The following is a 144,179-nucleotide window of genomic DNA, read 5'->3' as shown; positions in this document are numbered from 1 at the left end:
CTGCACAGGGTCCATGAAGTTGATGTTGATTTGCCTCATTTCTATAGACTCTGTGTCCATCTCCTGAGTAAATACAGATGCAAAACAAAAAATATTTCAGATCTCCCCCATCTCTTTTGTCTCCACACATGGATTAGCATTCTGATCTTCCAGAGGACCAATTTTGCCCTTTGTAATCCTTTTGCTCTTAAATTATCTGTAGAATCCCTTAAGACCCTCCTTCACCTTGTCTGCTAGGGCAACTTCATGCCTTCTTTTAGCCCTCCTGATTAGTTTCTTAAGTGTACTCTTGCATTTCCTATACTCCATAAGCACCTCATTTGTTCCTGTCTGCCTGTACCTGCTATGCACCTCCTTTTTTTTCTTAACCAGGGCCTCAATTTCTCTTGAAAACTTTTATATGTACTTTGATAATAGATTTACTTTGAACTTGAAATATTGCACTTAGAAAGTTGAGCATAAGTTTAAAGAGATCAAATGTAGCCTACTAATTTATTGTTCATACTTTTGGTCATTTATTGCTACAGCCTGAATGCTGTGTCTAGTTCTGGCCATTGAAACACAAAGTGCAGCACAGCGATGCATCAAACTGCAGCAACCCAAATTCAGTTCAACGCTTGCCTTGCCCTGCCCATTTGTGTTTCCTTTGGCGCTCTGTTACGTTCCCAAATTGCAAAGAGTTGCTGGTTGCTGGCTTTCAGATGCTCTATTGCAAATGCATGCCTACGGTCTTAATGATCTCTTGTGCAGCTGGGTGGTAGGAAAATCAGAGGAGAGCGTTCCAAATTACTTCACAAATATATTAGATCTGGGCGATATCTCCATTTAGCATTGCTTTCTGGTTGATGAAAATGGCAATGTTCCAGCTGACGGCTGGATTTGAAAGTGCACTGAGTCATTGTGATTTATTGGGAGAGTTTAAACCTTTGCCACTCTTTTAAAAACTGAAGTGGTATGTTGCACAACACAAAGCGCAATAAGCAAAAGACCTGTTTTGCATTAAATAATTTTACAATTATATATTTAAATTTGCATATATTACACCAACCATGATTCATAGATAGCACTGAACCTATTCTTTAACCCCTGAATCTGTATCTGCCATCACTTACACTAACCCTAATGTATTCTCCCCATATCCTCAACTCCTTACACACAATTTATAGTAGCTAATTAATCTACACCACCAGACAGCTATTAAGTATAAGAGAAAAACGAAGCATCCAAAATAGCTGCAGCAAAAATATACTGTACACTCTGTGGCCACTTTATTAGGTACAGCTGCACAGCTCATTAATGCAAATATCTAATCAGCAAATCATGTGACAGTAACTCAAGGCATAAAAGCATGCAGACCTGGTCAAGAGGTTCAGTTGTTGTTCAGACCAACATCAGAATGGGGAAGAAACGTTACCTAAGTGACTGACCGTGGAATGGTTGTTGGTGCCAGACAGGGTGGTTTGAGTATCTCAGAGACTGCTCATCTCCTGCGATTTTCACGCACCACATTCTCTAGAGTTTGCAGAGAATGGTGCGAGAAACAAAAATAATCCAAGGAGTTGCAGTTCCCTGGGCGAAAATAACTTGTTAATGAGAGAGGTCAGTGGAGAATGATCAGTCTGCTTCAAGCTAACTGGTAAGCGACGATAACTCAAATAACTATGCATTACAACAGTGGTGTGCAGAAGAGCATCTCTAATTGCACAACGTAGCGTGCCTTGAAGTGGATTGGCTGCAGCAGCAGAAGACCACACCAGGTTCCACTCCTGTACCAAATAAAGCGGCCATTTAGTGTATAAACTCCAAATAGACAGTAATGGAAGCCGGTGTTCAACCTAGGTTGCTGGAACTGCTAGGCAAAAACCATACTAAGCTCTATCCCTTCCTGGGCTCTCTGGCCTCATCTAAGTCACTCTTGGGCTAGCCATAATTCTCCCAGTCCCAGACTTGCCTGCTAAAAATGCATTGAACTAAACCAATGTTCTTGGACTAGACACAAGAAATTCTGCAGAAATCCAGAGCAACGTACATAAAGGCTGGACAAGGAGTAAATGAATCTATGTAAATGAATAAGCAGTCAATGCTTTGGGCCAGACATGATTGCTCTGCATCACATGTACTGAAAATGTATTATTAATTGGTAAATTTTTGCCATTCAGATGCAATTTTTCTGAACTTCATCATGCACATTAAATAGACCTTTGGCTAATCTTGCAGCAGCATAGAAATTCTATTCAAAACCAAGTCCAAAGTGAAAGTTCAGAATGTGAACTAAGTTGTTTGGAGCTGAATAAAGGAGGCTTATGATGCATCCAGTCTTCATTTTTCCATGATCCTCTGCTGAATATTGAAGTGTGAATTCAGAGCTGAAATCAAAAGTTTTTATTTTGCATTCCATCTGATTATGCTTCTGACTATTATCTTGCTAATATACGTTTCTTCATTATTATCAGCATATAGGGCAAATATAAAATTAAGTTAATGTGTACGTATCATAGCTGACAGATTTCATAACTTATTATGTTATAATAATATAGGAATGCAATTAAAGGTATCCACTGCTAAAAAATCTACATTGCAAACACAGGTGGATTTGGTAAAGTTGTGCGATATCCTTAGGATACAATCAAGGTAATGTATTTATTAGAATTACTGCTGGAAGTTGCCCATATTTACATATATGATATTGTAGTTAATAGCAGTTATCTTGCCAGGTGAGAATTCAGACACAAACACACGCACTGTGGAGTTTGGCATTGTATTCTTTCAACCTTCCAGAGAGAGACAAGGTAAATCTATATAACTTGAAGTTTGGAGAAATGCTGTTCAAAAACATTTTATTTATTGCTTAGTGACAGAGCTATTGAATGTTACTGTGTTGAAAGTTTCAATAGGTACATTTAATGTCAGAGAAATGTATACAATATACATCCTGAAATTCTTTTTCTTTGCAAACATCCATGGAAACAGAGGAGGGCCCCAAAAAAATGAATGACAGTTAAATGTTAGAACCCCAGCTCCCCCCTCCCATACACAAGCAGCAGCAAGGCATGATCCCCCCCCAACAAACACTCAAGCATGCAGCAAAGCATCAATAAGGACACAGACTTGCAGTACTCCAAAGACTACTCGTTCACCTGGAATTCGACATACCACAGACTCTCTCTCCCTAATAAGGAAAAAAGAGGTGTCCCCGTTTCACAAGGGAATTCCAGAAGTTAATCATCACCATTTATAGTTATGCACAATGTCTGGTACAGATTGATTTCCCTATAAAACTAATTTATCAATAAACTTATCACAAATTGCATAGACTTCAATTTGAGTCTTGATAATTCAAATAATTTTCAATGCCATCTTTTGAAATAACTGCAAGCCTTATGATCCTGATTGAATTTTTTGAGGATGTGACTAAACACATTGATGAAGGTAGAGCAGTAGATGTAGTGTATATGGATTTCAGCAAGGCATTTGTTAAGGTACCCCATGCAAGGCTTATTGAGAAAGTAAGGAGGCATGGGATCCAAGGGGCCATTGCTTTGTGGATCCAGAACTGGTTTGCCCACAGAAGGCAAAGAGAGTGGTTGTAGACAGGTCATATTCTGCATGGAGGTTGGTCACCAGTGGAGTGCCTCAGGAATCTGTTCTGAGACCCTTACTTGTCATGATTTTTATAAATGACCTGGATGAGGAAGTGGAGGGATGGGTTAGTAAGTTTGCTGATGACACAAAAGTTGGAGGTGTTGTGGATAGTGTGGAGAGCTGTCAGAGGTTACAGCAGGACATTGATAGGATGCAAAACTGGGCTGAGAAGTGGCAGATGGAGTTCAACCCAGAGAAGTATGAAGTGGTGGTTCATTTTGGTAGGTCAAATATGATGCCAGAATATAGTATTAATGGTAGGACTCTTGGCAGTGTGGAGGATCAGAGGGATCTTGGGATCCGAGTCCATAGGACGCTCCAAGCAGCTACGCAGGTTGACTCTGTGGTTAAGAAGGCGTACGGTGTATTGGCCTTCATCAATCGTGGAATTGAATTTAGGAGCCGAGAGGTAATATTGCAGCTATATAGGACCCTGGTCAGACCCCACTTGGAGTACTGTGCTCAGTTCTGGTTGCCTCACTACAGGAAGGATGTGGAAGCCATAGAAAGGGTGCAGAGGCGACTTACAAGGATGTTGCCTGGATTGGGAAGCATGCCTTATGAGAATAGGTTGAGTGATCTTAGCCTTTTCTCCTTGGAGTGACGGAGGATGAGAGGTGACCTGATAGAGGCGTATAAGCTGATGAGAGGCATTGATCATGTGGATAGTCAGAGGCTTTTTCCCAGGGCTGAAATGGTTGCCAGAAGAGGACACGGGTTTAAGGTGCTTGGGAGTAGGTACAGAGGAGATGTCAGGGTAAGTTTTTTTCCTCAGAGAGTAGTGAGTGCATGGAATGGGCTGCTGGCAACTATGGTGAAGGTGGATACGATAGAGTCTTTTAAGAGACTTTTGGATAGGTACATGGAGCTTAGAAAAACAGAGGCCTATGGGTAAGCCTAGTAATTTCTAAGGTAGGGACATGTTCGGCAGAACTTTGTGGGCTGAAGGGCCTGTATTGTGCTGTAGGTTTTCTATGTTTCTATGTTACAATAAAGCTGAAAATTTAATCATGGACAGCTTTTTAAACCTTTGCAAAAAATGAATTATTTCAAATTAAAGGGGGTTGATCTTAGATTTGCTTAATTGAGTTGCCTTTTTATTATTCTTTTCTTTTAAAGCGAAACATTTTGAACAGAGTAGTGTGAATATATCACTCTTGCTTGTGCACGTTCCATTATTCAGTGAAACATAATTCCATTCACTACCTGTGTCCCTTCCATACTTCTGGCTGGCAAAGAGCATTGATCTCAGAAGTTAAATTCTTTGAGGTAGCTTCTGCTTTTTTTTTGTGTGTGGGAGAGACAATTCCACATCTCTTCCAGAAAAGAGATGCATCTTGATTTTTCTTGTGCCTGGGCCAACGCTTAGGAAAAGAATTATCAGTGAGGACCTCCTCATGTTTCTGACTTCCCTACTGCAATGCATGGATGCAGAAGAAGGAATGTGCTTAAGATCAGATGTGGATTTATCTCACTTCCTAAGCTGCTGCTTGGCTGAACTTTGAGCTTGGGCTAGAACTCCCTCTTGGTGGAATGAGTGAAGTGTACACTCTGTATCAGCCTTACGGCAGGCACAACTTAATAAGGAGCATCGTCCCATTCATTTGTAAAAGATAATGGCATGGATTGAAAAAGGCTGTTTCTTTGTTTGAATTAGTCTTTATACTAGACGTTACTATACGGCAACAATGAATATAGAATTGAGACTGGTTTTTATAAACAAATAAAACATTTATTTAAAACACAGCTCAACGGCAAATGAAAAGTAAACAAATGACTAATTTAACCGGAAGTTAACTGCTATATGGCACCTCGAGCAGTTCTTAAAGTGATAAATGCGAACACAATTCTTAAAAGTGGTAAATGCAAAAGCCCAAATGATTTACACAGTCAATTAGGAGAGACTTTCCTGAAGTAACGAATTCCTCAACGACGTGACGTTACTGCCGATCCCAGTTGAAATATGCCTTGCCTGAAGGATTTACGATGAGGGAAATAAAACAGCTTAAAGGCACTGACCTTTCCTTGGCGAAGCCCTGCTCCAGCCCTTTCTGCTCTTACAGCAGGGACTATCTCGGATGTAGGTTACTATTTCTTCCGAATGAGGATTCAATAAGGTTGATCCTGTATTACCACCGACAACACCAACTTTACTCGATCCTTCGGGTCTCCGTACTTCCATAAATCTTCACTCTCCGATTGGACTAAACTGGCGGCAATAACCTTTGTGACTTAAGGCAGAAAGTAAATCTCCACTTTAAAACAAAACTGCGTCATGAGATGAATACGCAGCGTAACGGAGTAACTGATGAATTAAGCCATGAACTGACCTGTGTCACTGCAAGGCTTTCCCCTTTTAAACCTGTTGAAACAGGCCATCACATGACCTCTCACTGGTGGGAAATTACATCACTCCACCATCACAAGACCATTACATCATGCCCAGCAGAGACTCAATTACATCATGGTCATGTGACAGTCACAAGATACCCACCGGGTATGTAACACCTCCCTCCAACAAAAAAATTCTGATCTGTGAAGAGCAAAATTTTAACAATTATCTATTTTCAAAAGAAATACAAAATGTATAAAATTTACAACATATACAGAATACATAGTATTATCATACAGCACCTTACAAATTACTATACAGTAGTAGTGTTACAAATGTTAAAATATCACTCCATAAAAAAATTACATTGTACATTCAACAGCTAGAGAGACAATAAGCAATCACATTATCCTTGCCTTTAATATGAGTTATCAAAATATTGTACTCCTGTAACATTAAACTCCAATTTAATAACCTATTTTTGTTTTTCATCTTACTCAGAAACACCAATGGTTTATGATCAGTGTAGACTATGAGTGGCTTTTGAATTGTATCAACACACATCAAAATGTTCTAAGGCTAAAACAAGAGATAATAATTCTTTTTCTATTGTCGAATAGTTTCTTTGCTGATCATCAAATTTCTTAGAAAAGTAAGCTACTGGATGATCAACCTCATCACCCTCATTCCTTTGCAGTAATACTGCTCCTGCAGCCTCATCGCTAGCATCTACAGCTAATGAAAAAGGTTTTTCAAAGTCAGATGCCCTGAGCACAGGTTGATGACATATCATAGTTTTCAATTTCTCAAATGCTTCTTGACAAGGCACTGTCCACACAAACTTTTCATTTTTCTTCAAGAGGTTAGTTAATGGAAGGGCAATATTAGCAAAATTCTTACAAAATTTTCAGCAATATCCTACCATTCCCAAGAATCTTCTGAGTTTTTTTCCCAGTTAGAGTGGGGACCTCTAAAATTGACTGAAATTTTGCCTGAACAGGAGCTACCTTACCTTGACCAACAACATAACCAAGGTAAGTCACAGTGGCATGTCCAAATTCACTTTTAGCTAGGTTAATAGTTAAGTTAGCTTTTGAGAGCCTTTCAAATAGTTTCTCCACCACAGTAATGTGTACTTTCCAAGTATCATTTCCTGTAACTAAATTGTCAATATAAGCATCTGTATCTTTCAACCCATGAATCACAGAGTTAATCATCTGCTGGAAAGTACCTGGGATATTCTTCATCCCAGATGGAAGAACATTATATTCATATAACCCAGATGGGGTTACAAATGTAGAAATCTCTCTACCTCTATCTGTCAATGGAACACACCAATACCCTTTCAATAAATCAATCTTTGTAAGGAACTTTGCTTTTCCAACTTTATCTACACAATCATCTACTCTAGGAATTGGATATGCATCTGTTTTTGTTACAGCATTCACCTTCCTGTCGTCAGTACAAAACCAAATACTACCATCTGACTTAGGCACCATAACACAAGGAGAACTCCAATCCGAGTTAGAAGGTCTAATAATATTATTCTCTGACATATACTTAATTTCTTTCTCAGCAAGTTCACATTTTTCCATGTTCATCCTATATGGATGTTGTTTTATGAGTTTGGCATCTCCAACATCTACATCATGTGAAGCTACTGTGGTTCTTCTAGGAACGTCGGGAAATAAATCTCTATATTCAAAAATTAATTGCTTCATCTGCTGCTTCTGCTCTGGCTGTAATTGAGCTAATTTCTCATCAATATTTTCCAGAATGGTTGAGTTTGGTAATCTGGCAGAAACAATGTTGGGTTTAGAATGAGTTTCAGATGAATCATCCATTATGTTCCTAGTGAGAACAGACTCATTATTATTGACCACAACAGTCATAATAACAGACTGTTCCTCATAATATGGTTTTATCATATTTATATGGCAAAGTTGTGTTGGCCTTCTACGATCTGGAGTCTTTATCACATAATCCACATCATTAACTTTAGACATAATTTCATAAGGACCGTGAAATTTAGCGTATAAAGGATTTGTTTGCACCGGGAAAAGAACCAACACCTTATCTCCAGGCTTAAATGTCCTCATCCTAGCTTCCTTATTGTACCAGGTTTTCATTTTCTCCTGAGCCAATGTTAAATTTTCCCTGGCTAAGCTACAAGCTTTATGTAATCTGTCCGTAAATTAGTGTGTACCTCTTTATTAATCCATTGTTCTTTTAATAAAGCCAAAGGTCTTCTAACTCTATGCCCAAATACAAGTTCAAATGGACTAAAACCTAATGAATCCTACCGACCCCCTTACTGCAAATAGAAGTAACTGTATACCCTTATCCCAATCATGTTCATTTTCCACACAATACGCCCTAATCATAATCTTGAGGGTAGAATGAAACCTTTCCAAGGCTCCTTGCGATTCTGGATGGTATGTAGACGAGGTAATCTGCTTAGCTCCTATCTGTTGAAACAATCCAGACATAAAATTACTGCCTTGATCAGATTGTATTTCCATAGGCAACCCAAAATAAGTAAAGAATTTTATAAGAGACTTTGTTACAGTTTTAGTCATTATATTCCTAAGTGGTACTGCCTCTGGAAACCTAGACGCAGTGCACATGATAGTCAACATGTATTAATACCCAGTTTTTGATTTTGGTAATGGGCCTACACAATCTATAATAATTTTGGAAAACGGTTCACCGAATGCAGGAATAGGTTGCAGTGGGGCCACTGTTGTAACTTGATTAGGTTTTCCCACAATTTGGCAAGTATGACACATTCTGCAAAACATCGCCACATCTTTTCTCAAACCAGGTCAGTAAAAATGTTTAAAAATCTTGTCCACAGTTTTCCTTACCCCTTGATGTCCACCCAAGGGCACACTATGAGCTAAAGTTAAAACTTCATTTCGATAAACTTTAAGAACAACCTTCCAATCATCACTTGCAGGAATTGTAGGCTATCTCCACTTCCTCATCAATACTCCTTTCTCAAGATAATATCCTACTGGCACCTTATCAATTTCACTATCCGGAAGAGCTTGTTCCTTTAATTCAGGGGTGTCAAACTCATTTTAGGTCACGGGCCGGATTGAGCAAAATGCAGCTTCATGCGGGCCGGATCAGTCGGACGTGTGCGAACGCAGCTTTCGTTGCTTCCGTTTTTTCAGCCTGCTCTCATGTGTCTCAGTCTCTGCTATAACTACAAAGTGTTTCACTTTACAAATTCCGTTTCTTATGAAGAAGACTGCCAAGCAAGACTGCCGAATAAACACTAAAAACCCTGAAAACCTGGTACCTGAATAAACTCAGCATTAACCATATCATACGCCATAGGCGCTTCGATTACTGGGGCCAGCTTTAATAGTAATTAGATATTATCTCGCGGGCCAAAGATAATTCCACCGCAGGCCGGATTTGGCCTGCGGGCCTTGAGTTTGACATATATGCTTTAATTCAATGATCTCAGGGTCTCTGCTCTGCTATCATCTCTTTCCAAGACAGAGACAAAGCTTCAGGGTCAGACTTACTCCAAGAATTTTATTCAAACAATGAGGTAAGAAAGTTTCTGACACATCCTCAAAACTCGAATCCTGAGTTGAACAATCATGGGTAACAACCTCATTCTGCACATTAAGCATTTTAGCCATAGCTTGAGTTACAACACAGGAGGAATCTGTGTTAGAATCCATCAGTGGTTCCTCTGATTTTATTGTCAAATGCACTTCAGGAAAAACTTGTCCACCTGCCAAGTCATTGCCTAACAATAAAGAAATATCATTTACAGGTAAACTAGGTTGCAGTCCTACTTTAACAAGTCCTGTAACTAACTCTGACTTTAGATTTACTCTATGCAAATGTATAGGCACAAGGGCACTCCCAACACCACGTATACAGTTTACCTCACCAGTGTCAGACTCATCATTAAACTTTACACACTGTCTAATATCAGTGATTGAGAAGCTCCAGTATTTCTAAGGATTTTTATTGGCACCGGAGTGAATCCCTCTTTCAAGGATACAAATCCTTCAGTTATAAAATGATCATATCCCTTCTTAACTTGGTCAGACTCTAACAAAACTTCATTTGTATTTATCAAACCCTGTGGATTTACAGGTGTTTCAGTATGTTGCACACAAGCATCTGGGACTGCTTCCTTCTCCTCCTTTTTCAATCGGAAACAGTTAGCTATTACATGACCAGGTTTCTTACAATAATTACAAATGGGACCAAACTGTCTTTCCTTTACATGTTTTCCTTTCTCCTTACCTTCCTCACTAACTTCTGATTTAATGTCTGGTTTACTTTGACTCTTGGTGCTATTTTTCCTTTTAAAAATTCTGTCCTGAGGAAATTTATTCTTGTGGATTAAAGCATACTCATCAGCTAATTTAGCAGACTCCAGCAATGTAGCAGTGTCCCTCTCATTTAAGTATGTTCTCACTTCATCAGAGATGCTCCTTTTAAATTCTTCCATTAAAATCAGCTCTTTCAATTTATTATAGTCCCCATTTACATTTTTAGAGGAAACCCATCTCTCAAAACACACAGTTTTATCGTAGGCAAATTCCACATAAGTTTTTTCCATGGATTTCTTCAAATTTCTGAATCTTTCTCTATGTGCTTCCGGAACTAGCTCATACGCCTTTAATATATGTTGCTTCACAATATCATAATCAAGTGCTTGCTCAGCAGTTAAAGCAGTATAAACTTGTTGTGCTTTGCCTTTAATTACACTCTGTAACAACACTGACCATTTCTCTTTTGGCCACTCTGAAATCAGAGCAACAGTTTCAAAATGTTGAAAATATTTCTCTACTTCTGTTTCACTAAATGGAGGGACCAATCTAATTTCCTGACTAATAACAAACGCTTTTCTAGAACCAGAGGACTGATTACCGGACCTTAATCCCTCCATCGCAAGTTCAAATGCTCTCTTTTTATTTTCAGCTTCTAACCTACATCGCTCCAAGTCCACTTTACTGTGTTCTAACTTCATTTGTTTGATTTGTAACTGCATCTCTAGATTACTTATTGGAAACGTATCTAAAACCGTTTCATCAAAATCACCCGACTCTACATAGGGTGACACGATTTTTCTCTGAATTACAGGCTTTGTTGTAGTCTTCAAAATACCTTTAAGTTCCAACCTGCTAGCAATCTCAGAAATAACACTTTTTTTTGCCTTCGCTAATAACTCCGTATCTGGCGATGCCGGGAAATCATCATTATTCATTGCTGCCGAATACTACTCACAAACCAATCAAACAAAAGAATCGGGTATTCCCCTTTTCCAAAACACTGATCGATAATTAAACAAGCATTTAAGCACAAAAATGGTTTCAGATCCCAACAGCCCCCAATTGTTACAATACGGCAACAATGAATATAGAATTGAGACTGGTTTTTATAAACAAATAAAACATTTATTTAAAACACAGCTCAACGACAAATGAAAAGTAAACAAACGACTAACTTAACTGTAAGTTAACTGTTATACAGCAACTAGAGCAGCTCTTAAAGTGATAAATGCAAACACAGTTCTTAAAAGTGGTAGATGCAAAAGTCCAAATGATTTACACAGTCAATTAGGAGAGACTTTCCTGACGTTACTGCTGATCCCAGCCCGAATATGCCTTGCCTGAAGGATTTATGACGAAGGAAGTAAAATGGCTTAAAGGCACTGACCTTTCCTTGGCGAAGCCCTGCTCCAGTCCTTTCTGCTCTTACAGCAGGGACTATCTCGGATGTAGGTTACTATCTCTTTCGAATGAGAATTCAATAAGGTTGATCCTGTATTACCACCGACAACACCAACTTTACTCGATCCTTCGGGTCTCTGTACTTCCATGAATCTTCACTCTCCGACTGGACTAAACTGGCAGCATTGTAGCGAAACTGCCGGCAATAACCTTAGTGACTTAAGGCAGAAAGTAAAACTCTACTTTAAAACAAAACTGCGTCATGAGATGAATACGCAGCGTAACGGAGTAACTGATGAATTAAGCCATGAACTGACCTGTGTCACTGCAAGGCTTTCCCCTTTTAAACCTGTTGAAACAGGCCATCACATGACCTCTCACTGGTGGGAAATTACATCACTCCACCATCACAAGACCATTACATCATGCTCAGCACAGCCTCAATTACATCATGGTCATGTGACAGTGGTATGTGACAGTACCATGAGGTATGTAACATAGAAAAAAGTATTTTTATTTTTTTCTTAAACATATTTACATTTTATTTCAATTGATTATCAAAGACATCAGGAAATCATGGAAAAGACCTCTGACAGATGAAGCCATCAATAGGATGTGGCAGTCTGGGATCTGCTGCCCGAGACCTATTTTCTGTTCTTTATGGGGCCACTGCTTGGATTTGTGGAGGTGTGGAAAGATTAGTGGCGAGGAGCATGAAGTTTGGGGAAGGGAAGAACAAGAGTGAACATAGGCACAGTAGGGACTAAGTACAATCCAGTTCTATGTATCCCCCTGCTCTGGTATTACTCTAGTCATCAGCAGAAGAACTATAGTCAATTCACTTCAAAATCATTAAATCTTGAAACAAATAATTCTTTATCCTTGCATATTCTGCAGAGTGCCAGTAATATTTGGGTGATCTATCCTATTATCTAAACCTTGGAGCCTTGGTAGCATTTGGGTGAATCTGATCAATGTGGCTTCCAAGGTTGTTTTGTGTAAAAATGCCACATATGTGGTCTAAATGGGTCTTTGTATTGTTGTAGCAAAATATCCTCCCCTTTAGTTTTAAAGACTAACATTCATTTGATCCATTCTGTTTCTTTTATTTTTCACCGAACTCTTTATGTGATGGAGCGTTTATTTAGTATGCAAGGAAGTGATTCACTCAACAACAAACTGTACATTACAGAGTTTGGAAAATATAACCAAATACAAACTGAACTAAGTGGATCATGAATGGGATTAGAAATGAGACAAATATTTGTGTCAGTATATTTGTAATTCATAGTTTATATGTATATGGCAATATCAGAGCTATGAAATGAACAAAAGTTATTCTTTTTCTTGTCTCTACACAGGTTTACAGATTTTGTTAAGGAAAGGCGTTGCCTGTTCTAGCTGTAGCTATATGCAGTTCAGTTTATTTTGGCACATGCAGAAGCTGTCATAATTTTGAATGTCAACTTCGGCACAGCATCTCTGCCCTGAAGCCATCTAGACATGATCATTTTTTTTTGGCCAGCTGCGCTGCAGGGACTGCTGAGGTAAGCTGATAATTTTCCTGTGGTTTCTGTATTACCTTGGTTATTTGCCATGGTTACCTTCTAGCCTATAAATTAGACTAAATGCACAGGAGGTTGGGGGGGGGGGGTTAATATTTGGGGAGAAATAATGTCATATGTACGAATTACCTACTGGTTCTGAATACATTCTACCAAGTCTCCATGTCTTAACTTTCTGGATCAGACTACCATGAGGATCCTGTTTGAAAGCGTTACTAACGTCCATGCATAAAACATCCACTGTCCTACCCTCATCAAATATTTTCATCACTTCCTGAGAAAACTCAGGTTTGCAAAGCACATCCTCTCCCTCACATAGCTGTGGTGACTATACCTAATAAGTCTGTGCTTTTTACAGATTTCAGTAGATCCTATTCCTAAGAACCTTCTCTAATACTTTACCTATTTGGAGGGCAGAGCAAAGTGACGATGGCACTAAACGGCAACACCTTTGCTTGCATCTTCAGAAACAGCTCTATTTCTATCTTTGATATCTCTTTTTTTCCCCTTTCAAGGTTTTTTTGAAGACCCTAACCTGGAGTTACACGCTGACTTTGGTTCTTTGCAGGAATGGGACCCTCTCTCAGGTTCGCTCTTTGATATGACGAGGACGTGGCCTGGAAGACCAGCACACCTTCAGGGTGCTGGATTTTCGTGGCTCTGTAGATGGGCTGATTCAAGGCCGGTGCCCCTGACTGAGGTGTCGTGGAAGAACGCGGAACATTGGGAGCAGCAGGTTAGCTGCTGGCTGTGTGCCCGGAGACCTGAGCCTGTCTGGGCTGATTCGCTGGGTGCAGGGCTCGGAAAAAATGACACAACTTTTAACGTCACTTATCAGTGAGTTGTTTGTTATGTCTTCCCTCTCACTATGAAACAGGAACACCTCTTCTTCCCTTATTAGAGAGTGAGAGAGAGAGCCTGTGGTATGTCGAATTACTGGGTGAACGAGTAGCCTTTGGGGTACTGCAAGCCTGTGTCTTTATTGATCCTTTGCTGTACGCTTGATTGCTCGGTGGGGAGGGGGGTGTTCATTGTTTTGCTGCTGCTTGTGCGTGGGAGGGGGGAGCTTGGGGGGGGGGGCTTTGGGGTTCTAACATTTAACTGTCATTCATTTTCTTAGGGCACTCCTGTGTTTCTGTGGATGTTTGCAAAGAAAGAGAATTTCAGGATGTATATTGTATACATTTCTCTGACATTAAACCAATTGAAGTGAATCATCGATGTTGAATTTACACCCCAAGGATTTATACACAATCTGAACCTAAATCCTAGAACTCGCAGCCAACAGCCCTGCAGGAGTATGTTTACCAGAAGGGTGGCAATGATTCAATACACTGACTTTCCACTATCTTCCCAGTTAGGGATGGGCAACAAATGCTGGTCTTGTCAGTGACCCCCATATGCTGAAAAATGAATGAGACCATAAAGGGTAGGAGCAATTAGGCTATTTAGCCCACCGAGTCTGCTCTGCTATTCCATCATGGCTGATTTATTATCCCTTTCAAACTCATTCTCCCGCCTTCTCCCAATAACCTTTTACGCCCCTACAAATGAAGAACCTATCAACCTCTGCTTTAAATATATCCATTGACTTTGCCTCCACAGCAAGGAGTTCCACAGATTCACCAAACTCTGGTTAAAGAAATTCCTACTCATCTCTGTTCTAAAGGGACGTCCCTCTATTCTGAGGCTGTGTCCTCTGGTCCTAGGCTCCCCCATGGACTAAATAAGAATGCCTTTGCCTTTGAACACCTTGAATGTAAATGCATATTATAAATGTTCATTTGTTTCCGTCCTGTACCAAGAATGAAACAGCTACAGAAAGTGATTTAAAGACAAAAAATATATTTTGATAATATCTGCTTATTTTTCTGTTCCAGTTTTCTACTTCTAAACTTTTAAACTCAATGCCACTTGCTTATTGGCACTGAATCAGTACAGGTGAACTACAAGGCTGTGTCCTTAGCTCCCTACTCTATTCCCTTTATACTAATGACCATGAGGCTAAGGACAGCTCCAATACCATATTTAAATTTACTGACGACACCACTGTCGTCGGCAGATTCAAAGGTGGTGATGAATCAGCATTGAAAATCTGGCTGAGTACCACCACAGCAACCTCCCACTCAATGTCAGCATGACCAAAGAGCTGATTGACTTCAGCAGGAGTAAACCAGAGGTCCATGAACCAGTTTTTTGGGGATCGGAGGTGAAGAGGGTCAGCAACATTAAATTCCTTGGTATTATCATTTCAGAGGATCTGTCCTGTCAAGCATGCAAGTACCATTATAAAGAACGCATGGCAGCACCACTACTTTATATAAGTTTGCGAAGATTCGGCATGTCATCTAAAACTTCGACAAACTACTGTAGATGTGTTGTGGAGAGTATTACTGCCGATATGGAAACACCAATGCCCTTGAATGGACAAGCCTACAAAAAGTAGTGGATTCAGCCCAGTCCATCAGTTATAGAGCCCTCCCCAGCACTGAATACATCTACACAGCACTGTCACAGGAAAGCAGCATCCATCATCAAGGACCCCCACCGTCCAGGCCATGCTCTTCTTGCTGCTATCATCGGGAATGTGATACAGGAGCCTCAGGGCCCACAGCACCAAGTTCAGGAACAATCATTACCCCTCAACTATCAGGCTCTTGAACCAGAGGGGATAACTTCACTCACCCCATCACTGAAATGTTCCCACAACCTATGGACTCACTTTCAAGGACTCTTCATCTCATGTTCTCAATATTTATTATTTATTTATTAATTATTATTTTTTGTATTTGCAGTTTGTTGTCCTGCATATTGGCTGTTTGTCCGCCCTGTTGGGGTGAACCCCCATTGGTTCTGTTGTGTTTCTTGTATTTACTGTGAGTGCCCATAAGAAGCTGAATCTCAGGGTTATATATGGTGACATTTATGTACTTTGATAATAAATTTACTTACATTTTTATGATTTATTGCTGCTGAATGCTTATTGATGTTATAAATTGAAATTTTGCATAAAATAAGCTATTATTTTCCCATGTTAGAAGCTAAATATAGCATTTTGTATTGATTTAAGATTGTTTGGCAGTAGATTGAGCTTCTCAATAAGAACCAAAAAAATTCCTACTCATTTGCACTGTTAGCTCATTCTACTTTTGCACTTCAGTTCTTCTATATGATGAAATTAATTTAAAATTCCTTAAAATCCTCAAAAGCAAATATACAAAACTTTGTATATTAATGCAAACATTTCTACATGTTATTGAGCTACTTATTTTGTAAATTGGTTTAACTTCAGTTCCTTCTTTTAGTATTATAGAGACATAAAGTTACAGCAGGTAACCAGCCTCTAGCCCATTGCATCTGCACCATCAACCACCCATTTACACTAAACCTACATTAATTCCATTATTTTTATTCTCAACTACCCCAGCTCAATTCTACCACTTACCTACACACAAGTGGCTTAGTTTTTCAGCAGCAAGTTAACTTACCACCTGAATGATATTGGGACGGCCGAGGAAAATGAAGCATCCAGAGGAAACCCAGTTGGTCACAGAGATCGTGCAGTATCTGCACAGACAGGACCATACCTGGGTCTCTGGCACTGTGTTTTCATTATAGCATAGCATTTGAAAGTTGCACCTTTTGTTTACCACTTGAATAAGAAATTTCTTTCTGCATGTAAAGAGAATAAATGAGTGCCAGGGCTTTGATCTGTCTTTATAGGCTTATTCTGGTGTTATGTAACGCAGGTATCATTAAATCTTTGCACTACTACCACCAGGCAGGAGGTACAGAAACCTTACGTCCTACACCACCAGGTTCAGGAAGTTATTACCCTACAGCCATCAGAACCTGGCATGGATAACTTCAATCACCACAACTCTGACTGATTCTACGACCTATAGACTCACTTTCAAAGACTCTTTACAACAGTTGTTCTCAGCATTACTTTTATTTGCAGTTTGACCTTTGCACATTGGTTGTTTGTCAGTCTCTGTCTGTTTAATGTTTTTTTTTGTAAAGTTCTATTGTACCTTTTCCCCTGTAAATGCCAGCAAGCAAAGTGTCATCACAAAGTAGTAGATGGTAACATATACATACTTTAATAATAAAGTTACTTTGAACTCTGAATATGCCACATGATAGTAGAATGGTTTCTTATTTGCTGCAACTGATTTTTTCCCTCCCTTCCCAGAATGTGTACCAAGTTCATTGATCTTTTTGATGGTCTACAAAGAGGAAAGTAGGGATCATTGATGTCCATGGATCATTCATTTTGCGCTGGCTTTGAGGTCCTGTTATTTTCCTTAGACACTTAAAAGCTGTACTGAAGCACTGGTGTCAAAAGTGAATTTCATCATCCATGTCTGACTTCTTTTAGAAGTGCTTCTGAGATATTGGAAGTGAACCAGATTTTCTAAGACCTCATTGTTTTCAGAGGATGCTATTGTACACAGTGAGCACATTGGTAGAAGATCTTTGCTTTACAGATACTGATTACACGGACCATCCTCTGTCAGCCCCAGATATATATTGTCTGTATGCTGTAGCTCAACTACTATGGTTGGAACATTTGTGCTGAAGGTTGAAAGGTTTTCCATTGGCCCTGTAGCTTAGTAAGTTTTTTTGGAAGTACCATGTTGTGGAGCAGCACACTCTAAAATACCAGTTTGCCTGTACCTTTTAATTTAATCTATTGCTTGCAGTTTTTGTCACATAGCAATATCTTGATTCCCTTGTCAAGTGAGAGGGCCCAATATGTCATAAAGGAAAAGGAACAAAATGTGACCAATAGATCACATACCCATTTATATTTGACAGTTTTGACTCCCATTGAACCTGCCCTGCTGGAAGCAAGCCTCCCTTTGGAAGACTGAGCCAGAATTTCACTGGAAGTAACAATGCAATCCAAGGGCAAGTGACTAGCAAACTGGGGCAGCTTAGTGTTTCTCAAACATCTAGTCCATCACAGGATGTTCCTGATGGATTAATCTATAAATACCCTGTAGAGGTGCCAAACACTCTGCAGCTACTTACTTTCTCATTGGAAAAAGTAGATACATCTTTATTTTCAAAGCTGCTTATTCATTAATTTTGATTTAATTTGCTAAACTATTCCCTTCATAAAATGAGAATTTTTGGAAGTTTTCTTATATATTACCATTAATTGCAAAGTTATCAGATACAACTTCAGGAATGTCAGGTTTTCACATTACTTGCAGCAAAAGTTAGTCCTATTACTTTGAGTAATTGGGTAGTTAATTGTACTGTAACACAGTTTCTGCACATTAATTCCATAATACATTAATTACACAACAGTAGCTTATTATGAGAGTGCTCCTGCCTTGTTAAAGCTCATCAATCAAAACAATACATCTGAACAAATTAATTTCTGTCAGCTTCATCATCCTAAAAGCCCTATACTTCTCAAAAATACAATCCCAGGGTTTTAAAATGCATATCAATACCTCCTATAAAAGGAGACCCCAACAAAATACAATATTTTGGAATAAGATACCTTATTTTGGAGTAAGGAAAATGGTACATAGGGTTAAGAAGGATATGATTGAGGAATCCCTGGGGTTTAGCCCATTTGAACTTGTTTTCGGTCACAGGCCCAAGGGACCTCTGACCTTACTGAAAGAGAAATGGTCTAACCCGACTGTGCATGTCAATGTGATTGACTATGTTTTGAAATTCTGTGACAGGCTTAACAAGATATGCGACCTTGCAAAGAAAAACCTCCAAGACTCCCAAGTCAAAATGAAGCGGTGGTATGACAAATGAGCACAAGAACAGGTGTTTCAGAACAGGTCTTGGTATTATTCTCCTTGGTGACCAACCCCCTACAGGTGAGATTCTAAGGTCCATACAAGGTAATTTAAAAAAAGACTCTTTGAACTATGTTATTGAAACTCCTGATCGGCGCAAGCCAAATCAATTAGTCCATATCAATATGCTGAAGGCTTATCATGATCCTAAGGCGGCACCAGTCAATGCTATCACGAAAACAGATGAATCTGTGGAGACTGCTAATGAGGGACACGAGCACTTTGAAAAGATAAATATAGTGCCCACCAGACTAGAAAACTCTGTTGTTTTGGCCAACTTTGCCGATAAGGTCTGTCATTTTAAGTCTGAACAAAGGGAACAGCTGACAGAACTAATTAACCAGCATACAGATTTATGTCTAGATGTTCCTCGGAGATGTACTGTTGCAGTACATGATGTTATTGTTACTGCAGCCCAGCCTATTAAGCAACACCCCTATAGGATGAATTTAGAAAAGAGCAAGCTAGTGGACAAAGAAATTGAACATATGCTAGCTGCTGGTATTATCAGGAGATCTTCCTCAGATTGGGCATCTCCATGTGTGGTTGTCCCAAAGCCTGATGGTAGTGTAAGGTTTTGCACAGATTATAGAAAAGTGACTGCCATCACAAAGACTGATGCTTATCCTATCCCAAGGATGGACGATTGCATTGATAAGAGTGGGGAGGGCTAGGTATATCATGAAGATTGACTTACTAAAAGGGTACTGGTGTGTTCCTTTAACTGACAGAGCTCGAGAAATTTCAGCATTTGTCACACCATCAGGGTTCTACGAGTATAATGTCTTGCCTTTTGGAATGAAAAACGCTCCAGGGACATTTCAAAGAATGATTGGCTCAGTGATTAAAGGGTTAAAGAACACAGGAGCTTACATTGACAAATGAGCACAATTGTGATACATGGGACGAGCATATTGTGGCTGTGGAGGAACTGTTTAAACGGCTGTCTGAAGTCAAGCTCAAAGTGAACCTCACCAAAAGTGAATTCGGCCACACTATGGTCACATACATGGGGTATGTGGTAGGACGGGCAGCTGGCTCCTGTGCAGGCTATTTCAGAAGTTCCTGTTCCGACTGATAAGAGAGCTCTGAGAAGGTTTCTGGGAATGGTGGGGTACTATCGGAAGTTTTTGTAAAAACTTGGTGGACATTGCCCTCCCTCTTACCAAGCTCTTGCAAAAGAATGAAACATTTGTGTGGAGTGACCCTTGCCAGCAAGCCTTTGAGAGGCTGAAAACTATTTTATGCTACCATCCTGTGTTAAAAGTGCCTGACTTTTCGAAATCCTTCTCCCCCTGTGAACTATGCTGCTAACGAGAGAGAGAGAAGAGGGGTGGGGAGGCCTCCTGCTGCAGATGCTGATAATGAGAGAGAGAGCGAGAATGATTTAGTATTATGGCTTCTTTGATAATTGTTTACTTTTGCTCCAAGGACACTTTTGCCTGCTTGTGTGAATCCTTGCTGACACAGCAAGACGGTGCCAGGTGATGGACATGGACAGTTGATGGATGGCTGGTACCCCGTCGGGGGAGATAAAAGCAGGTCTGCTCACACAACACGGGACACTGAAAGAGCATTGTCCACCCACAGGAAGGTGGGGGCTTGGAGGATCGATTCGGGGGAATTGGTCAGAGGCTCACAGTGTGTGAAGGCAGACCGGTGGGGGCTTGTGTGTGTGTCCACCCTCGTCTGGGTGACAGGCTCACCACTGAAGAACGGACTGGCTGGGAATGGAGGGGTCACAGTCGATGACCACAACAGCACAACAGAACAAGAAGACAATGGAAGGTTTGCCTGCTGCAACTGCTCACCTCTCGTGCTCTCTCTCACTCTCCCTCCAACAGTACCACAGCAACTACCTCGACCTAAACCAAACTGAACTGAACTCTGCACCATCATAAGACTATTCTTTTACCCCCAGACTTTGATAGAGCTTGGTTTTGATTCCTATTTCCACACTTCTGTATATATCATTGCTAACCTGTTTTATATGTATATTTGCATTTTTATTATACTGTATTACTTAGTTTACTAATAAACACTTTTAGTTACAGTACCACCAGACTCCAACGTATCATTCCATTTCTGCTGCTTTGGTAACCCGGTCATGGGGTACGTGACAACATTTTCACAAAATTTTAACTTGTAGGGAAACCCTTGGTGATGTAGATGTATCTTATCAGCAGCTTCAGGAAAATCCAGATAGACAGGACAACTAACATACTAACTTCTTTAAAATACCCAATCAAATTTGTAGAATTTGTAATCAGAATGCCAAAACTAGTGTAGAATATTTGTTTTAGCCCTAATTACAAGGCCTTTACTACAATAGTACATAACCTTTGTGCCTGAACAAGAAAAAGAAATTTCCTCATTATCTATAATAAAACTCAAGTGGTGAAGTGGATCAGGAACAAGTTTATAGTTCATATAATACTTCTGAAATGGTATCTCATCTAATCCTAATATCTACTTGAAATCGAAGATGTTGCTGCAGAAGTTGCAGGGCCCAAGTGATGCCCGTCTCTTTGTGGCATACTTTGAGCAGTCCTGCTCAGGTTTCTCTCCTTCATAACCACACTCCTAATACATTGCCTGCTTCCTGTACTGATATAGAACTAACAATTCACTCCTACCATCATGCTCACTTTCACATTACCCATAACTGACTCTTCTCATTTTAACTACCTATCTTCATCCCAGGCCATTGTCCTTCAACTGTGTGTGTCCATGAGTCATCTTGACTACACCTCCTCCAACACTGCTTCATTCCATTGTCCCACTTTCTCCATCTTACCTGTTCTGATGGTGATTCTGAAAATGTCTTCTATTTTCCTTAACCAAAATTTCCTTACTAACACAGTTGGCAGCACTCTCAAACATGTCCCCTCTACATTCTATAGATCTGCTCTTGCCTCCACTCTCAAGCCCTGATCTTCAGCTTCCACACACTAGCTCATCTGTGATTTCTGGCAACTGCAATGAGGTTCCATTACTTTACACACCTTCCTCTCAGCATTCTGAAGAGACTGTTCTCTTTACAAGTCCTTGGTTTGTTTTTCCATCTGCATCAATTCCATAATGGTATTTTCAGATTTAACCTTGGAATAATCAACACTGCCTTTTTACCTCTTCCCATCGTCTATGGATGCAAATTGTCTTGCAGATAAAGTAGCAGTTCACTTACACCTCTTCCAATTTAGCCTACTGTGTTCAGTGCCCATAGTGTGGTTTCTACTTTGGCAAAGCCAAATGCAGATGGCATGGTCGCCTTGCAGAACACCTCTGAGTCCTCAAAAGTGACCTGGATCGTCCAGTTACCTGCCACTTTTCCATTACTGTAACCTCCCGATCTTTGACCTCTTACAGTATTCCAACAAAGCCCAATGTAAACTGGGCTCATTTACACATTACAGACCTCAAGGCTCAAAACTGAATTCCAATGTTTGAGGAAACTGACTTTTCTCGTTTGTGACAGAACTGGACAGTTATGATGCAAGGTCATTGCTAACAGTAACTCAATTCTTTTGTCTCTCAGCATGTGTAGGATGAATAGAGTTGTGTACTTTCAGAATTCTTTTCTGTGTCAGATTTCCAGCAAATGCTGCATTTTATCTGCATATCACAGTTACACCATTATTTTGCTTTTGTCTCCTTACTGACGGCCCTTTTCCGACTGGACAATCTAGATTCTGACCCAGTCACAGGCATTCTCTTTGCTCCTCCACCACTCCCCTTCTCTGCAACTTAAAATCTACCTCCCATCTGTTTTCCAGTTCTGATGAAGGGTCATTGACCCAAAATAGTAACTTTTTCTCTCTTCATTGCCAGGCAGTTTATTTTTAATTCAAACTTTATTAAAATTTAGGAAAATTTGAAACTTTAGATTTAAAAAAAGTGTGACCTTCTATTCCCTTCTTCTTACATCAATGCATTGACCTAAACCACAGGTGATAGATAACAAGTTGCGATCTTTCCTATCCCAGGAAAAAGAAATGCCTCAAATGACAGTGTTTATTACATTTATATTAAAAATCATGACTGATCGATTTATTGTACAGAGACTGACTGAGAAATTATGATAAAGAGTTTACTGAAAGAGCTTCGTCTTTGAATTAAAAAAAAATACCGGAAACACTGAGCCAGTCATCATCTGTGAAATCAGAAAATAGTTAACAGAAAGCTTGTTTTCCAGCACATGTTTCAATTTATTCAGACTTTTGACATTCATCTTCAGGTCTGTAATTGCACTGAAATAAATTAGGAATTGTTTCAAATGTGGTGATCTTGTTTACCAATCTGGTAGCATAACTTCTGGGCTCCCATAATATTCACTTAATGGTTTCACTGGCTAGCTGCAGCCATACAAGGCCTTGTAGGTGTTTCTGACTAAGAGACATGATTCTTTAAACCCACAGACACGCAAAGGATCTGAGTAACCAAAGAGAAAATTGTTCGTTATGTAATACAAGTAATATTATTAGGGCTCCTGGATGCCATACTCGGGCAAATACTGCCTTTATTTTCACTTCTGCATTTCAGCACTTTGGTAAATGTTTAGATTAACACCATAATAAAAAATATTTGATAAAAGCACAAGCTGTGCATCAATGACCAGGTTACTGATGAGTGAGGGGCTGTTTTATGCACCAATTACAATGCCTTCCATCACTTGATTGTTGACTGAAAGTAGACTGATGGGATGGTAACTGACCAGATTTCATTTCACTTTCTTTGTGCGGTTAGGTCATAGATGGGCAATTTTCCACATCAGCACTTACTATAATTGAACTGAAACATTTTGGCTGGAGCCACAACTTATTTCAGCAAAATAGTAATTATGTAATTTTATCCTACTGCTTTTATTGTATTTTCAGGAGCTTCTTTATATCATGTAAAATGAGACCAGAGAACTAGTTTCTGCGAAGCAGTGTTCCTCAGCAGAAAGTTGTGAACAATCAGTAACCTGGCACTTCTGAGAGGATGCCTTTGCAAATACATTAATCCTGCCTCAGAGCATCAGATGTTCTTGGAGTTAACCTTTCTTGTTTGTTGTTCTATTGCCTACCATTACTCATGATCAGATGTGACAGACCTGAGAGATTTCATCTGGCCTGCTAGTCAGGAATTGTTTGGCTCTGTTTATTACATGCTGTTTTTCCAGTTAAGCATGCACATTACAGCTTCACTAGGTAAGTACCTCATTTTCCTGCATGTTGGGCACTACTCCCAGAGCAAGGGAAGAGCTGAGTTGCTGAGCACTGATCTCAGCCCCGGGTCATCACTGTAGAAGTTGCTTCTGCTCAACTATCACTTACACCTGTAAACCAATGTACAAAGTTGGAACTGAGAACACAGTTTTACTCCCCACTCCTCAGATAATGAAATCCATGCCTTCTGAAAATCATGGATTCCAGGCAATGACCATCTTCTGCAAAACACAATCTAAGCACCTCTTCATGACAATTAAACAGCGATAACATTTCTGAATCCCCACCATCACCATATATGGGAATCACCAATGAATGGGAAGTAAACATAAGATTGATCACAGAAATGCAAATACTAGTGCAGATGGCAGATGAGTATTCTGTAACAAGAGGCTCATCGCCTGGTCTCCAAACTTTTTTATCATCTGCAGAATTCCAGCCAGAACAAAGCAGTCCACTTGATCCAAACACCCCTTTCACCATCTGAAATGGATGAATTACGCACAACATATCTAAAGCTTCCTCAACAATTTCTCCTAGATCTAACATTTTTTTTTAACATAGCTCCACCATTACCTCCAAATTACCTTCTGGTCATTCACTACTCTGATTTGGGCAACTATCACTGATCTTATGAAATCACTGAATAATTACCCAAGATTACCATGGGAATACTTCCAACCACTGCACTGCAATGGTAAGGTAGCAGCTGATTAACAGTTGACACTCATAATGTCAAAGTAATAAACTTCAATAAGTACTTTGCAGAACAAAATAAAATTGGATTCAATCTACTATCTTTTCAGAAGCAAATTGTTTAAAGAAATGAATCACAGTATAATACAGCACAGAAATCAGAAGCAGGCTTAATTTCTTTTTTTAAAAATTTTTTTTATTAGTTTTTCAAAACATTTTACAAAATTAAAAACCCCAAATCCCAATGAGGAGCATTAATACAGAGCAAGGTTAAGCATACAATATCAATATGCTACAGAGGAAGAGAATTTAACAAAAAAGCACCTAAATTAAAGACAAGTGAGCTTAGTGTCCTCCCCAAACCCCACAACACAAGAAAAAAAAACAACAATTCCAGACCAACCACCACACAATATAGAGAGTACAAGTCCGGACAGTCAAACTCCCAGACTGTGAATACACTTAGCAACAGAGGATAATAATGCCTACTACCAGAAAAGAAAGGGAGCTGAAAGCAAGGGACCGAAAAGAAAAAAAACCCTAGTCAAGAGGAAGGTTATGAAAGTACTCGATAAAAGGCCCCCAGATCTTATGGAACTTTAAATCTGAATTGAGAACTGAATAATGAACGAATATGAGTTTCTTGGAGGAAAGCAATGTCAGCTTTGAGTTGTTTAATATGTGAGAATACCTTCCTCCTTTTAACAGGGTGGTTCAGTCCCTTTACATTCCAGCTCACAAATTTAAGTGCACTAGCCATTATCAATTACTAATGCATAAAAGGCAGCAGGCATATAAAAAATCAAGCGGTACAATAGCAGTCTGGGAGCAGAGATGTAAACATAGATTCGTAAGGTCAAAATATAAACATGTCCTAACCAATAAAGAAATGTTGGAACTGGAAAACCCACCCCACCCACACAACCCAAAACTAGACGGCTACCAAAACAAGTAGTTAGCTCTACCAAAGAAATTAACCCAAATACAACTTCCAGATCTGTGTCATTGACAGCAGTTCCGTATAAATGCTATAACAAACAGTAACTAGTTTATGCACTAGAGAACATAACTACAGATTAGAACACCTTCTGCCGAGATATACAACTTAATACAGAGAAAATCGGAAGAAAACCAAAACTAATCTACCCGCGAAATATTATAGAAGGATAAAGTAAGAGAAAGGGAAAAAAAAGGTAAGAAGGAAAAAGAAAAAAAAGAGGAAGGGGAAAATTGTAAATTCAAGATGAGTATTTATCAACCGTTTACCGAGAAGGGAGAAAAAAACATTCAGAGAATGGAAAAAAAAGGGGGTGAAGAAAAGAAAAAGATAAAATAAATAAGTATTTAAAACAGAGGAAAAATAAATCAGCAGTTGAACTGTGAACCGACAAACAGGGAGGCCTTCACTAAAGACTTCAAACCTCCAAAACAAGTTAGATTTAGTTGTAGAACTCTGTAGGTAAAGTTATACAGAGGTGAAAATAGATTACACACACACCAAATCCCGGGAGAGATTGTCAACAGCCTTTAGAGTTTCAGTGAATAATGTCTGAGTGATTCAAGTGAATTCCGAGTCCAGAGAAAGTAATTTTACTACGAGGAGTACTTATCCACCATTTTAGGAAGTCCGATCAGATTCCGAAGATGACTGGATAGCCGGAAGACTTGCCACAAACGCTTCGGCTTCCCTCGCTGATTTGAACCACTTGAATTCCCCGGTATTAAACTTGATTCTTAGGTCAGCAAGATTACGAAAGGAAGGTTTGAAACCACGATCAAAAAGCAGTTTCATTACGCCTTTATACTCAGCGCGCATCTTTAAAGTCTGGGGTGCAAAATCTTCCACAAAGCGAATGGTTGTATCCTGGAAAGAAAAAGAGCCTCTGCGACGTGCCTCCACAATCAGACTGTGCTTTACCTGGTATTGATGGAAACACAGGATTACTGGTCGCGGACGGGTGCCCAGAATTTCGGGAGGTACATTAACTCTGTGTGCCCGTTCGAGCTCGGGCGGGTTTGGAAGCAGATCCTTCCCGAATATCTCACAGAGAAACTCGGCGAAAAACTTCACGGTTGACCCCTTCTCAGTTGCCTCTGGTAATCCCAGAATTCTGATGTTGCAACGTCTGCTGCGATTTTCGAGGTCCACCATTTTGGAAAGAAGTTTATTAGATTTTTCCTCTAAGCTGGAACAGAGAGTCTCCAAGTATCGAACCCGACTTTCTAAAGCTTCAGAAGTCGAATCGATGCGAGATAAGTGTTCAGCATGTTTGTCCACTTTATCGTTGATCCGATCCAGTTTGTCTTCTAGCTGTTTGAAAGCGGTTTTAATTTCCTTTAAGATTTCGTCTCGGAGATTTGCAAGCGCCTCCATCGTCACGCCCGATGAAGTCGTAGTTTCTTTTCTCCCGGATTTAGAACTCTTGCTAGACATTGTAGGTTAGATATATTCACAGGCAAGTAAGAGATACCGAAATAATTCCTATCTAAGCTTTATAAAATGGAGACATTTAGTGCAAAGGTAGCGACAGTAACGGAACAAAAGTTCGGAGCAGCTAAGCAATCGCCATCTTACCAGAAGTAGCAGGCTTAATTTCACTGGCATATGTCATGAAATTTTTTGTTTTATGGTAGAACATTGGAATACATAATAATAAAAACTATAAATTATACTAAGTGTGTACAAAAAAAGAAAATTAAACAGATAGTACAAAAAGAGAGGAAAAAATACCGAGGAAGTGGTCATGTATTAATTGTCCATTCAAAAATCTGCTGGTGGAAGAGCAGAAACTGTTCCTGAATCATTGAGTGTATGTCTTCAGGCTCCTGTATCTCCTCTTTGATAGTAGCAATGAGAAGAGAGCATATCCTGGGTAATGGGGATCCTTAATAATGGATGCCACCTTTTGGAGACATCGCCTTTTGAAGGTGTCTTGGATGCTGGGGAGGCTAGTGCCCATGAATGAGATGGCTCAGTTTACAAATTTCTGCAGCTTTTTCCAATCTAGTGCATTGGCCTTTCCATACTTCCACCCCCCACCCCCACTCACCCTCATAATACAAAATTTCTTTTCCTTTTTTAAGTGATTATCCAATTACCTGAGATTCTAAAGATGATGATGCAACCAGTTAGAATGTTCTCCATGGAATTCCTACAGAATATTCTGTAGAAATCTACAAGCATCACGTAATGATGTCGTGTTTTATACGACAACGCCAAACACAAGACAATATACGAAGGACACTTCACATTATGGATCATATACAAAAAAATCAAATCGAAGCAATGGTGATAAGCGTGGACGCTGAAAAGGCATTTGATTCGGTTAATTGGAATTTTCTTTAGAGTTTTACATAGATTTGGTTTCCAAGACACAATTATTAAAACTATACAGACACTATATGACAACCCTACTGCTAGGATTAAAATCAATGGATATTTATCAAATAGTCTTACCCTAGAAAGGGGCACGAGACAGGGTTGTGCATGGTCACCGCTACTCTTCGCATTATATCTGGAACCATTAGCTCAATACATCAGACAAAATGAAGATATCAGGGGAATTACTATTAAAGGGACAGAACATAAATTGGCTTATTACGCGAATGACATTTTGATCTATCTAGGGCAACCAACATACTCTTTACTAAATTGATGCAATCCTTTGAACAATATGGTCAATTATCAGGATACAAGATCAACATAGATAAAACCTAATTATTTTCGTATAACTATAGCCCACCAAGAGAAATTGAAAGTAGATATCCCTGGGCATGGCAAACAGAGTCTTTCAAATATTTGGGCATCATTATGCCAAAAGATTTGGCAAAATTATCAAAATGCAATTATCAGCCTTTATATAAAAAAATTAAGGAAGATATGGCAAGGTGGAACCTGATTCCTTTTTTTAGTCTCAGTTCAAAGATTGAGTCTATTAAAATGAATATACTGCCCAAACTGTTATATCTCTTTCAGACCCTACCAATAGAGATTAATCAAAATCAATTCAATGAATGGATCAAGATGTTATCAAGGTATATTTGGCAAGGTAAAACGCCTAGAGTTCGTCTCAAAACTTTGCAATTAGCAAAGGAAAAGGGGGTATGGGGCCTACCTTCTCTTAGAGATTATTATTTTGCAGCACAGTTGAGAGCTGTGATATGTTGGTGTAACCCATCATATGACGCTCAATGGAAAAACATTGAGGAGTGGGTACTTCCCATCTCCATACAAGCAATTTTGGCTGATAACAACCTGCAAAGGTACATAAATACTATTGATAACCCATGGGTGAAATTGACTCTTAAATTATGGAAAACTACTATAAAAGAATATAATCTAGAGGAAGATATTGCAATTCTTAAATGGTGTGCATATGACTCGGATTTTACGCCGAATAAACTGGATGCTAGATTTAAGGACTGGACAGCTAAAGGGATAACAGTTCTTTGCAACATAATGAAAGAAGGAACACTGTTCAATTTTGAAATGCTTAAAGGGAAACACATAAGAAAAACAAGATTTTTTTTGGTATTTACAGATGCGGCAATATGTTAATAGGACGCTTAAAAATGTAACCAAGGTTACATCATGGTTACAACCATGCTTGATAGAGCTATTTAGAAAAGCATATAATTCAGATAACGGTAGTAGATTCATTTCAAGCACGTATAAGAGTTTGTCAAATCTTAAAACACATTCGACTTCATACATTAAAACAAAATGGGAAAAGGAAGGAGGGATAATTATATCGGAGGAAGAATGGACAATAATATGGAGGTATCAATGGAAGTGTACCAGTTCACAGAAATGAAGGGAGTTCGGATGGAAAAACTTGATATTTTATTACACCCTCTCAGAAATCCCATTATGACAGTAACCTCCCTGTTTGTTGGAGAAATTGTGGAAATCAAAATGCAAATCATTATCATATTTTTTGGGACTGCCCTGTTATCAAAGACTATCGGAGAGGGATACACAATGCCCTACAAGACATCTTTAAATGTGAAATACCCTTAGAAAGGCCATATATTTTGGGTATATACCTCAAGAATGGTTGAAAAGAGATAAATATTTAATGAATATACTGTTGGTGGCTGGTAAAAAGACTCTTACTAGGAAATGGTTATCACAGGAGAGCCCAACTTTAAATGCATGGATGGAAATTACAATGGACATTTACAAAATTGAGAAGGTAACAGCATCTGTTAATCGTAAGCTGGAACAATTTGATTCATACTGGGAAAAATGGTTTAACTACATAATGCCTCATAGGCCTGATTTTATTCTCACAAATCAATATGTTGTTAAAAAAATCACTCCCTACTTGTACGTTTGTACATAGTTTTTTCCTCCCACTCTTTTCTATAAGTGTATACCTCAGATAAATACAATGTGGAGATTTGTGACATATATGATTATATGATATATATGTACAATGTCTGAAATACATCTTATGGAAATGTTTGTTTGATGATGAACTTCAATTAAAAAAATCAATTACAAAAAAAAGAAATCTACAAGTGTCTTTGGTGACATACATACCAACTCCTAATGAAATATAGCCGGTGTTGTGCCTTCTATGTAATTACATCAAATTTTTCGCCCAGGATAGATCCTCAGAGATGTTGATACCCAGAAACTTTAATTGCTCACATTTTGCATTTCTGATCCCTTAATGATGACTAGAATGTGATCCCTTGACCCCCCCTTTCTGAAGTCCACAATCAATTCCTTGGTCTTACTGACGGTGAGTACAGAGTTGTTGCTGTCTTACCACTCAACCAGCTAATCTAGCTCACTCCTATACGCCTCCTCAACACCATTTGAAATTCTGCCAACAATAATTGTGCCATCAGTGCCTAGCCACATATTTGTGGGTGTAGAGGTGCACCAGGGTTGATTGTCAGCATAGAGACGTCATTTCCAGTTGGCACAGACTGTGATCTCCCGCTGAGGAAGTTAAGCATCCAGAGTTGCAGATTTTGAAGCTTGTTGATCAGAACTGAGGGTATGATTGTTACAGCCATTTTGCATGTCAAACCCGTGCTGTCTTCTTCAAAAATAAATCCAGTTAGTCCTGGTGTCTTATAGTTTCTCCCTCTTATCCACACAATACAAAATTTCTTTTTCAAGTGATTATCCAATTACCTGAGACTCTAAGCTTGCTTTTTTCAATTAGAACAGATGAAAATAGGAATGAAGTAGGCCACCAAGCCTCTCAAGTCTACCACACCATTCAATATGAGAATGGTCAATGTATGCTGGCCTCAATTCTATTCTGGCAGTATGGTTGCGCAGTGTCGTAGAAAAGGACAGCATAGAAACAAGCCCTCAGAGTATCCTCTGTAAGGAGTCTCTGTACGCTCTCCCCATGGAATGTGTGGGTTTTCTCCAAGTCCTCTGGTTTCCTCCCATTGTCCAAAGATGTACTGGGTACGTTAATTGGTCATTGTAAATTGTCCTGTGATAAGGTTAGGGTTAAATCAGATTTGTCAAGTTGCAGGAGGTACAGCTTGAAGGCTTGGAAGGGCCTATTCTGCACTGTATCTCTAAATAAAACTAAATAAAAACTCCTTTGTACCAATTCCTTTACCTTCCAAATATTTGTCTATCTCCACCTTAAATACCTCTAATGATTTGGCCTCTGGGGCAGAGAATTCTTGACCAACTATTTATTATGAAAGAGTAGGCTTTTCGAATGAGAAATAATCAGTGCAAATTGTTATAAGGATCTGGGTGAAGTTTTATCAGGACAATCTAATAATGTATCAAAGAGTGAGTAAACAATTATCCCCAAAGATCTGGAAATTATAGGTTATAATTCAGTGATATTTATTTGATTTTGAATCATTTGTCCATCATCATATTACATAGAACTTCTTCATAATGTTAAGATTTTAATGAATAAAATTGGACTGTGTTCTCCATTAAGGAATGTGAATTCCAAAACATGTCATTAAAAATTATATGCCAGTTTCCGAGGGGTCATGAACTGTTTTACCACTTCGTCAGTCACCTGCTTGCGTCGTGCTTGGTGTTCTGCTATGAGAGGCTGCAGCGTTTCAATGAGAATTTTCTTCAGTTCTCCTGTAAGAAGTTTCCCACTTGAATAATCCTAAAGAAAATAAGGATAATAAATATAAAACCCTAAATTCATTGATATAACTGCGTTGATTACACCAGCGTATGCTTCAAATAACGTTATTAAAATCATTAGGATAATTATGTATAAAGGCCTTTCAGTGTGACTTTATTCATTTAGAAATATGTTGTGGTCCATTCATTGCGTCAGCTAACATTCTTAAGGCGCAATTTACAGCTAATATTTCTTTTTAAATTATTTTAACATCTCTTTCAGCAAAAACCAAAAGCCTGGAGAAATGATTTCTGCATCCCCCTACAAATAAATGACCAGAAATGTGTAATATTGAAGGAATGCTCTAAACACATAATTTTTCAGATGAGACGTTAAAGTTAGACAACATCTTCATTCTCCAGTGTAAGTGAAGAAGCTGGCTGATCACAAACATGCATCCTTCAATCAGTATTATGAAATAAATACAGTCACATTGCTGCAAATGTGAGCTTATTCTGGGCATATTGGATGCTATTTCTCCTATATTATAACAGTGAATATACTTCAAAGTCATTCATTAGCAGAAAAAAAACATTTGGATATCTTGAAGTTGATCTTATGTCATGTCTTTTGCAAACCCTTCATTAGCTGCATCGTGACCAGGACTTCCTCTGACGTGTGGCATCTGTTAGTCTCGTGAGACCATGGATCTGTGCCCTCTCCAGGGTGCAGGCCTGGGCAAGGTCGTATGGGAGACCGGCAGTTGCCCATGCAGCGAGTCTCCCTCTCCACGCCACTGATGTTGTCCAAGGGAAGGGCAAGGGCCGATACAACTTGGCATCAGTGTCGTCGCAGGAGTTGCCAGAATGAGTTTGAAGACAACGTCGGACTGCCTTAGGGACTTCAGCTCTGGATTTGTCCTCCAGGTTTACTCCCAAAGCCTTTCCCATGAGTGGGTATGGCCACAAGGCAACGGAGGTTTGAAGTCAGAGTTTTCCCTCTCTTAGATGGACTGCCTTCCCAGGCTGACGAACTCCATCTGACGTATGTTGTACTAAATTAACAATCCTGTGCAACTGACACATTCTGGAAATATTACACTGGCATTGCTAATTCCTGCTGTGTATTTGTTGGTTGTATTAAAGGTTAATGGTATGATTGCAAAAGAGGCAGATAAATGTATCTAGAGGATAGTTCTGGATGAGCCTCAGCCATTACCAGGTATGAAGTTCTTGCTTCGTGTTTGGACAAGACTAGGGACATACAGAGGATATGAGAATTGTTCATAGCACAAGTTGCAGAGAGTCATTCAAGTAGTGGGAGAAAAAAGGAATGTGGTCAGAGGCCATAACAGAGATGGGAGAAGAGACATTGTTTTCCGCAGCAAAGTCCTGAGGTTTTTTTAACCTGGGGATTAACTTGGAGTGACGGGGAGGATCCAGTCTTAGTGGTGCACATAGGCATTAACACCACAGGTCGGGTTAGGAAGGAGGGTACGGTGAGCAGTTAGAGCAAAGTTGAAAAAGCAGAACCATTAGGATGGTAATCTCCAGATTTCTACTTTAGTCATATGTAAACTGCAGAAGGAGAATTACAGAAGTAACTACAAGGTTCGAGGGTGAGTGGAAGAAATAGGTTCTGATTCATGAAGTACTGGCACCATCTGGGGAAAGAAGGAACTGCACATTTGGGGAAAGCTTCAATTGAACTGGAAAAAACAAAAACTAGGGTTATGGGTTATACGAAAATCAAAGCATGACAGGAAGAGAAGGAAGATAAATGCAAAAACATGCAACATAATGGATCAGTAGTTAAAAGCTGTAAAACAAAGATGAAGATTCCTTATCTGAATGCACACAGTGTTACTGCTACTAGTAGGTTTCCATTGCATCTGCATACAGTACATGTACAGTACTTGAGGGGTGGGGTGGCTCTGTTAGTAAAAAATATGAAATCAAATCCTTAGAAACAGATGACATAGGATGCAAATATGAACTTAAGAAGTATTTTGAGTCAGTCTTCACCGTGGAAGACACTAGACGTATACCAGAAGAGTGCCGGGGGCAGAAGTGAATGTAGTGACTATTAGTTAGAGAAGGTACTTGGGAAACTGAAAGGTCTGAAGGTAGATAAGACACCTGGACCAGGATGGGCTATGCCCCAGGGTTCTGAAAGAAGTAACTGAAGAGATTGTGGGGGCATTTGTAATGATCTATCAAGAATCACTAGATTCTGGAATGGAATGGAGGACTGGAAAATTGCAAATGTCACTCCACTCTTTAAGAAAGGAGGAGGCAGCAGAGAGAAACTATAGACCAGTTAGCCTGACTGCAGTGCTTGGGAAGATGTTGAAATCCATTATTACGGATGAGGTTTCTGGGTACTCGGAGACAGATGATGAAGTAGGCATGGTTTCCTTGAGGGGAAATCTTGCCTGACAAATCAGTTGGAATTATTTCAAGAAATTATAGGCAGGATGGACAAAGGAAAGTCAGTGGATGCTGTTTACCTGGATTTTCAGAAGGCCTTTGACAAGGTGCCACACATGAGGTTGCTTAACAAGATAAGAGCCTGTAAAATTACAGGAGAGATACAAGCATGGATAGAAGATTGGGTGACTGACGAGACAAAGAGTGGGAATAAAGGAGATCTTTTCTGGTTGACTGCTGGTGAAGGGTGGTGTTCCACAGGGGTCGGTATTGGGACCACACCTTTTCACGTTATATGTCAGCAATGATGGAATTGATGGCTTTGTGGCTAAGTTTGCAGCCGATATAAAGATAGGTGGAGGGGCAGGTAGTCTTGAGGATGCAAGGAAGACTGGGAGAATGGATGAAGACATGGCAGATGGAATATAGTGTAGGGAAGTGTATGGTCATGCACTTTGGTAGAAGGAATAAAGGTATAGGCTATTTTCTCAACAGAGAGAAAATTTTTAAAAATCAGGGGTGCAAAGAAACTTGGGAGCTCTTGTGTAGCATGCCCTAAAGGTTGACTTGCATGTTGAGTCAGTGGTAAGGAAAGCAAATGCATTGTTAGTCAAACTGGCATGGATAGCATTGGAAGATTCTTTTTCTATACAGTGCTAAATGGGTTATTTCTTAGAGCACTATGTTAAAACTTAGCTGGGAACAGGCTAGTTTAGATTTAGTCATATACAATGAGGAAAGATTAATAAAACATCTCAAGGATTGCAAATGAAGCTCTGATCACAACATTGTAGAATGCAGTAACAGTTTGAGGATAAACATCCTGATTCAAAACCAGTGTACTCAACTTATCCAAGGATAATTAACCAATGTCTAAAGGAAGAACTGTCCTTCAGACATTGGGAAAATAGGTTAAAAGAAATGTCAGTAGATGAATAGAAGTAGACAGTTCAGAAGTTCTTTCATATCTCTTAGCAGAAATTTATCACCTTCAGCTAGATGAACTCAGTGAGTTAACAAAGCTGGTTAAGGAAAATTTTAAAAATAAAGCCAGTGTATTCAAAGAGGGAAAAGGTAGTGGTAGACCAGAAGACTGGAAATTTGTCAGGTTTAAAATCTAACGAGGAAGAAAGTTGATTATGAAAAAAAAACTGACTAGCAATATCAAAATAAACAGCAGGAATTTATTTACATACAGTATATCAAAAGCAGGAGGCTTGCTCAGCATAGGACCCATGGAGAATAAGACTGGGGATTTTACAGCAGGAAATAAGCAAATGGTACATAATTCATGGTGGAAGACATAATAAACCAAATCCAATTCCAAATATAAACAGAGCGGTAAGTTTCCAACAGCATGGAAGAACTTGTAACAATCGCTATCAGGAGGGAAATAATGAGACCGAAGGCAGGCAAGTCAACCATATCTGATGGTCTGCATCAAAGGTTCTAAAAGAGAATGGCTGCAGAAATAATAGATCCATTGATTGAAGCTTTTAAAAATTCACCATATTTCAGGAAAATAACAGCAGTTCGGCAGCCTGCAAACATGACTCTCTTATATAAAACAGGTGGGAGACAAAAAATGGGAAACTATAGGCCAGTTACCTTAACATGTATCTAAATGAATGCCTAGTCAATCAGAGAAGCTTAATATAATTAAACCAAATCAGTGTGATTTTATGAAAGGGAAATCAGGTTGCGTCTTTAAAGCAAAGAAAATCAATAGCAGAGTACCTGTAAATGTAGTGTATTTGGATATACAGAAGACATTCAATAAGGTGCCACATAAAAGACTGGTGCACAATATTACTCACTGTCTATATTAATGACTTGAAAAAGTAACTAGGTTTGTTAATGACTCAAAGGTATGGGGATGCATGCTAGGATAGTTAGGCTCTGTAACAGAGGGTAAGTTGCGTGAGTGGACAAAAATTTGGCAAATGGAACGCTGAGATTTTGCACTTTGTTGGAGGAATAACAAGACAGACTATTATAATAGAAGGAAACTAAACGAATCAAGCAGAAGGATCAAGGTGTTTTAGAGCATGAAACACAAAGTGTAGCATAGTAACTAAGACAGCAAACAGCACATTAACAATCTACATATTGCTAAGGGTTTGTAAATTAAATATAGAGCAATATTGTCAAAGCTGTGCAAGGAGTTGAAGAAGCTGCACCTGGAGTGCCATGAACATTTTGGAAAGCTTATTTAAGAAAGTATATACTGTAACTGAAGGCAATAAAAACAGTCATAGAAATCAACGGCACAGAAACAGGCCATTTGCCCATCTAGTCCATGCCAAACCATTTAAACTGCCAAGTCCCATCAATATGCACCCAGACTGTAGCACTCCATACCCCTCCCATTCATGTACATATTCAAACTTCTCTTAAATGTTGAAATCACGTTGAAACATTCCACACTCTTATCACCTTCTTTGAAGAAGTTTTCCCTCAGCTTCCCCTTAAACATCTCATCTTTCACTCTTAACCCACGGCCTCTAGTTGAAGTCTCACCCAAACTCAGTGGAAAAAGCCTGCTTGCATTTACCCTATCTATCCCCCTCATAATGTTGTATACATCTATCAACACCCCACTCCTTCATTCTTCTATGTTCCAGGGAATAAAGTTCTAACTATCTTTCCTTATAACTCAGGTCCTTCAATCCCAGCAACGTCCTTGTAAATTTTCTCTGTACTCTTTAAATCTTATTTACAACTTTCCTGTAGGGAGGTGAACAAATCTGCACATAATAGTTAGGCCTCACAAACATCTCATACAACTTCAATGTAACATTCCAACTCCTCCAATCAATACCTTGATCCATGAAGACCAATGTGCCAAAAGCTTTATTTATAACCCTATCTACCTGTGACGCCACTTTCAACAATTTAGGACCTTTATTCCACCACACTCCTCAGTGCCCCACTGCTCACTCTGTAAAACCTACCCTGGTTGGTCCTCCCAAAGTGCAACATCTCACAATCATCTGCATTAAATTCAATCTGCCATTTTTCAGCCCATTTCTCCAGCTGATCCAGATTCTGCAACGAGCTTTGATAGAATTCCTCGATGTCCACTACATGCCTAATCTTGGTGTTATTCACAAATTTGTTCATCCAGTTAAGCACATGATCATCCAGATCGTTGATATAGATGACAGACAACAAAGGACCCAGCACTGATCCCTGAGGCACTCCACTAGTCACAGGCCTCCAGTCGGACAAGCAGTCGTCTACTACCACTCTCTGGCTTCTCCCACAAGGACAATGTCTAATTCAATTTAGTACCTCATCTTCAATGCTAAGTAACTGAACCTCTTGACCAACGTCCCATGGGAGACCTTGTCAAATCCTGTGCTAAAGTCCACATAGACAACATCCATAGCCTTGCCTTCATCAACTTTCCTGGTAACTTCCTTGAAAAAAATCTAAAAGACTGGTAGAATAAGACCTACCATGCACAAAGCCATTCTGACTATCCCTAATCAGTCCCTGTATATTCAAATACTCATATATCTGGTCCCTTGGGATACCTTCTAATAACCTTCCCACTACTTATGTCAGGCTCACTGGCGTATAATTTCCTGGTTTATTATTCAAGCTTTTCTTAAACAGCCAAACAACATTAGCTATCCTCTAATCCTCCAGTACATCACCAGTTATGGTTCTTCTGGACACTGGTGATCTCTCTGCCTTCCCACATACTGTAAGAGGATCATTCAACTATCCTGCCTGGCATCCCTACTGCTCTAATTGTGCAATTATAAAGAAGGAAACAATAAATAAACTGGAAAAAAAAATCTACCTACAGCTTTTTGCCTTCTCACAATTGAGCCTCAAAGAGCTAAAGCTAAAATCGCTGCTCTAACACCGCCCGCTCTGACAACAGCTGCTGCACTTCCCCTTGCCTTATTTTCATTTGGTTTTGCTAATGAATTCTGATCTCTGATTGCTCACAGCTCAAAGACCGAAACTCACACAAAGAGCTGCTTTTTACTGCACGCTTGTCAACTTGTGTAAGCCACCTCTTTGCTCGCTCCCGATTTCTGCTGTTCAAATGCGATTCATGAGGCTAACTCCTGAGTTGTCCTGTCATAATGGCTAAAAGATTAGATTGTATTCTTTAAAGTTTAGAAGACGGCTGATCTAAATGAAACATATAAAATCTTTTATATGTATGTTTCAGCTAAATCACCTCTTTTCTATGAAGGCATGACAGAGCAAATGTTGAGAAGCCCTAACCTGTGGTAGAGTCTCAAATAAAGGGACATAAGCTGCCACAGAAGGTGGTGAATCTCTGGAATACTGCACACTGGCAAGTGTGGAAGTAGATCATTGGATGTATTTAAAGAGCAGGTAGTTTTTTTTAAGTTTGAGGAATTGAGGGCTATGTAGGCCATCTGTCATTATCACATTGAATGGCAAGCAGGTAGCCTACTTCAGTTCCTGTTTACTTGTGATTCTTATACTGTATTTTGGTGAAAATAAGTCCATCAAAGAATCAGAGATCGGGGCCCAAAAACAGGCCCTTAGACCCAGAGAGTCTGCACTGACCATCAACCACTCTTTACATGACAAAGTTGTTGTGTAAGGTTATCATTTTAGGGGACTGAAATGAATAAAATTAAGTTTTTAGTAAACTCTGCTGACCTGTTTTATCTTGTCCAATCTCTCATCATCTTCCAAGAAAAACCTCAAGTACATGTAAGATACATCCACTTCACAATTGCCACCAAGACGCTGATGCTCTTCAATAGTATCTTTACCTCCTGAAAATGCGTGCTTGTTGATCTGAGGGAAACAAAAAATAAGAATTAAGTACACTGATGTTGTATAATTTGAAATTTTAATTTCATAGAATAGTAAGGCAAAACATCTTTGATTCCTCATTTGATCAACAAATATGAGCATGAGTTTATATATACGAGGAACATTACCTTTGTTTTGATTTGCTTTGGGGTATCTGTAAGGAAGATGGAAGAGTTGGGGTCACTGGCACTCATCTTTGTTTGTGCCCCCTGCAGAGCAGGGAAAAAGGTGGAATGCAACAATGCTGGCTTTGGGTAACCAATTCTTGGAGCAACATCCCTTGTCATCCTAAAATAAGGGTCCTATAGAAAAAGTCATATGTACAAATATTAAGACTTAAGTTTATTTCTCAAAAGCTGATTCTTGAAATAGTCAATAATTACTGAGTCTAATTTAAGCAATTAGAAGTTTATCAATGCAGTAAGAGAAATCAGCAGTAAAATCTTTGATTTAACATAGTTTATTTACAATTCCTAATCTGAGGTAGACGTAGCAATATTTATTGTTTAAGTGCAAATTGAAAATTATAACATACTCAAACTTGCTACACTGAATTATCTACACCCAGAGATGTAACTAAACCTTTGTTGCACTATTATGTGTTCCTTCCAAATGGTGAGATGACAATTCATTTGCTGACACCAAATCATACTGAACTTCCAAGCTCAGGCATGTGCTTCTTTAGGTTTGTTAAGAAAGTAGCAGGTTCTCCAATGTGAAAAGCTATCCAAAACAGAGCCTTTGCCAAATGATCTTCTAAATGCCTTGAAGGGCATCTATTAAGAGTAATAGTACAAATATTTTCTCTATTTAGAGGGCCAGTTTTTCATGGCCTTTTGACATTCCAGCAGAGTCCACGGTTAATTATTTCTGAAATGCAGTTAATGACGCAATGAAGTATGACAGCCAAATTGTAAATAAAAAAAAAATCTGTCACAACTGGTAGTATGACAAATGGCTAGATAGTTCTCTTTTAATTGTGTTGGCTTAGAGATAACTAGACCTGGACAAAGGGAAATATTTCTTCTCCCCTTCAAGTTGTCACTTTCACACAGGCAATGAATCAAGCCTGCCTCTGTTCTCTTTGGCTGACAGAGGTATATAACAACGACTTGTAGGGAAAGTATAATCTCATTCCATGCACTTGAAGCTGAAATACTGCAGAAAAAATAATGATCTCTGCAATCTTATAATAAAAAGCATTGGCACTTTTCAAACATGATTTATTTTGATATTAAGCTCTGACCTGGTCGATGGCACACGGAATAAGACACTGAATATCCTTTCGGCCATTAAAGATTTGTGGAAATGAGGAGCTGAACGACGGAGCAGCCTGTATTGCAGGGAAACTGATCTTTCCTGCCAATTAAAAATAATATGAAAAGTTTTAAATATGTTTCTTAATGACAGCAATCAAAAACTTAAAATAATTAAAAACAATATATGCCACAAAAAATCTTATAGCCCCAATTAAAACAGCTGGTTTTCATTGCCACCCAAATATAAACATTTTCTCAGAGAAACCTCACAGCGTTTCTCCTTCAGACTCTGCTCTCAGAAATTTATTATCTACTGATTTGAAAGGCTACTCAATTTTTCTTGCACTCTACTTGAAGTCATTGTTCTTGCATCCTTTCTTACTCCCTCCCTCCAAGTAGATTCCACAATGCAGAAACTTGGTCATCCATTCTCATGTGGTCTCATCCCAATCACAGGCTGATGTCCTCTATTCTCTTGCTTCCATTGTTTGCCATCCAAATCCCTAATTACCACTGCTTGTGTCTGCCTGTCTGCCCCTGGAATAAGCTCCCTCTGAATTCACAGATGCTTGTACTTTTAAAATCTCCTCTGTTTAATCTCTGGTGATCCACATGGTATTCCAGTGATACTTTATGGACAATTAGTTATTTTTAAAAAAGTAGTCAAAGATGTAAAAAAAAAAGGGCCAACCAGTATGTAGGAAGGTTCCATAATCACAGTTGGGTGTAAGATGAAGGGTCTCAATGATACATCTGACAAAATTTGCTAGTCTTTGGAGACATGCCAAATCTCCTCAAACTCCAAATGAAGTAGAGCCACTAACATACCTTCTTTGTGATTCCTCAGTATATGGGGTCCAGGATAGATTCTGTGGGATGTTGATGCCCAGCAACTTGAAGCTGCTCACCCTTTCCACCACTGACTCCTTGATGAGGATTGGTGTGTGTTCTTTCTGCTTCCCCTTTCTGAAGTCCACAATCAATTCCTTGGTCTTACTGACACTGAGTGCAAGGTTGTTATTGTGACACCACTCAACCAGCCGACCTATCTCACCCCTTTATGCCTCCTTCAATCATTAATATATATATGACAAACAATAAAGGATCTAGCACCAATCCCTGTGGCAAACCGGTGATTCGGATCTCTAATTTAAAAAGAAATCCTCTGCTACCACTGTCTGCTTATTAGACCAAGCCAACTTTGTAGCCAATTTGCCATCTGACCAAGGATCCCATGTATTCTAACTTTCTAGATCAGCCTACTAAGTGAGACCTTATCAAAGGCTATGTAAACAATGTCTACTGTCCTGCTTGTCAATTATCATGATCACCCCCTTGAAAAACTAAATTTTTTTGAGATATGATCTCTCGTGAACAAAGCCATTCTGACTATCCCTGATCAGTCCTTTCTTTCCAAATATATCTTGTTCCTCAGAATGCCTTCCACTAATCTTCGCACCACTGAATTTTGCTTCCTGCCTACATTTTCCTGCTTGTGCGTGCAGCCCTTCTTAAAAGCAAAACATTAGGTATTTTTCAGACATCCAATACCTCACCCATGGCTGATGAAGATACAAAATTATAAACATGAGAAATTTTGCAGATGCTGAAAAGCTAAAACAACGTGCACACACATACACAATGCTGGAGAAAATCTGAAGATCAGGCAGCATCCATGGAAATTAATAAACAGTCGACATTTTGAGCTGAGACCCTTCTTCAGGATTGGAAAGGAAGGGAGCCAGAATGAAAAGGTGAGGTGAGGGGAAGGAGGATAGTTAAAAGGTGATAGGTAAAGCCAGGTGGGTGGGAAAGGTAAAGGGCTAGAGAGGAAGGAATATGATAGGAGAGCAGAGAGGACCTTAGGAGAAAGGGAAGGAGGAGGGGACCCGGGGGAGGTGATAAACAAGTGAGTAGAGGTAAGGGACGAGAGTGGGGAATAGAAGAGGAGAGGGAGAGGGTAAATCAATATTCATGCCATCAGATTGGAGGCTACCCAGATAGAATATAAGGTGTTGCACCTTCATCCTGAAGGTGGCCTCTTATTAGTACAAGAGGAGGCCATAGACTGACATGTTGCGATGGGAATGGGAATTGGAGTTAAACTGCTTGGCCCCAGGAAGTTCCGCTTTTGGTGGAGACCACATCAGGAGTACAATAGCAGCTTTGCAGGTGAAGTGTTGCATCACCTGTAAGGATTGTTTGGGGCTCTGAATGAATGTGAGGGAGGAGACGTACAGGCAGGCGTAGCACTTTGGCTGCAAGCAGGGATAACTGCTGGGAAGATTATTGATGAGGGACGAAAGGACAAGGGAATCACGAAAAGAGCAATCCTGCAGAAGATGTGATGCAAGGGGAAGGTAGAGATAAGTTTGATGGTAGGATCCCTTTGGAGAAGGTGGAAACTGAAGAGAGTGATGCATTGGATGCGGAGGCTCATGGGGTGGTAAGTAAGGACAAGAGGAACTCTATCACTGTTGAAGCAGCAGGAAGCTGAGGTGAGTGCAGATGTTTGTGAAATGAAGGAAATACAGGTGAGGAAAGCATCAATGGTCAATCAGAGATGCAAAATCTCTGCTCGGGTGTCAGCAAGCTCCTCATTTGCTTTCCATGATGTCCTCGTATATACAAGATCAGGTCCCTGGGATTAATCTATCTTTATGCACTTAAAGATCATTAATGCCTCCTCCTTCATTATGTTACTTCCTCTGGTACTTTCAAATGCATTCCTGACTAGTTTTGCTCATTTCATTCTCTGTAAACCTGAGGCTATCCAAAACCCTACTGCTCAGGTGCTACCTTTCACCAAATCTTCCTTCCCTTTGTCAACAAGGAATGGTTCCAATTAAGCGAAGCCGCAAGTTTTCATATTAGTTTTCAAATTCTTCCAAGGACTTTATCCATACTGTCAATGTGATCACATGTGGCCATACAGAATAATCCTGTAAAATACATATGCCTCTCCCATTCAGGTTTATTGAGTACATACATATTTAACCCCTATATTACTGGAGGCTATGCCTTCGAGTTGCAATGACCCTATGTCCTCTTCACCTCTCTTTCCTTCTCTAAATGGCTCCTTAAAACCTAACAATTTTCTATAGGCATTATTCATCTGCCCTAACATCCGGCTATGCGGTCCATTATCAATCACTTCTCAACTATCCTGACATGCTCTTGCCACTTCAGAAGCTCTGTTATTGCTCAATGAATAGATTTTCCCCAGATACAATCTAATATTTGCATTTTCAGTTTAAATTAGCTGAGTCTTAGTATTGATAAATGGGATATGAGGATTCACAAGTACCATTAACTGTGACAGCAAAGGCTCTTGCAGAAATATAGAAAAAAAATTCTCAACGTAGATTTGAAACTGGTATGGTGAAATGAAGCTCTTATCTTTGAAACTCCAAGGATTGGCAGCAGTTTCCATTATAAAAAGAATGTAAGACACAGTAAGGCTGCTCCTTTTATGATCATAGCATGCCTAATATGTAAATTAAACATTAAAGAACAATGATAAGTTCACCTACTGATAAACATTTTAACTTGGGAAATAAGCAATGCCAATCTTACCTATACAATCACTATCTCCAAACCCGAAGATTCCTTTCACTTGATTGAAAGTAACATGTTTCTGGACTTTAACCACATTATGATAGAAACCTGGGCTCTGCCTATAACAAAACAAGAATTAAGATATTAAATGCAGTCTCTTTGGGTAAAAACATATATAAAATGGTGGTTTAGCAGATGTCTTAATAGCTATGTGTCTCAAATGCAATAAGTTGCTGATAAGGTGGATGGTACGCTTACATTTAGAGCACAAGTATATCTTGTAACAGCTATACAGGGCCTTGCTAAGAACCAATCTAGAGTTTCTGGTACAGTTTTGGTGTCCTTATCCGAGTTGGATTGTACTCAATGACAATAAAAATGTTTATTATATTAATTTCCTGAGATGGCAGGACTGATATATGAAGATAAATTGGATATGTTGAGTCTTTATTCACTGGAGTATGGAAGAATGAATGAGGATCTCATAGAATCTATAAAATTATAACAGTGCAAGACAGACTACATACAGGGAGGATATTCATGATGAACATGTACTGAAGTGGATGATCAGCCATGAATGTACTAAATAGTAAGCAGGAAGGAAAGACTAAATAGCTCACTCCTACACCTATTTCCTATGTAATATTCTCTGGTAATGTACCATGCATTAAGTCAAAGAGTTCACTTTAATATCATGGTGAGGATACACAGAAAGGGAAGGAAATGTCCTGTTACTTTGGACAGACCTCAGATACCTCCAGTAGCCAGTTGTACGAGACGATTTGGGTGGAAGAGAGGCTTGGAACCAGGCCCATTCCAGCAATTTTGCAAGTATGGGATAGCAGGTTCACAAAACAAATGAAAAGGCATTATGGTATATTAGGTGGTGCTGTTGTCTTGCAATTCTAATGACAAGAGTTCAACCTTAATCTTAGGGCCTGACTGTGTGGAATTTGTACATTCTCCCTGCGACCATGTGGATTTCACGTAGGTGCTCCGTTTTTTCCATCACAACCCAAACCCCTCATATCCCAGATATCCCCCCATTATGCTCAATCTGTTTTTTCTCTTTCTTTTTCTCTCTCCATCTGCTTCCATCTACCATTCACTATCACTGTCTCCCAACTCCACCCGACTCACCTCCCCTACCTGCCTGTCACCTTACACTCCTTCTCAGTTCACCTTGGATTCCTTTCTTGCCACTCCCCTTCTCTTCTCAATGCTGGCTAACTCGCCTCTCCATTCTTTGTCTTAATGTAGGGTTTTGGCCTGAAACACTGATGATAGATTTCCTCACAACAATGCTGCTTGACCTGCTGAGTTAAAACATAGAACAGTAGAGCACAGTACAAGTTATTTGGCCCATGATGTTGTGCTGATGTTCTTCCAGCAGATGGAGTGTTATCCCAAATGTGCTGACAATTAAGCTCAATGGGTTCTAAAAATTACTCCAAAAGTAGATGGGTGTTTGAAGAATCAGGGAGGAGAGAATTGATGAGTTTGTGAGAGAGAATACAGTTATTACAGGGAAAATAATTTGAGTAATTGGTTTGCACTGAGATCATAGACTTAGAGGGTTGATTGTATAACAAAATATGAAATTTATAGTGACATAATAAGTTACACAAGCAGGTAGCCTTGTTTCCCATTGTATTTCTCCTCCTTGGTTATTGAATTATAAAAAGTAGATGAAGTGGGGTGTAGTGGTTAGCGCAATGTTTCATAGCACCGGCTGTAAGATCAGCGTTCAATTAAAGCTGCTAACTCTAAGGAGTCAGCATGTTCTTCCCATGACCGGGTGGGCTTCCTCTGGGTACTCTGGTTTCCTCCCACACTCCAAAGATGTATGGTTAGGCTTAGTGAGTTGTGGGCATGCTATGTTGGTGGCAGAAATGTCTGGCATTTGTGCCCAGCACAATCCTTGCTGATTTGATTTGACTCAAACTTCACTGAATGTTTTGATGTACATGTGACAAATAAAGCTAATCTTAATCGTTATTTTAAAAAAGAACTCCTTATATTTAATGGAAGTAGAGGCTTTAAAAGTAACTAACAAAATCACAAAAGGAAAGTTTATTCAGTGATGAATCACTTTAATGCTTCATAAATGATCTATCACATGTATCCTGGTTAACAGTGCAGAGGATGCATTTGGTCCATAAAATCAGTACTGGCTGTGTGGAAGAGCAATTCAATCAATATTGAAGCTCATCCTCATTTTCCAAGATTAGGAGATCTGCAAGTATTAATAATTTAGTAGTGATAAGCACACTAATCTGATTCACGTCAGTGGCATCATTTTTGAGTTAAACATCTTCATAATTTTTCATTTTACAAATTTACATGTACCATAACATTTTTTTCTGAACAAATTCCCCTCTGCAGTGACTTTCCTCTCTGCTTCAGGCAAACTATTGTGTAATCTACTAACTCAACAATTTGATCAATATGCTAGCAAAGCATTCAATGGCTAAATGCAGTCAGTGTGTTTTTTTTTTGGGAACTAACTCCACAGCTGAAACAACAAGTGCAATCCCCATTATCTGTTTGTTCTATTATATTTCTGCATTAAGACTTTTTATTGAAATCAAAGCCATCATTACTGCTCCTCACACTTACATTAAAACTCTAATGAAAATACATTTGTAATAGAACTATGAACATACCCCATATAGTCCAGATCGGAGAAGATGAAGGTTTTATCCAGATCAAAGCCACAAGCAATGATGTCTTTGGCGTTCTCAACACTATATTTATAGGCTTGCTCTAGTGTTATGTCTTTCCACAGGTATTTCTCATCATCAGTCAACTGAATCACAAGAGGAACATTGAAAACATCTTGCAGCCACCTATATAACAGAAATATCTCAGAATAAACAAGCTATTTGCAAAATGAAAATCTGCAAATTGAAAATGCACGGGATTATAACTTCCATTATATACATTTTTAAACAGTTTGGAAACACTTTCAAAAGATCAATAGACCAGCAAATTAAAAACATTTCAAATTTTAAAAGCCCTGTTAAAGTTACAGCATTCTCTGCAGACCAAAATAGTGAAATACTGCATCATGATTTTAGGATACAGATTTTTTTTATAAAATGATGTTAATGACCCAACATGTTCTTATTAATGGATACGGTCAATAGCTGTAATGCTACATTTGATTTCTTTTGAGTCAGAACATTATAGAGCAATGTCATACAAGTCCTAATATCAAGAGAATTACTTTGAAGTCCTGACTTAATTGCAATAATAGGAAGATGTGTAGCGATGACATCTAGATTTCCTGTATGGCTAACCACATTCAGTCCATATAACATGACATGTCTCTCTGATTCCACTAAAATAATGTAAATGCACATTTGTTTTTAAATACAGCTCTTTGAAATTATGTCTAGTTTTGCTGAGTCACAAGGTTTCAGATCTTTGTGACCAGGTTTGCAGAAAATACAAAGGTAGGTGGAGGGACATGTATTGTTGAGGAAGCAGGGAATCTGCAGAAGAACGTAGGCAGATTAGGACAATGGTCAAAGAAATGGCAGATGGAATACAGTGTAGAGAAAAGTATAGTCATGCAATTTAGTAGAAGGAATAAAGAGAAAGACTATTTTCTAAACAGGGATGAAATTCAGAAATCAGAAGTGCAAAGGGACTTGGGAGTCCTAATGCAGGATTTCCTAATGGCTAACTTGCAAGATGACGCAGGTAGTAAGGAAACCAATACAAAGTTAGCATTCATTTCGAGCAGACTAGAATATAACAGCAAGGATGTAATACTGCGGCTTTATAAGGCATTGGTCAGATTGTACTTGGAGTACAATGAGCAGTTTTGGAGAGGGTTCAGAGTTTTACAAGAATGATCCTGGGAATGAAAGAGTTAACATATGAGAAGCATTTGATGGCTCTGGGCCTGTAGTCACTTGAGTTTAGAAGAATGAAGGGGGAATCTCATTGAAACCTATTGAAGATTGAAAGGCTTAGATCAGAAGTTCCCAACATTTTTTTATGCCTTGGAACCAGGAGGGGTCCATGGACCCCAAGTTGGGAACCCCTGGCCTCAATAAGAGTGGACATGGAGAGGATGTTTCCTGTAGTGGGGGAGTCTAGGAGCAGAGGGCACGGCCTCAGGATAGACAGGTTTCCCTTTAGAACAGAAATAAGGAGTAATTTCTTTAGTCAGAGCGTAGTTAATCTGTGGTATTCATTGCCACAGATGCCTGTGGAGGCTAGGCCATTGGGTATATAGAACATGGAAAATCTACAGCACATTACAGGCCCTTTGGCCCACAATGTTGTGCCAACCATGTAACCTACTCTAGAAGCTGCCAAGAATTTCCCTAGAAATTCCCTAGAAGCTCCATGTACCTATCAAAGCGTCTCTTAAAAGACCCTACTGTATCCAACTCTACCACCTTCGCTAGCAGTGCATTCACCACTCTCTGTGTGAAAAACTTGCCTCTGACATCCCCTTTGTATCTGCTTCCAAGTATCTTAAAACTATGCCCACTTGTGCTAGCCATTTAAGCCCTAGGAAAAAGCATCTGGCTATCCACACAATCAATACCTCTCATCATGTTATACACCTTTATCAGGTCACCTCTCATTCTCCATCACTCCAAGGAGGAAAGGCCAAGTTCACTCAACCTATTCTCATAAGGCAGGCATCCCAATCTTCCCATTCTATAGTTTCCACATCTTTCCTGTAGTGAGGTGACCAGAACTGAGAACAGTACTCCAAGTGGGGTCTGACCAGGGTCTTATATCGCTGCAACATTACCTCTCGGCTCTTGAACTCAATCCCACGGTTGATGAAGGCCAATACACTGTATGCCTTCTTAACCACAGTCAACCTGTGTAGCAGCTTTGAGTGTCCTATGGACTCGGACCCCAAGATCCCTCTGATCCTCCACACTACCAAGAGTCTTACCATTAATACTATATTCTGCTATCATATTTGACCTACCAAAATGAACCACTTCACACTTATCTGGGTTGAACTCCATCTGCCCCTTCTCAGCCCAGTTCTGCATCTATCGATGTCCCGTTGTAACCTGACAACCCTCCAGACAATCCACAACACCCCCAACTTTTGAATCATCAGCAAACATACGTAAAGCAGAGGTTGATAGATTCTTGATTAGTAATGAGTGTCAAATATTACAGGGAGATGATGGAAAAAGGAGTTGAGTAGGGTATTAAAACAGCCATAATAGAATGAAGGAACAGACTTGATGGGCCGAATGGCTCCTATGTCTTATGGTTTTATCTAAATTTATTCAAGAGTCTTGAGCTCAAAAATGTAGGCTAATACTTCAGTGCAGTGATGACAGCACACGGTAATGGCAGAGGAACTACATTCCATATTTCAGATGTTAAATAAGAAACATCATAATAAGATGGATATAAGAAAATCCACTAGCTTGAAGAATAGTGTCATAGCCAATAACCATCCCTCACTCCACATCTCCGAAATGTATTTCTAATCATTATCATATTGCTCTTTGAAAGTTCTTGCAGCGGACAAACTGGCAATTGCAATTCCTGTATTACAACGGTGATTTCACTTTCAAATTACTGAATTGACTGTAAAAATGAAATTGTAGTTGGTTTTAAAGGGTTTTGAGTGGCACAATATAAATGTAAATCTTTATATCCTATCACTATAAAATTGATTATAAAATACAGGGTGGATTTTCTCAACAATTCATCATAAAGTGTTAGGGCAAACATTCAGATGTTCAATGGTATCGGTAGTTCTGTCACACAGATAGGCACTGACATCAATAGGGCAGTTTGGACGGCTGTTCCCAAATGCAAGTTAAAATAACTGCTACGTTTAAGATGCAAGTTCTGGGGTTATTATCTCAACGGACATACTTACTTTGTGAAGATGAATGGGATAAGATGACCCACGTGCATGGCCTCTGATGAAGGGCCACGCCCTGTATACAGGTAAAAGGATTTCTTTGTTTCAATAGCATCAAGGATCTGCTGCATATCCCTTTAAAATACACAAGTTAAAAAATATAACTAACACAGCTTTACAACAAAAATATAACTAACACAGCTTTACAACTCAAAAACTATTTAAGAAGAGTTGAGAAGCAACTGTATTGATTCATCACAATTATCTGAAATCTATATTGCATTCCACACCTTAATATAGTGCCATAAACATTCACTACAAAGCAAAACCTGTTCTTTTTCAGGTACATTGAAGTATAATGGCTAAATGTACATCTCCAGTAGTGGTAAAACAGTTTTTAAGAATACACTACTAATTATTTTTTGCTAAAGTGACAGTTTATAGCAATTATCAACTCAAAAGATGTATATTATGATAGCTTGTGGCTTTCCCCTCCAAACAGAATGCAGGGATAAAGTATAAAGCAAACACAGTAAGAGAAAGCAGAATCAAAAGATATTGAAAAATTCCCCACAAAAATGTGCACAATCTACAAAAAGAAACAATGCAGAAATACTAAGATCAAGTATAATATATGGAGAGGGAAATAGAGTAATCTTCCATCAAAACAAATCTGCTTATTTCTCTTTTCACAATACTGCTTAATGTGTCATGTACTTCCAGCATTTCCTGTTTTTAATTCAGATTTCCAATATTTGAAGCAATTTGCTTGGAACTGGAAAAGTAGATCAAAATTAAAGAAAATCTACTGCACGGACAAATTTAGAAAATGTCATTTGTCATTGTAATAACTTAAATAGACTGTTCCGTAGTTGTGACTAAAACACACATTTTATAGAATGATTCTCATCATTGACTTTTCACTGAATATTAGAGATAAAAAAAACTTGCCAACCGATGAGAAAAGAAGATTCCTCTTCGAAGAAAGCGATGAGCTTTTTGACCAGTGAGCTGTTCTAACCTTTCAATCAATGCCTGATCAATTTTGCTGCTTCCAAACCGAACTGAAAATAATGAAGTTTTCCACAATTATTATGCTAAAGCAATGCAGCATTAATATCTGCATACAGATATTAAATAACCCAAATAATAGTGAAATGATAAGATTAAAGTTATTTTCTTGCTCTGTACGGCAAATTCCTACAATTAGGTTCCATTGTCATCAATAATAATGCCCAAAGGCAATCGCCAATACTCAGTAAGGGTGAAATGCTTTAAGTGTATATGATAACACTCTGATATATATAATATGTACTCTGAGAATTTCAAGTGCCTTGAGATGGTTTTCTGCTTTATGAGACACTGGTAAGGCCTCACCTTGAATATTGTGAACAGTTTTGGACCCTCATCTTAGAAAAGATGTGCTGGCATTGGAGAGAGTCCAGAGGAGGTTCACAAGGATGATTCCAGGAATGAAAGGGTTATCATATGAGGAACATTTGATGGTTCTGTGTCTGTACTTGCTGGAATTCAGAAGGATGAGGGGGAATCTCATTGAAACCTTTCGAATGTTGAAAGGCCTAGACAGAGTAGATGTGGAAAGGATGTTTCCCATGGTGGGAGAGTCTAGGACAAGAGGGCACAGCCTTCAGGATAGAGGTGCGCCCTTTCAAAACAGAGATATGGAGAAATTTCTTTAGCCAGAGGGTGGTGAATTTGTGGAATTTGTTGCCACATGCAGTTGTGGAGGACGGGTTGGTGGGTGAATTTAAGGCAGAGATTGATAGGTTCTTGATTGGACATGGCATCAAATGTTATGGGGAGAAGGCCGGGAACTGGGTTGAGGAGCAGATAGAAAAAAAAGGATCAGCCATGACTGAATGGCGGAGCAGACTTGATGGACCAGAGGGCCCAATTTTGCTCCTATGTCTTATGGTAACCCATTTCCAAACTGTCATGTATGTTTTTTTCCGTGGAATACATTCCACTCATCAGAGCAAATTTCCCATGAAAGCAACTTGTCCATGTTACACACTAAGTGCATTCTAAGCTCATCAGTGAATTTACACATACTAAATCCTATTCAGTTATTCCTACATATAATTGGTTGAAGTCATCAGGTATTTTTTCAAACATTCATTCTTTGGTTGTGACTGCCGCTTGAAGTCAGCATTATGGACAATTCCTTGCTATCCTGACAAATTAGTTGGGGACACCTTTCTGTATCGCAGCTGTCTTGTGGTAGAGATGCTCTGCAATGCTGTTTGTAACTGTAATAGCTTCATATAATTCAGTGGTTTGTTCTGCCAATTCAAAAGCCAGTTAAGAATCAAAAACTCAGTTAGACTCTTTAGACTCTTTATACTCTTTATACTCAGTTAGAATATTAATATAAAAGCTTTATATTTTTGTTACATTTTTATTTCCAACTAGTGCATAATACATTTTTAACAAAAGGACAGGAAAGTTTTAATTGGGGAAGGGCAAATTGTGAGGCTATAAGGCTAGAACTTGCGGGTGTGAATTGGGATGATATCTTTGCCGGGAAATGTACTATGAACATGTGGTCGATGTTTAGGGATCTCTTGCAGGATGTTAGGGATAAATTTGTCCCGGTGAGGAAAATAAAGAATGGTAGGGTGAAGGAACCATGGGTGACAAATGAGGTGGAGAATCTAGTCAGATGGAAGAAGGCAGCATTTATGAGGTTTAGGAAGCAAGGATCAGATGGGGCTATTGAGGAATATAGGGTAGCAAGAAAGGAGATTAAGAAGGGGCTAAGGAGAGCAAGAAGGGGGCATGAGAAGGCCTTGGCAAGTAGGGTAAAGGAAAACCCCAAGGCATTCTTCAATTATGTGAAGAACAAAAGGATGACAGGAGTGAAAGTAGGACCGATCAGAGATAAAGGTGGGAAGATGTGTCTGAAGGCTGTGGAAGTGAGCGAGGTCCTCAATAAATACTTCTCTTCAGCATTCACCAATGAGAGGGAGCTTGATGACGGTGAGGACAATATGAGTGAGGTTGAAGTTCTGGAGCATGTTGATATTAAGGGAGAGGAGGTGTTGGAGTTGTTAAAATACATTAGGATGGATAAGTCCCCGGGGCCTGACGGAATATTCCCCAGGCTGCTCCACGAGGCGAGGGAACAGATTGCTGAGCCTCTGGCTAGGATCTTTATGTCCTCGTTGTCCACGGGAATGGTACCCGTGGATTGGAGGGAGGCGAATGTTGTCCCCTTGTTCAAAAAAGGTAGTAAGGATAGTCCGGGTAATTATAGACCAGTGAGCCTTACATCTGTGGTGGGAAAGCTGTTGGAAAAGATTCTTCGACATAGGATCTATGGGCATTTAGAGAATCATGGTCTGATCAGGGACAGTCAGCATGGCTTTGTGAAGGGCAGATTGTGTTTAACAAGACTGTTTAGAGTTCTCTGAGGAGGTGACCAGGTATATAGATGAGGGTAGTGCAGTGGATGTGATCTACATGGATTTTAGTAACGCATTTGATAAGATTCCACACGATAGGCTTATTCAGAAAGTCAGCAGGCATGGGATCCAGGGAGGTTTGGCCAGGTGGATTCAGAATTGGCTTGCCTGCAGAAAGCAGAGTGTCGTGGTGGAGGGAGTACATTCAGATTGGAGCGTTGTGACTAGTGGTGTCCCACAAGGATCGGTTCTGGGACCTCTACTTCTTGTGATTTTTATTAACGACCTGGATATGGGGGTAGAAGGGTGGGTTGGCAAGTTTGCAGACGACACAAAGGTTGGTGGTTTTGTGGATAGTGTAGAGGATTGTCAAAGATTGTAGAGAGACATTGATAAGATGCAGGAGTGGGCTGAGAAGTGGCAGAAGGAGTTCAACCTGGAGAAGTGTGAGGTGGTACACTTTGGAAGGACAAACTCCAAGGCAGAGTACAAAGTAAATGGCAGGATACTTGGTAGTGTGGAAGAGCAGAGCGATCTGGGGGTACATGTCTACAGATCCCTGAAAGTTGCCTCACAGGTAGATAGGATAGTTAAGAAAGCTTATGGGGTGTTAGTTTTCATAAGTTGAGGGATAGAGTTTAAGAGTCGCGAGGTAATGATGCAGCTCTATAAAACTCTGGTTAGGCCACACTTGGAGTACTGCGTCCAGTACTGGTTGCCTTACTATAGGAAGGATGTGGAAGCATTGGAAAGGGTACAGAGGAGATTTACCAGGATGCTGTCTGGTTTAGAGGGTATACATTATGATCAGGGATTAAGGGAGCTAGGGCATTACTCTTTGGAGAGAAGGAGGATGAGAGGAGACATGATAGAGGTGTACAAAATATTAAGAGGAATAGATAGAGTGGATAGCCAGTGCCTCTTCCCCAGGGCACCACTGCTCAATACAAGAGGACATGGCTTTAAGGTAAGAGGAGGGAAGTTCAAGGGAGATATTAGAGGAAGGTTTTTTACTCAGAGAATGGTTGGTGCGTGGAATGCACTGCCTGAGTCTGTGGTGGAGGCAGATACACTAGTGAAATTTAAGAGACTACTAGACAGGTATATGGAGGAATTTAAGGTAGGGGGATATATGGGAGGCAAGGTTTAAGGGTCAGCACAACATTGTGGGCTGAAGGGCCTGTACTGTGCTGTACTATTCTACGTTCTATAATAAAATAGGGAAGATTATATATTACATTTATGAAAAAATAAATTAATATTTACCTATCAACTTGTCATAGTCCACGCCTTTGGCACTGGATGTCTGTACTGTCCATGGATCAACATAATCACCATCATCTTCTGCGACAGCTGGGCAATTACTGTTAATTGGTGTGCAGTTAGTAGGTGGGACACCAACCTTATATTCTTGCCCTGTCAATGTTTTATAATCCAGCTTCAGTGCCAACAGTTCCTTTATTGCAGCTTCAATTTCTTCCTGAATTAAAAAAAGTAGGACCTTGTAAATAGTTATATATATTTCATTGACGATTTTTGTCCATTTTCCCCCCCTCTGGAACTGCACATGATCTTCCAGTCCATTATGTGGTGACTCTACACCTTATAGAATGTTATTAAACAATTTTAATAGAAATGAAATAAAATTAATTTTAAAACAGATAGCTGATAAATCTTCAAATTAGCAGTGATGCTATTGTACAAAGCTATTATGTGCTGTATAACTCTATGACTTGACTCTTTAACTTTGACTCTTGAGTCAAAAGATTGTCAAAATTGTGGAAATCAGTTCGCCCTCCAATCTAATTTTTACTGATAAACCGCTTCACTCCTTGACATTCTTACTATAAAACTAACTTATAAATCTTGTTATGCAAGGTAAAACAAACTTAAATAGGGACTCAACTTCAGATCACTCCACTCTGTATCACAAAATGATTAAATTATCCTGGTGTAATAAAGATACAAATTTAAAAAATGGTAAAAACTTTTTAAAAAGTTCATACTATAGTAACAAGCACCTCGAGCATTGAGCAAAAGTGCGATAGCAACAATTTACAGTCAGTTCTACTATTCAAGGTGAAATTATATATATTATAGAACTTTATTATTGGATAAAATGCTATTACTTTTCTGCATACTAATACAAACTATTGTATATTACTATTTGTTAAATTGAACAGTAAAGTTTGAAGTAAAATAAGGTTACCCACATCTTTCTAATGTTAAAAGTCTTTTTGAAGGGTACAAATAATTTGAAGAGTTGGAATTGAATAAGGCAAACAAGAGTGATTAATAATATCCCCTGGATTCAAATAAACTTGTCTTCTTTTGCACATTGGTTGTCAGTTTTTGTTTATGCAGTTTTCATAGATTCTACTGTAATATTTTATTTTCCTGCAAGAAAATGAATAGGTAGCGTAGGGTGGTATATATGTAGTTTTATAATAAATTTACCTTAACTTTGACTTTAAACTCATTTTTAATCAGTAGAGAAAAGGAATAGCAAAAGCATTAAAGATATTGAAACTAAATCTCTCTATAAAACTAGAGGCATATTTTGTAAAAGTTCAAAGCAAATTTATTATCATTGTATATGTTTGTCACATTGAGATTCTTGCAGGCATTCATGTAGAAAAGAGAAAGACTACGAAGACTGACAAACAAACAATATGCAAATGATATATTTTTTAAAAAAGTAAGTAAATAAATACTATGGAGAACATGAGTTCTCGAGTCCTTGAAAATGAGCCCATAGACTGTGGAATAAGTTCAGAGTTGAGGTGAGTAAAGTTATCCCCACTAGTTCAGGAGTTTGTTGGTTGAAGGGTAATAGCTATTCCTGAACCTGGAGGGTGTCCTCGATGATGGATGCTGCTTTCTAGTGGCTGTGCACAATGGTGGGGAGGGCTTTGCCTGTGATGGACTGGACTGTGTCCACCACTTTCTGTAGGCTTTTCCATTCCTGGACAAGCAACCAGTCAGGATACTCTCCAATGTGCATCTACAAAAGTTTGTTAGTGTTTTAGACGACATTTCAAATCTGTGGAAACTTCAAGTAGAGGCTCTTGTCGTCAATAATTAGCTCTTTAATTTTGCTGACAGCCATAATCACTAAATCCTGGCTGAAAGTAAGTTATAGCTGGGAGCTTAACATCCAATGTATAGACATTGTATCAAAAAGATAGACAGGTAGGCAGAGGGGATGGTGTGGCTGCTGGTAAAACAAAATCAAGTCATTAAAAAGAGATGACAGAGTCAGAAGGTGTTGAAGCATTGTGGGTGGAGCTAAGGAACTGCAAGGATAAAAAGATCCTGAAGGGAGTTATATACAGACCCCCAAACAGTAGTAAGGATGTGGTTTACAAACTAAAACTGGACATAGAAAATGCATGCCAGAAGGGCAATGTTACAATAGTCATGCCGGATTTCAATATGCAGGTAGTTTGGGAAAATCAAGTTGGTGCTGGATCCTAAGATGGAGATTTTCTAGAATGTCTATGAAATGGCTTTCTAGAGCTGCTCATGGTTCAGTCCACTAGGGGACCAGTTATTCTGGATTGGGTGTTGGGCAATGAACTGACATTGATTAGAAAGCTTTAAGATAATAGAACCCTTAGGGGAAAGTGATCATAATATGATCGAATTCACCCTGAAATATGATAACAACAAAAGTCAGATATATTAATATTACAATGGAGAAGAGGGAATTACAGAGGCACAAGAGAGGAGGTAGCCAAAATTGATTGGAAAATAACACTGGCACAGATAATGGCAGAGCAGCAATAGCTGGAATTTCTGGAAGCAATTTGAAAGGCACAGGATATATACAAACATTTGTACATCCCAAAGAGGAAGAAGTAGTCTAAAAGCAAGATGACACAACTTTGGCTGACAATAATAAAGTACTTTATTGATCCCAAGTGGGAAATTATTTTGTTACAACAGCAACATTTAAAAATACTTAGCAATAATAACAAATAATGAATATAATAATAATATTAATTAATACTAAAGTACAGAATAAAAATATATACACTTATAATTTATCAATGTGCAATACTGTGCAATAATGATGTACAAAATAATAAAACTTATTGTACTATGATGTGCGTTCTCCTGTTGCACAGAGATGAACTGTTATGTGTGCTTACTGCATTTGGTAGGAAAGATTTTCTGTAACGATCCTTGTGACAGTGAAGCTGAATGAGTCCATTCGAAAGGGTACTCTGCTGCCTATTCAGTAGGTCATGGAGAGGATGTGCCTGATTGTCCAGGATGATAACAGTTTGTTTAGTGATCTCCTCTCCACCACTAACTCACAAGACTCTGGGTTGTAGCCAAGGACAGATCCACCCTCTTTAATGAGTTTATTTAGCCTTTTTGCATCTCCAGGGCCAATGTTTCTCCCCTAACATAAAGCAGCAAAGAAGACTGCACTCGCTGCAACAGACTGGTAAAAGCTCTCCAATGTCCTGCTGCACACATTGAAGGATCTCAGCTTCCTTAGAAAATAGAGTCTACACATCCCCTTCTTGTAAACAGCCAGTTGGCTTTCCAGTCAAGTCTGTTGTCAAAGTGAACAGCCAAGTGTTTATACTCCTCCACCACCTCAACAACTTCTCCCAGAATGTATAGAGGGCTTGTCACAGTCCTCTGTACTCCCAGTCCTGCCCATCCCTGATACACCTAACCATCGCAGAGTCATCAGAGAACTTCTGCAAGTGGCAAGACTCAGATTTGTACTGAAAGTCGGAGGTGTACAGTGTGAACAGAAACAGAGACAGGACAGTCCCTTGTGGTGCTCCAGTGCCTCTCACCACCATCTCAGTGTACTACCCAGCCGTACAAACTGGGGTCTATCTGTCAGGTAGTCAGTAATCCAGGAGATAGTGAATTTGTCTACACCAATCTTTTGCAGCTTCTCACTCAAGAGACGTGACTGGATTGTATTGAAGACACTAGAGAAATCAAAAAATGTGATTCTCAAAATGCCACCAGCATCATCCCAGTGGGAGTAAGCTCTCTGCAACAGGTAGATGACGACATCATCCACTCCCACAAGATGGATAGGCAAACTGTAAGAGGGTCCAACGAAGATCTCACCTGTGGACCAAGGTAATTCAGGACCAGCCTCTCCAGTACAATTATCATGAGATGTGAGGGGAATTGTTCTGTAGTCATTAAGTTCTGCTTAGTGTCACCTTCTCGGTACAGGAACCAAGCACAAAGTCTTCCATAGCAACAGTATATTTTCCTGACTCAGACTCACATTATAAATGCGTTGCAAAATACCAGACAGGTGGCTTGCAAATGCCTTCAGTACCCTGGGGCTGATACCATCCAGTCCAGCAGCCTTGCCTTGACTTGCAGTCACAGACAGGCAGAGGAGGGTGGTCGGTCATCCCCATGGAGGCAGGGTACTCCGAAGTTGGGGGGTTTGGAACACAAGCACTCACCAGAGGGGAAGGAGGGAGAAGGCTTCAGGGACAGGGAGAGTGTGTAGCTTGGGCAAGAGAAGTCAAAGCCAACATTAAAGCCAAAGCGAGGGCATTTAGCAGAGAAAAAATTAGTGAGAAATTAGAGAATTGGGAAGCTTTTAAAAATCAACAGAAGACAACAAAAAGTCATTAAGGTAAAGATGGAATACAAAAGTAAGCTAGCCAATAGTATTAAAGATGATACCAGCAGTTTCTTCAGATACATAAAGTGTAAAAGAGAGGCAAAAGTGGATATCAGACCTTTGGAAAATAATACTGGAGAGGTAGTAATGGGGGACAATGAAATAGCGGCTGAACTGAATAAGTATTTTGGAGCAGTCGTCACTGCGGAAGACACTAGCAGTATGGTGGAAGTTCACCAGAATGACACCAATAGTGGTGTCATTATTAGAAAATATATTATGCATTAGCAGCATTCACTATATAACCACAACTACTGAGTATTTACTATGCATTTATTCATTTACTAGATACCAGTACATTGTATTCTTAGGTATATACTATGGCATTTAAGAATATCTGTGTATTATTAGCAGAAATACACTTAGCATTTAAGAACACCTGTGTATCATTAGCAGAAGTGTGCTTAGCTGAAATGTACTCCATATATGATACAATAGAATGGCTTATGAAGAGATAACGGTGGCAGACAGGATGATATGAACAGGCAAAGGAATGTTGAGGGAGGCTGACTGAGAAACAACTGTGGCCAGGAATGAGGCCCAAGATGTGAACTGGAAAGAAATAATGGTGGCGAATCGAGAGCTAGTCAAGAGCGATTGATTAGTTAATGTACAGATGATATGCAGCTATAGAATGATTGGATATGTTAATGAAACTAAGATAAGAAGATTGCTATAAAGAATGCCATGTACAAAGATCAGCGGGCAATCAGTGACTAGCTCAGTGATTGTCTCAGCTTTGGTTTGCAAATTAAAGCTTAAAACTTCTTGAAGAATCTTCTGCGTCTCCTGGTTGTTTGTGAGAAACGAAAAACCACGACATCATCAGCATGTGTAAATATGGCACTGGAGTTGTGCTTAGCCACAGTGATAAGTTTAAAGCGAATAGAGCAGGGGGCTAAGCACACAGCCTTGTGTTGCAGCTGTGCTGATGGTGACTGTGGAGACGTTGTTGCCAATCAGTTTTGAGGAGTCTGCAAGTGAGAAAATCGAGGATCCAGTTGCACAGAGAGGTATGAAGGCCTAGGTCTTGGAGCTTAGTGATTAGTTTTGAGGGATAGTAGTGTTGAATGCTCAGCGGTATTCAATGAAGAGCATTCTGATATATGCATTATCATAGTCCAAATGTTCCAGAGCTGAGTGAAAAGCCAGTGAAGTGGCTTGAAAATGTGGCCATCTGAAAAAATACTTAGCATGTTTACACATACTTAATATTATGTTATATATTATCCAGAAATTTTTACCTTTGGTGCCTTGTTTGACTTCAGCAAACGGACAGTGTCCCCCTGTACTGCCACTTTTCTATACAAATCCATCGGGGTTGTGGATATTTCACAGTCATTAGCTGACATTTTCTCTAAAAACTGGTTACTTAACAGTCCGTGCACCTGTAAGAAAGCCAGATTATAAACACTGCAAGATTACCCATACCCAGGGCTCTAATACCCACATGAGTAGCCAGGTCCACTGCCTTTACCTACGTTCAGGTTCAAGCTGGTTCTCGGATCTCTGTGCCCTCATAAAAACGATCCACAGCTATAAGGAAGATGATCGTCTGCCCTCTCCCCTTCCTCTTATCCTTCGCCTCTCACTCTCCCGGGCAGGCAGCCCACCCTTCGCCACTTTCTCCTCTCTTTTCCCTCCCGGGATCTCGGTCAGGTGATCTTTCCTCCTCCTGTCCTGTGGACCTCCCGCAGTCGTCCGGGGTCCTCACCCGATCCTCCTCCCCCTCATTCCTCCAGCCCAGCCCGACTCCTGGCCCTCACCTTTCCTCCCCGTCGGTTGCATCAGCAATGCGCCGAGTCTCCGTCGTCCGCGGCCCGCACGCTTTTCCGTCTCCACAGCAGCTGCAGCGCTCCCAGGCGTATCTCGGCGCCTCGTCCTCCCTTCCTGCCTTTCCACCACGCTCAGGCTTCGCGAAACGCTTCTCCCTTTCCTTCAGCTGCAGCCGGAAACATTAGGGTGAGCGACACACACACAAAATGCTGCAGGAACTGCTTAACCTGCGCCGGAACGAAATGAAAGCGCGTTGTGACGGGGGATCATGAATGGTACGGACAAGGCGGAGCCTTATTCTGGTGGGTTCCAACTCAAATTCTCCGTTCCTTGCTGTTGTATGTGTCAATCGGATCGATATATATTCCTTAGGGTAGGAAGAAATAGAAGAAAGGAAGTCCTCTTATTCATAGTTAATCTATTTTTAGAAGCGTTATCCGGCAACTGCTCTGTTCAAACACAAAGTACAGGGCAGATGCTGGGGTCAAAGCAACACGCACAGCACGCTGGAGGAACGCTTTGTTTCCACGGATGCTGCCCGACCTGCTGAGTTCCTCCAGCGTGTTGTGTTTGTAAGTGTTCTATTCAGTTTCAAAGTGACAAGTGTCAGCGTGAGTGGGGTCCCCACGGTCAGTGAGTAAGCGATTCATTGTTGTGGTCTATTTCATTCAAAAATGTTTCTGTAGTTTTTCATGTTTATAAAATTGTTGTACCTTTACTTGTTGACTGGAACTAGTTCTGTGTCCTTTAAGTTTTTTTAAAAATTTATAGACTCTGGACTTTGGTTTGGGTATTTGATCCTCAAACTTGTAAGTTTGATTAATCAACTTTAACCGAGTTTCTTTCCATTGTCATTGACTAATCGCTGAGTGTTTCTTATCGTTACTGATATTCTTAAAGCTATTTATGGACTGTTTCAGCCATTGTTTCTAGTAGGGACCTGAGTCCCAGAAGTCCTCACAGTTTAAAAATAAATTCCTTATTTTCTTCACCTTGGGGGTGTATCTATCTATACATTACCAATTTTATGTAGCTAGCTGTTTTGCTCAGTGTAGAGCTCTTGGAAAATGTTAAGAGGGCTCTCATTACTGATCTGAATTTAGAGTCATAGAAAAATATAGCACAGAAACAGACACTTCGGCCTATCTAGTTCATGTCAAAACATTTAAACTGCCTACTCCCATTGATCTGTACTAGAGCTATATCTCTCATGCACCTACCATCCATGTACCTGTCTAAACTTTGCTTAAACATTGAATTTGAGCTCACATGTGTCACTTGTTCTGGCAACTCATTCCACACTCTCAGTATCCCTCTGAATAAAGAACCTTCCCCTCGTGTGCCCCTTAAACTTTTTACCTTCCACCCCTAGCCCATGATGTCTGGTGTAGTCCCCCCTACCCAGTGGCAAAAGCCTGCTTGCATTTACCTTATCTATACCCCTCATAATTTTGTATACCTCTATCAAATGTCTTCTCAGTGTTCTATGTTCCAAGGAATAAAGTCCTAACCTATTTGATCTTTCCTTATAACTCAGCTCCTCCAGACCCGGCAACATCCTTGTAAATTTTCTATGTACTCTCAACATTATGTGCATCTTTCTTGCAGGTAGGTGACCAAAACTGCACACAGTACTCCAAATTAGGCCTCACCAACATCTTGTACAACTTTAACATAACATCCCATCTCCTGTACTCAGTACTTTGATTTATGAAGAGCACTGTGCCAAAAGCTTTCCTTACAACCCTGATGTCACTTACAATGAATTATGGACTTCTATTCCCAGATTCCTTTGTTCTATCACATTCTTCAGTGCCCTACCATTCACTGTGTAAGGCCTACCCTGGTTGGTTCTACCAAAATGCAGACCTTGCACTTGCCTCCATTAAATTCATCTGCCATTTTTCAACCCATTTTTCCAGTTGATCCTGGATATCCTACCTTGCTGTCCACTACACCCCCGATCTTGGTGTCATCTGCAAATTTGCTGATATATGTATTGATGTATTTGAATATCCATGTATTTGAATTTCATGTATTGACCCCATGGACTTGATGCCCTTGCTGTAAGCAAGCTGGTCAAATTACGGTACTGATGTGGTCTATCCAATAAATGATATAAATTTAGTATTTATGTGAGATCTTTAATTTTTAAAAACGTGTCCCTGCAATCCTACCAATCTGTATTCTTCCTTTTCTTTTGGCTCAAAGCATATAATCTTTTTTGTCATTTTAATGTTATCTGATATCCAGATCTCCCTCCATATTAAGTCAAATTCACTTACAGGTGTCCCCCGCTTTACGAATGTTCACTTTACGTCGCTTCGCTTTTACAAAATACCTACATTAGTAACCTGTTTTCGCATTACAAAGAGGATTTTCGCTTTGAAGAAAATTTTTCCCATATAAATTAATGGTTCTTCACTTTATGCCATTTCGGCTTAAGAAAGGTTTCATAGGAACGCTGTACCTTTGTAAAGGGGGGGGGGGACCTGCTCTTTTAATCTCTTCTGCATAATTTTGAACCTCTTACCCAAATCCAAATCATATATATATATAAAAAAAAACTTCTGTTGTTTTGAATATGATAAGGCAGAGCTGATTATAATCTTCAGATAAAGTAGACAAGGAGAATAATTACCAAGAATATAGATGTAAATTTAAAATTCTGTTGCCGTAGCAAAAGGGTGCCATTGTGGGATTTTCAATATAAAATGCTATTTACTAGGTCAAGTAAAAAATATACAATAAATTGACAGTGTGTGTGCATTTAACCTCTTTGAATATCATTACATTTCCTGCCGGTGATTATAATGCATCAATTATATGATCATTGAGTTATTTCTTGACACAATCAGACACACCAATCTATCTTTAATCATGTCACAAACTTTATCATATAAAACCCAAAATATTTACTTTTCAATATCTTTGGAAATCTGCATTTGCAATAACCATAGTATTTTTTCAATGTACCTCACCCCCTCCCTCCCCGATTACAAGCAGGTTCCAGTTTCACAGACACTCATAAGCAAAATCACCTGTTATTATGGAGGTAAGGTTAATGAATTGTGTTGGTGAGAATGAATTAACATGGGAGTGTATTTGTTTTCTCCCCCTGCCTAGTTACAATAGTGTGGAATCAGGATATCCCACACTCAGCTGCTGGCTCTGATATTTAGTAACAGTAATAGGCATCTGCTAGTCTCAAGAGACCATGGATTTGCGCCTTGGAAGGTTTCCAGGGCGCAGGCCTAGGCAGGGTTGTATGGGAGACCGGCAGTTGCCCATGCTGCAAGTCTCCCCATTCCACACCACCGATGTTGTCCAAGGGAAAGGCATTGGGCCGATACAGCTTGGCACCGGTGTCGTCACAGAGCAATGTGTGGTTAAGTGCCTTGCTCAAGGACACAACACGCTACCTTAGCTGAGGCTCGGCTAATGACCTTCAGATCACTAGACCAATGCCTTAACTGCTTGGCCACGTGCCAACACCTCTGATATATATAACTTTATTTAATAGGGTATCATCAAACTCAAAACCATACAACATGAGCAATACACACTGAGCTGGAAGAACTCAGCAGGTCAATCAGCATCCATGGAAGGAAATAAACAGTTGCCATTTTGGGTTGGGACCTTTCATCAGGATTGGAAAGGAAGGGGGCAGAAGCCAGAATAAAAAGGTCGGGAGAGGGAGAGGACTACAAGTTGGCAGGTGGTAATAAGAACTGATGATGGGAAAGGTAGGTGGTTGGGGCAGGTGTGAAGAAGGGGAATGATTAAGAAGCTAGGTGATAGGTGAAAGAGGTAAAGGGCTGAAGAAGAAGGAATCTGATAGGACAGGACAATGGACCATGGAATCAATGGAAGGAGGTGATGGGCAGGTCACGCATGAGGGCAAGGGAAGGGAAGAGAAGGGGTGAGAGAGCCACCAGAATAAGGGAAACCCAAGTGCAGGTAGGTGAGTGGGGGGGGGGGGGGGGGCGGGAACAGAGGGAATGGTTGCTGGAAGTTAGAGAAATTTACATTCATGTCATCAGGAATATGATGTGTTGCTCCTCCAACCTACATTTGGCCTCATCATAGCTGTAGAGCAGGCCATAGACAGCCATGTAGGTGTGGGAATGCAAAGCAGAGTTAAAATGGGTGGTCATCAAGAGATGCTATTAAGTTTTCTCTGTCGCATCCTAAACTTATTCCCTCTATAATTTGACATTTATGTGCTGGGAAGTAGGCTCTATCTACCCTATCAACGCTTCTCATAGTTTTACATACTTTTATCAGGTCGCCCCTTAGCATCCAATGCTACAGAGAAAATATTAATGATTGTCCAGCATCTTATTAATAGTTAATAAATTGTATTCCAGGCAGCATCTGGTGAAGCTCTTTAGCTCCCTCTTCAAAGACTCCACACCTTCCATGTGTAGTGGCACACAGCACTCCAAATGTTCCCTAACTAAAGTTTTATATAACTACAACATGACTTTCCCTTCTTTAATACCCTGATTGATGAAGACAACCTTACCATAATCCTTCTTTCTCATCATGTTTAGCAGTGTTGCCACCTTTACAGAACCTGGAAGTTGTACCCCAAGATCCCTCTGCGTAGCAATTGCAGGGTCCTGCTCTTTGCTCTGCACATTCCCCTTACATCTGACCTCGCAAAGTGCAACACCTCACACTGCTTCAGAATAAACACCATCTCAACCTACATTCCATCTGCTCTATATGCAGCTGAATCCTTTTACAAGCTATTTATAGTTCCACTAATTTTTATGTTGGGATTAGCCCACCTGCATTTTCATCCAAATCAATGATATATTTCAAAGAAAAGAGGTCTGATCACTGATTTTTGTGGAGCACGACTAGTCACAGATCTCCAGTTAGTGACAGTCCTCGTTCCCACCAATTCTGAATGCAATTTACCAAGTCTCCAAGGATTCCATGTTCCTTAATTTTTTGGATCAACCAACATGAGGGACCTCGTTGAAAACTTTACTAACGTCCACATATACAAAAGCTGCTACCCTACTCTCATAAATCATGTTTATCACCTCCTCAGAAAAAACTCCTTCTGGTTTGTAAGGCATGACCTCTCCTGCGCAAGTCCATACTGACTATTGCACAAGTATCAATAAAAACAATTGCTTGTCAATTTCCAAAGCAATTCTTTTAAGTGACTTTCCACGGTGAATTCGGACAACAGTTTATTTCCCTTCGTAGATGCTGCCTGACCTGCATTTTGTGTATATTGCTTATGCTGTACTCTACTCTTCTGTGATACCCTACTAAATAACATAACGTACAACAAAACCAGCCACTGAGTGTGGGACATGATAACTAGGCAGGGGGAGACAGTAAACAAATCTTCATGTCAGTTGGCTCTCGCCAACACTTATTCATTGGCAACCATGAGATGATAGTGTCTGACTACAGTGGAAAAAAAATCTAAACTTCTTTTTTCTATCTGGTTCTTATTTGAGTATAATAATTTTTATGGAAGCTCATTCATTTGCATGGATGTCCATAAGTCAGACATTCATGAGCCACTTAAATCATAATATTAGTCACATATTTTTCTAATTTAGAAAACCATTAATATGCTTCTAGGTGATTTTAATTTTATCCTGCATTTTTGGGCCTAAAAAATCTTCCTCTAGAATGATGAAGGAACTAAAGATTGCAGATGCTGGGATCTGAAACAGCAAATAGATCCCTGGGTGTCATGATACAGAGTTTCAAACTCAAGAATTGAGAATTCCTTTCCTCCCACAGTTACTGCGCAACCCTCTGAGTTCTTCCAGCAGATTGTTTATTTTCCCTGGAATGATGCTGGACATGCAAGTCTATTTTCATGTGGCTTCTTCCATTCTCCCTTTTTGGAATATATTTAAATAGATTTCCAACCACCTTGCTTTCATTATTTTCACAAACATTCAGTTGACATCTACTTTTGATTTTATCTTAGTGCCAAGAGAATATAGCCCATCTTTGTATATGACCCTGACACAATGCAACTTTTTGGATGTTCCAGTAGGAATACTGGACCACAAATACCTGAAATAATCTCAATGAACTTCCAATTGCACATTTACAAAAGGGAGAGAATCCATGTTTTAAAAGTGTATGATAACCTTTTGGAGGATAACTACCAAATACTCTTGAAAAGTAAACAGAAGTTGAAATTTACATTATACTGTCTAAGGATGTAATTTAATTCTTTCAATTTATGAAAATGTTTCATCTGCAGGAACATCCAACGTCCTCGCAGACGGAACCGTGTGCATAATGTGACATGAATTCACTGGTTGCTTATGACTCCTCAGATTCAGAGTCAGAGAATGGCAAACATGAAGAAATTAAGTATGCTCAGGGCGAAGATAATTTCGTTCACTCTAACTTTGAACTTCGATCTGTATTTCCAACTACCTCAAGAATGCAATCATCAGGATGTGGTCATCAGGTAAAAATGGCCTCAACTGGTAGCAATGTGGATTGCAGTTTGAATAGTACACAGAATTCTGTGCAGCGACACTTTGGTGTAACTTTCAGACCAGCAGTGATGACTTTAGAAGATGAGTCATGCTTCCAGGTTTCTAAAGGTGTCCTTGAAAATTCACTGGCTCTGGTGCAGAAATCTGGCAGAACTGGAAAGATGATCCCTTCAGCTCAGAAAAGATTATTTCAAGATTCAATGACTGGAGCTCAAAATATTAAACCTTATGTACCCAAGCGATTAAGGGAGAAGGAAGCTGTATGTAATAAAAGCAACAAGCTTCAAGAAAGCAGAGACATTTTGAACACTGGGGTAGATTGTACTGCACCAGCAGAATACCAGTTAGGTCTGCTAAGCAAAGTTTCAGACTTCATAAAACCCTATTTGGAGAGCCAACACAAGACCTCAAAAGTCCCTAAACACTTGGTGTTTCAGATGTCTCAGCATAGTGGACCGGTTACCACAATACAGTGGTGTCCAGTGGAACAACACAGCCACTTACTGCTCTCTGCCTCCATGGATAAGTCAATAAAGGTAGTGCCACATCTGACGTATTTAGAAAATAAATGCTGGGTATTATTAGGTGATAAAAAGTTATTTAACTCTTTTTTTATTGAGTAAAAGTTGTTAATTTTTTTGTGTAATTGCTAGCTGATATGAATTGAAATATGGGATTTTATTGTCTTTCTCTTTTGAATCTCTATGCACTGCTTTCAAGACCCTATCAAATGTTCTTTTGTTAAGTGTCAGTTATATTATTGACTATTAACCAGTATAATTGTTAAAGCAGATGTTTTAATTGTTCCTAGTTATGGTACAGACATTGCTTTTCACAAATCTATTAATTACATGACTAAAATAAAGCCCCTTTCACAATACTTGGAGGTATTTTCCCAAAATAAGCACAATTTATAGGCAGAGCTGATGCTGACTGAATCATAAGAGGGAAAAAAAAATCACTCATGGACTCTAATTACAGTGATCTAGCATTATAAGCATTAGAGTTGACAACCAAGTGGGTTTGGCTAGGTAAAGGTTTGCAAATTGTTCTCTAAGTTCCTAAGTTAGACTGCATAAGTATAGAGGGGAAGAAATACACTGTATTACCGGTACATTAATTTGTCTCATTAATTAAATGGAACTGAGTTTCGATTATATGCAAATTAGGGCTATTCTGGTATAATTAAAGTATAATTTAGAGCTCTTAAAATATTGACGACTTGTCACATTGAACAATAGCTGGCCCTTAGCATTTTGCTCTTTAGCTGAAAGTGAACACTAGATTGATTAAAGAAAGTATAATGAAAATATAATAAAATTGGTCAGCTACAAGGTTTGAAAATTTCTGTATGCAGTTAAAATGAACCAGACAATAAGCACAAGATTCCACAGATGCTGTAAACCCTGAGCACTAAATGTTGGAGGAACTCATCAGGTCAGGCAGCGTCTATGGAAATTAATAAACAGTCAATGCTTCAGGCAGAGATCTGTCTTCAGGACTCGATCTGAAGGGGGGAAATGCCAGAATAAAATGGTGGAGGAGGGAAAGAGGACTATCTAGAAGGTGATAGGTGAAGCCAGGTGGATGTGAAAGCTAAAGGGCTGGAGAGGAAGGAATCTTATTAGAGAGGAGAGTGGACATTGGAGAAAGGGAAAGATGAGGGTCACCGGAGGAAGGGATAGGCAGGTGAGAAGCGGGCAGAATAGAAGCAGAGGGAAGGGGGAGAGGAAAAAATTACCAGAAGAAGAAATCATATTCATCAAGTAGGAGGCTTCCTCGTGTTGCTCCTCCACACTGAGAGCGGTCTCAACATGGTAAAAGAGGAGGCCATGGACTGGCATGTCAGGAGGAGAATGGGGATAGGCCACTGAGAAACTCTTGGCAAATGGAGCAGAAGTGCTCGACAAAGTGGTCCCCCAATTTATGTTGAGTGTATCACCAGAGGAAACAGTATTGGGAGCACTGGTTACAATGGACAACCCCATTTTCCTGGACATCTGCGCTCGCCTCATCTTACCGCTACCTTAACGGGGATAGAGTTTCTCTTGTCCTCACCCCATGGCCCTCCTCATCCAATGCATCATTCTCTGCAACTTCGGCCACCTTCAACGGGATCCAACCACCAAACACACCTTTAACCCCTCCCCCCTCCAATTCCCTCAGGGATTGCTCCCTCCGAGATTCTCTTAACCATTCGTCCTTATCCACTAATCTCCCTCCTGACACATGTTGCAGCAAGCAACAGAAATGCCACACCTGCTCATTCATTTCCCTTGCCTCCACTCGGGTCCCCAAACAATCCTTGCAGGAGAGGCAACATTTCACCTGCAAATCTGTTAGGGTTGTCCATATTTTTTTTCTTCTTCCTTCGCTCTGTTTCTTTTCCCACTCTGGCCACTTACACCTTCTCTTCACCTGCCTGTCACCTCCCCCAGTGCCCCTCCTTCATCCCATGGTCCACTCTCCTCTCCTGTCAGATTCCTTCATCTCCAGCCCTTTATCTTTTCACCTACCTGGATTTAGCTATCACTTTCTAGTTATCCTCCTTCCCCTCCTCCCACCTTTTTATTCTGATGTCTTCCTGTTTCCTTTCCAGTCCTGAAGAAGGGTCTCAACCCAAAACATCATTTCCATAGATGCTGCCTGACCCGCTGAGTTCCTCCAGCATTTAGTGTGTGTTGCTATGAAGCAGATAACTTTCTATTTGAGGGGATGCAAATGATGTTAATTGGCTTCCTGATCTCTAATACATTTAAAGCTGCACTTTTAGTTTGCAATATAGGCTTGTTTAAAATTTGTTGAACTCTCAAGAATTGAGGTAGGCTGTGATAAACTTAAAAGCAAAACTCTGACAATAGTGGCAATCTAAAATAAACAGGATGTGCTGATGATATACAGGCAGGTAGGCTGCATTTGTGGAGAGAGAAAAACTGAGTTAAAGCTACAATATGGTGATGTTTCATCAGAACTGACTAGTTTATGGATTCATTTATGTTAATAATATTTGATGTGAATTTTAAAATTATTGAATTGATTCAATTTTATCTACGGTGTCCTGCCATCAAATATTTTATCTACTGTCTCATGTCATCAAAATGTTATTTCAATATCGAGCTCATTATTATAAAAAAGGGCAGTATACTTGTCAGTGTTTATTAAACCTATTAGTATGCTACTAGATTTTGCAGGGAAATGTTAACAGTTACTTGATGTATTATTTATTAAAAACTCTGATATTAAGTATACCTTTGAAACATGCTGTATCCCCACGTGTTACTTGGAATGCACTGTGGGGCTGGAACCCAGAGAGGCTGCTTCTTGCAGTTCCCCAGGATGTACATTGGGAATGCACTTGAATAATTCAGGTTAGACTTGTTGCAGGTTTCATTGGAATGCAATTTCATTCAAAGTAAGTTTTAAGAATTAGGAACTTTGGAGGAAAAACTTTTCTGTATAACAGAAAGGATAACAATTGGAACATGCCAGTGAGATGCTGTGGTTCACTGATATCTGCCACTGCCTGAGCAGGCTGCGGAGAGTATCTCTCCAGCTTAGAGTGCTGCCATGTGGTCCACATGATAATTCAGTGACATCCCATCCTGTTTTTCCTCTACCAGCCACCCTTCAATTATAGATTCCAACCCCTCAAAATGGACTAGTTCATATTTACTGGCATTGAATCCTTGCATTTTTTGATTGAATTTTTCAATCTCCATTGCGTTTCAGGATTTTGTACAATATTAAATGAAAACCTCGGGACTATTTTCTCTAGGCATTTATCAGCGACAACTGAATCGATTGACACAATGAACTTCACCTATTGTCGAAAGGTTACACCTGTGAGACATCACACTCATTTACAATCCCTCTGAAAAGCTGCCTCTTATTTTTGTTCTGTTCCTTCCTTTTTAAGCCATTTGCATTCAACTTGCTTCACTTTTCATGTAATGCCCCTTAAGTTTCTATAGATTTATCTATGTTCCAACCAGTTTTTGAAGGAAAACTCTATTTACTTATTAAAACATGTGTTCCAATCAGACACATCTGATGATGAGATGAACTGTTCCTTTTAAGAAAATTGGAAATTGTTGGGCACTTCTAGTAGCAATATGAGATAAACAGTATATTTAGTTTTATTTTAACTTCTGCAAAGTTTCTAGTTAGATAAATATTTAATAAATAGTATTAAAGCTTTAAGGACAGCACCCTTCTGCCCATCACCTGGAATCCTCGGAGCTTCTCAAAAGGGGCTTCTGTATCCAGGGGTGGGACCCACTGACTTAGGCATTGCAATTGGATTTCACACATCAATCATATTTGTCACTTTTTCAAAGTAATTCTATAAAATATTACAGTCTCCCAGCATTAAAAGATTTTGGTGAAAGAATAAAAATGCCAGAATAAAACGCCTTTCAAACTTCTGGTGTTTGAGAAACAGAATCAGAATCAGAATCAGAATCAGGTTTATTATCACCGGCATGTGACATGAAATTTGTTAACTTAGCAGCAGCAGTTCAATGCAATACATAATCTAGAAGAGGAAAAAAAATAATAGTAATAAATAAAATAAAAATAATAATAAACAAGTAAATCAATTACAGTATAAGTATTTTGAATAGATTTTAAAAAGTGCAAAAACAGAAATAATATATATTAAAATAGTGAGGTAATGTCTAAGTTTTCAATATCCATTTAGGAATCAGATGGCAGAGGGAAGAAGCTATTCTTGAATCGCTGAGCGTGTGCCTTCAGGCTTCTGTACCTCCTACCTGATGGTAACAGTAGAAAAGTGCACGCCCTGGGTGCTGGGGGTTATTTACTCTTAATCCACAGTTTAGTGTATTTGGAACTGCATTTTCACCAGTTATCTTGCCAGCTTTTTCGAATCATAGATTTGATGTGGCACAAAAGGAGTCCTTTTGGTAATCTTGTCTGTGTGGGATTTTTATAAAATGGTCCAGTCAGTTCCAATCTCTTTCTTTCCTATTGGGCCTGAAAATTTCCTTCATGTGCCTATCCAACTATAGAAAGTCCCGGATGACTTTGTTGTCTAGAACTCTGCAAGCAGTGAATTTCTAAAAGCAAAGTTTGTTTTCCTCACATTTGTCCAGAATGTTTTGCTCGTTACATTAAATCTGTAACCCTTAGCCTATTTGCTATTTATTCATTCTAAAATTATCACCTATTGAAATTTCCAAAGTCTTTGTTTCAAATTCTTGCTTCAGTTCTAACCTTGTATCTGAAATTTTTCATCCCTAAAACCTTTGAGGTAAACCTCTGCAACTTCACCCCTTCCCTAAATTGATCAGAATTGGGCACTGCTCCAGCTGAGATCTAACCAATGTTTTATAGAGGTTCAAAACAACCTCCCCCCTTCTAGCTGTGAAATCCTGTAACCTATTTTTTTCAACTAAAATCTCTCCCAACATGTCTAAGTAAGCATCAAAGACTAATTCACATAACACTAAGCTAGCTTTGTTCCTATGCACCCATTGCAGCATGTGGTCTATATTGTATCTCCTTGGTCAATGTACATCACTTCACAGCATCTGTACTAAATTAGGTCTACCATTTTCCTGCCCGTCTTTGAATGGCCAGACTTGCACCTGGTTTCATTTACTGCCACCCTTATGCAGAACCTTGAATATAAAATTCTTGTCCTTGTTTTCAAATCTGTCTATGAGCACCTTTCCCTTCTCCTATAATCTTGTCCATCTCTATGTAGCATCAAAATAGCTGCATACTTATTCTGGTCTTTTTATTTTCCTTTATTTCATGGCTTCCCTATTGGCAGCTGTCTTGGCCTTAAGTTTTGGAATTTCCCCATTATTCATTTTTTCCTTGCTCAGCCTTCTCCATCTTTAAGGCACTCCTTAAGGCATTCACCAAACTTTTGATTATCTTCTGTAAATAGTATAGTGTCAGTTTGTTACGAGTCCTGTAAAGCACCTTCATATGTTGGCTTTGTAAAGATGCTAGGTAAGGGTTAATAGTAGTTACTGTTGCACTTTGTTTTACAAAGGAACTCCTGCAAGTTTATGCTTAGTTCATGTTGGGTTGTAGATATTTGCTCTGTCCTCATTTCTAAGCATTGATACCTGTATCAGTTATGGTCTCTTGTCACCAGATGTCTCTGTGGTACAAATTTTGAGATTATTCAGCAGATTTCATGGACATAGACATATATTTATCAAACACAAAGTATACTGCAGATACTGTGGTCAAATCAAGACGTACAAAAAAGCTGGATGAACTCAGCAGGTCGGGCAGCATCCGTTGTAACAGATGCTGCCTGACCTGCTGAGTTCATACATTTATCACCTGGCTGTGCAGTAAAATTGATTAATTAGTTAACTTACTAAAATCCCAAAAGATACTTGAACTGTTTTAAAAAAAAAACGCTTCTGCTTGTTGCGCACTGGGAGCACCAGATACAGTAGATAAACCTGACAGACTCTCTGGTCAAGTGTTGCCTCAACTGGAAGGACTATTTGCGACCCTTGAATGGCAATGAGGGACAGGGTGAATGGGTAAGCATGGGATGAGAAGGAAGGTAAACATTTTATATTTGCCATTGCCTAACGACATTTTCTCACTCAGTGAGAATTCTTGGCCTTTTGTTATATAAATACTTTGGTACTTTTCAGCCAGTTTTGATGTTATGATGAGGTTCTTTGGCGTATCCTGAATCGTTAATGACATCAAATTACAGTAACTAGTTTAGATCTTTAACAGTAACAAAATAGAATGGAAGGACTACAGATACTCGAAAGCAGTGAAAACATTTAATAGATCAGTCAGGAGAGGAAAGGCAAATTTTTGGGGGTATTATGTAGGAAACTACAAAACATATGGAATGTTTGTGCTATCTGCCGAACATTGCATTGGTAGTGCTTTACATATCTGGAAGGTGATAGACAAGTTAAACATTTTCTGACAATCAGAATGGTAAAATAGGTGATGAACTATATTTGAAATTTGCAACAATAATGTGCTACATGGTATTTTGGAGGAGAAGCTCAAAGTTGTTATGAAATTCCTATGTTAATATTTTGATTTAAAGATCATACAACAATATAAATACAATTATTGATCTGTTTTATTCTATAGGTAAAGTGGTTCTTATTTCCATTCCAATTTTAATATCATTGTGGGAACACAGCACAAAGATTGTAATGATCTTTGTAATGCTCTTTGTAACGAGCTCAAGTATAGCAAGAATTGCTTGTCCATTAAAATTGTTTGCTAGGTTGCATTTGTGTGCTGAGGTATTAAGGAGGGTGACTCTTGAAATAATTAGGCAGAGCTGTTTTATCTAAGTATACAGTAAAGATGAAATAAGCTTAGTAGCATTGTATTTCATTGATCAGTTTCACGCAATCAGTAAATTGATTAACCATTCTGATTTTGCTGTTTTTGGTGAGGATGTGGTAGGAGTCTGCTTTTCTGCTCTTTTACGGTGATAGATCACGTTGCCTGAGACTTTTTGGTACCCAGTGCTGACATCATTCATCAATGGTTTATTTTTATGTAAATCAGAGATAGAGGGAAATTATCAGCTTGCTTTATTATAAATTGTTTATTTCCATTAAGCAAAAGGTTAACCACATGCTTTTAGAAACAAAACATGCTGGGGATGCTGATAAATGGTCATCAGACTAAAATGTTACTTTGACTTTTTTTCCACTCTAGAGATGTTCCTGAAATCCTGATTACTTCTATTATTTTCTGTTTTTATTTCATTTTTCTATCATCTGCAATATTTTGCTTTCCCACAAATTCACACAAGATCTATGCAGCAAGTAGTTAGGATTTGAATGAGCAGGTAGAAATGGGTTCAATATGTTTAAAAAAAAATTCATGAAGTAAGTATTTCACTGACACAGCCACCGTATATTGAGAATGTAGTGGTAAATGGTCTCTTGATGACTGGCAAAGGCACACCTACCTTGATAAGAAGTTCCAGAATTTTTGTTCTAATGATAATGAAGGAACAACAAAACATCTCCAAGCCAAGATGGTGTTCAAATTGAAGAGGAATTTACAGAAAGCCCTCTCATTCCTGCTTTCCTTATCTTTCTAGATCAGGGGTTCCCAACCATCTTTTTATGCCATGGACCAATCCCTGGTCTAGATGATAGAGATTATAGACTTGATGAGTCTTGTCAAAAACATCGGTGATTTGTAATACCATTTGGTAACCAATTGTAACACCTCAGAAATGGACCATGTAAATTTGACAGCCAGGTAGATGTTACCGACACCTCTCTCCCTTTTGTCGATCTCTCTGTTTCCAGAAGGCCTATCTATTGATACCTTTCATTAACCTACTAACTCTCACATCTATCAGGACTATATCTCTTCACAGCCTATCACTTGTAAAAATGCCATTCCCTTTTCTCAGTTCCTCTGTCTCTGCCACATCTGCTCTCAGGATGAGGCTTTTCATTCCAGAACAACTGGGATGCCTTCCTTCTTCAAAGAAGGGGACCTACCATCCTCCACCATTAATGCTGTCCTCACCTGCATCTCTTCCATTTTGCACATCTGCCCTCACCCCATCCTCCCACCATAATACTAGGGATAGGGTTCCTCTTGTCTTCCCCACCACCCCACAAGTCACCGCATCCAGCACATAATTTTCCATGACTTCTGCCATCTCCATCAGAATTCCACTACCAAGCACATCCTTCCTTCTCTCTCCCCCCGCCCACCCACTTTCCGCTTTCCACAAGGTTTGCACCCTTGTCTGCACATCCCTCCCCACTGATCACTCTCCTGGCACTTATCCTGGCAAGCGGAACAAATACCATAGCTGCCCCTACATCTCCTCTCTCACCACCATCCAGGACCACAAACAGTCTTTCCAGCAGGGCCAGCACTTCACCTGTGAATCTGTTGGGGTCATCTACTGTATCTGGTGCTCCACGTTACAAAAAGCGGAATTTCCTGATGGCCACCCATTTGAATTCTACTTCCCATTTGTATTCTGACATGTCAGTCCATGGCCTCCTCTACTGCCAAGATGAGGCCACACTAAGGTTGGAGGATCAACACCTTGTATTCCGTCTGGTTAGCTTCAAACCTGGTGGAATGAACTTCTGGTAATTGCCCCCCCTTCACCGTTTCCATTCTTGTTTACCTCCCATACTTTCTCTTCCTTCTCTTCTTATCTGCCCATCACCTCCTTCTGGTGCTCCTCCCCCTTCCCTTTCTTCCATGGTCTTCTGTCCCCTTTTATCAGGTTCCCCCTTCTCCAACCCTTTATCTATTTCACCAATCAACTTTCCAGCTCTTAACTTCACCCCTTCCCCCCCACCTCCCGGTTTCACCTATCACCTACTGCCTTGTACTTCTTCCACCCCTCCAGCCACCTTTTTATTCTGACTTCTCCCCTACCTTTCCAGTCCTGAAGAAGGGTCTTGGCCCAAAGTGTTGACTATTTACTCTTTTCCATTGATGCTACCTAGCCTGCTAGGTTCCTCCTGCATTTGTGTGTGTGATTTTCTCGTATTAGTGATTTGCTGTTGGTGCTTTGTAGATTGTATGCATGCTCTAGTGCTTTGATAGTGTTTAAAATGGTGGAGTGGGCACTGTTTGAACAGCTACTTTATCTTGGATCCTTTTGAGATTCTTATGTTTTTGGAGCTGTAGCCATTTGGGCGGATGACCAATGTTCCATCAGAGTCATGAAATGCCTTGAAGATACTAGAAATGTTTGGTGATTAGACACATCTTAAAATTCTCAGCCTCTGACCTGTTGTCAAGTTTAAGAGTCTGGCTTGTGATACTGACATAATGTTGAGGAATTTGGTGATGGTAATACTGCTGGATGTCAAGGAGGGGGGGTAAATCATTCATGTCTTTGCGTGTCACCAATGTGCTGCTAATATTACTTGCCCAATGTCATTCAATGTCTGTAGTGAGATGCTGAAGATGTTCTATAGGTCAGTTGTGGAGAGCGCCCTCTTCTTTGTGGTGGCGTGTTGGGGAGGAAGCATTAAGAAGAGGGACGCCTCACGTCTTAATAAGCTGGTAAGGAAGGCGGGCTCTGTCGTGGGCAAAGTACTGGAGAGTTTAACATCGGTAGCTGAGCGAAGGGCGCTGAGTAGGCTACGGTCAATTATGGATAACTCTGAACATCCTCTACATAGCACCATCCAGAGACAGAGAAGCAGTTTCAGCGACAGGTTACTATCGATGCAATGCTCCTCAGACAGGATGAAGAGGTCAATACTCCCCAATGCCATTAGGCTTTACAATTCTACCGCCAGGACTTAAGAACTTTTTAAAAGCTATTATTAATGCTTTTGAGATAGTGATTTAGATGCATATCATATTTTTTACTGAGTTAAGTATTGTATGTAATTAGTTTTGCTACAACAAGTGTATGGGACATTGGAAAAAAAGTTGAATTTCCCCATGGGGATGAATAAAGTATCTATCTATCTATCTATCTATCTATCTATTGGCCCAAGTGTGAAGGTTGTTTAGACCCCAAAGCTTCTTGCCTGAGGAGTAGTTAATAGAACTGAACACTGGACAAATATCAGCAAATATCCCCATTTTAATTTATGGTGGAGGACTAAACACTAAATGTGACAAGACTTAGGCTTAGTCCAGTGCTTTGTAGAACCCCTGCAAAAATTTCCTAGCAATGAGATGATTTGCCCCCACAAACATAGGCATTTTTCTTTGTGTAATTATAATGTTCTGTGTATTCATTTTTCAGGATTAAGTTACCTCAGGGAAGACCAGTATTTATTATCCATCAACAATTGCCCTTGAGAAGCTGATGGCAGTTGCTACCTTAAACCACTGCAGTCCTTTAGTGAAGGTACTCCCATGGTATCCCACAGCATTCTTGATTCTTGGCAAGCTGGGCTCATTCATCAAACTGATCAAGAGAATGAGTCTTATATTAAATACTGTCAAAATAAAGGTGACACTATTAACATATATGAAGATAGATGGAGGGACAAGTAGTTTTGAGAAAGTAAAGAAGCTACAGAAGGATATAGACAGTTTAGGAGAATAAGCAAAGAAGCGGCAGATGGAAAACTGTGTCGGGAAGTGAATGATCATGCACTTTGGTAGAAGGAATAAAAGGGTAGATTATTTTCTAAATGGAGAGAAAATTCAATAATCTGAGGTGCAAAAGGACTTTGGACTTGCGAGGACTTGCAGGATTCCCTAAAGATTATTTACAGCTTGAGTCGATGGTGAAGAAGGAAAATGCGATACTAACATTCATTTCAAGAGGACTAGAATATAAAAGCAAGGATGTAATGTTGAGGCTTTATAAAGCACTGGTGAGGCCTCACTTGGAATATTGTGAGCAATTTTGGACCCTTTATCTAAGATAAAGGATGTGCTGACATTGGAGAGGGTTCAAAGGAGGTTCACAAAAATGATTCCAGTATTAAATGTCTTGTCTTATGAACAGCGTTTGATGACTCTGGGCCTGTATTTACTGGAATTCAGAAGAATGAGGTATGACCTCATTGAAACCTATGGAATGTTGAAAGACCTGAATAGAGTGGGTGTGGAGAGGATGTTTCCTATGGTGGGGGAGTCTAAGACAAGAGGACACACTCTCAGAATAGAGTGGCGTCATTTTAGAACAAAGTTGAAGAGTTTTTTTTAGCCACAGGTGAATCTGTGGCTAATGTTGCCTTAGGTAGCTGCGGAGGGCAAGTTATTGGGTATATTTAAGACATAGGTTGATAGATTCTTGGTTAGTCAGGGCATGAAGGGATACGGGGAGAAGGTAGGAGATTGGGACTGAGAGGCAAAATTGATCAGTCACGATGAAATGGCGGAGTAGACTCAGTGGGCTAAATGGCCTAATTCTGTTCCTATACCTGTATCTTATATAATGCCCCAAGATATCAAAGACTCTACAAAGTATGAAACTTATTATATACCGTGGGAGCCACCTAAGAGGCACGCCAGACATCGCTATTGAAATTCACCACCATGTCCAGTGCACATCCTATGCCCATCTGTGGAAACAGTTGTGGATTTAGACTTCATATCGAGCACAGAACTGTGGATTCCACTAGGTGGCGATGGTCCCTGCCCTCTTGAATGCTAGCTACAGCCTTGAGCACCTACAACAGGCAGCTGAACACATGGAGAAGTACTCTCAAAAGCATTTTGTTTGTGTGCTCAGTAGAAGACTCATTACAGATACTTTGAACAAGAAATCATCAGAACAGAGCAATGCTTCAAGGGTGTTCTCGAAACTTCCCTGAAAATAGGTAGAAATTTGCCCTCATGTTGATCTTTATAATCATTATTATGCATTGATATAGATCATGTATTTTTCTAAATGCATGATCTATATAATGATGATGATGACTGTAAAACAGCATAACCTGGAGGCAGAATCTTTGATGATAAAGGATTTGTTTTTATCATAATGGCTATATAAAAGATCTGTGATTTGTGTAACCACTGTGGCTTAACTGATGGCAAAATTAGCTTCAGTGTTTGCAACATAAAGCTTCATCAGTGGTGTTAAATCTGCCTGTAATGAAATCTGCATTATGGATAACGTGAAGGGCCTAAAGTGGCATTCCAATCTGAATAATTTCCTGGCTGATAATTTTGTCATCATCCTTGAGTTTCACTTTTTTTCTCATTGAAACTGTCACTCAATTTAAGAAAAAAAGATTTTTGGTATCTCTGGCAAGATTTTAATTGTGTTCAGTGTGTTATATATTGGAGAAGCTGGCTCCTTAGGCTTTCATTCTTGTGCTAGTACTTTGAAAGAGCTCTCCAACATGATTTCATAATTTGAATAGTGTATTTCTGAATGCTTTACTACCATATACCCTGAAGTTTGATGAGGACCACCTTAAAGTTGCAGCAGCCCAGTTGTTGCTGTGAGAAGCTGGCATTTATGTGCAGAACTACCAACATTATCCAGCATAGGTGTCAGCAAATTAAAGACTGGCATGTACGTTTTTGGGAACATAGAATTCTCTAAATAGTTGTTAGCTGGTGTTTCCTGACCAGAGTCCAGCAGCCGATCTCTGAACTGTAACAATTCACCCCTGCTTAAAATAGAGATGACCTGAACAACTCAAACCCTTGTGCAGGAACAACCGTACTGTGAAATTGAATGGAGAAGAGCAGCTGTGAGGAACTGAGTTCAAGTATGAAAAAGGTTTGGGAGAACATTCATGTGGTTTTGATTCAGTGAATGCTGAGATTGGGAGACATTGTCAGAGGGCAAAGTTGTAAACAGTAGAACAAGTTGATAGATCTCCTTTATCTTGATATACACCATAGCAAAAAAAAGCTTTAGTAACTGGTACTGAATGATTTAATCATGTGGGTCACACTATCTGCAGTCTTGACCCACCATTATCTGCTGTTGACAAACAAAAAGTATGGTTTAGCTTAGATGTATGAGCCATTTGGAAAAGGGTAGAGCTGGTATTCCAGATGAATAGCAAGGACAAAAGCTAGGGATTTAAAACAAGAAAGGAGAAATGCCAAAGCCCTAGCTTGGGTGACTAAGGATAACTGAGTTTTTTTTTGGCATATCCCTTCAAGACTTATAGAAGCATTCACGACAGACTATGTAACAGTTTCTTCCCCCAAGCCATCAGACTCCTCAATACCCAGAGTCTGGACTGACACCAGCTTACTGCCCTCTACTGTGCCTATTCTCTTGTTTATTATTTATTGTGATGCCTGCTCTGTTTTGTAGGCCTGTAGTCTAGTGTAGTTTTTTCTGTGTTGTTTTTACGTAGTTCAGTGTAGTTTTTGTATTGTTTCATGTAGCACCATGGTCCTGAAAAATATTGTCTCATTTTTTACTGTGTACTGAACCAGCAGTTATGGTCGAAATAACAATAAAAAGTGACTTGACTTGACTTGATTTCTGCGTGTCCACATGTTCCACTTGCAAAATTGCCACTGTTCACCAAACATATTTCTAAAATCACCCTCTGGTTTTGTAGGGACTGATCAAGGTGTTCTACCATCCTAACTTTGGTGTACAACACCCCAAAATGGTTCACAGAGCCAGAATGAAGAATGTGGACCATCTCTCATATCATAGGAGCCTACGTGAAGGCAATGGTGTATCTCGAGGGTGTGCCAGCAAAGCCTTTGATGAATAGGTGTTTAAAGACCCCTATCTTTCCAACACCTTCTGAGACTGGACCACCATAGCAGGCATTTCAAGATATTACAAGTTAACTAACAAAGCTCTTTCCACAAAATTGTCAAACTAATTTGGAAGAATAAGTGAAACAACACCTCGGGTGGCACAATAGCATACAACGCCAGCGACCAGGGTTCAATTCTCCTGCTGTCTGTAAGGAGTTTTTTTTATGATTTAAATTTTATTGAATTCTTTTACAAATTTTCCCTGAACCCTTGAGTCAGTGTTGAAATTATGTAAATCATAGCTTACAAAACATAAAATTATCCATAAAATAAAAACAAACATGGCAGAAATAAATATCAATATAATAATTATGTGTGTCTATTTAGACCTCTAATAACATAAGAAACTGCCATTCAGTAATATGCCTCACCGCTACATTCACCACTGTTTTCCCCCAAGAAGCCTAAATATTTGCCCAATTTTTGTGTATAGATGTCCAATCTATCAAACTGTTTGTAAGACATGCGTTCAAAAACTGCCACTTTGGCTATTTCTGTGGCCCATTCCTGAAATGACGGTCCCCCCAAGTTCCCCCAACCTCTAAGTATAATTTGTCTTCCTACCATTATACTTGTCTGGATCCAATTTTGAGAGCGTTTATCCCCAAGTAACCCAAGTGTGTCTCCCAAGACAAAAAGCCCGGGGCAGAAAGGGAGTTCAATACCCGAATCTTCACCAATATACTTATGAATCATAATTCAAAATTCTTGAATTCTGGGACAGGACCAGAGCGCATGTACTAAGTCCCCTTTATCCACCTCACAGTGCCAGCATTCAGCGGTATTTTTCAACCCTAATCTATGTAACCTCGCTGGAGTCCAATAAAAACGGTGTAGTATCTTAAACTAAATAAGGTGTACCCTCAGGTCTCTTAACATTGTTTTGACATTTTTGCAAATTTTGTCCCACTCCCTTGTCTCAAAAGTCACATTCAGGTCTTTTTCCCATGCTCTTTTAAGACCCAACAGAAATTTGTCCCCGAAGATTTGTGTTAAAGCTGAATAATAAGTTGAGGCTTCGTGACCTTTAACATATGCAGCCAGTACAGAAGACAGTATTGTAGCAACTTGTGGGGGTTGCTGTGTAGAACCAAAAGTTGTATGTAGCAAATGACGCAGTTGAAGATATCTCCAAAATTGTGGCCTAGAGCTATCATACTGTTGGGTTAATTGATTAAAAGATTTTAAACTATCACCATTATAAAGGTCTTCCGATTTAATTATACTTTTCCCTTGCCGTTCCCTCCAGAAGAAAGGGGACTGCATCTGCTTTTTATCCAGGCCAATTTCACTAGCCAAAGAAGGGTAAACAATATTTAGGTATTAATTTTCCCCCTCAACTGAAGGATTTAGTAAAAATAAATTTTGATCCATTATTGAAGAGAATGTCATGTGATGTAGGCAGGTGGTCATCATTGTATTTGTCAATGTTGGGAAAAGTAAATGCCTTGAAGATGAATAGCATTCCAAAGGTTAATTACCTGTTCCAATCATTATCAATTCAAATCCCATTAACATATTTTAAGCAATTGATAAAGTAATTAAGGCTTTTATTTGAAATGGTAAATGCCCATGCTTAAACTTTAACAAATTACAATTGCCAGTTGTTGGGGGGGGGGGGGGTGGTTTGGTTTGCCAAAGTTAATATACTATTACTATGCCTTTACTCTTAAGCATTTAGCACATTGGTCTCTCCCTCCGGAGAGAGCACCTCCTCGGTATCGTATTGAGTGTTCTGCTCTTCCTCCCATCCCTCAATTACAGTGATTGTCTATCAAGTTACCTCCTGAGGCAAGGTCTCACCCAATTATATTGCATAAGCATTTGTTCTGGAATAAGCTAGCCAGAGTATTTAAATTTAATCCATATTTGAATGAAGCCTCGAGTATCTGGATGAATCCAAAGTTGTGTATTGTAAGGAGTTTTAATGTTCTTCCTGTGGCATGGGTTTCCCCCAGGTGCTCCAGTTTCCTCCAACATTCTAAAGGTGCACAGGTTAATAGGTCCCATGGGTGTTATTGTGCGTGTGGGTTCATTGGAACTTAAAAGTCCTTTTACTGTCCTGTATCTCTAAATAAACAAGTATTCTCTACCATCTTCTGTACTGAGGCCCTTGTAATGCTCAGTATTCTTTTATACCTATTTTCACCCTCATATTCTCATCAACTTCCCCCATATTCTCTCTCTCTCATACACACCAGAGGAACTTGTATGTCATAGTGATGTAGGAGGGAACCAGAATACACAATAACAGCATATTCTACACACAACAGTACTAGAAGTTGGGATTGAATCCTGGACGTTGGAACTGTGAGGCAATAGATCTTCCAGCTGTACCACTGTACCTCCCATGAATAAGTAATCTGTCTCTGCTGGCACCTGGAAATCCCTGGGCCATGAAAAGCAGCATCCAGAATGCCATTGAGAACCTTGAATCAGGAGCACACAAAGCTTTGCAAAGTTTTCAACAGGATTGGACCACCTCACAAACTACCCATGCACAGGTTCTGGCTGCCCAGCTATAAGAAGGATATCATTAAGCTGGAGAGGATGCTGAAAAGATTCATGAGCATTTTGCTGAGTCTGGGGAGCTTAAGTTATAAGAAGAGGCTAGCTAGGTTTTTCATGCTGAAGTGTAGGAGGCCAAGGGGTAACCTTCTAGAGTTGTAAAGCATCATGATTGACATTGATAAGGTCACAGCCTTTCCCAGTGTAGGGATGTCTAAAATTAGGGTGCATAGTTTAAAGAAGAGATGTGAAAAATTTTAAAAGTTGATGAGGGGCAACCATTTCACCACAAAGGGTGGTGAGTATATGGAATAAAATAGAAGGGAAATCTATCGAGGTGTGTACAATCACCATGTTTAAAATACATTTAAGCAGGTACATGGATAGGAAAAGATTCAAGGCAGGTGGGACTAGCTCAGGTAGACAACTTAGTTGGCATGAATGAGTTGGGCCAAAGGGCCTCGGTGCTGTATAACTATGATGATGTAACTCTGTTTCAAGGGACAGCTTGCCTGAGAAACTTGCATAGATTATGTGGGGAAAAAATTACTACTGAAATACAGATAACTTAGTTTCCTGAAGAATGAGAGAGACATATTAGTTTAATTGAAAGGACACAGAACATGTGAAATTTCACATGAGTCAAATTTCTTTGCTCTGAATTGTAATATTGTGAAAGTGGGAACCTGTACTAGAGCAACAGCTTGCTTTATTAATGTAAAATAGTGCTTGATGATATATAATCCAGAGAAAGACTTGAATTAAGTGGAATTGTTATTTTGTCAACATGCTGCAAATATGAAAGATAAGAAGAAATAATATTATCTTTGAATCTTGCCTAATACAGGAGTTCCAATCTGACACAACTCATTCTCAGTATTTTTTTTTTAATTTGCAAAATTTGTCATCTTTTACACATTGGTTGTTTTGTCAGTCTTCATTTATATATAGTTTTAATTCTATTGTACTTTTTTGTTTTTCTGTAAGTGCCTGCAAGATCTTGAGACTCAAGGTCCAAAGGTTCAAAGATTCAAAGGTTCATTTACTATCAAAGCATGTATCCATATGCAACTCTGAAATTCGTCTTCTCCAGATAGCCACGAAACAAAGAAGGAACATGAAAAACATTTAGAGAGAAACACCAAACACCCCCCCACCCTGCCCCCCCACACATAAAGAATGGCATCCCGATCATCAGCCCTCATAACCCCCATCCCTGTACAAAACAGAGCAGGAACATTGACCCCTAAAAATACCCCCTCCCTGCACTAAAGAGCTAACAGAACACAAGAGAAAATCAACCCCCAAACACCCTCAGCCTGCACAACAAAATGGAAAAGGAATGGGTGGTTTAAAAACACAGACTATAAAAACCGTAGTTGGAAAAAATCCACAGTCCATAAACTCAATAGACCAATCCCTGAACACAGAACCACGATACCATCCTCCTCTGATATCACCGACATTCATCAAAAGAGAGGGACACCACACGAATGCAGAGAGACCTATCCAACTGTCACAGTGAGCCACCAGACTCCTCAGCAGCAATCAAAAGGAAGGCAGTCGTGCTGGACTCTTGCTCTTTTTCTCAATGTCTCAATCTTCCTCGATGCTTTAATCGGTGAAATGGAGTCGAATATCAGCTCATGCTCCGTCTCTTCACATCGAGGCTGTCCAAGTACGCGCTCGCTTCCTGGAATGCAGTAACATATGCTCAGTAGGCAGTACACCTGTAAACCCCTTCATTAACGCAAATATCTGATCAGCCAATCATGTGGCAGCAACTCAATGCATTAAAAGAATGCAGACATGGTCAAGACATGTACAGACCGAACATCAGAATGGGGAAGAAATGTGAACTAAGTGACTTTGACCATGGAATGATTGTTGATGACAAATGGGGTAATCTCTTGGGATTTTCATTTACAGAGAATGGTACAAAAAACAAATACATCCCGTGCACGGCAGTTCTGTGGGCAAAAACATCTTGCTAATGAGAGAGGTCGGAGGAGAATGGCCACACTAGTTTAAACTGACAGGAAGGCGGCAGTAATTCAAATAATATGCATTACAACAGCGGTGCACAGAAGAGCAACTCTGCACAACATGTGGAAGCTTCAAGCAGATGGTCTACAGCAGCTGAAGACCACGAACATACACTCAGTGGCTATTTAATTAGGTTCAAAGTTCAAAGTACATTTATTATCGAAGTATGTATACATTATACAACCTTGAGATTCGCCTTCTTAAGGCAGCCATAGAACAAAGAAGTCAATAAAACTCAGGCATTGGAGGCTCCATACCAGGCTGTGATACAACTAGTCAGAATCCTCTCCACCATACTGTAGAAATTTTCAAGGGTCTTTGGTGACAGACCAAATCTCTTTAAACTCCTAGTAAAAGAGAGCTGCCAGTGTGCCTTCTTCATTATTGCATCAACATGTTGGGCCCAGGATAGATCCTCTGAGATGTTGAAGCCCAGGAGCTTGAAGCTGCTCATATTTTCTACTACTGACCTCTTAATGATGATTGGTGTGTGTTCTGGCTTATATTTTTTTTAATATATAGTGTTACTGGTTTTTTTGCACTGTTTTTGGTCTGTTCGATAGGTGTGTACTGCAGTTGATTTATTTTTTTACCTTCTATATTGTGTATTGCATTGAACTGCTGCTGCTAAGTTAAGAAATTTCACTTCACATGCCGATGATGATAAACCTGATTCTGATTCTGACTTCCCTTCCTGAAGTCCACAAACAATTCCTTGGTCTTGCTGACATTGAGGGCATGATTGTTGTAATATCACTCAACCAGCCAATCTGTCTCACTCCTATATGCTCCCTCGCCACCTGAAATTCTGCCAATAACTGTGGTGTTATTACTGATTTTCAGATGCCATTTGAGCTGTGCCAAGCCACATTCATAAGCGTAGCAAGAGTAGAACAGAGGGCTAAGCATACATCCTTGGGGCATGCCTGTGTTGATTGTCAGTGAGGCGATGATGTGATTACAATCCACACTGGTTTCCAGTAAGGAAGATGAGCTTGCAGTTGTAAAGAGAGGCCCAGGTTTTGAAGCTTGTTGATCAGAAGCAAGGGGATAATGGTTTTGAACACTGAGCTAATCAATAAACAGCAGCCTGCCGTACGTTTTACTCTGATGTCTAGACGCTTCAAGGCCAAGTGGAGAGCCAGTGAGATTGCATTGCTGTAGACTTTCTGTGACAGGAGGCAGATTGTAGCGGGTCCAAGTCTTTGCTTAGGCAGGAGTTAATTCTAGCCATGACCAACCTCTCAATGCACTTCATTGTACCAGGCAATAATTGTAGAACAGACCTGCTCTTCTTGGGTGTCAATATGATTGATGCCTTTTTGAAGCAGGTGGGAATCTCACATGTCCTTGAGCATTCCAGCCGGTTGATCAGCGCAGATACACAGCACCTTGCCGGGTATGCCATCTCACAAGGATTCACTCTCTTGAAGGATGTTCTGATGTTCAACTATGAGACAGGGATCACAGGATTGCCAGATACTGCAGGGATTTGCCCAGGCTTAGTGTTGTTCTCTCTTTCAAAGTTTAAAAAAAAGACGTTGAGCTAATAGGTTTTGCTTTGTGGGAAGTAATGGCATGTAAACTCTGTCACAGCTGACATGCATTCGATTGTGTCTCTAACTTCACACAGAATTGCCTTTGTGCTCACTTGATGACCTTCTGTAGGATATACCTGGATACCTGGCATTCATTATTAAGGACCTTCATCATCTGTTGCTTCAAAAAGGCAACAATTATACCAGTGCCTAAGAAGAATAATGTGGGCTGTCTTAATGACTATCGCCCGGTAGCACTCACATTGACAGTGACGAAATGCTTTGAGAGGTTGGTTATGACCAAACTGATCTCCTGCCTCAGCAAGGACCTGGACCCATTGTGATTTGCCTATCGCCACAATAGGTCAACAGCAGATGCCATTTCAATGGCTCTCCACATTGCTTTAGACCAGCTAGACAACACAAACACCTATGTCAGGATGCTGTTCATCAACTACAACTCAGCATTTAATACTCTCATTTCCACAATCCTGATTGAGAAGTTGCAGAACCTGGGCCTTTGTACCTCCCTCTGCAATTGGATCCTCGACTTCCTAACCGGAAGACCACAGTCTGTGTAGATTGGCAATAGCATATCCTCCTCACTGACGATCAACACTGGCGCACCTCAGGGGTGTGTGCTTAGCCCACTGCTCTACTGCCTATATACACATGACTGACTAGGCATAGCTTAAATACCATCTGTAAATTTGCTGATGATGCAACCATTGTTGGCAGAATCTCAGGTGGTGACGAGAGGGTGTACAGGAGTGAGATATGCCAATTAGTGGAGTGGTGCTGCAGCAACAACCTGGCACTCAACGTCAGTAAGACAAAAGAGCTGATTGTGCACTTCAGGAAGGGTAAGACCAAGGAACACATACCAATCCTCATAGAGGGTTCAGAAGTGGAGAGAGTGAGCAGTTTCAAGTTCCTGGGTGTCAAGATTTCTGAGGATCAGACCTGGTCCCAACACATCGATGTAGTTATAAAGAAGGCAAGACAGTAGCTATACTTTATTAGGACTCGTCTGCTGGGGGGACTGGTGTCCCAAATCTACAGGTTCTGCAAAAACGCTAGTAGATTTAAATGACTTGAACCAATGCTGCAGAGACTGTGACTGTAGATCCCAACTGTAGTAGTTGTAAACGGGAGAGATTTTTAATTCTCTTGAGAGCTGCACTCAAGAAGTTACCACTCTGTATGGTGCCATCACCCTCTTAAAACAGTTGCAAAATCATTGATCCTTCCAACATTTCTTCCAAAAGAAGATGGGGCCAGAGAACAAAGCGACCAAGGGCAACATCCTTCAGACAGTTCACGAAACTACTTCTTTCGCTTCTGTAACTTTCAAATATAGTTCTGTTCTTGTTGAAGCCTATGGTCTATATTTTGTTAGTGTGTTTTTGGGTTGATTGAACAATCTGGTTCTAGTTCTCTCTCTCCCTCTCTCCCTCCCCCATTCGCTCACTGCTCCCATTTGAAGGTGGTTGTGTGTGTGTCCAATCTCTCTGTCCCTGTTGTTCAGGGAGTGACTGCTGGTGTCCTTGATCTTGGGCAAGATTTAATCGGCGTGGTTTGTGGATTGGACTCTAGTCTTTGATATGATGATTTCTGGTTTCTGATCACTCCTTTTTTTGTTGTTATTTTGTGCAGTTTTGATCTGGGTGAACTGAATCTGTGGCCTGAGTTAATGAACGACAGTGCTAGATTGTACTAAACTGAGCTAAATTGAATGTGCCTAGACTCTTTCGATGACTTTGGGAGTTGGTGTTTTATATTCTGTGGTTTTTGCTCTTTATATTTGTTTGCGTGATTTGTGTTTTTTTGGCATGTTTGATGTTTTCCTTGAGTGGGTTCAGTGGATTTTCTTTGTTTCAAGACTGTCTGTGGGAAGACGAATCTCAGGGTTGAATATTGCCTACATAACTTTGATAATAAATGTAGTTTGAATCTTTAAATTACTGGTTGTCACTTGGTGTCTTTTGTGATTGACTGTAGTTAATATTGATAGCAAGCTATATCTTAACCATCAAGTGTTTCCCAGTCCCCTTAATGTTTTTTTTTAGTTTTAGCCTTCCATGCTTTCATTATTTAGACATTTTTTTAAATGAAGGCTTTTAATTGGATACCAAAATGATAATTCAACTGAGCAGTATATGTTGTGCAGAACTCTAGATTCTCAAAGGAAACACTAACCCAATGACTAATCTAGTGAGAAGTATTGAACATTTGATTAATCATTTGTTTACCTTCTTTCCTCAAATAACATTTATGTTCCATCTTAAATCTGATGGATCGTTATTGTTTTATGACTATGCCGAGTCCTGATGGAGCAACTAGCCACATTATTTTTAATTTCAAAAGCAGCAATAGAAGCTATCAAAACTAGTCACATTTAGAATTTAATAAATCTGGTGAGCTGCAGTAATTAGCAGCAATTGTTGAGTCACTATCATATCTAAGCAAAACAATTTCTGCTTTCAGTATATAAACTGACCAGTGGTATTTGAGGAGAAACCTGTCAGCAGTTTTTCTTTGCTTTTTCTAATGTAGGTGAACGTGTGTTCAATTTTTTAATGTATTGTATACCCCTAGGCAGCCTGCCTAGGAGAAGGAAAATTCTGATTTCAAAGCTCTGCTGCCTTGCGGCCATACCCACCCATTTCGAAGGCTTTGGGAGTAAAGTCGGAGGATGAAATCTGGAGCCAGTGTCCCTAAGGCAGTTTAATGTTGTTTACAACTTCACTGTGGCAAACTCTGCGATGACACTGGTGCCAAGCTGTATTGGCGCTTGCCCTTCCCTTGGACTACCTCAGTGACATCGAGAGGAGGATCTCGCAGCATGGGCAACTGTGGTTCTTCAAATCTTCCCACCCAGGCTTGCGCCCTGGAGAGGACACAATCCACCAGAGGCGCAGACCCATGAATCCTTGGGATCGATGGCTGCCTACTATACCACTAGGTTGGACCATTTTAGGTATACACTCAAAGTACTAATAAGTGAGTTGTGTTGGGAAATAACCATTTACAGAATCTGTCTAGTCAAGTGGACTATAATTTCATCCTAAATTCTGATCACATTTTTGCAATGCATGTTGTCACGCTGTTGTCAGAATATTTTTTTCGCACCGAACCATTTGAATTTGATGGCAAGCATCATTTTAATAAATATATCAAGGATGTGCAAGTAGTATCTAGAGATTAAAGGGAAGGAAGATATTAAATTTCAAGACCTGATAACACAATGCACAACTGATATAAAAATGTGAGAAGAATTTTAACCTGTTTTGGAATGTTTTATAATGTTTAGATTAATGTAATCTGAAATCGCTGTGTGCTGTATTGCAGCATATTTAATATAGTTTGGGTATCAAACTGACAAGCAGTGCTCTTGGCTTGACTGATATGAAGAGAAACAACTTGAGTAATTGTTCGCTACTGGAAACTTGTGATGTTGCTCAGTTTTTAATACAGGTTGAAACACTGTAGTCTGGCATTCAGTGATCTGTCAATTCCCGTAATCCAGCGTGTTTTGAATCTGTAGTACAGATCTGTGCTAATTAACAAGTTCTAAATCAGAACTAACGAAAATCTAAAATTGACTGAGGTCTGTACTAACTTCTAGCTAACTAACCTAGCAGTGCAGCTTTTGTGATCTCAGCTGACAGTGATCTAACAGATAGCCAGTTTACAGAAACTTCTGGTTACTGCCAGTTGCTGGAAGCCTTGCCTGTGTTTGGAGCAGTTTGCCTTCTCAGAGGAAGATGTTTGTGGTCAATATCTGTGGTCTGGCATCCGTGAAGTCCTAAGGATGCTGGACTAAAGAGTTCCAACCTGAATAAAAAGTAGCCTTTGTATCTCACATGCACTGAACATTTATTGACATTGCCATCTAATTAGCTACAAGCATCCAATAGGTCAAATCTAGCCACCTGTTATTTCCTTTGACTCTAGAGTCGATAATGAACAAAGAAAGTGCTAGGCTTAATTTTTTGATTCCCGCTCCTTGTTCAGTGGAAAATCCCCAAAGCTCGTGAGCTTTCAGGTTATGACAATTACACATATTTAAGAATATGAAAATGCATAAATTATAGAACTAGAATTATATATGCTCTCTTAATAGATTTCTGAAAAATACTTTCATTGGGCAAATTTAGGATTTTTAAAACAAGTATATTTTGCATTGAAATTATTTTACCTAAATATTAAACTTCAACTGAATATAGCTGAAATATATTAAACAAATATGCTCACTTTCAGTTGTTGCTGATTTTATAAGATTTGTGGTTTTTATTGACCGTTCTTAATTACCGTATTCTTTAGAAGGAAGGGATGAGTTGCTGTTTTGACATTCTACTTTTTATCTGTAGAAGGAACATCCATAATGTTAATGCGTAGACAGTTCCAGGATTCCCACCCAGCAATAATGAATGGACTGTGATGTACTTGCAAGTTAGTGCAGTGTACATCATGGAAAGGGAACTTGAAAATGATTGTCCTCCCCTTTTCCTGCTACCTTTATCTTCAGTGTGAAGTGATGAAGTGAAGATTGTTTCTTCCAGGAATGTGGTTGATGCTCCTCATTATTCTGCCTCAGTTATTGTTGGTATTACTGGGTTGTTCTTGATTGTATACTGTATGGTCCCCTACCTAGAGTACATTCTATGCCCTTGTCAGTCTCAGTGCTTCCAGCTGACATTGTACAAATGAGGTTGCTTTGTGGGTACTGATTTATTAACCAAAGGGAAATAGTTAGTGGTAATCAGCACAAGAGTTTCATGCCCTTGTTTGCCTTGAAGCTGTAAAACTTGATTGGATCCAGAATGTACGCTGGGGGTTCCCATGGCTTAATTTTGACTGTGTACTACCATGTCGCTACTGCTAATGAACCTGCCTTGCTGTTGGTAACTAATACATAGATTGCAAGTACACCTGCACAACAATGCTTCTTCATAAGTCTGTGGGTCAAGTTAATTAAAAAGCATCTAGAGAGGCCTGAACTATTAACTGAGGCATCCAGATGAATTGTCCAGGAATTTAATCATTAACAGTAGTGCTCCTATCAGAAAGATTCATTTCTTCTGGTTAGAAAATCATAAATGGTCTTCATCAACCAGTGATTTAAGATGGTGTTAAACTACCTGGAGTGAGAAATGTTTTTTTAAGTTTACGTGATCTTTTGTGTTCAGGCTTCTATGTCATTTATTCCAATGTTATTTAATAAAGGTGATAGCAACAGCTACCTGTGATTATATCACTCCTCTAATGTTGAAAAATGTGCCTAAATGAATAAACTTGTTTGGCTGGGGGTAAGGAACCAGAAAGCGAGTTTGATAGTGGAGGATGGAGAGGAAGGTAAATCTCAGGGCCAGTAAAAACAGGCAAGAGCAAAGTAATAGGTACAATAAGGCAGATAGTTTGAAGAGTGCATATTTTGATTCCAGGAATATTATTCTTAGGAGCCTCATTTGGAGTAATGTGAGCAGTTCTGGGCCCCTTATCTTAGAAAGGATGTGCTGACATTGGAGAGGATTCAAAGGAGGTTCACAAAAATTATTCTGGGATTGAAAGACATCGTATGAGAAGCATTTGATGGCTCTTGGCCTGTACTCACTGGAATTCAGCAGAATGAGGAAGGATCTCATTGAAAACTAATGAATGTTGAAAGGCCTAGATAGAGTGGATGTGGAGAGGATGTTTTCTATAGTGGGAGAGTCTAGAACCAGAGGCACAACCTCAGAGTAGAGTGATGTACTTTTAGAAAGGAGATAGGAGGAATTTCTTTTGCCAGAGGGTGGGGAATCCGTGGAATTCAATGCCACAAGTGACTATGGAGGCCGCATCGTTGGTTATATTTAAAGTGGAGTTTGATAGGTTCTTGATTAGTAAGGATGTCAAAGGTTACGAGGAGAAGGCAGGAGAATGGGGTTAAGAAGGCTAATAAATCAGCCTTGGTGAAATGGCGGAGCAAACTCGCTGGACCTGATGGCCTAATTCTGCTCCTGTGTCTTCTGGTCATATGGTCTTAATTTTCTTTTTGGCTGGTGAAAAACTGCTCCCATGTAAATTGAGCATGTAATGTTATCAGAGTTTTTTGCTACCGTAGATAAAGTGAATTTGATCACCAAATATGAAAAGCACAGAAAATAATACGCCAGTTTAGATAATATTTTGTCTTAAATATTTTCACATTGTATAATAAATTTGTATGGATTTTCAATGTATTTGGATTGCTAATGTTTAGTTATTAGTGCATCGTTTGCACAATCACATGATCATTAGGGAGAATCTAAATTAATTGAACTGGTTCAGATGGCCTTGTGGGAATTGCCATAATGAAAAAGTAATTCTGTCTGTAATTAAGTTCTCCTGCCAGTTCAGTATTCATACTTTATACCTTCCAGTTTATTTTAGAATGTACATCAGTTTTCAGAATACCGTGAGGCATTTTCCATTTAATCTGCATTTGCTGGTATGAAATGCCAGTCATAAGCATTTTACTCTTAATCATAGTATGAAGGAAATATAATAAATTGCTTTACTTTGATCCTAAAGATATCTAATTTTCACATGCTTTCTGCAGGATAATGGGATGTTAACTTGTTACCAGAATACAAGCCAAGATCTGTAATATCCAATAGAAAGCAGGTGACTCTGCAGTCATTTCACTGGTTGAATAAAACTACTAATTGACATAATCATTAATTAAAAGACAAATTTACATTTCAGTGAGGAATGATATGTATGATAATCTTTAAAGGTGAAGCTTAAGATTTTTAATTGCTGGTTATAATTTATTCAAAAATAAAATTAGTTAAGACATCTGCATTTTTGCTGCATCATTTAAGTTTAGATGTTCACTGAAGTCAAGATGATCATCAGCTTTTTTAATTGAACAATTGCTTTGCAGCTAAAAGGGAATGGCATCTGACAGAATTGCTACAGATTCACAGAGATGATGAAGATGAGACCCTTCCAACGCATGTCATTCTGCAATTTGATATTTTCTTCATTCTCTGCATCAATTATGCCATACGTAGCATGAATTAAATCTGACTCGTGGAATTTTGAAGCTTTATGTGTGGTAATGCTCCATTATTGTTGGCTAGTGATTCCTTTTTTGAGGCTTCACTTTCCAGTGAATTTTGGTGCATTAAAATTCTGAAATTAATTGCATTTTGAAAGAAAGTAATTAAATGTAATTAGTTTCCTTTCAGCAGTAGCTTTGGTTGTAGATTTATTTATTTGTTTGTTTGTTTTTCAGTTGTATCTTGTTGTCTAATTCTGTCTTCCTGAGCATCTCTGAATTCAAGTATACCAGTATTACCTATAGCTGTCAAGATCGTAAACTTTGAAATCTCTCTTTCTTCTTCATCTTTCTGTTTCTCTTTAGTCTCCCTAGGGGAGTTTATTCAATCATTATTAATCTTTTGGTTATGTTAACTAGCAATGTTGGCGTAAAATGTAGTTGGTAATACTTCCTTCTAGCATTTTGGGACATTGTTGTTTGTTTCAGGTTGAAAATTGAAAATGTTGCCAACAATTGTGAATATTACAAGTTTTTTTAAATCTTTTACAAGTTTTTGGTGTTTTTTTTAGTGAATCTTCCACTGCAGTTCTAGTCCAGCTAAAACCCCTTGAATATCATCAAAATTTTCTGTTTTGGAGCTAAGTTCTAAATTCTCACCTATGCTAAAGATTTCAACTTTGCATATATTTTTTGAATGCCTTTTAAATGCTTTACTAAAATGATCTTTGTCTTTCTTCAGACAGTTTGAAGCTATATGCAGTTATTCTGTCAAGTTTCATCAAGGTTGAATTTATTTGACAATACTATAATGGCTCTCCATGAGGATTAATTGTGAAGATGACAGAAAAATTGTGTTAATTTTAAATGCCATTTTTAATTATCTTTGTCATTTATATAGATATGGGATGCTATTGAAACAGGCAGGTGCTTAAAGACGTACTTAGGCCATTCAGGGGCTGTCCGTGATGCTCAGTGGTCTTTGTGTGGAAGACAGGTTCTCAGTGGTGGATTTGATTCCATGCTCCATCTCACAGATATTGAAACAGGTGCAGCACTGTTATGTTCTAATATCTTTGTGTTCATTTTAAAAGCATTTGGAATCAACAAAGTGAATGCGGGAAGTGAAATTAAGTCACAGATATATATTTTCCACCAGACTTCTTTTTCCTCAAGCTTGAAACCATTTTGAGATTTATGATCTGAGCAATGAATTCTAAAACTGTAATCATAGTTCAAATGTTACATGTCTAATTATCGAGTACTTTTTGAACATTAATATAAAAAAGTAATTATTTAATTTCAGCAACAGTATTCTTCAATTTATTTTCAGCCCAAGGGCTTTAAAGTGGTCTACTGTTGCAACATCAGTTAGCCTAGAGACACAGTGTACTTGCTCACACGTTCTCCAAGCAACCAATGTTGTCATTTTTTAATTAAAATAGAAAAATCACAAAGAAAATGGAAAATGCTGGCAGGCTGGCAATATTTATGGAGAGGCAATAATTTAATTACTTAGATCAATGCCCTTCCACCAGAACTGCAAAAAAGTCAAGAAATATTTTAAATTGTAGATAAGGGGAAGGTGAGGATTACAATGGGAATCTCATTAACTCTTGACACTGATACTCTGTTTCTCACTCCATGGATGCTATCTGATCTGCTGAGCATTTCTAAAATTTTCTGGGTTCCTTTATTTTTGATTTATAACATTTGCAGTTTTTAACTTTTCTAGAACCTTCAGCAGTATTCATGATTTATTTGTTAATAAGTACACGAGTTAAGAAATGCATCTTGTATAGTTAAATTGTAAAAATCCTTTATATAATATTCATTTAATAATAGATTGGGCAGAGGTCAGTAGTTAGACCCATTCTTGCCAAAGGAAGGTTACATTTATAGGTTAATTGTTTAGCAAAAATAATCAGTTTCAAAATAAAGAGCACCATCTGGCAATATGCATTAGTAGTAGTACTTGGAATGAAAATTACAAGAAAAACCTAATTGTAAAAGAGACATAATTAAATACCTATGTGACCTGATTATGATAGAGTGATTATTGTCAAGCATGGAGGTAAGGATCACTTGAATAGAATTATTTTTATACATTCATTCAGCTACATGGGCTTTCGCAGGTCGAATCAGCATTTAATTACCCATCCCCAAGTTGTTGTTAAGAAGATGGTGATGAGCTGTCAATCTGCTGCTTTATCCGGGATGGTATCAGTCAGCTTGAGTGTTGTTGGAGCTCCCTGCAAGTGGAGAGTATTCCATCACACTCGCTGTTATCGATGGTAAAAAGACTTTGGAATGTCAAAAGATACATCATTTATCATAGGATACCCAGCTCAAATCTACTCTTGTAGCTGTTCCAGTAACGATAACCCTCGGGGTATTTGGGGTGGAGACTCAGCACTAGAAAATAGCATCTATTTTGCTACAGAGATCATCTTGTGATCTCTGGCAGTCTTGTGATTATAAATGTTAACTCTTCTGAATTTGTGATGCAAGGTAGGTCAACTGAAAATTGGAGCAGGAACATTAAAGAGTTTCTACAATCAACCTCCCAACTTTATTGTTGTTGTAATTTCCTTTTCTCAAGCTCTTGATTCTATAGCATTGTTTAATATTCAGTTAATATCTTGTTAAAGGTTTGGTTTGAATATATGTTCCATAAATGTACAATGACAATTGTTTTTCATGTTAGTTACTAATAAAGCATATTTACTTTCCATCCCCTTTAGATAGCTTAAATCTTAAATCTTCAGTCTTCCACAAGGTCTTTAATCCGTGTGGAAAATCATAGTCTGTCCAACCTCTTGGATCAAAGAGAGTAGGGACAAAGGAAACAAAGAGGTGTTTCCCACAAACTTTGCTTAGGGTCAGTTTTCACACTGTGCTTATCCAGTGCAGGTAACAGGAACTGATTATTTTGGGTGGGCGGCTTTACAAAATAATTACAATTCCAGAAGGAAGAAAAAAATAGCTTTAATTCAATGGAGCGTGCATGACAGACATTGATTTCAGGTTTGAGCAATGGAACTGACTTGCATTTCACAGCTTTATCATCTCTCTGTCTCTCATTAATCTGATGACCAGACCACTCTGTGAACACCGTGGAACATTACACAAAGCTAGCTTTAGCCTACCAGAGATAATTCCTGTGTCCTATCCACCTTTCAGCTATTCACTTTGTAGCTTAAAATGAACTTTTCTCACTTTCCCAGTTCTGATTAAGGCTCTATAATTTGAAAGGTTTAAGTTTCTTTCTCTTTCTACAGATATTGATGTTCCAAGCATGTTCTCACTAACCATTGTTCCAGAATATTTCCTGATGAATCATTTGACATACAGTCATACAGTTCATAGAATTGGGCAGAACTCTATTTGTCATTGTAAGGTTCAACACAAAAAAGTTACTTATTCAAAGAATGTCACCACTAAACCCCATCTCCCTACTTAGCAGGATAGATCATCAAATGATGATAAGTGAAAGTCTTGGTATTTATGTAAGCTCCATTCATTTCCACCCAATAACATTAGATATGTTAATGCAAACAGAATGACAGATTCTACTATACCACCTTGTCTTTTCAGTACCAGGAAACATGGTATGTTTACCTATTCAATTATCAGGAAACATTAGAATAAAGTAAACCTTTGCTTTAATCTAAATAGATAATGTATTGTTTGTCATTTCAAAATGACAAAACTTAAAGATTGTCAGGCAGCTTGGTAACTTAAAATCTCACTTTTCTTAACGCAGGTAAACAAGTCAACAGTTTTTGTAATGAATTTCAAATCACTTGCTTGGCATTCAGTCCTACAAATCAAAATGTCTTCTTGAGTGGAGGTTTCAGCTCAGTAGTGAAAGCATGGGATACAAGAAGTTGCAAGGTTTGGTAACATCTTATTATTGATATATATTTTTGACCTAAAGTAAGCTGAATTAGAAACATAGAAAACCTACAGCACAATAGAGGCCCTTCAGCCCACAAAGCTGTGCCGAACATGTCCTTACCTTAGAACTACCTAGGCTTACCCAAAGCCCTCTATTTTTCTAAGCTCCATGTATCCATCCAGGAGTCTCTTAAAAGACCCTATCGTTTCCGCCGCCGGCGGCAGCCCATTCCACGTATTCACCACTCTCTGCATAAAAAAAACTTACCCCTGACATCTCCTCTGTACCTACCTCCAAGCACCTTAAAACTATGCCCTCTCGTGCTAGCCATTTCAGCCCTGGGAAAAAACCTCTGACTATCCACATGATCAATGCTTCTCATTATCTTCTACACCTCTATCAGGTCACCTCTCATCCTCCGTCACTCCAAGGAGAAAAGGCCGAGTTCACTCAACCTATTCTCATAAGGCATGCTTCCCAATCCAAGCAACGTCCTTGTAAATCTCCTCTGCACCTTTTCTACAATGCATTTAATTTTTCAGCAGAACAGTAATATAAATAATAAAGGTATTAGGACTTAAAGTATCAAACCGTTAATTTATCAGCCAAAATAAAGAAAGCTAACATGTTTCAGCCTTTCTCCTGTAATTCAGTTTGTATTGGTTCAGCAGACAATGTTTACATTTGGAAATTGGTTTTGGATTCAGTTGAGAGTGAGATGATCAACATTATAAAAGCACATATGTTGAAAGTCGTGCTTAAATTGTGACTGATACTTGCAAAACAGAGCTTTTTATTAAAAATCTTATTGTGTAAGGGGACAAAGACTTTTTGTCACTGTGAATTGTATTTCTATTTCATTCTAGGTGGTGAATGAATACAATGCTGGAATACAGCAAACACTCGACATTCTTTTCCTTCCAGGAGGAAATGAATTTCTTACCAGTACAGATGCTGTCAGCAGAGACTCAGCAGACCGTACAATCATAGCCTGGGATTTCCAGACTTCTGCTCGAATATCCAATCAAATATTCCATGTGAGTATGACGAATATACATTTTTATTAATTCATTGAGAATACTTGTGTCAAGTGTTTTGAGTTCATTCTCACTGTATAATTATTTTTTTAAAAATCTATGGTGCCCCTTTTTAATTGCCTAATAACTACTACTTATCTTTTTTCATTTGTGTCATTTCAGTCTTTTGATGCACTTTGAAATTCATTATTTCTGTATTGCTTTCTTCTAGTACACCAAAGGATAACACAAGTTATTGCTATCAAAAAACAGCAGCCAAAATTTTGTTTCCAAAATAAAGTCTTTCTTAGTGCGAGATGCACAGTAACTTGTGAGGATGAGCTAGCTTATGAATTACATATCATCCTGGGTTGCTGTATGATTTGAGTAGCTTGCTGTAAAAACAAAAACTCAACAACTTTAACTTGGCCAAAGAGTTTTAATGAATTATTTGTTCTGTACATTTGTAATTATATGCATGGCCTGCTACTGTCTACATATTAAACTACATATTTACTAATAAACTCTTATCGGGCTTCCAGCCAGGTACTGGTATCGATTTTAACCAACATTTTTAATACTACCAGACTAGACATGCCCAGGCATCATCCCTGATGAAAATGGCAAAGTTTGTCATTAAAACATTGGTTATAATCAATACCTGTACTCAGCTAGAAGCCCAAGAAGAGTTTATTTGTCATATATGCTGGGAAAGCACTAGATAATTTTGTACATATTTACTGCCATTTTCAATCACGACTGAGCAATGTGACCAGTGGGATAAGCAGTTAAATTGCAAAGTCCCTGAAGGAAATAGCATTAAGGACTTTATTTCATTGCCAAAATATTTTAAAGCATTTCTGTTGTGAATTTTCATGGGATTTAAAGATCTGATAACACCTTTCTTCTCTGTAGGAACGATACACCATTCCATGCATGGCTCTCCATCCCAAAGAACCTGTCTTTGTTGCTCAAACTAATGGCAACTACATGGTGCTATTTTCTACTCAGAGACCTTACAGGATGAACAAAAGGAAACGATACGAAGGGCATAAGGTATTTTATTAGATTATTTTACTACTAAAGCAGGACTAATGAACATAAATATCCTGAAGAAGGGTCTCAGCCAGAGACTTCATCTCTTTACTCTTTTCCATAAATGCTGACTGATCTGCTGAGTTCTTCCAGCATTTTGTGTTCGTTGCTGAATATAAATGTTTGTTCTGTTCAGGAAAGTCTCTTTGATTTCTTTGTAAAATCCACCTAGAAATGTACAAGCTGAGATTTAGCTTATCATTTAACAGATGCACCTTATTAAGCTTGTTTATTGAATAGTACATCCATCTGAAAGCTTTTCAAATAATTTGTTGTATTTTATCGCACAGTTGCAGTTTCCACCATGCTAAGTGGTCTCTGCGTGGGACCCCAGTGAGAAAGAAGCAATGATGTAGCTTTATATTTAAAGAATTAAATCATTCTGGTTCCTGCTTAGTGAGTTTATTTAAGTAGAATGTGACATGGTAGAGCCATGTAGAAATGCTGGGTGCATCTTCTATCTGGACAACCATACATGAAGGAAATATCTTAATATGTAGGAATTTACGTTTAGGTTTTGAGCAACAGCGGACTTTGCTGCTGTTTCTTGTGAGACTGGGTGCTTCATTCAAAGATGGTGCTGGTGAGACAAAGCAACTCTTTACAGGCAGCAAATGAACTACTAACTATTCTATTACACTTTTTCTGGAATATGATCAATGCACTCTATGGCTGTGGCTGGCTGCCATCGGGCTCTCTGGAGCGACTTCACACACTTCAGTGCTGACCTGGCTCAGGGACTGTGGCCTGCACCCATCGGGCTTCTGGACTGGTTTCACACACCTCAGTGCTGACCTGGCTCAGGGACTGTGGCCTGCACCCATCGGGCTTCTGGACTGGTTTCACACACCTCAGTGCTGACCTGGCTCAGGGCTGTGGCCTGCACCCATCGGGCTTCTGGACTGGTTTCACACACCTCAGTGCTGACCTGGCTCAGGGACTGTGGCCTGCACCCATCGGGCTTCAGGACTGGTTTCACACACCTCACTGCTGACCTGGCTCAGGGACTGTGGCCTGCACCCATCGGGCTTCTGGACTGGTTTCACACACCTCACTGCTGACCTGGCTCAGGGACTGTGGCCTGCACCCATCGGGCTTCTGGACTGGTTTCACACACCTCACTGCTGACCTGGCTCAGGGACTGTGGCCTGCACCCATCAGGCTTCTGGACTGGTTTCACACACCTCAGTGCTGACCTGGCTCAGGGACTGTGGCCTGCACCCATCGGGCTTCTGGGCTGGTTTCACACACCTCAGTGCTGACCTGGCTCAGGGACTGTGGACTCACTTATGGGAACGCTGCAACTCATGTTCTGTGTGTTATTTGTTTACTTTTTATTGTCTGCACAATTTGTTTATTTTCAAAGGTTCAAAAGTTACATTTTATTATCAAAGTATGTATGCAGAATGAAACTCTGAGAAAGTAGCCATGAAATAAAGAAAAGCCATAGATGTCATGGAAAAAAAACATCAACCCCCTCCCACCGCAAGAAAAGAAAACATAAACCCCCTCCCTTGCAAAAAAATACCTAACATATCGTCCACAGGGAAGAAATGGTGACAATAACATCAAATCCCCAACCCCCTCTCTCACACTTTAAAAAACCAACAGATCGCCCACATGGAGAAACAGCAAAAAGAACATGAAACCCTCCAAACCCCTCCCCCCACGCAAAAACCTAATGTATCCCCCACATGGAGAAACAACAACGAGAACATCAAACCCCAAACTGCCAATCTACAACAAGAAAGAATGTGTGAAAACACAAGAAAACGTAGAACTGAAAGAGGCCGATATGAACTACAGTTAGTTTGAATTACAGTCTAATCCATAAATCTCAGAATTTCAATAACATCTCCGAGAGCAGCTGCTCGAATCCAGTGGTGTTTCCTTTTTGCACATTGGGAGTTTGATGGTCTTTGTTGTGTAGGTTTTTAATGTGTTCTATTGTGTTTCTTTCTTTAGTGGCAGCCTATAAGACAAATTTCAAGATTATATATATACTTTGATAATAAATGTAATTTGAATTTTGTACATAAAGTGTTTCAGAGGTGATCTTCCGGCAGCTCAAGAGAGATTGTGTGTAGAGGTAAAAGTATTTAAATTTCAATCATGTAAGTTTCTTACCAGTTTTGTCATTTCACATAGTTTTTACTTGCTAATCTTTGCTGACATATGTATATGTGATGTGCATGGTACCGGCTCATAGCGGCTAGCTTTAATCTCTGTATGGGCAATTGCTGGACAAACCAAAATAAGAGCAAGCAGAAAATTCAAGAGGCTAATGAGGGAATCTGTTCTCTTACCAGTATTTTATTCTGATTGCTAATGAGGGAGAAGGTGCCTCTGGGGAGTAGTGCCAAAGTCAAGACCATAGCAGCACTGGTGGCTCAGCTGTCCGGAAAGAAAGCAACAGTAAAAAGGGATTCTATAAATGGAGGAGTGAACAGGCATTTCCATGGGTGCAAAGGTGTTTTTAGGATAGTCTGTTGTTTCTTTGGTGCTGGAATGAAATTCATTATTTAATGGCTGCAGACAGTGTGAAAGGGGAGAATAGATAACTACCCAGGCCAGACAGCATCCCAGGCTGAGTACTCAGGGAAGACACACAAAATACTAGAGTAACTCATCAGGCCAGGCAGTATCTATGGAAAAGAGTACAGTCGAGACTTTTCAGCAGGCCTGATGAGTTCCTCCAGCATTTTGTGTGTGTTGCTCAGATTTCCAGCATCTGCAGATTTTCTCTTATTTCTGAGTACTGGGAGTATGCACACCAGATCACTGACATCTTCATGGACATCTTCAACACTTCACTCGACCAGGCCAATGTCCCCACATGCTTCAAATCAGCCACCATCATTCCTGTACCAAAGAACTCCACACCTTCAGGACTGAACGACTGCTGTCCGGTGGCACTGACATCATGAAGTGCTTTGAATGGCTGGTTATTGCTGATGTCAAAAACTCCATTTCTGCCACACTAGACACTTGCCAACATTCTTATCGATAGAAATGCTCCATAGCATCTGTCATTCACTTGGCCCTGATGCACCTAGAAAACAAGGACACTTGTGTCAGAATGCTGTTTCTGATTTTCATTTCAGCATTTCACACTATTGTCCCACAGATCTTGGTGAATAATCTCCTACTCCTTGGTCTAAATACACAACTGTGCAACTTGGTGATGGACTTCCTAACCAACAGACCTCAGCAGATCTTGGATAGTCAAGATACACGACAGCTCCTCCCTCCCGTCATCCTCAACATGAGTGTCCCCCACACCCCCTCTCAACCCCCACAGCACTCTACACTCTGCTCACACACATTAGCCAAGCACCCGAGAATCACATTGTCAAGTTTGCCAATGACACGATGGCGGTGGGACACATCACCAACAAGGATGAGATGGCTTACAGAAAGGAGGTGGAAGAGCTTGAGGTCTGATGCCTGGCAAATAACATCTTCCTCAAAGTCAGTAAGACAAAGGAGATGGCCATTGAATGCAGGAGAACTGACACCACTCACAGTCCGCTTTACATCGGCGGCTCAGCAGTGGAAACTGCGAGTGGTTTCAAACTCCTGGGAGTGCACATCTCACACAACCTCTCATGGTCCCAGAACACATTCTACACAATCAGAAAAGCTCACCACTGCCTCTACTTAATGGGGAAACTGAAGAGTGCTGGACTATGTACATCTATTCTCACGGCCTTCTACAGATGCACAGTAGAAAGCATCCTAACATACTGCGTCACTGCATGGTATGGAAACTACACCAGCCTACCATGCCGTGAAGGACATATATACAGAAAGATGCTGGAAAAGGGCCAGTAACATCACCCACTCTGATAATAGCCAGTTTGTTCCTCTCCCTTCAGGGAGGAGGCTACATAGCATCCACACTAGGACAATCATACTAAAAAAAAGTTACTTTCCCCAAGCAGTAAGTCTGATCAGCCCCTCCACCCACTCTCACCCGTCCACACCCCAAACGTCTCTACTTTATCATTTTCTGCCAGAATCAACTTGTGCACAGACTCCCCTGTGTCTAGCATCACTTTATGGATGTACAATCAATGTACAGTATGTATATAAGCTATTTTATGTGCTCTTATTTATCATCTATTTTTAAATTGTGTTCCTTATCTTTTTTTTTGGTGCTGCATCAGATCTGGAGTAACAATTATTTTGTTCTCCTTTACACTTCTGTTCCAGAAATTGACATTACAGCAATCTTGAATCTTGATCTTGATCTTAGGAAAAGGGGAGATGGAATAAGACCTGGGTGTTCTTCTATACTAGTACTGAAATTAAGCATTCAAATACAACAACTAGTTAGGAAGGCAAAATGTATTTTGTAAATGATTTTTAAAAGTGATTTGGGTATAGGAACAGGGAATTCTTGCTACTTGTGTGTATGGCCTTTCTGAGACTCCATCTGGATTTCTGTGTGCACTTTTCATCATTTTACGTGAGGAAGGCTGTTCTTGCCACAGTGAAATTGCAATAAAAGATTAATAGATTGACTTAATGAAAAGTGCTAATGAAATGTCTTCAACCTAGAGCAGGGGTGTCAAACTCATTTTAGGTCATGGGCCGGATTGAGCAAAATGCAGCTTCATGCGGGCCAGATCAGTCGGATGCGTGCAAACGCAGCTTTCGTTGCTTCCGTTTTTTCAGCCTGCTCTCATGTGTCTCAGTCTCTGCTATAACTACAAAGTGTTTCACTTTACAAATTCCGTTTCTTATGAAGAAGACTGCCGAATAAACACTAAAAACCCTGAAAACCTGGTACCTGAATAAACTCAGCATTAGCCATATCATACGCCATAGGCGCTTCGATTACTGGGGCCAGCTTTAATAGTAATTAGATATTATCTCGCGGGCTAAAGATAATTCCACCGCGGGCCGGTTTTGGCCCGCGGGCCTTGAGTTTGACATATATGACCTAGAGCATTCATTCTTATCTCGTTCCATAGATGCTGCCTGGCCTGCAGAGGTTTTTTAGACTCACTATGACTTAATCAACTAATTCCTAGAGTAGCAGGAGTGATAACTGAAGCTAAACCAATGTTCACAAGGGTATAGAAGAATGAGAGACTATTTCACAGAAATTTATAAATTTTTCACAGCTCTAGATACAGAGATGATATTTCTGTTAGCTGATAGAGAGTTCATTAAAAGAGGTCATAGCCTCAGGATATGAGAAATGCCATTTAGAACCAAGATGTGGAGTAATTTCTTTACCGGGGGTGGAGGGGGGTGACGTAACTATGGTAATCTTAATCACAGAAGACCATGCAGTCCAGGTCATTAAATATATTCATACAAGTGCTAGATATAATTTTATCGACAAAGGAATCAAAGTATATGGGAAATGATGAGAAAGGGTCATTTGGATGTTGAAATAGGTGTACAACTTCTCCTATTTTTGATTTTTTTGTTGACTGAAGACAGCTTAATAAATAGGATCCAATCATAATTCTTACCTTATGAAGAGAAGGATATTGATAAGGCATCTAAAATTGTCTGAGGATATAAAAAAATTCAGCTTCTATTAAGTTTGACCTTTGAAGTTTTATCTTTATGATCTGAATTGATGTTTGTCCCAGAAGACGATCTAGCATCCTAAATGTTTATACTGTTTTGCTCAATGCTAAGCTTGAGTAAAATTTTATAATTCGCTTCAAAATGTAGCTTTGTTGTCAAAGGATCTGCACTAAACATCATTCTAATTTGTAGTAAATAAATTTGCATAATATTTTGCAGGTGGAAGGTTATGCAGTGGGCTGCAAATTTTCATGCGATGGAACTCTAATAGCTTCAGGAAGTTCCGACGGGACGTTATGTTTTTACAACTATCTGAATTCAAAACTAGTCCATACTCTGCCTGCCCACAAGCAAGCCTGCATTGATGTCTCATTTCACCCTGTGCACCCATCTATTATCGCATCTTCTGACTGGAGTGGAGAAATCAAATTGTGGCAGTGATGACCAGTTAAACAGCATAAGTGAGAGGTAAATTTGAAGTGTGAGTGAATAATATTGTTCATTATTCTGTCCTAGAATTGGGAAAAAAATTCTTTCCCAGCAAAGAAGTTAATTTTCATTAGTACATAGAATATTGTGCTCATTGATTCTGTCAAAGGCTTCATATTTTATGACTCATAATAAATAGAAATATGAAGTTTAAACTTGACTGAGTACCCAGATACTAGTTTTGTAGTTCATTTGGGCTATGACAAAATCACAGATACAGGGACAATGTTTCATCCTATTAAGTTATACATATGATTCTGTGAACCACTTATGAACCAACAGACCACAATTTTAGGCAATTTTACCTGCCCATCACTTCCCTCTGGTGCTTCTCCCCCTTTCTTTCCTTCCATGGTCTTCCGTCCTCTCCTATCAGATTACCCCTTCTCTAGCCCTGTATATCTTTCACCAGTCAACTTCCCATCTCTTTACTTCACCCCCTCCCCTCTCCTGGTTTCATATGTCACGTACTGCCTTGTACTTCTTCCTCCCTTACCCCCACTGTCGTAGTCTGACTCCTTTCCCCCTTCGTTCCAGTCCTGATGAAAGGTCTCAGCCTGAAACATCGACTGTTTACTCTTTTCCATGGGCGCTGCCTGGCCTGCTGAGCTTCTCCAGCATTTTGTGTGTGTTGTTTCGGATTTCCAGCATCTGCACATTTTCTCCTGTTTTGAGTTTTGGCACTTTCAGTGGTAGAAGCAGAAGCTAAATAATTGTTTCACCAAGAATGATACAACATAATCACATTGTGCAGTGTAATGTGCAATGTCGTTAACATAAGATGTCAAATGGAATGGTGCTCCACTCATGAATGCCCTTCTCATTACGAGGGGTGATTGATAAGTTTGTGACGTAAGGTAGAAGAAGTCAATTTTAGAAAACCTAGCACTTTTATTTTCCACCCTCCCCTAGTGTTGCCACCATGTCCTCGTGGACCTCCTTGGGTGATAAGCCTTTGAGACTGAGGTAGTGGATGACTGCACGAAGGCCAGGTTGTCCATTTTCTTAGACAGTGCTTACTTGCAATTTTCAATTATCTAAAACAGAAATACCACTAAAGATATTAACTTCAAACTTTTTGCATAATCACTCAAAGAGTTGAACTGCACATGCATGTAACGAGAGCTGTATAACTCATCTCCTTCTACCTTAGGCCACGAACTTATCAATCACCCCTGCTGTGGACCTGGATCTGGAAAGATGCCGACTTCTACAAAGAAGGGATCCATATGGATGACTGCTGGACTAAGTGTGTAAATATAGGAGGGGACTATGTTGAAAAATAAATGTGCTAGGTTTACTAAGATTGACTCCTTCTACCTTAGGCCACAGACTTATCAATCACCCCTTGTATGTTACATGCCAATTCAGTCCACCTCCATATCAAAAGTATGCTTTGGATTTCACTTTGGATGCTCATAAGCCATCAAGTGTAATATAAATGAAGATAATTTTAGCAACACACACAAAATGCTGGTGGAACGCAGCAGGCCAGGCAGCATCTATAGGAAGAAGCACTGTCGACGTTTCAGGCCAAGACCCTTCATCAGGACTAACTGAAAGGAAAGATAGTAAGAGATTTAAAAGTAGGAGGGGGAGGGGGAAATGTCATGGCCGCCTCTACTGTCAAGATGAAGCCACAGTCAGGTTGGAGGAACAACACCTTATATACTGGCTGGGTAGCCTTCAACCTGATGGCATGAACATTGACTTCTCTAACTTCCGTTAATGCCCCTCCTCACCTTCTTACTCCATCCCTGATATATTTAGTTTTTCTCCACCCTCCTTTTATTTCTCTCTCTGCCCATTCTCCATCTCCCTCTGGTGCTCCCCTCCCCCTTTCTTTCACCCTAAGCCTCCTGTCCCATGATCCTTTCCCTTCTCCAGCTCTGTATCCCTTTCGCCAATCACCTTTCCAGCTCTCAGCTTCACCCCATCCCCTCCGGTCTTCTCCTATCATTTTGCATTTCCCCCTCCCCCCCACTACTTTCAAATCTCTTACTATCTTTCCTTTCAGTTAGTCCTGATGAAGGGTCTCGGCTCGAAACGTCGACAGTGCTTCTTGCTATGGATGCTGCCTGGCCTGCTGCGTTCCACCAGCATTTTGTGTGTGTTGCTTCAATTTCCAGCATCTGCAGATTTCCTCGTGTTTGCTGGAAGATAATTTTATGCTTCTCTGATTATGTTATTTAATATCCTTTGATGCTGAAAGACTGATGATCAATCGATAAGAAGAACTATCTACTTGCTGGAGTCAGCAGTGGTTCAAGGCAGCAATGTTTGTGATGAGATATATTTTAGGAAGTCGATTAAAATTAATGTTGGCTGCCATCTTAAATAATTAAAAAATTTATAAAATGGAATGTGTTAAAAATTACTTCACTTGAAGAAGGAATTAAAGTTGTTTCCTTCAGTCATTCTCCATGTACTGATCAAATGAAGTCCAGCTGTGTCATTCATTTCTATTTCGATGAATAACTTTTGAATTTCCTGTTGTATACAGAAATTGTTCTGCAATATGAAGACATTTCGACATTATGTTAGAGTTGGACATCATAATTCAAAATCAGCATCAACTTAGTTCAATCATTTTAAAACAACATTGCCTGGAATCAGTAAAACTTTAGTACTTCCAGCATTTTAAACAATGATTTAATATGACTTAGGAACTCCCTTGGGATCATTTGTATTGGGATACAAGCAAATGTCAGGAATAGAGCTGGATGATTGGTAATCCAGAGAGTCAGCAGAGATTCAGTGGGTTAAATTGCATTTTTCTGTGACATAAAACTTTTGATGGTGTACTTTTTCAAAAGTTTGCTGAAATTGACTATCTTTAAGTGAAAAAGTGTAAAAACTTGTGGAAAATTGCTTTCAATGTTCTTTCAGATTTGGTTTATGTTTTCTGTGGGGAGGAAAAAAGTAAATGTGTTCTAATGAATAATAAAAAATAATTTAAAAATATACTTAATTCATAAAAATTCCATTTGTATATAATAAAATATTAAAGTTAACATTTGTATTGCAAGTCATTTATATGCACTAACACTTTGACAGTTCATGACCCAAAAATCCAAATGGTTCAGCATCTGGCACACTGGCTGATATTTGTTGCTCTCCCTTCCAAATCACCTGGATTCCAGTTCCTGTTTCCTTCTAAATCTCCAAGATGACAGTTACTGTGCTTTTCTCCCAGTATGTCAGAAACCCCTTTAAATTAATAATAGAAACATTGAAAACCATTCCTGCCCCTGAGCCATCCAAGTCTCTGTAATAGCCACAACATCTTAGCTCCAAGTACTGATCCATGCTGTAAGCTCATCCACTTTGTTGGTAATACTCCTTGCATTAAAATTAAAATACATATATCTCAAAGCATCAGTCTGAGCATGTCCCTTCTCTATTAACTGCCTATCCTCCCTTTCTCACTGACTCCAAGCTTTCTCTATTTGTGACCCAACGGTCTCTTCAGTAGGTTCCCACCACTCTCCCCAATAGCCTTAGCCAACCTCCCTGCTTGGATATTAGTCCCCCTGGGATTCAAGTGCAACCTGTCCTTTTTGTACAGTTCACTCCTGCCCCAAAAGAGGTCCCAATGATCCAGAAATCTGAATCCCTGCCCCCTGCTCCACTCCCTCAGCCACGCATTTATCCTCCACCTCACTCTATTCCTGTACTCACTGTCAAGTGGCACAGGCAGTAATCCTGAGATGACTACCTTTGTGGTCCTGCTGCTCAACTTCCTTTCTAACTCCCTGTAGTCTGCTTTCAGGACCTTTTCCTGCCTATGTCGTTGGTACCAATATGTACCACGACCTCTGGCTGTTTTCCTTCCCACTTCAGGATATCATGGACATGATCAGAAACATCCCGGACCCTGGCACCTGAGAAGCAAACTACCATCTGTGCTCCTTTCCTGCATCCACAGAATCGCCTGTCTGACCCCCTAACTATAGAGTCCCCTATCACTGCTGCCATCCTCTTCCTTTCCCTACCCTTCTGAGCCACAGGACCAGACTCTGTGCCAGAGGCGCGACTACTGTTGCTTCCCCCAGGTAGACCGTGTCTCCCCCCCCCCCCCCCCCCCCACAACAGTGCTCAAGCAAGAGTTACTTATTGTCAAGGGGTACAGCCATGGGGGTGTCTCTCATGTCTGAGTCCTGCCCTTTCTTCTCCTGACTGTTACCCACTTATCTGTCTCCTCAGGCCCCGGAGTGACTAACTAACTATAGCTCCTCTCTATCACCTCCTCACTTTCTCTGACCAGATGAAGCTCAACGAGCTGCATCTCCAGTTCCCTAACTCCTCCTCTGGCGCGCGCTTCTATAAGGTGTCTCCTTTTAAATGCTTCTCGCTATTCTCACTGGCTGATGTTGGTGTGCTTGTGCTGTCATATTCCAATCAAACTGCTGAAGAAATGTTGTAATGTTACTACGTAACTGCTAAAAATAAAGTGTGTCTGGGTATCAGTAGGAATAGCATGTAATAGTCTGATGAAAAGTCTCCTAGTCTGTCACTCACAGAGGCTCGAGCATGCTAGATTATTGATGTTTTACTGTCTAAGCCTTAAGCATGAAGTTCAGAATCAGAATCCATTTTAATATCACCAGCACAGGTAGTGACATTTGTTAACTTTGTGGTATAATGCAATAAATGATTACAGAGAGAAAAAGAGAACTGTGAATTACAGTATATGTTTGTGTATATATAAAAAATAGTTAAATATGTAGTGCAAAAAAAATTAAAAATAAAAATAACAGCAATGAGTTAGTGTTCATGGATTCAATATCCATTCAGAAATCAGATGGCAGAGGGGAAGGAGCTGTTCCTGAATCGTTGAGTCTGTGCCTTCAGGCTTCTTCGTGATGGTAGCAATGAGAAGAAGGTATGCCCTTAATGATGGATGCCATCTTTCTGAGGCACCACAAGTTGAAGATGACCTGGATACTACAGAGGCTAGTGCCCATGATGAAGCTGGCTAATTTTACAGCCCTCAGCATCTTACTTTGATACTGTGCAATACCACCCCCCCCCCCCGCCCACCCACACATACCAGACAGTGATGCAGCCAGTTAGAATGCTCTCCATGGTACACCTGTAGCAATTTGCATGTGTTTCTGGTGAAATACCAAATCTCTTCAAATTCCTAATGAAATACAGCCACTGTGTTGCCTTCTTTATAGCTGCATCAATATATTGGATCCAGGTTAGGTCCTGAGAAATAATGACATCCAAGAACTTCAAATTGCTCACTCTTTCTACTTTTGAATCTTCTATGAGGACTGATGTGTGTTCCCTTGTCTTACCCTTTCTGAAGTCCACAATCAGTTCTTTGGTCTTACTGAAGGTGAGTTCAAGGTTGTTGCTGTGACACCACTCAACTAGCTGATATAACCTGCTCCTGTATGTCCTCTTGTCACCACCTGAAATTCTGCCAACAATGGTTGTATCATCAGCAAATTTATAGATGGCATTTTTGTGGTTTACATATTTATAGTTTTTGGGGTTTTAACACATTTTGACCATTTTATGTGCATTGGCAAGATGCCCTTAAACTGGCTCTCCCCCTTGCCTGGAGTTGAAAATATGCCAGTTTTCACCACTTAATGATGGACTATTCAAATAATTTTGGGCAGATCATAGGGAGTTTTTTACCCAATATAGATTTTCCAGCAGATATGATATTTTTCTCAGTCAATGGGGAACAACCCATGCAGCAGAGAATCCTGTTGGGGAAGCCTTTATGGACACCCTTGCATCTTTTTCCAGACTTTCCAGGTAACAAAGCATTCTGGAAAAGTGCGTCATTAACGTGCTGTCAAATATAAATGCCACTGTTGATTAACTTGGAAGAATGAAATTGCAAATGTCTGAAATTGGACTGGGAGCATGAAAGAATTTAAGAACAGATGACTTGTGTTATAACTGTTTGGGGTAATGAAAATTCACCCTCACAGAATTCACAAATCAATATCCAAAACTTTGAGATGCGGTGTAAACATTGCTCTAATTTGTAGGGAAACAAAGTAAATAAATACAAAATGTATTTTCTTTTGAATTCTCACTACTTGACACATTCACAGATGATGCAGATTCACCTTATGGAAAATCACGACATTGGCCATTTTCTAGAATGCAGCCCTAGCATAATGTGGGAGCAGCCTCTAACTTTTTGTGAAGAACTTACTGTTTAAAAAAATCTAGATGTCACTACCAGGGAATGTAAACCTTCCAGCTTTCATTTTTATTTCAATTCAAGATTATGAGAATAGTCCATGTGAAAATATATTTTGATAAAGAATTATTAACTATTATGATAGTCAGAGTGGTGCCTGTATAAAATGTAATTAAAAAAATAATAGCCAACACGCAGCCAAGGGTTTTTCTTCTATAGTGTTTTCCAATATCCTTTTATTGATTCTTTTATGGTTTATAATTCAAGTGGAGCACTGATTCATTTAACACATCATTTAACACCTGTAGGAAGTATCAGAGGTACATAGGCTTGGGTCAGGTATTTCAGACAACATTAAAAATCAAAATGCAATGACAAGAAATAAAATCTGGTAAATGTTCAGTGAAGTTATGCATCAAATTCAGAACAGCCTTTTGAAAACTGTACTAATGTAAGCAAATTCCTAGTGATGGTGGTTCTTTTAGGTAGGTTCGTATGGAATTGCATTATGCATAACAAAAGATTCTTGGTTCTTAGACATAAAAGACTTTGGTGTTTTTTTTCTTAAGTGTAGTTTTATTGTGTATAAAATCTAATTTGGATAATTCATGAATTGCAAATAGAATACTTCTAATGAGCTATTGTTATTTATCTACAATCTACTCTTTTGTTAACATTTAGATGGACCAGAATAATCAAAGTTTTATATTTAAATCAGAAACATCTTAAAACTGCATGTGGAAGGGACTGAAAAATAATCATTTGAGATCAGCTCATATTCAATCAGAAAATGTTTCTATCTCACTTTAGTAAAATGTATGTGGCATTCTTTATCTCAAGGAATACTGAAATGGAGACAAGGTAATTCAGAATAAGAAGTCACTGTGTAACAAGATTTCTTCCTCACAAGGTTGTGACTCTTTGGGATTCATGACCAGGGGTAATAGTGATTGCATGATTGAATAGATTCAAAGCTAAAGTGGACTTTTCTCTATAGAGTGTTTGAGGGTTATGGAGATTGAGCCAAAAAATGGTGCTGAAGCTGTATTGAATTGTGGAGTAGCACAAGGGGCCAAATGGTCTAATACAGCTCATATTCCTTACGTATGAGAATTGATTGATCATTGTCACATACGAACCTTGTGCTAAATCCCTTCATCTGGCTGGTCCAGGTGAAGGTTTCTGACCACAATATTGACTGTTTATTTCTATCCATAGATGCTGCCTGACCAGTTGAGTTCCTCCAGTACTATGTTCTCTTTTTTTTAAGTACTGGCTTATGTTTTGGGCAAGTAGCATCTCTAAATTTTCACATCTAGCTCACATCTTCTACTGAGAGTAATCATAACTATTTTATAAAACGTAAGCAGCTACAATAGAATAAAGTATTATAGAACAATGTTTGGTGAGATAAATACCAAAAGGGTAACATCAAAGAAAACTTTGAATGCTATTAGATGACCTTAGGAAATAAAATGCAGAAAAATAAGAGCATGAAAGAGAGCACAGCTGACACAATGTGCTTTAAGTATATTAACAGCTGCAATTTTGACTCAAAGGTTTCTTAATTGATAACTTAAAATACATTTTTCTATTTTCCCTCTGTATATAAGACATAATTCAGGTACGAATTATTTTAACCCTGTAGTTCAAGAACAAAAGCATCTGATTTGATCTAATCTAATTAAAATCCATTGGGATTGCTTGTTAACATTTTTGTAATATTCCATTTAAATAGTTTGAAGGTCTGCAACTTCATGTGCAATTTTCAGTAGTACAGTATTGTTTTTGCAGGCATTTACATTTTTGCATTGTGTTCAACATTAATTTTGCATAGAATTTAAACAGTTAGTTGAGCAAGTTACCATATATCTGTGCCTTTGTAAGGCTGTCCTTCCTATAAAGGCCATCCTTCTTGGAGGATTTCTCATTACTATTCGATACCCCATTATCCATGTGAAAATTATGGACCACAAACAATGTAATGGGATGTCGGTATGAGGAATCTACTGGAGTCACTGGAACAACATCAATGTATTTTCTAATGTTACCAACATTTGCATTTTCAATGCACATTCGATTTGTCTCCTTTCCACTGGACAAAGGTTCTGGGTCATTTTCAGTATCTTTTTGCTTAGACACGGAAAATGTATCTCGTTTCTGAACATTATTGCATTTGTCTTCTGAAATCGCTCTGAAATTTGAATCTGTCAGGTTATTCTGGTCAGGATCCTGTCCATCAAGAAAATTATCTTCCCTGGAAGTAGAAAACAACTGGTTAGCATGCATGGGTGTTCTTCTCATCAGATTATTCTCTGGTTGCTGCTCAGTAAAGCTACTAGATGAAATCATTCCAGGTGCCCTGTGTGAATAATGCATGTTGATTTTCTGACTTTGGCCCATTGTGTTTATTTCAGGTTCGTGTGTATCCTTTTGATCACTCTGCAATTTTGAGGTCCGGTCCTGCAGAGTCATCATCCTCGAAAAGCACAGTGAATCATTAAAGCATTTTGGGAAAGTTGCATAGGAGTGCTGAGTGCTGTCACGTGTCATATCTTTGAATTGTAGCTGCCCAGCATGAACAGGGCTAGATCTGTTGTTTCTGGATTCTTGTGAAGGGCTGCACTTTCTTTCATAAACATCATCTCTGCTGTCAAGACGCTGAAAGTTGTAAGCAGGGTTCACAGTGGTTTGCGCAGTTCCTTTCTTCTTGCTTGTCCTGCTGCTGCTTAAGTAGTTGGAGAAAGTTGACACTGCAGGGGAATAATTGGGAGGGGGCTCTCTTGTACTGAAGTCCTCTGCTTCCACAACGCTATCTGTAAAGCTCTGTGTTCGAAAAAATCCAAGATTTCTACCTGGTTTATCTCTAACCTTACCCCTACCTTTCCTTTGTTCTGCAGGGCAGTAAAGAGCTGTATCACTACAGTACAAATTAGCCTTGAATTGAGAACCTTGATCATGTTTGTCAGTGTCCCTCATAAGTCTGTGTGTGTCCTGTCTTGAGGGTGAAACTGGTTTGGGGGACCCTGGCAAACAGACTGAGTCAGGGTTTTCTAATATGTGAGTTTGCATCTCAGAGACAGGTGACTCACATACAGTTCCAATAAGGCCATGTTCGAAATCCTCCATGTATTCTCCAAGACTTCCTTGAATTTCTGCTGGCACCTGTGCTTAATAAACAAGTAATTAAGCAATGACACAAACTGTAGTTACATATAATGATACATTCACTGATATAAAAGCAATTTATTAGCTTGCACTTAATTTCTTCCCCTCAAACCTCAGTGTAAGGAACAAAAAAAGCCCCCCCCCCCACCTTCTTACTCTGATTTCTCATCTTTTTCCCCGACCTAATGAAGGGTTTCAGCCCGAAGCATTGACTGTTAACTATTTTCCCTAGACGCTGCCTGGCCTGCTGAGTTCCTCCTGCATTCTATTTGTGTTACTTTCATTTCCAGCATCTGCAAATTTTCTTTTGTTTGTAATACAATAAAAAGCAGTTTTCTATCAATTTAAGGAGACATTTGGAGGTGTACATGATGGAATCATGGCATTAGCGTGGAATCGTGACTAGCTGAAGTTCAAATATATTAGCAAAGTACATATATATCATCATATACTATCCTGAGATTCATTTTCTTGCAGGAATTCACAGTACATACAAAGAAACACAATAGAATCAATGAAAACTGCACACAGCAAAGATGGACAAACAATCAACATGCCAAAGTTAAACTAATTTGGCAGGAGGATGGGAACTGGAGTGATAGGACTTGAGGATGGGGCAGTAGGTTTACAAACAGAGGCAGTGTGTAGTGAGACTGCTACCAAGGACAGGCTGATGATACGGCAAAAATGAGGCAGGGTGAGTTGCAATGTAAAAGGGGGACAAATATTTAAAATGGTGATGAATGCAGGACTGAAGGTGTTATATTTGAATGCATCCAGTACTGTATAGGGAATAAGGGAGCAGTGTTAGAGACTGGCAGGTATCATGTTCTGGGCATGACTGGAAAAAGACTATAGTTGGGAGCTTAACATCCAAGAGTACACATTGTATTGAAAGGACAGGCAGGTAGACAGAGGGGGTGGGTGGCTCTACTGGTAAAAAAAAAATCAAATCAAATCCTTAGAAGGAGGTGACATAGGATTGGAAGGTCTAGTGGAATCCTTTGTGAGTAGAGCAGAGAAACTGCAAGGGTAAGAAGACCCTGATGGAAGTTATATACAGGCCTCCAAACAGTAGCTTATATTTGTAGCAAGATGTGGGCTACAAATTACAACATGATATAGAAACGGCATGTCAAAAGGGCAATATTACAGTCACCAGGGGATTTCAAAATGCAGGGACACCAGCAGGGATAACGACAGAGCAGCAATAGATGGAAATTCTAAGAGCAATTTGGAAGATTCAGGATGGATACATCTGAAAGAAGTAGTTTAAAGGCAGGATAACACACAGTGGCTAACAAGGGAAGTCAAAGCAAACAAAACCCAAAGAGACGGCATATAAAAGAGAAAAATTAGTGGGATGTTAGAGGATGGGGAAGCTTTTAAAAAGCAACTATAAAAATTCATGAAGAGGGAAAAGATGGAATATGAAGGTGAGCTAGCCAATAATATTGAACATACCAAAAGTCTCTTCGGATATACAGAGTAAAAGAGAGGCAAGGGTAGATATGAGACTGGTGAAAATGATGCTGGAGAGGTAGTATTGGGGTATAAGGAAATGGTGGATGAATTGAATAAGTATTTTGCATCAGTCTTCACTGTGGAAGACACTAGCAGTATGCCAGATGTTCAAGGGTGCTGGGTGCAGAAGTGAGTGAAGTTGCCAATACTAGAAAGAAGGAGCTTTGAAAATTAAAAGGACTAAAGGTAGATAAATCACCTGGACCAGTTTGTTTACACCCTAGGATTCTGAAAGAGGTAGCTGTAGAAATTGTGGAGGCATTAGTAATGAGCTTTCAAGAATCAATAGGTGCTGGCATGGTTCTGGAAAACAGGAAAATTGCAAATGTCACTTCACTCTTCAAGAAGGGAGAAAGGAAATTATAGGCTAGATAGTCTGACCTCAGTGGTTGGGAAAATGTTGGAGTTGATTGTCGAGGATGTGGTTTTGGCTTACTGGAGGCACATGATACAATAGTGTGTAATCAGCATGGTTTCCTTAATAGAAAATCTTGCCTGACAAAGCTGTAGGAATTCTTTGAAGAAATAGCAAGAAGGATAGACAAAGGAAATTAAGTGTATGTTGTGTACTTGGATTTTCAGAAGGCCTTTGACAAGTTACCACACACGAGAGTGCTTAACAAATTAAGAGCCCATGGTATTACAAGAAAGATGCTAGCAATGATAGAGCATTGGTTGATTGGCAGGAGGCAGAGTGGTTGCTGGTGACTAGTGGAGTGTTAGGATCACTTATTTACGTTATTACCATATAACAATTGCAGCACGGAAACAGGCCATCTCGACCCTTTTAGCCCGTGCCAAACGCTTACTCTCACCTAGTCCCACTGACCCACACTCAGCCCATAACCCTCCATTCCTTTCCTGCCCATACACCTATCCAATTTTACTTTAAATGACAATACCGAACCTGTCTCTACCACTTCTACTGGAAGCTCGTTCCACACAGCTACCGCTCTCTGAGTAAAGAAATTCCCCCTCGTTTTACCCTTAAACTTTTGTCCCCTAACTCTCAACTCATGTCCTCTAGTTTGAATCTCCCCTATTCTCAATGGAAAAAGCCTATCCACGTCAACTCGATCTATCCCCCTCATAATTTTAAAAACCTCTATCAAGTCCCCCTTCAACCTTCTACGCTCCAAAGAATAAAGACCTAATTTGTTCAACCTTTCCCTGTAACTTAGGTGCTGAAACCCAGGTAACATTCTAGTAAATCTTCTCTGTACTCTCTCTATTTTGTTGATATCTTTCCTATAATTCGGTGACCAGAACTGTACACAATACTCCAAATTCGGCCTTACCAATGCCTTGTACAATTTTAACATTACATCCCAACTCCTATACTCAATGCTCTGATTTATAAAGGCCAGCATACCAAAAGCTTTCTTCACCACCCTATCCACATGAGATTCCACCTTCAGGGAACTATGCACCATTATTCCTAGATCACTCTGTTCTGTTGCATTCTTCAATGCCCTACCATTTACCATGTATGTCCTATTTGGATTATTCCAACCAAAATGTAGCACCTCACACTTATCAGCATTAAACTCCATCTGCCATCATTCAGCCCACTCTTCTAACTGGCCTAAATCTCTCTGCAAGCTTTGAAAACCTACTTCATTATCCACAACACCACCTACCTTAGTATCATCTGCATACTTACCAATCCAATTTACCACCCCATCATCCAGATCATTAATGTACATGACAAACAACATTGGACCCAGTACAGATCCCTGCAGCACACCACTAGTCACCGGCCTCCAACCTGACAAACAGTTATTCACCACTACTCTCTGGCATCTCCCATCCAGCCACTGTTGAATCCATTTTACTACTTCAATATTAATACCTAACAATTGAACCTTCCTAACTAACCTTCCGTGTGGAACCTTGTCAAAGGCCTTACTGAAGTCCATATAGACAACATCCACTGCTTTACCCTCGTCAACTTTCCTCGTAACCTCTTCAAAAAATTCAATAAGCTTTGTCAAACATGACCTTCCATGCACAAATCCATGTTGATTGTTCCTAATCAGACCCTGTCTATCCAGATAATTATATATACCATCTCTAAGAATACTTTCCGTTAATTTACCCACCACTGACATCAAACTGACAGGCATGATTGCTAGGTTTACTCTTAGAATCCTTTTTAAACAATGGAACCACATGAGCAATACGCCAATCCTCTGGCACCATCCCCGTTTCTAATGACATTTGAAATATTTCTGTCAGAACCCCTGCTATTTCTACACTAACTTCCCTCAAGGTCTGAGGGAATATCCTGTTAGGACCTGGAGATATATCCACTTTTACATTCCTTAAAAGTGCCAGTCCTTCCTCCTCTTTAATTGTCATAGTTTCCATAACTTCCCTACTTTTTTCCCTTACCTTACACAATTCAATATCCTTCATTGGTTATATGCCAATGATGTCAGTGATTGAATTGGTGGCTTTGTGGCCAAGTTTATGGTCATGTATTTTGGTAGAAGAAATGAAAACAAATTTTCTAAATGGAGAGAAAATTCAAAAATTTGAGTTGCAAAGGGACTTGTGAATCCTCCTACAGGATTCCCTAAAGGTTAATTTGTAGGCTGAGTCAGTGGTGAGGAAGGCAAATGCAATGTTGGCATTCATTTCCAGAGGTCTAGAATATAAAGACAAGGATGCAATTTTAAGGCATTATAGGGCACTGGTATGGTCACGCTTGGAGTATTGTGAGCAGTTTTGGGCCCCTTATCTCAGAAAGGATCTGCTGACATTGGAGAGGGTTCAGGGGAGGTTCATGAGAATGATTCTGGCAATGAAAGGGTTGTTGTACAAAGAGTGTTTGATGGCTCTGGGCCTGTAGTTGCTGTTATTTTTTAAAATGGTGGGGGAGGGGTAGTGGGATCTCATTGAAACCTATTGAATGTTGAAAGAGTGGATGTGGAGAGGATATTTCCTATGATGGGGGAGTTTAGGCCCAGAGAGCACAACCTCAGAATAGAGGGACGTCCATTTAGAACGGAGATGAGGAGGAATTTCTTTAGCCAGAGTGGTGAAACTGTGGAATTCGTTGCAGGAGGGTGCTATGGAGGCCAAGTCACTGAGTATGTTTAAGGCAAAGGTTGAGAGATTCTTGATTGGTCAGAGCATGAAGGGTTATGGGGAGAAGATGAAGATTGGGACTGAGAAGGAAATGGTCCAGCCATGATGAAATGGCAGAGCGGACTTGATGGGCCCATGGCCTAATTCTGCTCCTGTATTTTATGCTCTAAAAGACAACAAACTGCAAATACAAAAAAGGAAAAAGAAATAAATAGGCAATAAATATCGAGAAGACAAGTTGTAGGGTCCTTAAGAGTGAGCCCATAGATTATAGAATCAGTTCAGTTTTGAGATGAGTGAAGTTATCCCCTCTCGTTCAAGAGCCCTATAGTTAAGGGATAATAATTGTTCCTGAGCCTGATGGTATGGGACTTGAGTCTCTTGTACCTCCTTCCTGATGGCAGCAGTGAGAAGAGAGCACGGCCTGGAATGTGGGAATAAATGGGGCCTTTTCAAGTTGTCTGTTGCTGACAAATGGGTCAATGTTGGATCCTCTACTTTTCGCATGACATTTTAATGCCTAACTGAAGGAACTGATGGTTTTGTGACCAAGTTTGCAGATGATACAAAAATGATTGAAGGATCAGCTAATGTTGAGGAAGCAGGGAGTTTGCAGAAGAACCTGGACACATTAGAAGAACGAGCGAAGTGGCAGTTGGGATACAGTGTAGGAGAAGCATATAGTCATGCACTTTGGTAGAAGGAATAAAGATGTAGGCTATTTTCTAAATGGGGAGCAATTTCAGAAATCAGAGGTGCAAAGGGACTTGGGGGTACTAGTGCAGGATTACCTAAAGGTTAACTTGCAGGTTGAGAAGATATTAAGGAAGGCAAGCACGATGTTAGCACCTATTTTGAGAGGAATAGAATATATGAGCAAGGATGTGATGCTGAGACTTTATAAGGCTTTAGTCAGACCACACCGAATATTGAGCAGTTTTTGGCCATTTATCTAAGAAAGGAGGGTAGAGAGGATGCTCATGATAATGATCCTGGGAATGAAAGGGTTAATGTATGAGGAGCATTTGATGGCTCTGGACCTATACTCAATGGATTTTGGATGAATGAGTTGGAGGGTGGGGGTGGAAACCTACTCGATAGAGTGGATGTACAGAAGATGTTTCCTATAGTGGGGGAGTCTAGGACCAGAGGGAACAGCCACAGAATATCAGAAAGTCCCTTTAGAACAGAGATGACGTAGAATTTCTTTAGCCAGGCGGTGGTGAATCTGTTGAACTCTTTGACACAGACACTATGGAGGCTGTGTATTTAATATTTCAATAATATTAGAGTAATATAAATATATTTGATTAAGCATTCTAGTTCATTTAAGTAGTTCATTACAAGTTATATGTAAAGATATGTGAATTGCATGATGCTGACACGTGTTACATGCACACCTTGCCTACAGTAAAGCTCAACATATGCAGTTATCTCCGGGCTCACTTGTTTTCCTTTCATTTAGTTTAACATTTGGGAGTTATGGAACGTATCAGTGGAATTGAGGATGGCATTGGAAAACTCAAACTTATTAGGGGTAAAATAGTTTTAAATGAAAATGCCACACCCAGGATTTACAAAGCCTGTGGGGTTCCTTATACCATCCACGATGATAGGACATGGAATGCCAGCCGAACTCCAGGCTTGAACTCCTACCATGCCGACTGGCCAGCCTTGGCTTTCGAGCATGGACTGGAGGTCTGGACTATGGATACTCTGTCACTCGCCCATGTCATTGGACCTTGAATGCGGAGTGGAGGCCTGAGTTCTAACTATCCATATCCCTGTTCCCTAAACCCTAATCTGACCTCTAAATTCTCCACAACTAGAGTTTCCCTAAACTCTAACCTGACCTCTAACTCCCCTTTTTGTCTCCAAAACCATCCCTATGGATTTTAAAAAGGAAGTCAGCCACAGCCTCAACAGAGACCACAGTTCCGCGCCAACTTGCCAAAATAATTGAGAGGTTGCCTCACCTGCTGTAATAAAGTACAGCTTACAGACCTGGAGGGAGTTGGGGACCATAGAATCTTCTTCTCTGCCTCAGCAAAATCAGAGGATGCTGGCTTAGACAGCATCAGTGCAGCGAAAGGCAAGATCTACACTTCAGACAAACGTGAGAAGACCAGTTGTTGCAGAGAGGGCAGGAATGAAGAGAGCTCAGGAAATATCCAAAGATGCTCATACTGTAATTACCTTACAGTTAAGCAATCAAACCAAAATTATATCAAAACATATTGAAGCAGAAAGGTACAGACACCATTTGTGATGAAAAGGAAGGGGGTGGGATTTGAGGGGTGACAGACAGCCTGAAAGCTCAGTATTGCCCTTACAGACTGCAAAGTGGTCAGCCGATCTGTATTGTATTTCTCACGTGTAGGTGAGTTAATTAACATTTTGTTTATATGCAATTTACCTTTCCAGAGTTAATTTATTGTGAATGTTGTATATCTGATAATATGTGTCTATGAAGCTTGATCCAACCAGTTTTTCATACGTGTGACATGATGAGATTGTGATATCATATAATACATTTGTGAGCTAGTGCATATGACAAGACACTCCACTTTGACTTTACGATCATATTGTAGGCAGGAAATACAGTAGTTAGGAAGACTTAATTTGTTCCCTGTAACAGAGTGCCACGTGGGTGGCGAAAAGTGTGAAAATGTGAAGACAGTAATGGAAACAGTTGTAAAGGATTGAAAGTCATTGAATGGTTTATTGAATATAATTTTATTTTTGAATAAAGTTTAATTAAAAAACATTTGTTCCCTGAATGGTGAAGGGAAAAGGTAAACAGATAAAAGTCACACCTGCAAAGAAACTTGCTGTTAGAAGGGGAGTGATTGGTGAGGATGTAACAGTGGACAAGAGGCCTGGAGTTCTTATGAAACTAAGGACAGAGTCATAAGGCCCAGAAACAGGCCCTTCAGCCCATTCTGCCCATGCCACCCCATCTATACTAATTCATTTACCAGCACCAGACTTGTAACCTTCTAAGCTTGCAATTCAAAGGATTGACTAAATAGCTGGTGCTCAGTTATTTTGTGATTCTAACATCAATAAAGTTCTAAACAATGTTCTAAATTAAAAGGTGAGAATTGACCTGAAAGTGTTTGATATGCAGTATTGATAGAAAGAAGTAAGTAGATTTAAAAAATTGAGGCCTCAAGACGTGATATTCCTGGATAAAATATGCATTTCAGATGATAATTAAAATCAATGTTGCATTACTTTAGTAAAAGTGAAATCTCAATGAAGTGTTTGTTTATCTGAACTTACATTCCTCCCTGTTAATTGTTCTATGGTTATCTTGGCTTCCATAAGGTGGCTGCTTAAAATCTTTACTTCATGTTTCAGATTCCTCTTTTCCTTTTCGTGCAGTTGTACCTGTGTATATAAAATGGACAAAATCAATTGCAGCATGAAAGGAAATTAGTTTGCCATTTTGTACACAGAATTTTTATAATATCAAATTAAATGATATATTGTGTATTATTCATTGCTTTCATTATGATGAAATCTCAAGACTTGTCAAGACATTAACTTTCAAATCAATTTATCTAAGTATTATCCAGAATAGGTTCCATTTATTATATAAACATTGAATTTAATATAACAGTGCAGCAAATTGAATTATATTCTGTTGACATATGTACCAGTTTAAACAAAGCAAGCAAGAAATTCTTAAAGTAATATTTTGCTTTCTGTATTGTGACAGTAAAATAATATCTCAGTTTATCAATTTTTTTTGAGAAAATGTTAAGAAGCTTCTTTCCTCTTGAAAACAAAAATATTAATTTGCCCTTGGCCATCAAAAGCAATGCACTCCTGCTGCACCAAAGGCAGCTTTTAACTCTTGCCTGTTTCTCTCCTTGGCTCTTCCCTATGAACAGTATGTAAATGAAGTTAACAAAACCCTATAACCGTTCTTTGTTAACTAATACTCCAAAGTGATGAACGTTCTTAGGGGGTTGAGCAAGATGCAATTTAAACCTGTGGCAAGCTTTCCCCCTAACTTACAATTTACCTTCTTGCATTTATGAGACATGTGATGCTTGCCTCACTTGAAGGAAAAAATATAATTTATTGTCATTTCATTGTAATGTTCAGCCACATCATGGCTAAATTATTATCCTTCTCAATCCAATTATCTTACCTTCTTCCCGTAACCTTTGACACTCTTACTAATCAAAGACTTATCAACCTCAATGCAGTAGTAACAATAACATTGCATACCTTTCCAATGCCATTCTTCAATATAGTTCATCAGATTCTCTGGTTCTTCATCGAACCCTTTCTCAAGGGTTCGATGAACTTAGTCACAGATCCCACAGATGAAAGGATCCTGTCTGAATGAAACATGTACTTCTCTCACACATTTATACCAGATCTAACATATATATGTGTGTGTGTGTGTGTGTGTATGTATATATACATATACATTTACTATGATTTATAGCAAATATTATATAACATTAAAACTCTTAATAATTAAATGTAATTACATTTTATGGTGAAAGCAGAATTTCCATGAAGTGAGACACTCTGCCATTTAATGTGATCACAGATGATCATTCAAAATCAGTACCTAGTTCCAGATTAATTGGCGGTTTTAACATCTGCCATTGGCAAAAGGAATGGAGAAAGGTTTGATAGGCATATGTCGTTAAGAATAACTTGCAAGGGTACAGGGAAATAAGGAGAAAGGGTTTGGAACACATGGGACTGAGCCTCTTTGGACACAATTGGTCAAACAGCCTCTTCTTTATTGTATTAAGCATAATGATAAAGTGACAACAGTGAAGATAGAGGCACACAGAGGAAATTGTTAGAATTCTTGCCCAAAGAATTTTTCACTAGCCTTACCCTTTGCCTTGACAGAGATAATTGTACCCAATGTTAACAAATGTCCCAAAATTGAATGTTATTATAACTAGCTGTGTTTTCACTTACCATCCTGTGCAGTTTATTCTCAAGGTCCTGGTTAACTTTTTGCAGTGCTGTCTGATGGTTTTGTGTCCTAAAATAAACAAACATTAGACCATCGAACAATTTTCATGGAATGGTTAACATTATCCTTTCTCTTTTGAATACTTTAAAATATAATGATCTTTCCCAGGGCCATACGTCAAATGAGAATAGATTTATACTCCTACTTTAAATTTAGTGGAAATGATGTTGCTTTGTATCAGTTACTGTGTTACAGTAGTCTGAAGGCCACATCAGATCTAAGTCTGAAATAGAAAACCTGCCAAACGAACATTCTCCTCATTACTGTACAAGAGATGGAGAGCCGGGGGGAAAATCATACTGAGGTAGTCCAGCCATTGGAAATGTTTGTATTGTATTTCACTTTGGAGTCAGTGGTGCTTGGAAGGCAATTTTTATTCCTGATTTGGAGTTGGTGTGGAGTGTGCATATGTTTGAGAAGGGGCATATCTGCACTCAACTATAACTGAGAAGAGAGAGGACTGTATAGAATATGCATATGACTGACTTGAAATTCATAATGGCCATCAAGTTCATTTGAATAGATTAGCCATTTTTGCTACAGTGCCAAATTAAACCAATGACTCCTATTAAGTCTAATTCCTGTTCCCCACACATTGATGTTATTTACCCTTTTCTGAATATTAATGTGCCTATCTAAGAGTCTCTTAAATGTCTCTTCCTCTACCGTCATTCCTGGCCATGTGTTCCAGGCTCCCACCACTCTGTTTTTAAAAAAAGTCTTGCTTCACAATCTCCTTTGTACTTTCCACTCACACTTTAAGTACGTGCTCTCTGATACGAGGCATTTCACTCCTGGAAAAATAGATACTAGCTTTCTATCTGTGCCTCACATATTTTTGTAGATTTCTAAAAGAAACCTCCCTTTAGCCTCCACTACTCCAGAGAAAACAGCCCCAGCTTTTCCAGGCTCCCCTCATCGCAAATCTTCCAAATCATCTACTAGAACCATATAACAATCACAGCACAGAACGTCTCCAACCCTCTCCAAAACTTCCACATACTTTTATTGTGAGATGATCAGAATTCAAAGCTGAAAATACATTTTTATTGAAGTATTTATGTAGTATACAACCCTGAGATTCTTCCCATAGACAGCCACGAAACAAAGAAACACCATGGAACCTGTCCAAGGAAAACATCAAACACCCAACACGCAAAAAAAGAACAAATTGCGCAAATTGGGAAAAAATGTGAGAAACACACAGAATATAAAACACCAAACTGTAGAGTCATTGAAACAGTCTAGAAATGCTCAGTTTAGTTCAGTTCAGTTCAGTTAAATTTAGCTGTTCGTTCATTGACAGCAGGCTGCAGAGCCAGTCTGCCCTGATGAAAATCACACAAAATAGTAATAAAAAAAGGAGTAACCAGAAATCAGAAATACAAACATGAACCGCAGAGTGCACCACAAACCATGTCAATTAAACTTTGCCCAAGGTCCAAGACTCTGACACCAGCCTCTGGCAGCAGCGAGTGAAAGGGAGAGGGAGAGAGAAAGAGAGACTGATCAAACGCAGGCACCTTCCTCCTGTGGAGGGAGGGTGGGAGTGACGGGGGACAGGGAGGGGGGAGACAGATAGATCAGTCACATGCAGGCAGTCAGCGCTGAGCACCCACTCACCTTCTGCTTTCGTCCTTGTTGATTTCAATCTTGCTCGACGCTTTAATCGGTGAGATTGGAGAGAAATCGAGTTGATCATGGGCTTGCACCAGGTTTCTTGGCCTCCAGGCTGCACACTTTGCTCCAAGCCTTTGGGAACCCGCAGAGACAGCAAAGTGCCACTTGTTCAATCGATCCAAAAACACCCCATCAAAATGTAAATCACATGTTCCAATCGCACTTAGCTCAGTAGTATAAATATATTTGAAAAAAGAACTAAAAGAAGTAGTTTCGTGAACTGTCTGAAGGACGTCACCATTGTTCACTGGTGCCATCTTCTTCAGACTTCCGAAGATTTGAATGCAATACAGTGAATTCTGGTTAATTGGGACACATTGGGATCAATACATTTTGACCCAATTAACTGGCTGCCTCAATTAACTGAAGTTACACAGAAATAGACAAAAAGGTATATAAAAAAAAACAACTACCATTTAACTGAGTAACAGATTATATATTTAACTGAAATGCAGAACAAATTAGAACACTACCAATGCTATTAAAGTATTATAAAACTGTGTATTAGTTCCTAATAGTTTTAATTGTTAACAATGGAGCAATTCATCCAGTGTGCATTGCTGTGTCCGGGGCAGAGTAGCAGCTCTGATGCAGGGGCTTGTTGTCTCCATTCTGGGGCAGCTCACTCACCTCTGGTCTCCACTGGGTAGTCAGCTCTCACCTGTGGCTGGTACTAGCTGTTTACTGCAACAGCAGTCACACCCTGGTAAACTACTTCAGCAGGCAAGCTAAACCAGGTGAAGGTAGCCGGCGGGCCTCATATCCCAATGAAGTAGTCTGCAACATACCGGGCGGATAGGATCAGCAGTGAGATCCAACGGCCAAGAAGGCGGTTCTGAAATGCTTCATGGAGAGCAAAAGGCACGATAAGGCACAGAAGTGATGGTCATCCACTGCGACCAAGCAGCACTCCAGTTTCTGAAGACTGCTTGTACCACTGCACCTGGAATTCCAAGGTTAAAGGAGTGGAACTGTCCTGGTGCAACAGCTTTTCCTTTTTAAAAATTCTCCCACACAGGTTATACATTGTCGATACTGCCATGTTCCTTTGATTGACTATAAGTGAACAAAATTAGGACAAGCAGGTAATGCAGATAATGGACTTCCATCGAAGAATGATTTGGACGATTGCATCCTCCAAATCTTCATTTTCATCGTAACATTCAAGATGATTGTTGATACCTTCAAAGTTTTCATAGTTCCTAACTTGTTGAAGTAATGAAGTTGTTTCATTTTCACCTCTTGCCGTTTCTGACATCTCCAAGCCTGAATGCTTGAAACAGCAGTTGGCAACATAGTTCTCAATTGTCTTACAGCATATTTCTCACTAACTATCAGTGACAAAAATCACTGCTCTTTGAACACAAACACACGCTACTGACACTATTTAAAAACTGTCTGCTCTAAGCACGGTGTAGTGTTCTAATGGCCACACAAGTTCACGTGACTGACACTGTTCAGCAAAAGTGTCCTGTCCCAACTAAGCGGCATAGTGTCCCAAATAAACAAAGGCAAGCCTGGCTATTTTCTCAATTAGTTTTTGTTCTTTACAAGTTGTCCCAAATAAGCAGCTGTCGCACTTAAGCAATGGACCAATTAACTGGATTTACTGTACTCTAAATGTGGCCTAACCAGAGTTTTATAAATCTTAACTTATATATTTCCTTGTCCCCGAACTCAGTGACTCAACTAATCAAAGCAAGCATGTCATATGCTGTCTTTACCACCCTATTAACATGTACAGCCACTTTTCGGGAGCCCGAAACCTGGAAATTAAGATCCCTTTGTTCATCCATATGTAAAGGTCCTGCCACTAGTTGCCTACTCTGTCTGTATGTTGGATCGCCCAAAGCGCAGCACCTTATACCTTAAACCCTGTCTACCTCAGCTTCACCTCTGTCCGACACTGATCTGTAACCTGCTGTATCCTTTGGCAATCTTCTAATCTTCCATGCAAACCATAATGCCACTGATCTTCATGTCATCTGCTAACTTACGCATCTATCCCGCCACGTTTGTGTGTGTGTGTGTATATACACACACTGATAAGTTTGTGGCCTAAGGTAAAAGGAGATGAGTTATACAGCTCTCGTTACATGCACATGCAGGACAACTCTTTGAGTGATTATGCAGAAAGTTTGAAGTTAATAACTCAACTCCTTCCACCTTAGGCCACGGACTTATCAATCTGCCCTGATGAGTTTTTAACAGATCAGTTATTAACTTGAAACTTTCTGCATAATCATTTGAAGAGTTGACCTGCATGTGCATGTAACGAAAGCTGTATAACTCATCTCCTTCTGCCTTAGGCCATGAACTTATCAATCACCCCTCGTATATACATACATACATATATCTACGCACATATTTTATATATATATATCATTTATATATACACATATACACACATATACATACACATACACACACATATATAACAATGACAAATCAAATGAGTTTTACATAAATAGATCATTCTGATCTCTGAAGATGAACCTGCGTAATTTTCCTGCCAGCTTTTTCAGCTCCTCCTGTGCACACTGCAATTCTTTCTCCAGGTATGTGCAAGTTGTGTCAGAATTGGACTCCTGCTGCTCCAGTCGATGTTCCTGAAGCTGGTCGTTTTGTTTTTGTGAAGAACTGAAATGACAATTTATTTTATTATTGTGTTTCACGTTTCTCTTCCATATCAGAGTTAGACATTTATTAGCACATAGGAATAAACTGCCCCACAAAATTAAATCCGAGAATGAGAACATATTATCGTTACCATCATGTTTTCTACTGTATTATTGACATCAGATTTCAATCTCTGTTAATATTTACACACTGAACTATATTTTGAAGCTTAGGAGGTAGTGGAACACGTGATTTGAATCAGGATCAAGGAGGATATTGAAGATTTATTTGCTCCAATATAATGTGTACTTAGGGTGTAGATCTGATGAAAGTTCATTAGGCTGAAATCTTTCCACAAGTGGTGCATGATCTGCTGAATTCTTCCACAATTCCTGTATTTTTGAATCTGCTGATGCACATCCTGATCTGCAGCGGTAAGTACTATATGTTAGAGCATTTTAATTCTGTTATCTGCTGAATCAGATGTCAACCTACAATCAGAATGACCTTCAAAGAAATTAAATCTTAAAAATTTAGAAATTTCTTTCAAATCAAGGAATAGATTAGCTTTGAAAATTAGGTACAATTGTCTACCACTTGAAAGAATCTGCTGTTAGCATGTCATATACCAGTTTACCTTTTCATGCAAGTTTTTCTTGTAATAATTATTAGTTGCCAGTGCAGTAACAGGCACTTGCATTCTTTTGCATTATCAAATGGTAACATAGTCAGTGCAAGCAATGTTATTTCACATGTAATATCAATTAAAATCTTGTGAAGTTCCTCTCATCCATACAGAATGTTCCCAGTTCAAGAATATCTTGAGGAATTTAATTCTATATTGAGAGATTGGTGTCTTGTTTAGGTGGAATTGTGCTTGCTACTAATACTAGTGTGGTGCTGATCCTCAATATCAAATTTCAGTAGTGTCTCTTATTCTAAACTTTGACAGCATGGTTCAGGGATTGTTTCTCATTTGGAAGTGAGATTTTGCGTCATACCAAGTAAAATGGTGCATATTCACATCAGCAGTCAGATTGTGCTGTGGCTTGATTCCCTTCTGAAACGGTTTGCTGCAGAGAAAACACTTTATGGTGCTCTGAGGCTACAGAAGGTGCAAGACAAATGAAAGGTCTGTGAGAGATTTCTGACATTACATGATTGCAGCAACAGTGCCCATGGGAGACCTGGCACAAAATCTGCACCTGGCACGTACGGTGTGTTTTCTTGGAAATTTCCCATTAGTGCTCAAGATTTGCATGGATTCTGGATCACTAATATTTACAGTTTGTAATAATACAGAAATATTTGCAAATTAAAGCAATGTTTTAGTTAAATTGTAAACTCTCTATCTCCTGAATTGGGACATTTTCCTATGCATTTTAGCACAGATTTTTGCCTATCTCGAAAACAATTTTTAGTCACCTACCAGTTACACAAAAGGAATTGAATTATTTTTTTTATAAATTCTTTCAGCAGTTAGGTGCATTTCTGCTTCTCTCTTGTAGTGAAATTTCTTACATCCCCTAATTGTTGTTTGAATGCAACATGCACTGTTTTGAGTAGGTTGTGCTCTCTTGAGAAATTACTCTCATCTTTCAACATCAGAGATATGAAAGTAATCTCCAGAGAGGTTACTGCTATTAGATGATTGCAGCAACAGTGAATATCAGAAACATTTAAGGGCTTCTTTAACTTCCTAACGGAAGCTGGTAGGTCATAATCTTTTCATTAATATGATGCTAAATAGAAACATAGAAAACCTACAGCACAATACAAGCCCTTCAGCCCACAAAGTTGTGCCAAACATGTCCCTACCTTAGAAATTACTAGGCTTAGCTATAGCCCTCTATTTTTCTAAGCTCCATGTACCTATCCAAAAGTCTCTTAAAAGACCCTATCGTATTCGCCTCCACCACCATTGCCAGCAGCTCATTCCACACACTCACCACTCTCTGAGTAAAAAACATACCCCTGACATATACTCCCCAGCACCTTAAACCTGTGTCTTCTTGTGGCAACCATTTCAGCCCTGGGAAAAAGCCTCTGACTATCCACATGATCAATGCCTCTCATCATCTTATACACCTCTATCAGGTCACCTCTCATCCTCCTTCGCTCCAAGGAGGAAAGACTGAGTTCACTCAACCTATTCTCATAAGGCATGCTCCCCAATCCAGGCAACATCCTTGTAAATCTCCTCTGAACCCTTTCTATGCCTTCCACATCCTTCCTGTAGTAAGGTGACCAGAACTGAGCACAGTACTCCAAGTGGAGTCTGACCAGGGTCTTATATAGCTACAACATTACCTCTCGGCTCCTAAATTCAATTCCACGATGATGAGGGCCAATACATCATATGCTTTCTTAACCACAGAGTCAACCTGCGCAGCTGCTTTGAGCGTCCTATGGACTCGGACCCCAATATCCCTCTGATCCTCCACACTGCCAAGAGTCTTACCATTAATACTATATTCTGCCATCATATTTGACCTACCAAAATGAACCATTTCACACTTATCTGGGTTGAACTCCATCTGTCACTTCTCAGCCCAGTTTTGCATCCTATCAATGTCCCGCTGTAACCTCTGACAGCCCTCCACACTATCCACAACACCTCCAACCTTTGTGTCATCAGCAGACTTACTAACCCATCCCTCCACTTCCTCATCCAGGTCATTTATAAAAATCATGAAAAGAAGGGGTCCCAGAACAGATCCCTGAGGCACACCACTGGTCACCAACCTCCATGCAGAATATGACCAGTCTACAACCACTCTTTGCCTTCTGTGGGCAAACCAATTCTGGATCCACAAAGCAATGTCCCCTTGGATCCCATGCCTCTTTACTTTCTCAATAAGCCTTGCATGGAGTACCTTATCAAATGCCTTGCTGAAATCCAGATACACTACACTTGGGATTGGCAGCTGAGTTATTGATAGGGTAAATTACACTTGGGAATCTTGGCATAAGGAAATCTTGCAACCGAGCAGGCTCTGAATATGTGTTAGTTGGTACGAGTACTGCTTCATAAATGAACTGATTAGAATACTCTTTCACTGTTCACAATTCCTAACTACAATATGCAATGTGACCCAGTCAAGATATTCATTTAGATTTAATTCACAAACTTCTTTTTTGCTGTAGGCAGCCCCATTGCTAATTATATTTTATCCTTAATAAATCAAGTTAAGTGATCATTCCAGTCCACTCCAGACATTGGCATGTGAACCTGACATTCATAGTATAGTTTGGAATCAGTATTTAGAAATGGCTTGATGTCTGATTTCAGAACAATTTTAATATGCAATAAAATATAAATCTCATCTGTTGTGCCATTTCTGGACCTCCCACTTCTTTTCTAATATATTTTAATAGCTGTTTTTGCCAAATATTCATCATTGGGATCTCTTCTGGGGAAGATATGACCTGTACAAATAGGATGTGTTACACCTGAACCCGAGTGGGACCAATACCCTTGCATGCTGGAGCTGCTGGGGAGGGTTTAAACCAATTTGACAGGGGAATGGAAATAGAGCGATAGGACAGCGAATGGTGCAGTTGGTATACAAGTCAACGCAGTGCATAGTGAGACTGTGAGGAAGGACAGGCAGATGATAGGACAAAATTGCAGTCAGTGGGATGAGCTGGAGTATAACCTGGGAGCAAAATTGAAAAGGATGATGAATACAGGACTGAATGTGTTATATTTGAATGCAGGTTGTATACAGGATAATGTAGATGATCTTGTAGCACAGGTATGATGTTGTGGGCATCACTGACACGACTGCAAGAAGTTCATAGTTGGGAGCTTAACATTCAAAGATACTGTATACATTGTGTTGAAAGGGCAGGAAGGTAAACAGGGGGGATGGGGTGTCTCTGCTGGTAAAAAAATAAGAAATCAAATCCTTAGAAAGAGTTGACATAGGATAGGAAGATACAGAATCCTTGTGGGTAGAGTTAAAAAATTGCAAGTTAAAAAGACCCTGATGGGAGATATATACAGACCTCTGAACAGTAGCCAGGATGTGGGCTATAAATGTTAAGAGTGATTAAAAAAAAGGCATGCAAAAAAGGTAATGTTACAAAAGTTGAGAGGGATTTCAATATGCAAACAGATTGGGAAGATCAGGTTGGCACTGAATCCCAAGAGATGGAATTTATAGAACGTCTCTGAAGTTGGCTTTTTAGAGCAGCTTGTGGCTGAGCCTACTAGTGGAAAGGAAATTCTAGACTGGGTATTGTGCAATGAAGCAGATTTGATTAGGGAGCTTAAGGTAAAGGAACCCTTAGGAGCCAGTGATCATAATATGACAGAATTCATCCTGTAGACTGAGAGAGAGAAGCTAAAGTCAGAAGTGCTAGATTAACAGTGGAGTAAAGGGAATTACAGAGGCATGAGAGAAAAGCTGGGCAAAGGTGTTTGGAAGGGGACACTAGCAGGGATGATGGCAGAATACCAATCGTTGGAATTTCTGGAACAATTTGGAAGCTGCAGGATAGATGCATGCCAAAGTTGAAGAAATATTCTAAAGGGAGGATGTGCAACCATGGCTGGCAAGGGAAGTAAAAGACAGCATAAAAGTTAAAGAGAAGGCATATATTATAGCAAAAATTAGTGCAAAGTCAGAGGATTGAGAAGCTTTTAAAAACTAACTGAAGGCAACTAAAAAAAGCCAAAAGGAGAGAAAAGCTGAAATAGGAAGGTAAGCTAGCAAATAATATTTAAAAAGTATACCAAAACTTTTTCAGATATATAAGAGAAAAAGAGAGGAGAGAGGGGATATCTGGTATGATCATGATTCAGATGGGGATGATGGTAATGTACATAATTGAGACATGTACAAGTTAGAGAGGAACGCAGAAGTGCTGATGAACAAAATCAAGTGGCAGCGCCTGCCCCATTACCACTGAGACCACCATCCTTAACTACACCACCACCAAATTACAGCACTTAGCCTAGTGTGTGTCAGCATCCAGGGAATCTTCGCCCAGCTGCCTCACCCCCGTCTATGGGATTTAGGACCCTCCCAACTGTTTTTGTTAAACGTGCACAAATTGATTCAGTTAGGGTGATTAGCAACGGACCCATCGGTCCTGGCTGAATTGCGGTTGGAGCTGATGGAGCTGAATGCGCCCTGTGGGCAGTGGTCATACAGTACAAGCTGTCCATGCTTGCTACCTTGCTCCTTTGGATTGAGATGCATCTCCTCATCCCTGGAAGCCTCCCCCCCCCCCCCACTCCCCCGGATGATCCGTGATATGGCAACACAGCCTGCCATTGATACTAACAATACCCTTAACGGCCCAGGGGCTGTCCCCTTTTCCCTTGGAATGTGCGCCTGATTGATGGAATGGGGACCCTCATGGTGCAGAGGCATCTTTTTGGCTCTGTTAGGGCTAGCTGAGGGTCAGATTGTTGCGGAGACTAGCAGTCTGTTGGCCCAACTTGAAGGGTCAGATGTAGATCAGGAGTAAGTGCAGGTTAAGGTTGTTTTTAAATTCCAGCAGCAGCAGAAGCAATCTGGGTGCATGATGAATAGAACTAGGAATGCCCCAGAGCAGCCGATGACTGTCTCCTAGACATTGGCTTAAATCATTTTTCATTGAATGTCACCAGCCCATATCATTGGCCAATTTTCCAAACTATCTATGTATTTCAATATTTCATTGAATTGGGAGAAAAAGCTTAAGAGCCTGTTGTTTGTAATCCTCCTGATTTGCAATGGCCAACCTGAAGATATTTCTCACCATTTCCTCAAAATTGTTTCTTCATACTCTAAAAATTATATAGTACCCAATTCAATGGAGCAAAAATTTAGCTTTGCTCTTAAAGTTTCTGCCTGAAGCCTTTGACGTCAGAGCTATAGTTGGAAATATGCAGTAATTTCACAAATGCATACAAATCTAGTTGTACTAATATTGAAAATGGCATTGCATCTCATCAACTCTGCCTGCAATGCAGTTATAATGCCCAACCCAGAAATCAGTGCTGCAAATAATATTCTCACCATTCCCAAACATATCTAGAATTTTTAATCCAGTATTTTTAGATCTTTATCTTTAAATGCTGTGATGACATAAATATTTTCATTGTCAGTTTTGGCACAGATATTTCCTCGTCACTCCTGATACAGATTCACAGGATTTATCCCACCTAATCTTTCAACAATCCTCTCCCCACTCTCTCTCTCTATTACCACCAAGAGAGTTAAATCCTATTGATATCACAAAATACAAGACTGCTTTTCTGGATAGTCAGGAAGGAGTTCAGCTTGAGGGAAAATATTGAGAAAAAACAGTTCCATAAAATTGTACATGACAGCAGTCTTCAAAGAGTTTGGTGTGAATTAAGATGAATTTTTAAGAAATTCTTAAGTAATAATTTCCATTAGGTTGCCCTATAATAAGTGCCTTCATGTGCATTAAAAATAATAACCAACTGATGGTTCATTAATGAAGTCTGAATTAATATTATTGAAAGCAATGTACAAATGTTTTTCTTTAATTTTATTTAGAGATACAGCACAGACCAGGCTATTCTGCCGTGTTGCCCAGCAACCCACCTAGTTCAACCACAGGACAATTATTGAATATTTTCATTAACATACAGGTGTACTAATAAAGCAGCCACTGAGTGTGTTAATGAAAATAGTTAATCAGCCAATCATGTGGCAACAACTCAGTGCATAAAAGCATGCAGCCATGGTCAAGAGGTTCAGTTGTTGTTCAGACCAAACATCAACATGGGGTGGAACTGACTTTCACAATCAAATGATTGTTCATGCCAGACAGGGTGGTTTGAGTATCTCAGAAACTGCAGTTCCTGATATTTTCACGTATAACAGTCTCTACAGTTTTAGAGAGTAGTGTGAGGAAACAAAAAACATTCAGTAGGTGGCAATTCTGTGTGTGAAAGCACCTTGTTAATGAGAGAGGTCAGAGGAGAATGGCCAGATTGGCTCAAGCTGACAGGAAGGTGACAGTAACTCAAATAACCATATGTTACAACAGTGGTGTGCAGAAGAGCATCTCTGAACACACAACACGTCAAACCTTGAAGTGGTGGGCTACAGCAGCAGAAGACCAGGAACATATATATATTTTATAATAAGATAGAATGTTGTCTTACTGTAGAAGAGGTTTGCCAAAATAATGACTCGATAACAGGGCACACGCAATAAGCAGAGGTTGGCCAAACTTGGATTTTCTCTTGAGTGGCAGAGGCTAAGGGGAGCTCTAATAGAAGTTTATACGATTATGAGAGCATAGATAGAGTAGATAGCTGGTATAATTTTCCCAGGAGAGAAATGTCTAATACTAGAGAATATGCATTTAAGGTGAGAGAGGTTAAGTTCAAAGGAAATATGCAAAAAAGTTTTGTTTAATCACAGAGAGTGGGTGATGTCTGGAATGTGCTCCCAGAGGTGTAGCAGAGGCAATTATGATAGTGGCATTTAAAAGGCATTTAATTAGATGCGTTGGTGCGTGGCCAAGTGGTTAAGGCATTCGTCTAGTGATCTGAAGGTTGCTAGTTCGAGCCTTGGCTGAGGCTGTGTGTATGTCCTTGAGTAAGGCAATTAACCACACATTGCTCTGCGATGACACCGGTGCCAAGCTGTATGGGTCCTAATGCCCTTCCCTTGGACAACGTCGGTGGCGTGGAGAGGGGAGACTTGCAGCTTGGGCAACTGCCGGTCTTCCATTAAAGAAAACCTTGTCAAGGCTTGCGCCCTGGAAACTTTCTATCAAGACTAACAGAGGTGCCACGGTCTATCGAGACTAACAGAGGCCTAAGCAATTAGATACATGAATACATGGACATTGAGCATGCAGAAGGGATTAGTTTAAAGTTCAAAGTAAATTTTATTATCAATGTACATATATGTTACCATATACAAATTTGAGATTTATTTTCCTGTGGGCATTCTCAGCAAATCTATAGAATAATATCTATAACAGAATCGAGTGCAGAAGACAATAAACTGTGCAAATGCAATTAAAAATAAATAGCAATAAATAACAAGAACATGAAATAGAGATAAAGAATCCTTAAAGTGAAATCATTGGTTGTGGGAAACATCTCAATGATGGGGCAAGTGAGTTTAGTTATCCCCTGATGCTTGTGGGGTAGTAACTGTTCTTGAACCTAGTGGTGTGGGTCCTGAAGACCTTGTATCTCCTACCTGATGGAAGCAGCAAGAAGAGAGCATGGCCTGGGTGGAGGGCATCTCTGGTGATGGATGCTGCTTTCCTACAACAGCATTTTGTTGGCCATGGTGGATTTGAAATATGGAAGAAAATGCTGAACTCAAGGGCAGTGGAAGCAAACAGATTGATTATCTTTGTTTTTGCCATGTGCTTGGAGATGGAGGCTGCATTTTGTGGAACTATTTTATGCCATCCATTTTGTGCGAGAAATTGAGACACAATGATTCTTAAGGTAATCTGTGGGACTAGAGATCATTTCCAAATAAGAAGTAATTTGAGAGATGCTCTTTGGTTGTAGATAACATGCAGGTTTGTGAACGTTGGGGTTGGTGTCTACCTGGAGTGATTACTGGTTGAGAGCTCATTGCTGATTGAGAACAAAGAGCCACTTGCTGGGGAGCAGGGCAATAAATTGATGCTGGCTTGAAGTAGAGCCAATGAAAAGGTGATAAAGGTCAGTCGCATGACCTACAGCCAATGACACTGGAATGCTATATTTGAATTGATAAGAAATGAATATAAAAGTGGAGACTTTGATTGCACTATCAGCAATAACTCCAGAGAATCACCATCGCAAGGAAGAACCTGCACGCCAAGGGTTGGGAGAAGGAAGAGTGAATTGTCTGGCCAATGGAGATCCGCTATTCTGGTGATGTAAATTGGACAAGTTGTCCAAGTGAGTATTGGTACAGAGGAAACAGTAGAATTCATGGTTAAGTTGATCTCCTGGGCTCAACATAGTAACGTTGTTGTTTGTGCAGAGACAATAACGTGTGAGCTTCCATTAATTACCTAGTTCCATTGAGGAATAGTCAACATTTTGTTCCTGTGCTGTACTGTTTTATGTTCTTCCCAAAATGTAGAATCCCAAAATAGGGATTGCACAAATTTTGTAATGTACAGATAATGACAAATTGTGAAGAAAGACAGTTTTTAAAGAAGCTTCTGGTATTTTAATTATCTTCTGAGCCTCGGTGCATTTGTATTATAGGGATCTTAAAACATAAAAACTGGGTGAAATGCATAACTAACAGATAACATTGATCTATAATTGCTAGAGCAATTATATAATTTGAAAATTTGGATTGAATAGATTTGGTGCTACAATTTAGTTGAACTTAAATAATATTTCTAAATAAATTCAAAACACAAAATGCTGGCAGAACTCAGCAGGCCAAACAGCATCTATGGGAGGAGGTAGTGCCGACACTCCTGATGAAGGGTTTCGGCCCAAAACATCATCACTACCTCCTCCCATAGATGCTATTTGGTCTGCTGAGTTCTGCCAGCATTTTGTGTTTTGTGTTTATTTCCAGCATCTGCAGATTCACTCATGTTTCTAAATAAATTATTTACTTCCTCTACATCATCCATTAGGCATACTCATATTAAGTTCAATTATGAAGTCTTCATACCATGTTTAAGAAATTGCTGATATAATTTATCCATTGCTTTTTTTAAAATTTGGGAACACTGTGCTCCTCTAAAGAATTGTTTAATACCAATTCCTATTGATATTATCACAGAAGGAATATTCTCCGTGTTAGGTATTTTTAGAAATATTTTTAAACCTGGAATTAAGTAACTTATGCAGTATCATGTGGCCATGGGTACTTATGGTATCCTAAATTTGTAATTTCATTTGTAGCTGGAAAATGACAGTATGTGACTACATTCTGTAGATAGCCATGAAAGAAACCCTAAACATTAAATTTTACTTGTTTACATCATGTACCTTAAATACTAAAACTACACTTGAAATAAACTGGCATCTCATATCAAAATTGATTTTCTCTGCTTTGATGTAAATAATATAACATACCTTATTTTTTCCATTTTGTCGGCTGTGACCTGAATGGAAATTAATTTAATAAATGTTAAAAATCTTAATATTTTTACACTATTTGTAAAGGTAGTTTAAAAAATGTATTTCCAAAATCTTAATAAATCCATCCACAGTACACTAGCACTTCACGAGGTTGTGTCCTCAACCCCCTACTCTACTCACTGACTACAAGACCAGATTCTGCTCCAGCTCCATCTGCTAGTTTGTAGGTGATCCCACCGTGGTGAGTCGCATCTCAAATGACAATGAGCCAGAGTTCAGGAAGGAGACAGAAAGTGTCATGACAACAACTTTTCCCTCAATGTCAACAAAAATGGGAAGGGGAGAGAAGGGTGGTGGACATGCTTATTTCTACATCAACAGCTTTAAGTTCCTTGAGTTGAATGTCACCAGTAGCCTGTCCTGCTCCAACCACATTGATGTCACAGCCAGAAAAGCTCATGGTGCCTCTGCTTCCTCAGGAGGCTAAAGAAATTCAACATGTCCTCTTTGAATCTTACCTATTTGAATCGATGCACCACAGAAAGCCTTCTGTCTGGATACATAATGGCTTGACAAGACAGCTGCTCTGCGCGTGACCGCAAGAAACTGACGAGACTTGTGAATACAGTTCAGCACATATGGGGACCAGTCTCCTTTTGTGGACTTCTTGCTGCCTCAGGAAAGACCCCACCCATCTCAGACATTCTATCTTCTCCCCTCTTCCAGCAGGCAAAAGATACAAAAGCCCAAAAGCACATACTACTAGTTCAAGGACTACTGATATAAGACTATTGAATGGTTCCCTAGTACAATAAGGAGTCTTAACTTCACAATCTATCTCACTATCATCTTGCACTTAATATTTACCTGCATTGCCCTTTGTCTATAACTATAACACTTTATTCTGCATTTGGTTATAGTTTTACTCTGTTCTGATTCAATGCACTGTATAATGATTTGGTCTGAATGAATAGTATGCAAGACAAACTGATTGCTACATATGGCAATAACAAACCAATTCCAGTTAACAGCTTTATATATGCACACAAGTTGAAAAGTTTACAGCAACACAGTTTATTTACCGATTCTACAGCAGCAACAGAATCAAATAAAGCAACATTAATTTGCAAAGTAAGGCTAGAGCCATTGATTATGTGTCACTAGAAATTTATACTTTCAAATACAGCTGGGTGCAAATAAAATTGAAAACTTTATTTTAAATTGGAGGAAAAGCAGGAAAATTGAACTATCATCGGATGCAACTGGGACATGGTAAAATTCCAAAAACAAGAGAAGATCTGCAGATGCTGGAAATCCGAGCAACACACAAAATGCTGGAGGAACTCAGCAGGCCAGGCAGCATCTATGGAAAAAAGTACAGACAACACTTCGGGCTGAACCCTTCAGCATGGTAAAATTCTCTGTTTTTAAATACAATATATTTAACGATAATTTCGAACTAACATATTTACTTTCATTGGAATTCATCCAATATCTAGGCAGTAGTAAGCTAAGTGGGAAGGATTGGATAATAAGTACAGATTTGCTCTGTGCCTGTTTGCCATCGTATCAATGTCCATTTTGAGCCTTTGGTCAGTTTTAGCTCTGGTACTGCATGCTGGTCAGGCCTCATTAATCAGACCCAGCATGTTGCTTGTTCCTAAGGGATGGAGTAGGGGAAGTTGCAATTATGGTTACAATCCCATCAGGTTCTTCAATAAAGTTGCAGTTGTAGTGCTATGGGTGCCAAAGAACTTGAATTTGGATACTAAAATTGGCATATTACCTTGAAACAAGTATTAGTGCCTATAGAAATAACTGTTAGGTATTAAAACTGGCAGGCTCACTGGATCTGTTTCAAGACATTACCAGCACAGTAACACTTAGAGCAATGCAAAATACTGAAATGTAAATTAAAACTGAAATTTTAAACTTACCATGTTAATATTTCTGGATATGGATGGCGATCTGCATTTCAATAAACTTTTACTTGGAGTTGACATCACTGGCATGGGAATCAGTGGCCTAGTTCTTCTAGAATTTTCTTTGTTCACATAAGCGTGGTTGTCCTGTTGAACTGCGTCATCTGTGCTGATCCTTTCTTCGGTGCCTTCACTCTTAGTGCTGTCTATGTCTGTATCTAGAGGGGCTTTTCCCACGTGGTACATTTGACTAGGGATTTTTTGAATCTGCTGCACTTAATTGAAAATATACTGGCTGAAAGCAGTTCTGTACCTTTGGGTTTTAGAACTCAAAATATTTTAGGGTTTTTAAGACCCTAAACTCAGACTGTGCGTTGGTCAGGAAGTGAGGAGAATATCAGCTGTCCACTGCTCTAACAAGAACACTGACTGATGACACTCAAGTCTGATTAGGCTAAATTGTTGGTCTTGAGCATTTCTATCTTCTTCTGTCCTTAGCTTTTTCCTTCTGTAAACTGCACTTAATTAAAAATAGAAGCATTTTAATCAATCCAATCAGGCAGCGTTAACAGCACATGAACGTCATGTTTTGAGTATTAGCCTCTTACTGCGGGGGAGCACAAATTTGCAGTGATAACTGTTTCTGCCTCTGTCCGAGAACAGAGACTAGCAGGAAACAACACAATCAATAGCTGACCGCTTCCACTCTGTTGTCTTTGGTTTGTCTGAACAAGTGCAGGGTAATTCTGCCCTTATGAGACTGTTCCAGTTACTGAGCATTTTAAGACAATAACATCTGATTGGTCATCACTGGAATCGATTCTTGTTTTAAGGCATACTACCAGAATCAATTCAGCTTTTGTATAATCACATATTGAAGTTTAGTAGCTGAATAATTTGATGTCCATGCGCTGCATTGACTTGGTATTCTAGGGGGTGCAATAAAAGATTTAAAAAATGTTATTTTAATCTGTGGCCTAAATTTGACACAATTCCACTCAGGCCAAAAACAAAAATCTAAAAGAAACATCAATATGAAAAGCAAATTACTTAACACAATTAGCACATATGGCTGATGCATTAAAAAATCTCACCGATTTTTGAGGACACTGGGAAATCGATGCAGATATTTCACATGAAATTGATTTTAAAAGGTCATGATATTCTGATAGAGCTAATGTTGAACCTGAAAGAATATGATATTTGTCAATGTTTAAATCTGGAATTATAGATCTTCATGGTCTACTTTGTGTATTCTCATCGCTTGTGACAGGAAATCTGTGGGGTTGATCTGAACTCTTCACAGTTTAATTAAAAAGCTATCTAAAAGCCATTAGCCTTCCTTTGCAGAACAAGAGACTTAATCTCATTCAACAAAATATCCTGAGAGTACAAATGAAATGAACAATCAGTTCTGAAATCTCACTGTCAGTTCTTTCTGTTACTAATTGTGAACTCCCAAAAAACTGTGGCTTGAATGATAATCAGGTACAGTACATGCTTAGAAGTAAGTGAGCCACAGGGGCTTCTGGAACAGCCCAACACACAGGACTAATGACTTAATGAAGTTGGGGAGTACGAAGTGTGGAGGAAATCTGGGATCTGGTTCCAGATGAATTCTTTTCAATCCTGCTAACCAAACACTTGGGAAGTTGTGACCCTCAAGACCTCTTTTCAATACAAAGTGGCACTTAGCTTTATAGAGATGTCAGGGAGAAGATAATTATGTTGTTTCACAAAGAATACATCAAATCATAAAACAAAAACAGAAAATGCTAGTTTGATTACAATTGTGGTTTATTTTAAAATTCTATATTTTTATCATTTTACTCAGAGGAAACAATGAATTTGCTTTTATATAATAAATGAAAAATCTTTTTATTTATATGAACTTTTAGCATGTTATTTGATGGCCAAAGAGTAATTATTCTACAAGTTTTCTACAAATTACTTCCACTCAACATTCCTCAAAGACAGTTGTGTTAAAATCATTTTTAATCATCGCCTTGGGAAATCATGAATATTTATTCAACCCATGAGAATTTTGTACAAAGATCATTTGTATCCCTGTGGTTACAATGAATGCCTATCCATTTCAAACCCCATTGCTTCCCCACATATAATTGCATTTAACCGCGAGACAAGGTTACAAAGTCAGCATCCTTTAGTATTCTGTAATACATTAGATTATTCTGCTTG

The 144,179-nt window shown here is 39.4% G+C and overlaps 3 protein-coding genes across 14 annotated transcripts; 1 reads left to right on the top strand and 2 right to left on the bottom strand.

Moving 5' to 3' along the window:
* Nucleotides 1–31,798: 31,798 nt before the first annotated feature.
* Nucleotides 31,799–61,078, bottom strand: wars1 (tryptophanyl-tRNA synthetase 1). Of its 3 annotated transcripts, none has more exons than XM_073039671.1 (11): nt 60,871–61,078; nt 60,349–60,492; nt 54,688–54,901; nt 50,952–51,060; nt 50,012–50,131; nt 46,794–46,976; nt 44,146–44,246; nt 40,557–40,669; nt 39,439–39,612; nt 39,152–39,292; nt 31,799–32,105 (listed from the first exon to the last, which is right to left on the bottom strand). In XM_073039671.1, the coding sequence occupies exons 2-11, from the start codon at nt 60,454–60,456 to the stop codon at nt 31,947–31,949; spliced, it is 1,422 nt and encodes a 473-aa protein (XP_072895772.1). In that variant the 5' UTR covers nt 60,457–60,492; nt 60,871–61,078; the 3' UTR covers nt 31,799–31,946. The 3 variants fall into 3 exon arrangements, with proteins under 3 accessions (XP_072895772.1, XP_072895775.1, XP_072895774.1); XM_073039674.1 differs by lacking the exon at nt 60,871–61,078 and adding an exon at nt 60,582–60,839; XM_073039673.1 differs by lacking the exon at nt 60,871–61,078 and adding an exon at nt 60,586–60,839.
* A 10-nt stretch (nt 61,079–61,088) lies between these two features.
* wdr25 (WD repeat domain 25) lies at nt 61,089–110,712 on the top strand. 8 transcript variants are annotated; one of them, XM_073039669.1, is made up of 8 exons: nt 61,089–61,182; nt 67,134–67,913; nt 95,591–95,738; nt 98,456–98,586; nt 99,457–99,627; nt 100,522–100,662; nt 106,471–106,719; nt 109,244–110,712. In XM_073039669.1, the coding sequence occupies exons 2-7, from the start codon at nt 67,179–67,181 to the stop codon at nt 106,690–106,692; spliced, it is 1,548 nt and encodes a 515-aa protein (XP_072895770.1). In that variant the 5' UTR covers nt 61,089–61,182; nt 67,134–67,178; the 3' UTR covers nt 106,693–106,719; nt 109,244–110,712. The 8 variants fall into 8 exon arrangements, with proteins under 8 accessions (XP_072895770.1, XP_072895764.1, XP_072895771.1 ...); XM_073039663.1 differs by lacking the exon at nt 109,244–110,712 and adding an exon at nt 107,894–108,263; XM_073039666.1 differs by lacking the exons at nt 61,089–61,182; nt 109,244–110,712 and adding exons at nt 61,194–61,452; nt 107,894–108,263.
* Nucleotides 110,713–113,146: 2,434 nt separating this feature from the next.
* LOC140724902 (brain-enriched guanylate kinase-associated protein-like) lies at nt 113,147–142,713 on the bottom strand. 3 transcript variants are annotated; one of them, XM_073039659.1, is made up of 6 exons: nt 141,996–142,713; nt 140,053–140,081; nt 129,861–130,037; nt 125,660–125,726; nt 123,986–124,093; nt 113,147–116,080 (listed from the first exon to the last, which is right to left on the bottom strand). In XM_073039659.1, exons 1-6 carry the CDS (start codon nt 142,224–142,226, stop codon nt 114,764–114,766), a joined length of 1,929 nt encoding a protein of 642 aa, XP_072895760.1. In that variant the 5' UTR covers nt 142,227–142,713; the 3' UTR covers nt 113,147–114,763. The 3 variants fall into 3 exon arrangements, with proteins under 3 accessions (XP_072895760.1, XP_072895761.1, XP_072895762.1); XM_073039660.1 differs by having other exon boundaries at nt 129,894–130,037; XM_073039661.1 differs by lacking the exon at nt 141,996–142,713 and adding an exon at nt 140,577–140,669.
* Between the last annotated feature and the right edge of the window lie 1,466 nt (nt 142,714–144,179).

The sequence above is a fragment of the Hemitrygon akajei genome, chromosome 3, assembly GCF_048418815.1.
Source record: "Hemitrygon akajei chromosome 3, sHemAka1.3, whole genome shotgun sequence".
Classification (NCBI taxonomy): domain Eukaryota; kingdom Metazoa; phylum Chordata; class Chondrichthyes; order Myliobatiformes; family Dasyatidae; genus Hemitrygon; species Hemitrygon akajei.
The sequence above is the reverse complement of the archived record's forward strand: the minus strand, read 5'-3'. Positions and strand labels throughout refer to the sequence as shown.

Coding starts and splice junctions, on each gene's coding strand:
- LOC140724902 (XM_073039659.1), bottom strand. CDS start 142,226: ATGTACCACGTGGGAAAAGCCCCTCTAGATACAGACATAGACAGCACT. Junction 140,082..141,995: donor TATCCAGAAATATTAACATG/GTAAGTTTAAAA, acceptor ATTTCCATTCAG/GTCACAGCCGACAAAATGGA. Junction 124,094..125,659: donor AGAATAAACTGCACAGGATG/GTAAGTGAAAAC, acceptor TTATATACACAG/GTACAACTGCACGAAAAGGA.
- wdr25 (XM_073039669.1), top strand. CDS start 67,179: ATGAATTCACTGGTTGCTTATGACTCCTCAGATTCAGAGTCAGAGAAT. Junction 95,739..98,455: donor TCTCACAGATATTGAAACAG/GTGCAGCACTGT, acceptor TTCTTAACGCAG/GTAAACAAGTCAACAGTTTT. Junction 99,628..100,521: donor TATCCAATCAAATATTCCAT/GTGAGTATGACG, acceptor TCTTCTCTGTAG/GAACGATACACCATTCCATG.
- wars1 (XM_073039671.1), bottom strand. CDS start 60,456: ATGTCAGCTAATGACTGTGAAATATCCACAACCCCGATGGATTTGTAT. Junction 46,977..50,011: donor ATCCCATTCATCTTCACAAA/GTAAGTATGTCC, acceptor TCTGTTATATAG/GTGGCTGCAAGATGTTTTCA. Junction 39,613..40,556: donor TTCCGTGTGCCATCGACCAG/GTCAGAGCTTAA, acceptor CTTTTTCTATAG/GACCCTTATTTTAGGATGAC.